The 141,340-nt window shown below is 44.7% G+C and overlaps 2 protein-coding genes and 1 long non-coding RNA gene across 3 annotated transcripts; 2 read left to right on the top strand and 1 right to left on the bottom strand.

The window, feature by feature from the left end:
- Window positions 1–3,924: 3,924 nt before the first annotated feature.
- Window positions 3,925–9,413, top strand: MCAT (malonyl-CoA-acyl carrier protein transacylase). Its single transcript, XM_040415636.1, has 4 exons — window positions 3,925–4,475; window positions 6,649–6,736; window positions 6,933–7,150; window positions 8,902–9,413. The coding sequence occupies exons 1-4, from the start codon at window positions 4,041–4,043 to the stop codon at window positions 9,310–9,312; spliced, it is 1,152 nt and encodes a 383-aa protein (XP_040271570.1). The 5' UTR covers window positions 3,925–4,040; the 3' UTR covers window positions 9,313–9,413.
- Window positions 9,414–67,735: 58,322 nt separating this feature from the next.
- On the top strand, window positions 67,736–125,243 carry TTLL1 (tubulin tyrosine ligase like 1). Its single transcript, XM_040439171.1, has 10 exons — window positions 67,736–67,812; window positions 68,576–68,692; window positions 85,661–85,869; window positions 87,162–87,342; window positions 88,570–88,704; window positions 101,030–101,138; window positions 103,702–103,845; window positions 108,977–109,063; window positions 118,011–118,174; window positions 124,738–125,243. The coding sequence occupies exons 2-10, from the start codon at window positions 68,580–68,582 to the stop codon at window positions 124,865–124,867; spliced, it is 1,272 nt and encodes a 423-aa protein (XP_040295105.1). The 5' UTR covers window positions 67,736–67,812; window positions 68,576–68,579; the 3' UTR covers window positions 124,868–125,243.
- LOC121006772 lies at window positions 87,349–110,300 on the bottom strand. The gene is made up of 3 exons (XR_005780386.1): window positions 110,246–110,300; window positions 89,054–89,086; window positions 87,349–87,582 (listed from the first exon to the last, which is right to left on the bottom strand). It is a non-coding gene; the product is annotated as an uncharacterized LOC121006772 (long non-coding RNA).
- Window positions 125,244–141,340: the final 16,097 nt, after the last annotated feature.

The raw sequence follows: 141,340 nt of genomic DNA, 5'->3' as shown, positions 1-141,340 counted from the left end.
TAGCCTTAGGGCTCATTCACACCAAACATTTGCTGCCCGTTGCCCGTATTGCGGTCCGCATTTGCAGATCTGCAATACTCAGGGCACCGTTCCGTGTGGCATTCCACATCACGGATGCGGGACCCCATTCACTTCCAACGAAAGATACGGAAACAGAACCAACTACGAGTGCTTCCTTCTTTTTTGCCGAGGGCACGGATCACAGACCAGGTTAAAGTGAATGGGTCCGCGATCCCCATGCGGCTGGGCCACGGTCGGTGCCCATGCATTGCAGACCGCAATTTGCGGTCCACAGCACGGGCTTCACACGGTCGTGTGAACAAGCCCCTTAGGCACATGACTGAAATGCTCTGCGAAGATGCTACCTCTCTTATGCAGAACCATAAGTACTCATGGGTAGAAACACTGGGGGAGATTTATCAAAAGTGAGTTACGGTAAATGAAAACTAGCTTAGTTGCCTATAGCAACCATTCAGATTCCACCTTTTTTTTTTTACAGATCCTTTGGAAAAAATGAAAGGTGGAATCTGATTGGTTGTATGGGAGACTAAGCCAGTTCTGATAACTGTCTACATCCTAGAGTCTTGTTCTGCCCCTCTACCTCTTTATAACATAACATTTACTCAGTAGGGAGGGGGATACATAGATCTGCAGAAGAGCTGTATACACAAGACGGTAGGATATTCTCAATCCGGACTAGTTGCACAGTTGCTTCATTATTTTAGATTTATTGGTGCTCTCAAGGGAAAACTGTTAAAACCACCATATAACAATATACTGCAGTTAAAATGTACATAAAAAAGGTAGAAGAACTTTACTTGTCTTTTATGAAATAAAACTAACATCTGGTTTACTTTTCTGTTCACACATGATGTGAAATAGCCAAACGTTCTATGGTTTATTTGTGACCGGACAATCTTTAGACCAAGGACTCCTATCATAGTAACTTGCCCAGATTTAGTAATGTGTCTGTGCCTAAAACCCCTCTAAAATGTGGTGCAAATGGGCGCAATTTGGCCCAACTAAAGTTTCTACACTTTTTTACAACTTGCTTGAAAAGGGACGGGGCTCATCATAAAGAGACGGGAAGCGGCGTGGCTTAAGATACTCCAATTTGCAACAAAATTCTGGCAAAGCCAACCATCAGTTGTTATGGAGTCAGAGAACAGTGTCTATCCCTGCACCGGATTTACCATCTAGCCTGTGATAAATCTGGTGCAGGAGTAGACAACCTGTCTAAGCTTACATCATCTATAGCAGGTGTTGTCAAACTACATCTCCCATCATGCACACTTGCTTGGCTGTTCTCTAAACTCCCACACAAGTGAAAGGAGCATGCTGGGAGTTGTAGTTTCACAACAGCTGGAGTGCCAAAGGTTGCGTATCCCTGATCTATAGGATTAGTAAACCTGGGGATCACTGTCTCTTAAAGTTAACTCGTTACCAGAATTTCAAGGGTGTGTATACTTTTGCAACCCATTTTTTCATCCAGATGGCAAGAATATTGTAGACATGACTGGGAAAACCTTAGCAGTGCCAGAACAAGCACTCATCTGCCCATTATCATACCCCCTTAAAGGGGTTGTCCCTCGGCAGCAATTTTTACTGGTCAATTAGGCAGGTCAAAAAAAGTGCCAGAGGGTTGCTTGCACTTTCTCATCCACTGTCTATATAAATGAACAGACGTGTCGGAAACATCTGGGCACTCACATTCATTTCTGTAGAGAATGGATCAGCAAGTAGGGTCAACCCTACCTCAGAAATAGGACGCTGGCACCTCTTCTGCTCCCGGTGGCCCTATTTTAGTATCTGCATTATGACTACCTGTGTTTCAACTGAACCTATGAAACCACAGAACCCTAGTTTCACTTGAAGGTCTGGATCGTGTGGCCATAATGCCGGCGTGAAAATTCAACCGCTATAGCACTGCTCAATAGTCTCCAATACAACCGTATAAACACCCCCTCATACTAGAATAAGCAAAACTGCTGATACCATGTTGGTTGGCTTAGGGTTGTCCTCCCACATCAGCTATACACATACATGAAGAAGTTCTTTTCATTTCCAAGATAATCCCCATGAATGCTCCACCACACCTTCATTGTATAAGACGTCTCACCACACACCCACCAGTATGGATTTATCTGGTACGAGCAGACATGTCAGGGTGTTTGCTGTCAAAAGCAGATAAGACTACAGTATCTACACACTGCGTCTACTCAACACTTACAGAAGACCGACACTGCAAAATATGTCAGAGAATTGCTGAAGTAGCAACTCCCTACAATATACTGATCAGAAACACTCCATAGAGCCAAATGACTGCAGTTTCTCTCTCCTTGATGACAATGGGAAGAATAGACAAGTGCAAATTACACTATGTACTGCATTGAAAGAAATATCTCCCTCCTTTCCCCGAAGATATTACCCCTTAATGCAAAATCACGTACATGTACGTAATCAACTAGCTCACTCCATACGTGCCAGCTGTAAAATACAGCAGGGACCCACCAGCAGTGACTGGGATGGCGCTGATCCCACAGTAGTGACTGCCTTCCAATCAGAACTCCTGATGTGAAATCACATGGCTATGATCGGATGCCATGACAGTCTGGGGCCTTTAAAAGCTTCCCAGGCCTATCTTGGCTAACTGCCTGCAAAGCTGTGTCTGAGACAAAGCTTCACAGTCAGGGTTTCAGAATCCCATAGACTGCAATAGTGTTCTATTGTAATCTATGGGACAAGCGATCAGAAGATTGCATGTTCAAGTCACCTAAGGGGACTATAAATTAAAGTGAAAAAAGTAAAAAAAAACAAAAAAAACCCAACACCAATATAATAAAAATTCTAATCAATCCCTTCCCATATTTTATGTATCAAAATAAACACTAAAAAATAAACATTACAGGTATCGTCACATCCAAAAATGTTCAAACTATTAAAATATTCTTTTTTGTGCGGTGTACGCCATATAAGCTATGGTAAATTAAATGTTGCCATTAAAAAAATACGCCCTCATATGGTTATGTGAAAGGAAAATTAAAAAAAGTTATGGCTCTTATAAAATGAGGAGGGGGAAAAAAAAGTACATACAAAAATGAAAATGGGCCGAGTCCTTAACAGGTCAGTCAGAAAGCATTATCACGATTCTTCTCCATAGTAACAGGTTATACAACTTACTAGGGTATGTTGTATAAGCCGAGGGAGTGGTGTATTCTTCAGTGCGAAATATGTGCAGGAAGAATAAAAAATAATAATAGTAAAAATAAAAAAAATAAAAAATATATAAATGCAATGAAAAATGTGCACAATAATAAAACAAATCAAATAAATAATTTTACCATGCGAGTAACTGTCTTTCACAATTTACCTACCCCACTCCCCACCTTCCAAGATATGCTACTCTAACCAGAGGGGGCACAGGGACCCCACTGTATTGCAGCAGGGTGGTGCTCTATAGCAGTGGTGGGACTACAACTCACATCATGCCCTGACAGTTGTAGACTTACCACAGCTAGAGAGTCACAGTCTGTCAAGGAATGCTGGTTATAGTTGGAGACTAAAGTAGTAGAACTACAAGTCCCAGCAACGCCTGCTGCACAGATAAGCAAGTTCCTATGTGCATTTGTGAAGACATTAGGGAGAAGCACTCACCTCTACTCCGGTCACCAGGGTAGTAGGAGTATGGACGCTGCCCTGTTAGCTTGGGTGTGCATTGATCACCTGACCAGGGGGCGGGGTCCAGGGGTAGGGAAATTCCATCGTCGGCCATCTTAACTCTGGGCAAAACCAAGACTTCACCCGATGTTCCTAATATCATTTTCAGTCACATAGACAGCTATTTTAATCGCGAGATCGTTACAGTTTCCCCACAAATTAGGAATAGCGCCGCGCAGAACGTTTGTGCTGAGATTCATGTTCCCGGGAGGAAGCGTATGGCGGTGCACAGCGCACCCGGAAGTGCCCTTGTGAGTCCAGGGTGACCCACGTGCTGGAGGGGAGCTTCTGTGATCACATCTGTCAGAGGCTCAACAGCAGGCATGGGGGGCTCCTCTCTTCTCAGGTCGTGTGTCTATAGGAGGTTGCTGTATAATGGGCATCAGGCCGCCCAGAGGTGGGCATCTAATACTGACAGAGGCAGTGGGAAAGAAGAGGATATAGCTAGTTTATTGGAGGGGGCGGAGGTGGACAGGGAAGACCCAGAAAAGCCCCAGCCCTCCAGATCTCCATCCGACAGCTCGGTGGTCCTGTTCCCAGGACAGGGCAGCCAGCAGGTGGGCATGAGCAGCGGACTCTTAAAGTACCCCAATGTCCGAGCCATGTTCCAGACTGCCCACAGAGTGCTGGGCTATGACCTGCTGGACCTCTGCCTCAAGGGCCCGCCGGAGATGCTGGAGAAGACCGTGCACTGCCAGCCGGCTGTGTTCCTCACCTCCCTGGCCGCAGCCGAGAAGCTCAGCCAAGAGGACCCTGAAGTAAGTCGGAAACTACAACTCCCAGCATGCAACTTTGTTACAGTTAGATTCATTTTACATAATTTCCAAAATCTCTGCTTGTCAAGCACCGTGTCTTCATTTTCTAGCGCAGGTAAACATTAAAGGGAGCCGCCTGTCACCTAATCGGAGCCTTTTAGACTGCTCAGAAACCACATTACAATGGTACCTTTATTTGTGCTGTCCCTCGCCACGGTAGCTGTGCCCACATTGTGTCCCTCGCCACGGTAGCTGTGCCCACATTGTGTCCCTCGCCACGGTAGCTGTGCCCACATTGTGCCCCTCGCCACGGTGGCTGTGCCCACATTGTGCCCCTCGCCACGGTAGCTGTGCCCACATTGTGCCCCTCGCCACGGTAGCTGTGCCCACATTGTGCCCCTCGCCACGGTAGCTGTGCCCACATTGTGCCCCTCGCCACGGTAGCTGTGCCCACATTGTGCCCCTCGCCACGGTAGCTGTGCCCACATTGTGCCCCTCGCCACGGTAGCTGTGCCCACATTGTGCCCCTCGCCACGGCAGCTGTGCCCTCTTCACAGCAGCTGTCTCCAGATAGGTGCCCCCTTGCAGTAGCCATGGCCAGATAGGTGCTTCCTTCAAAGCATGTGCAGCCATCTCAGTGAATTGGACGAAGAAATAAGAAAGAAACGAACAGCAGGTGGCGCTATACGGATACATTTTATTGAATAGCTCAGTGGCTATACAAAATTTTTAATTGCATGCAATTATAAAAGTATTCAGATCCAGGTGCTGGTTTCAGAACTAGAATATTTTTTGCAGGACATCCCCTTTAATGTTTCTTTTTTAACTAACAGCAGGCAGAGATCTTGAAAACGGCAATGTATTAATATACAAAATATACAGAGAAATTGTGAAGCTTTCTATTATGCAGTGATGAAAGGGGTTGTGCAGTTTAGAAAACTCTTTTTCGTATGTGCTATTAGGGAATTAATAGAAGAGGTGTCTTCTATTCAAGATCGTCATGGCCAGAGAGAAGAGCAGCTACAAAGAGCATCCATCGCTCTGGAGGACCTGTCCTGTATTACACCCATTGATTGGATTGGACCCTGTGTAATGCTTAATTTCCCCTGTGGTGGCGCTGCTGTTAAATTGAACACTTACTACCAGGTTTCCTTCCCAGATTACAGTTCATCACTGGAGGTCTCAATAGGAGGACACTTTGTGATCAGCTTATCTTCAAGGGACTCTTCTAACAACCAAGGGATTGTGGAGAACCTCTTTAAACTTTATTCACATAACACCGGGAAGCCTCTTTCATACGGGCTGAGCAGCACAATTCTGTTGTCTCCCTACAGAAGTCATGAAAGTGTTAATTCTCACCAATGTGTATCCATTTGGTTGCAGAAGACTTATGGGGATTCAGTTGGCAATCGTTTTTCGGGGAGGTGAGTCCACTGATAATAAGCTGGATGCCTCGCTGCTGGGTTCCTCAGATCTTAATAGGGTTTTCTTAGATTCACATGAGTGATGAATGGCATGTGATCGCTGCAGACCCAGTGGGGAGAAGTTGATGGTACTTTTTTAGTGGGTCTTATTATTGTTACACAGCCTCCAGCTCTTGGTCAAGTTTTTTTTTTTTTTTAAATCTCGAAAAAACTCTTGAATCTGTTGTGTACGCGGCCGCAAGTGTTCAATTCCCCTGTAGCGCTCCTACTGGGGAGATAAAGCATTACACAGTCCATTTCTGTTGAAATATATGGGCTGTCTGTAGAATGCATGAACATTTGGGGTCTTTCAGAGTAAGTAGTCCAGGACCCTTGCAGACGAGCGTTTGTCTCTCTGCGAGTCAGCAGCACAGCTCCCGGCCTGAACTCCCGGGGGTCACCTAGGATTACATTGATTTATGATGCTATGTTGTAATCCTTACAGTCACTGCCAGTGTTATCCAATACATTCCAGAACTGTAAGGGTTACATAGCATCATAAATCAATATAATGCTATGTGACGCCGTCAGTGCTGGGAGGTCAAGCCGGGTGCTGCGCTGCGGACTCGCTGCTGGAGGAACGCTTGTCTACAAGGGGCCTAAGAGACGCTGGTTGATGCCGGTCTCTGCTCCAGGTAGTAGAGTCCTCAGCGGTGACTTGATGGGTTTTGATAAATGCCCTGTAAGTTTCTCACTTTGCAGTCTTCCTCCAGGCCGTGGAGAAATGTGTGGTGACGGCTGGGTTCAGCGTGGGGGAGTTCGCTGCTCTGGTTTTCGCTGGTGCTTTGGATTTCACAGAAGGTAACAAAATGATCAGCTGTTTTTCACACACCCGTTCATTTCTATGGACAGCGGCTGCGCAGGCACTGCCTATTATCCAGCTGCAAATTGGATTATTCAGGCGCCATGTGAAATATTGAGAAAATATGTATTTTTATTTTGAATAGCTGTCTTCATAGAATCAGATACTCTTGACAACTAATGTTCTTCATTGCAGCTCTGTATGCAGTGAAAATCCGAGCAGAGGCGATGCAGGAGGCGTCCGACGCTGTACCTAGTGGGATGCTCTCTGTGGTTGGCACATCTAAGACTAAGTATCATTTGGTCTGTGCTGAAGCTGAAGAGCACTGCAAGACGTTGGGAATAGCGGAGCCGGTCTGCAAGGTAGCAAATTTCCTGTTCCCGAATGGCAGAGTCATTGCAGGACACATGGAGGTGAGATTCTATACAAGATTCTTCTACTTCTTTACCTACTTGGTCACGTGAGCCGGTGTTCCGTGAAATTTCCCTACCCTCGTCACATCCTGTTGTGACGCAGCCGCACCGGACATGCCGTTCCCAACTTTGGAAGGAGGTGTGCCGTGCCGCGCAGGCGCACAATGATGGGGTAGGGAAATTTCACACCAGTGTGTCTTACTTCTTAGCTGGCTCCAGATGATCAGACACCGCGCATGCGCGATGAGTGGTAGGGAGATTTTACAGAACAAATGGCCATCAGATCTCCCTACCCCCACAGTGCGCAGGCGCGATGACCAGATGGATGTTCGGTATAAGATCTCCCTGTCCGCTGGTGCGCACGCACAGTGTATCCCGATGGCAGTAGTTAGCCACGCTTGCGTACTGGCCCTGCATTTTTCCCTACCCTCTAACCGCTGCTGAGGCTCCCGGCGAATGCGCAGTGTCGGCCGGTGTCCAGCTGAGAGATAAGGCCCAGGCGCATTAGGTGGCCCCTTCTCCCCAACTCTGGTGTGAAATTTCCCTACCCAGTCGTTTGTGCGCCTACAAGGCGTGGCACACCTCCTTCCAAAGCTGGGAACGTCATGTCCGGTGCAGCCACGTCACAACAGGAAATGACGAGGGTAGGGAAATTTCACGGGTAGGGGAAATATCATGGAAGACCGGCACTGACCAGGGGAGCCATGGCGGTGGGGGGTGGGTTATAAGTGCAAAGTGAGTCACCTAGAAGTCTGAATTGGCTAAACATGTACATTTGTTGAGGAAGGTAACCAACAGTTGAGCTGCCCATAGCCACTTATTTACCATGGGCTACAAAACATTTGGGTAGGTTGAAGTGGAACATGCCCAATCCTTCTTTAGGCCCAATGGCAGACATCAGGATATTTTAGAGGGGCCCAAACACTAGTGTATGTTTAGACGGCTGCAGCAGTGACATGGCTGTATACCCAGTGTCACTGGCATCAGCAGCCTTGTGCAGCATGTGGCTGAGGCCAGTGATTGGCCGCTGTAATGATGCGGGGTATAAAGCTATGCCATTGCTATAGTCAAGTAAACAAACCCCATCGTGGAGGACTGGAACTCCGATGGTAACTGGTGAGTATGGGATCTTTTTTTATTTCATCACAATTAGTGTGTTTTTTTTTTTTTTTAAACAAGATGGACAATTTCTTTTAAAGGGATTTCATCACCTCAGACATTGGTCAGACAGGTGCGGGTCTCACCTCTGGGACCCACACCTATCTCCTGAACAGGCCCCTAAAAGTTAAGAAGAGCGCACAGGTATTTTCAGAAGTCCCATCGAAATTAATGGACTGCGCACCTTGTAATCGTAGCCACCGCTCCATTCACCTCTACAGGAAATGTGGTGGGACCCCCTCCTATCTAACATTGGTGGCATATCCTAGCGATAAGCCACCAATGCCTGAAGTGAGATATCCCCTTTGACTTGTCAGCACCCCCACCCTCCCTGACTTTGTGTTCATCTTCCCGTTTTAGAAACGTGTTCTCTTCTCACGAAGGGGAGTAGTCCTATAACAGACATTTATTTCATATCTATAGGTGGGCATCCTACCTGTTAGGCACTATTCTATCAGGTGAATCCAAGTCCCATGACAGTCGTTGTTTAGCTACTTACTCTGCTATTTTGGTACCGCCCATAGACTCTTTTCTTTTTAGCATACCCCTGTCCATTGGAATATATAAACTTTTTTTTAATATGCTTATTCCAGGCAATTCAGTTCCTGCAAAAGAATTCCAAAAAATTCTCCTTTTCTCGGACTAAGCTGTTGCCGGTGAGTGGTGCCTTTCACACCCCACTAATGGAACCTGCTGTAGAACCTTTACGTAACGCTCTGAAGACCCTCAGCTTCAAGCAGCCACTCATAAATGTGTACTGTAACGTAGACGGGAAAAGGTACAGACACGCTTCAGCTATGGAGGACCTCCTGGCCAAGCAGCTGGTCTCCCCTGTAAAATGGGAACAGACAATGCACGCCATCTATGAAAGAAAGCAAGGAACCAACTTTCCGTGGACCTTTGAAATGGGACCAGGAATTCAGCTGGGAACGATGCTCAGGATCTGCAACCTAAAGGCCTGGAAGTTTTACAAAAATATAGATGTTTTTGAAAGTGACTGTTAAAGGCCTATTGCACACAACCGTATGGCTTTTTCAGTATTTTGCGGTCCGCAAAAATACGGATGACATCCGTGTGAATTCTGTTTTTTGTGGAGCAGAACATATGGCCCCTAATAGAACAGTACTATCCTTGTCCGTTATGCGGACAATAATAGGACATGTTCTATCTTTGAACGGAAATACGGAAATAGAATGCATACAGTACATTCTGTGTTTTTTTTTTTTGCGGACCCATTGAAATGAATGGTTATGTATACGGAACGCAAAAAAAGGAACGTAAATGGGGGGAAAAAAACGTTCGTGTGCAAGAGGCCAAAGAGAAATGAGGTGTCTGTACCTTAAGTTATCATTGAATTACTGTGTAATTGCTTTAAAGGTGAATATTCACTAGTTACCACCGATTATCACCCAATCTTCCCAGACTATTGAATCTTTGTCCTCTTAGGACATCTTAGAGGGGTGACTCGCACTCAGAAATGAACAGCTAACGTCTCAGGAGTGGGACCCATGTTGATTGACGCAATGATGCTCATGTTAACGGAGTTGTCGGTGATGAGACAACTCCTTTAAGGATGTAGTCACATGTAAGGAAAATAAATCCTTACACTAAAGTATTCCAGCACTCCCTCTGTTCCCTTGGTGCTATTTTATCTAGATATAATACCGAGAAGTCTAAGAAATCTGTATCCCAGGAGATCAGACATGTCACCCCCCCCTTCTCCTCCATGTTATGTGTCTGGCTGTAAGAATACTGGCTGGAGCAGGTGCCTCCCTCCTCTCCCCTTCACTAGGACAAAAAGATCATTAAGTCCTGCTGAAGCTGGAAGAGATCAACGGTAGGGTTAACCCTGACAGGCTGACAAATAGTGAGGACAACAGTATTTCCTGTTCACTTACAGGAAAACCTGTTCATTAGGTTTAATGTCCCTTTAAGGGTACTTCTTTAGACAACCCCTGTCCACATGGCCTAAAAGGAAAAATGTCTGCACAGACTTGGGCCAGCCATGTATTACCTGGCTGTTGTGAGTACATTTTCCCAGCAGGTGGCGCAGCGGCCTAATAGCAAATGGCTGAGGGTTTTTGGAGCTGGACCCACAGATATAAACTAGAAATGGCCTACTGTTGCTTACCTTGCTGTGACTGCCCCATTAAGTAGACTTTGCAGTTTTTGTCATATCTGTTGTTTCCGATTTAAAACATCTCTGACTAAGTGTTCATACCGCCCGTCTCCACATCCATGTATGACCGGCTGTGGTCTTCGGGTACAGAATTATCTCTGATGTTAGATTAATCGTGGGACTTTCTATCAGTTTGCCTGCGGTAAACCCATAGATGTCTTGTCGATGGCACTGACTGTTTTTACTCTTCTGTGTAGAGCTATATCCTATATTAAAGAGCTGTTTTATATATACTGTGTCTGAGAAAGGAGTGATGTGGCCGGGTAAAAAGTGAGGATGCCATTGAAGACGTGCACAAATACACACACAACACAGGGTATAAGCTTTATATCAATACCTCTATGTCATGCCTTAATGGAGTCTTATGATCTGTCATAGATATGGGTGAGAACATAGCATTCGTGAAGTCTGTGACCTCAGACCAAAATACATTTATCTCTATAGAGGGCTCAGACACCTTTGGCATTGCTCAGAGATTTCTGTTACAGCATTCAAACCAAAGTTCTGTTCCGATCACTAGCAGTAGGCATTGAAAAGTGTGCAATTGTGACACCTGCAGGTGAAATTCAGTACTACAGTTTATTAAAGCGACAAAAATGGTGCCTTCCTTGTTATTTTTTTTTATTCAGATATCTGCCATTTCCTAGGCCACCCAAGATAACCGGGCAGCTTCACGCACATTTCTGCATCAGTAGTTTAAGGGCCCATTCACACAGTGTGTTTTGCAGCATCATTTTTATGCGGATAGCCTTTTCCGAAATTCTACCAAGAACCTGCTTGCGACAGCGTTCTTTCTGCCTCTTATACATCTCAGTAGGAGGCAGCACTGAGGATCGGGAGCCAGTGCGGCCGTTTTTTTATTTTTTATTTTAAGAATTCTCTTTTTATTAGTATAAAACAGAAAAAGTGTGGGGGCGCGATCCTCAGCGCTACAACCGGTTGAAATGAATGGGAAGCAGAAAAGACCTGGCTGCTGGTGGGTTTTCGGAGAAACTTTGGCATACCTGTCCACACCAAAATTACGCTGTAAAACCCGCCATGCTTCTCCAGTGCTGTACTACTAATACGGAGTGGAGCACATTTATTACACTTTTTAAGCCACTTGTGCAGTGTAAAAAAAAAAAAGAAAAAATCATGGCGCATTTCATAATTGTGCAATAATTAGCAAATTTTCTTAACGCTTTTTTTTTTTTTTTTTTAAGTGGGTGAGGCCTCCTATGGTCTTTCAGATTGACTATAATTTGCACCAGAGAGGCTTGTGCTTCTTAATAAATGGGGTGCGTTTTGCGCCGACAGACTTTATACTAATACCAGTCTTAGTATATCGGTGTGCATTGGGTTGTTCGAGAAACGGCACAGCCATCTTGGGTAGCAGAAGAGAAGCCCAGGAACTGGCAGATGCGCAGTTCAAAAAAATGAAAAAGAGAGCATCATGGAAGTTGTTTTTTTTTTGTATATAATCTTTTAGATTTTTTACTTTTTTCTTCTTTTAAACATGTCACAAGTGCAGAAAGACTTGACAGGTAATAATACATGATGCATAATATATCTGAAGCAGATTGAACATATATAGATATGTACAGAGTGGTAGTATAATGAGTACTACAAATACATTACATCATTGCATACCCGTTCGAGATAGTGACCAAAACTAGTTTTACAACCAAAAACAGTTTAAAGATAACCTCCCTCCCTCGTAACTTATATGTCTCTCAATATATCATTCTCTAATAGCCGCTAAACTTCAATCAGATAGTAGTCTCCCTAGGGTCCCTGCAGTTTTTCGTTTTAAGTCCCATTCCGAGGATAGGAAAGGTTTCATCAGTCCCCTCAACTCCAAGTCTGAGTAAACCACTTGCATATATTCTTCCCATCTTTTGAAAAATAGCTCGATGCGTTTACCTCTAAGGGTATCTGCCTCCACTCTCTCTAAGTCGAAGCACTTTTTAACGTGTTGGAATACTTCATTCACTGAAGGCACCTGTGGTCGGAGCCAATTATTGAGTAGGCACCGCTTGGCTGCCAGGATAGTAATGTACACAATTGGGTGTATGTGTGTGTGGTCTGGAGGAACATGGAGCAGAATAAACTCAGGAGTGTTAGGGATGTTTACCTTTAGATGCCTTTTAATTTGGTTTTTTATTAATTCCCCACATTTGGTCGATTCGGGGCATGACCAAATTCCATGCACCATGTCAGACCTCTCCAGATGACATTTTGGGCAACAGGTCAATCTGTTTTGGTTTTGGGCCTGAGAGGAAAAGCGAAAACCGTATATTGCTTTGTGCATCAGTCGGAACTGCGTCTCTCTGCAGCCCTCATTAAATACCACCCTTCTAATCCTTTCCCATCCCTGCGGTATTATTCGCTGTACCTCAATGGTCGGGAAATCCCTTTTCCAAGATGAAAAGAGTCTCCGCAAGAGGCTTTTGTTTGGCCTCTCGAATCTCTTGATAGAGCTCAGATAGTGACTTCTTAGTTTTTCCCCTGCCCTATCATATGGTCAAACTTATTCTGTTATATAGGAAACTCCTGATCTGAAGGAAAGCGAGTACATGTTGTGGGCGACTTAAAGGGAACCTTTCCTGTAGTTCAGTATGGGAATAATAGCGCTGTTCTTGCGTGTTCCATAGGTCTAAAGCCTTTGTAATGCCCGCCTCTTTCCATGTATCAAAGTGCTTAAGTTCTACACCCGCTGGGAATTCTGGATGACCCCACAAAGGCATGTGTTTAGAAAGTGTAAAGGGCAACCTGAATATTTTGCGGGACTCTATCTTCTTAACGGTGGTTGAGCTGAGTAACTGGTATGAATAAGGGCTTTCAAACTCCAAGGATGTACCAGCTGCGACTCCAGTACCCCATTGGTGTTGAATAGCCAATCAATACAATGTCTCATAAGACTTGCCAGGTTGTATAAGTTTGGGAATGACATACCCCCTTTTAGTTTAGGAAGTTGTAGTTTTGTCAGCGCTATTCTGGGTTTTCTCCCTGCCCATAAAAATGAACTGAAAGCTCCTTCTAACATCTGAATGTCTGAGAAGAAGTGGTATCGTCTGCATGGGGTATAGGAGTTTTGGAATGGCTATCATTTTTAGAAGTTGGCACCTGCCTCCTAGGGAAAGGGGGAGAGTCATCCACCTCTCCATGTCTGAGAGGATTTTTTTTAAAGAGTGGTGGGTAGTTTAGATGGTATAGTGATTCTGTCTGTCTACCAATGTGGATTCCTAAAGTATTTTATGGATATAGGGGCTACTTGAATAGGTATGTTAAGTTGGCGGGGATTTTTCCTATGGGGGTTATTTCTCAAGAATAAGATTTCTGATTTAGTAGCGTTCACTTCGTAACCCGACACTGAGCCAAAGTCCTCCAGAAGTTTAAAAACATTGGCTAAGTCCCTCTCAGGGTTTTCCAGAAAAACCAATAGATCATCGGCGAAAAGTGCGTGCTTAATAGGAATTTTGCCTATTTTAATACCTTCCACATAATGGAAGTTTTCTGTCCATTCCCCACTTCATGTAAATTTTTTGTGTTGAAGCGGAGAATAGCTTTCAGTAAAGGGGTTCTCTCACTTCAGCAAATAGCATTTATTATGTAGAGAGAGTTAATACAAGGCACTTACTAATGTATTGTTATTATCCATATTGCCTCCTTTGCTGACTGGATTCATTTTTCTATCACATTATACACCGCTTGTTTCCATGGTTACAGACCACCCTGCAATCCATCAGCGGTGGTCGTGATTACACACTATAGGAAAAGCGCCGGCCTCTCTGGTAGCCAGGACAGTGGGACTTCACGTAGGCTAGTGCTTTTTCCTATAGTGTGCAAGCGCGACCACCAATGCTGGATTCCAGGGTGGTCGTAACCATGGACACAAGCAGCGTATAATATGATGGAAGAATGAATCCAGTCAGCAAAGGAGGCAATATGTATAATAACAATACTTTAGTAAGCGCCTTGTATTAACGTTCTCTACATGATGATAAATGCTATTTGCTGAAATGAGACAACCCCTTTAAAGGGGTTTTCCCATCAAATACACTAATAACATAGGACTAAGAGGTCGGACCCCTAACAGTCCTAAAGCTGTGACATACCCTAGCAAAAGGAATACGTTTCTGTTTATAGTGTTTTTTTTCTTTAGTTTTAATGTGAGGATTCACACTATTTTGTATTGGGTACTCTGCTGTCACGCTCCTGTCACCATGTAGTCCGCCGTCTCGCCCCCGCAGTCCACAGCCTGTTCTTGTATCGGTGGTTATTTTGTATACAGTCTTGGGTTTCACTTCCTCATATTGGAGATTGAGGAAGCAGCAGGATTTCCAGCATTAGATGTATGTGTTTGGAGCAGATTTAGATCATTTATATTGTGATCTCTGCCCCCAGATTTGCACACTGAAGCATCCCCAGCATCACAGAGCTGTGTCCAGCAAAAGGGGTCTCAGTGTTCTATTTGCAGGGACTAGCGTTAAGACTTAAAGGGGATTTCCAGGGCTAAAACATGAATGGCCTATCCTAGGTCGGACTCCTGGGACCCCTGCGGATAATCAATGAATGGGGCTGAGCTGTTGTACCAAACATGAATGGATGAGCCACTGTACCTGGAGGCATTGAAGGGGCCACAGCAATGACTGGCATGCAGTGGCAGCTAAGCCCTAGTTTCTCCTGACTTATGGAGGTCAAATCCCCCTTGATGAAACATTGATGGCTTATTAATATAGAACATTAATGTTTTAGTCTTGGAAAACACCTTTTAGCTTGAAGCAGAATCTGTCCCTGGACTCACAACGATCATGTGCTAAATATGATATTGATGCCCTCTTATAATGAAGAGACGCTGGCGAAGCACCATCCGGGCTCAGTAACACGTGTGTTGTACCTGCCTTGTGATCATGAATTGGCAAGGGGCATTAACATTAGAAGGGAAGCCTCTCCTATCACCACCCTCTTTCCTGGTGTGCGCGGTGGTTTGCCGAAAAGCCGCACTCATCAAATTAGCATCATTAGGGGAGATCTACCAAGAAGCTGGTGGGCCCATCACATACTCCCCTAGTGTATACTGTCATGATAATACAAAGTTGTTGTTTTTTTACCCCCCGTTCTATATGGCTGAACCAATGTAGATATCGATGAGGAAGTTTGTAGTTCTGCCACGGTCTATGGTCTATCCACCAGAGCTCCAGTTGATATATTCTGTTAGTCCCTGTTATCAGTCATTCCAATCTGGGTACGGGATGATTATACTCTATATATGATAACTAGAAAAAGAGCATACATCAAAGAGACAGGAGCCATATATGAATGATGAATATACTGGATGAAATCATTTATTCAACATTTGATTCACAGATTGCAGGGAGAATTGGGATGAGAAGAGGATGGCCTGCATTCCTTCACTCACAGGTACAAAAATGTCTGTCCGTACAGACCTAACAAAAACAGTTAGGTGCTCACACGTAAAGCCCACAATTAATCATAAGGAAGTTAATGAGTAACCACCAAATCTTAAAATTTATAATAAAAAAATTTCAGTGACCCAGCACTATAGATAAAGTTAAAGATACAAAATATTCCAGTGTATAAATGGCACCACCAGGGTGGCATGCATTGACCAGAGTCCTGCCGTGGCCTCTTCCAGAATTTCAGTCATCCAGTCCCAGCTTGATGACTAGTCCAAAAACTGCAACCAGTGCAGCTAGGAGCAGCAGGTTAGGGTAAATGGTTGCTGGATCGCTTGTAGATACCTGTGTGGATATAAAAGATGGGAAAAATTATAGGACTATTCAAGGTGGAAGGGTGGGTCTCTGCCAAACATGTCTAATATTGCACTAGGGGTTGTATTTGACACAGCTACTCTGAATTCAATAACACTGTATGCCGTTAGTCTCTGAGCTCCCTCTAGTGGCGGCTGCAGGCAGCCAAGATATTATTTACCTCTATGTCTATGCAAGGGATTTGGAGCTTTGTCTAAAATAAAATAAAAATGGAGCAACAACCACTAAAGAAATTCACCAACACAGAATGTGGGAAACTGAAAATTAAATGGAGTTTGATATATGCAGGTTTGAAACCATATTGTAGCAGAGATGAATGACCGCAGCACTCAGCCTCCTCAAAAGTAAAAAGAATAGAGGTTTTATCCACCAACTGTGCGACATTTTGACTCCAACGAGCCTTTCTGTTGCTTGAGAAAGACTCTTTGGAGTCGAAATGTCGCACAGTTGGTGAATAAAACCTCTATACTTTTGAGGACGCTGAGTGCTGTGGTCATTCATTCCTTCTCTAAATTGCTTGGAGCCCACCAGGCTAGGGCTCAACACCGCGGACACCGCCACCATTGGAATCTACCATATTGGACTGAGCGAGTAGTGCTGTCTTACCTTTGGTTTAAGACCAAAAGCGCCAGCATGCTTGGGGGTTTAGTGGCCGCAATTTGCGGTCCCCTATGCACGGGCAACATCCGTGTGGTTTCTAAAGACTGATCCAGACCCATTCAACTTGAATGTGTCCGTGATCCTTCTGCACCGCAAAAAAGTACAACATTCTGCGGTGTAGAAGAACGGAGAGAAACCCCATGGAAGCACTCCATAGTGTGTCCGTGGGGTTCTGTGCCTCCGTTACGGACCACACCTTCCAAATTGCAGACCCATTGAAATGAATGGGTCCACATCCGTGATGCGGTGCTTAACCACCTCAGCCCCCAGTGCTTAAACACCCTGAAAGACCAGGCCACTTTTTACACTTCTGACCTACACTACTTTCACCGTTTATTGCTCGGTCATGCAACTTACCACCCAAATGAATTTTACCTCCTTTTCTTCTCACTAATAGAGCTTTCATTTGGTGGTATTTCATTGCTGCTGACATTTTTACTTTTTTTGTTATTAATCGAAATTTAACGATTTTTTTGCAAAAAAATGACATTTTTCACTTTCAGTTGTAAAATTTTGCAAAAAAAAACGACATCCATATATAAATTTTGCTCTAAATTTATTGTTCTACATGTCTTTGATAAAAAAAAAATGTTTGGGTAAAAAAAAAATGGTTTGGGTAAAAGTTATAGCGTTTACAAACTATGGTACAAAAATGTGAATTTCCGCTTTTTGAAGCAGCTCTGACTTTCTGAGCACCTGTCATGTTTCCTGAGGTTCTACAATGCCCAGACAGTACAAACACCCCACAAATGACCCCATTTCGGAAAGTACACACCCTAAGGTATTCGCTGATGGGCATAGTGAGTTCATAGAACTTTTTATTTTTTGTCACAAGTTAGTGGAAAATGATTTTTTTTATTTATTTTTTTCATACAAAGTCTCATATTCCACTAACTTGTGACAAAAAATTAAAACTTCCATGAACTCACTATGCCCATCAGCGAATACCTTGGGGTCTCTTCTTTCCAAAATGGGGTCACTTGTGGGGTAGTTATACTGCCCTGGCATTCTAGGGGCCCAAATGTGTGGTAAGGAGTTTGAAATCAAATTCTGTAAAAAATGACCAGTGAAATCCGAAAGGTGCTCTTTGGAATATGGGCCCCTTTGCCCACCTAGGCTGCAAAAAAGTGTCACACATCTGGTATCTCTGTATTCAGGAGAAGTTGAGGAATGTGTTTTGGGGTGTCTTTTTACATATACCCATGCTGGGTGAGAGAAATATCTTGGCAAAAGACAACTTTTCCCATTTTTTTTATACAAAGTTGGCATTTGACCAAGATATTTATCTCACCCAGCATGGGTATATGTAAAAAGACACCCCAAAACACATTCCTCAACTTCTCCTGAATACAGAGATACCAGATGTGTGACACTTTTTTGCAGCCTAGGTGGGCAAAGGGGCCCATATTCCAAAGAGCACCTTTCGGATTTCACTGGTCATTTTTTACAGAATTTGATTTCAAACTCCTTACCACACATTTGGGCCCCTAGAATGCCAGGGCAGTATAACTACCCCACAAGTGACCCGATTTTGGAAAGAAGAGACCCCAAGGTATTCGCTGATGGGCATAGTGAGTTCATGGAAGTTTTTATTTTTTGTCACAAGTTAGTGGAATATGAGACTTTGTATGAAAAAAAAAAAAAAAATCATCATTTTCCACTAACTTGTGACAAAAAATAAAAAATTCTAGGAACTTGCCATGCCCCTCACGGAATACCTTGGGGTGTCTTCTTTCCAAAATGGGGTCACTTGTGGGGTAGTTATACTGCCCTGGCATTTTCCAGGGGCCCTAATGTGTGGTAAGTAGGTAAATGACCTGTGAAATCCGAAAGGTGCTCTTTGGAATGTGGGCCCCTTTGCCCACCTAGGCTGCAAAAAAGTGTCACACATGTGGTATCGCCGTATTCAGGAGAAGTTGGGGAATGTGTTTTGTGGTGTCTTTTTACATATACCCATGCTGGGTGAGAGAAATATCTTGGCAAAAGACAACTTTTCCCATTTTTTTATACAAAGTTGGCATTTGACCAAGATATTTATCTCACCCAGCATGGGTATATGTAAAATGACACCCCAAAACACATTCCCCAACTTCTCCTGAATACGGAGATACCACATGTGTGCCACTTTTTTGCAGCCTAGGTGGGCAAAGGTGCCCAAATTCCTTTTAGGAGGGCATTTTTAGACATTTGGATACCAGACTTCTTCTCACGCTTTGGGGCCCCTAAAATGCCAGGGCAGTATAAATACCCCACATGTGACCCCATTTTGGAAAGAAGACACCCCAAGGTATTCAATGAGGGGCATGGCGAGTTCATAGAAAAAAAAAAATTTTGGCACAACTTAGCGGAAATTGATTTTTTTGATTTTGTTCTCACAAAGTCTCCCTTTCCGCTAACTTGGGACAAAAATTTCAATCTTTCATGGACTCAATATGCCCCTCAGCGAATACCTTGGGGTGTCTTCTTTCCAAAATGGTGTTATTTGTGGGGTGTTTGTACTGCCCTGGCATTTTAGGGTCTCCGCAGTCATTACATGTATGGCCAGCATTAGGAGTTTCTGCTATTCTCCTTATATTGAGCATACAGGTAATGAGATTTTTTTTTTTCCGTTCAGCCTCTGGGCTGAAAGAAAAAAATGAACGGCACAGATTTCTTCATTCGCATCGATCAATGTGGATGAAAAAATCTCTGCCAAAAAAAGAAAAAGGAGGGGAAAGGCGTCTGCCAGGACATAGGAGCTCCGCCCAACATCCATACCCACTTAGCTCGTATGCCCTGGCAAACCAGATTTCTCCATTCACATCAATCGATGTGGATGAATAAATCTTGCCGGGATTTTTTTTTTTATATATATACAAAGTGTTTGCCAAAGTATATGAACACCGCCACCTCCTCAGCTCATATGCCTCGGCAAACGTATCTTTTACTGCAGAGGAGAAATCTCGTCTTGCAGCGCCGCATACACCGACTTGCGTGTAATCTGACAGCAGCGCAATGCTTCTGTCAGAATGCACATCAGTGCTGCAGCTAGTCGATCGGTTGGTCCACCTGGAAGGTAAAAAAAAAAGAAAAAACCAGGCCGCAACACAATAATTTTATTAACTTTGGAACAGAACATCTAAACTTTAACTTTTTGAACTGAACATTAACCTTTTTGCTTACTGGTGTTTTTTTTTTTTGTTTTTTGTTTTTTTTTAACCTTTATAGAACAAACCTCTCCTTCCCCATGGGACAATGTGCAAAGCGCAAATCGCCCAAAGATGTGGCGAAGTACGTTATGCACTTTATCCCAGGTGAAAGGAGCAGCAGCTGTGAGTGAATGGGCCCTAATAGCCCTGTGTGCCTGTCCTGGTGAGATGTGATCCCTATGCTAGGTGTACCTGTGTGTGGTACTTCCGGAAACACTCTCCTAAGCATAGGGCAGGGTAGTCAGGACAGAAATAGCGGGTGTCACGCCTTATTCCACTCCTGCTACAGACACAACATTTTTTTCGGGGTGGCGGTTGGGTTGAGGTACCAGCAACGACACTGGGGAAATGTCGCTCGTGTAGACGGCTAACTACACTGGTGGATGGGGCCACGGAACCTCCTGGATAAAGGAGGTTCTCGATGATCTCTTCCTGGAATTTGAGGAAGGATCCTGTTCTCCCAGCCTTACTGTAGAGAACAAAACTATTATACAGCGCCAATTAAATTAAATATACAGACACCTTCTTATACCAGCGTCTGGTTCTGCGGGAAACTAAATAGGGAGCCAACATCTGGTCATTGAAGTCCACCCCTCCCATGAGCGCATTATAGTCGTGGACTGAGAGGGGCTTTTCAATGACACGGGTTGCCCTTTCAATTTGGATTGTCGTGTCTGCGTGAATGGAGGAGAGCATGTAAACGTCACGCTTGTCTCTCCATTTCACCGCGAGCAGTTCTTCGTTACACAAGGCAGCCCTCTCCCCCCTTGCAAGACGGGTGGTTACAAGCCGTTGGGGGAAGCCCACGCGACTAGTTCGCGCGGTGCCACAGGCGCAAATCCGTCTAGAAACAAATGCCTAAAGAGGGCCACACTTGTGTAAAAATTGTCCACGTAAAGATGGTACCCCTTGCCGAATAAGGGTGACACCAAGTCCCAGACTGTCTTCCCACTGCTCCCCAGGTAGTCAGGGCAACCGACCGGCTCCAGGGTCTGATCTTTTCCCTCATAAATCCGAAATTTGTGGGTATAGCCTGTGGCCCTTTCACAGAGCTTATACAATTTGACCCCATACCGGGCACGCTTGCTTGGGATGTATTGTTTGAAGCCAAGGCGCCCGGTAAAATGTATTAGGGACTCGTCTACGCAGATGTTTTGCTCAGGGGTATACAAATCTGCAAATTTCTGGTTGAAATGGTCTATGAGGGGCCGAATTTTGTGGAGCCGGTCAAAAGCTGGGTGGCCTCTGGGACGGGAGGTGGTGTTGTCGCTAAAGTGCAGGAAACGCAGGATGGTCTCAAAACGTGCCCTGGACATAGCAGCAGAGAACATGGGCATGTGATGAATCGGGTTCGTGGACCAATATGACCGCAATTCATGCTTTTTGGTTAGACCCATGTTGAGGAGAAGGCCCAGAAAAATTTTAAGTTCGGAAACTTGGACTGGTTTCCACCGGAAAGGCTGGGCATAATAGCTTCCCGGGTTTGCGGTTATAAATTGTGTGGCATACCGGTTTGTCTCTGCCACGACTAAGTCCAAGAGCTCCGCAGTCAAGAACAGCTCAAAAAATCCCAGGGCCGTACTGATCTGAGCCGTCTCAACCCGAACTCCAGACTGGGCGGTGAAAGGGGGAACTAATGGTGCGGCTGAAGTTGGTGACTGCCAATCAGGGTTTGCCAGCACCTCAGGGATTCTAGGGGCTCTACGGGCCTGTCTGTGCGGTGGCTGCGACGGGGTAACTACTGCACGTGCCACCGTACCAGCTTCAACTGCCCTTCTGGTGCTCGCTACTTCACCATGTTGTACGGCAGTGCTGGTACTAGGTCCAGGGAGGGCTGCGCTGCTGGTGTATGCCTCACCACGTGATCCGGCAGCGACAGCCCCACTCTGCTGCTCTTGAAGCGGATCCTGCGTAACCTGTGGTCTAGCGACACGGGGCCGGGTACACCTGGTGCTGCCAGGGACCTCAACCTCCTCGTCCGAACTTTGGGTCAGAGAGCCACTGCTTTCTACAGGTTCATATTCTGACCCGCTAGATTCGTCAGATGAGGGTTCCCACTCCTCATCCGACTGGGTCAGAATCCTGTAGGCCTCTTCAGAAGAATACCCCCTGTTTGACATTTTGGACTACTAAATTTAGGGGTATTCCCTGAGACTACCCAAGAAAAAAAGCAAGCCTGTCTTACAAAGGGGAGGCTAGCGAAGTACCGGAGGCCGCTGCAGTTGATAAAAAATATCAAAACTGATTTTTTTATCGCCGCAGAGCGGGTAAAGTGAATGTGCAGTGATCAAAAAAATATATAATTTTGGCGTGGGTGAACGCACGTGTGGGCGACCGATCAGGCCTGATCGGGCAAACACTGCGTTTTGGGTGGAGGGCGAGCTAAGGTGACACTAATACTATTATAGATCTGACCGTGATCAGTTTTGATCACTTACAGATACTATAAAAGTACAAATGCTGATTAGCGATACGCGAATCAGTGACTGCGGTGCGGTGGGCTGGGTGCTAACCGATCGCTAACTACCTAACCAAGGGGCCTAAACTAATCCTAAACCTAACAGCCAATACTAGTGAAAAAAAAAAGTGTCAGTTTACACTGATCACTTTTTGTCTTTCGCTAAGTGATTGACAGGGGGCGATCAAGAGGTTAATTTGGATGATGGGGGTGATGGAAGGTGATCAGGGGCTAAGGGTAGTGTGTGATGTGTACTCGCAGTGATGTCTGCTCCTCTGCTGGATCCAACCGACGAAAAGGACCAGCAGAGGAGCAGAGAAGCCATATAACAGATCATATTTACTAATATGATCTGTTATCTGGCTTCTGATTTGATTTTTTGAAAATCGCCAGCCTGCCAGCCAATGATCGTGGCTGGAAGGCTGGTGACGAAATACTTCTTTAACTTTTGCCGGCCCGCGATGCGCGGGCCGGCAATGCACGAAATCTCGCGTCTCGCGAGAGGACGCGACGGCGCGTCCAGGTCGAAAAAAACAACCACCTCCAGGACGCGTCTGTGCGTACAGCGGTCCGGAGGTGGTTAAACGGCCCGTGAACTTTTTTTTGTAAACTTTTTTACAAAAAAATACCAAATACTAATTCCTTACCAGTGTCCTTCTGCCAGGAGCTCGAGTCACACCTAGATCCACCCGGCTTGTTATATTTTTAACACTTCTTAAAAGGCTCAGGGCGAAATTTTGGCAATTACCCACAATACGTCTGTAAAGTAATAAAACATTGTGATTCACTCTTACTCTTAGCAATACTTTCTTAGAATGCTTTCCTATAAATTAAGTTATTAGGCTTAAAGAGACTACCACCATATGAGATGCAATCTGCAGGCAGCATGTTGTAGACCAGGAGGAGCTAACAAGATTGATATATAGTTTTGTGGGAAACGATTCAGTAAAACTTGTAATTTATACATATAAATCTCAGCTTTTTCTGACTTCAGTTGTATACAGGGGAAGTCTTGTTAGTGATTGATAGCATTCTCTGTGTAAATGTGTATACACAGATAGCTGTCAGTCACGGATAGATGTACACAGGAAAGGTGTTACCAGTGATTGATAGCATTCTATGTGTAAGTGTGTATACAGAGATAGCTGTCAGTCACTGATAGATGTACAGAGGGGAGGTGTTATCAATTATTTATCATTATCTGTGTAAGTGTGTATACAGAGATAGCTTTCAGTCACTAATAGTTGTACACGGGGAAGGTGTTATCAGTGATTGATGGCATTCTCTGTGTAAGTGTATATACATAGATAGCTGTCAGTCACTGATAGATGTACACAGGAGATGTGTTATCAATGATTGATATCATTCTCTGTGTAAGTGTTTATACAACGATAGCTATCAGTCACTGATAGTGGTACACGGGGGAGGTGTTATCAGTGATTGATAGCATCCTCTGTGTAAAGGCTCGTTCACGCGAACGTGTGATGCCCTTTGCCGTATTTGCGGATTCGCAATACACAGGCACCGTTCCGTGGCCATTCCGCATCATGGATGCGGACCCATTCATTTCAATGGGTCTGCAATTCCGGAGATACGGAATGAAACACTACGGAAGCACTACGGAGTGCTTTCTGGAGTTCCGTTCTGTGCTGACGCACTGCAAAAAGATAGAACTTGCTCTATGTTTTTGCGGAATGGAAGGATCGCGGACCCATTCAAGTGAATGGGTCTGCGATCCCCATGCACCTGCCCCACGGACGTTGCCAGTGCATTGCGGACCGCAATTTGCCATCCACAACACGGGCACGCGTTTCACACGTTCGTGTGAACGAGCCGTAAGTGTGTATACATAGATAGCTGTCAGTCACTGATAGTTGTACATGGGGGGAGGTGTTATCAATGATTGGTAGCATTCTCTGTATAAGGGCTCATGCACACGACCGTTGTTTTGTGGTCCGTTTTTCACGGATCCGTTCTGCATCTCTGCGTTTTTTTTCTCTGATTTAAGTCCTCTTCCGTTCTGTTATTGCAACAAAACATATCTGTATGGTTTCCGTATTTGATCAGTTTTTTGCGGATCGGAAACAGTAACTTATTAATCACCAAACACATGAGCAATATGGGCTGGGCATAGCATTTCTACAGTATGTATCCGCATTGACTTGAATGGGCCCTCGGACCGTGATTTGCGGACAATAATAGGACATGCACTACTTTTTTGCGGAACGGAAATACAGAAACGGAATGCACACAGAGTAACTTCCGTTGTTTTTGAGGACCCATTGAAGTGAATGGTTCCGCATACGGTCTGCAATAAGAACGGAAGCGGATATAAAATAAGTTTGTGGGCATGAGCCCTAAGTGTGTATACATAGATAGCTGTCAGTCACTGATAGTTGTACATAGGTGCGGACATAAAGGGCATCTGTCAGCAGATTTGTACCTATAAAAATGTCTGACCTGTTACATGTGCCCTTGGAAGCTGAAGGCATCTGTGTTGGTCCCATATGTGCCAGCATTGCTGAGAAAAATGAAGTTCTAATATATGCCAATGAGTCTCTAGGAGCAATAGGGGCATTTCCTCTACACCTAGATGCTCAGCTCTCTCTGCAACTCCTCTGCACTTTGATTGACAGGGCCAGGAAGTCTAAATGTGATCAAGCCTGACCCTGTCAATTAAACTGCAGAGGGTGCGGCAGTTGCAAAAAGAGCAGAACCTCTAGGTGTAACGGCAGCGCCCCCGTTGCTCCTTGAGGCTCATTTACATATAGTAAAATATCATCATATGAACATGGGACCAACACACATGCCTTCAGCTGCCAAGCACACAAGCACCCTCCGGGACTTTGCCAGCTCTGTTCTAAGTAGGGTCCATTCACACGTCCGCAATTCTGTTCCGCATTTTGCGGAACGGAATTGCGGACCCATTCATTTCTATGGGGCCGCACGATGTGCTGCCCGGATCCGAAAATGCGGACCCGCACTTCCTGGTCCGCAATTCCGATCCCGAAAAAAATAGAACATGTCCTATTCTTGTCCGCAATTGCCGGCGATGCAAAATGCGGAACGCACATTGCCGGTGTCCGTGTTTTGCGGATCCGCAAAACACACAGGGATGTGTGAATAGACCCATATAGGTGTGGGTCCCAGAAGTTGGGGCATATCCTAGCAATATACACCCAATGTCTGAGATGGTACAACACCTTTTAGTTCAGAAAATGCAGAGATATAAATGTATAAAATACAAGTTTTACTGAATCTTTTCCCATAAAATTATATATCAATCTGCTCAGCTCCTCCTGCTCTATGATATGCTGCCTGCAGATCGCACCGCAATTTGTGGTGACAGGTCCCATTTAAAGGCATTTTACATGGCTTTTGTTTTATGGAAACAGTGCCACATTGTTCATAGGTTGCGTCTGCTAGTGCAGTAATTTACTTGGATGTGGATGAGCTGCAATACAAAACACAGCCTATGTACAAGAGTGGCACTATTTTCTATAAGTCCTTTAAAGTGGCCCTGTCACCAGGATCAACCCTGTTAAACCAGAAACACTGGCTGATAGGGCTCATCATGCTGATTAACACAATACCTTTCTTTTGTCTGTATGCTAAATAGCTGCAGAGATATCTGTGTTTATATGCATATGCAAATGAGATGTTCGAGCACCAGGAGGTGGGGCTGAATGCTTTGAGCACTGCTTTATAGCACTCCCTGTGCTGTGCACACTCAGGGCTAGACATGCTGAAGGCAGAGCTGTGTTCTAGCATCTACATAGCATATACTCTATGTATTATAGCTTCACCGCACTGAGATCTGCTCAGAAAGCTTTGCGGTAAGTGAATGGTTTTGCATGTAAAGATCTCAGGTTTGAATCCTCAGAGAGACTTCAAGGTTTTTTTTCTTCAGATATCCTCATTATATTGAGAATAATGGGGGGAGATTTATCAAATCTGGTGCAAGGAGAAACTGGCTTAGTTGCCCATAGCAACCAATCAGATTCCACCTTTCATTTTTAAAAGGAGCTCTGAAAAATGAAATGTGGAATCTGATTGGTTGCTATGGGCAACTAAGCCAGTTTTCCTTTGCACTAGTTTTGCTAAATCTCCCCCAATGTTTTTAGGCTGGTTTCTTTATTATCATATATTGTGCCTGTGAATAAACCAGTAAAAAAAAAACAAAAAAAACCCACTATTCTCAATATAGTATTATAGCCTTTTATTATTAGATGATATAGCCTTTTATTATGGGTTAAATGAGAGAAATAAAAAAGTTTATGTAAGACTTGTTTCACATATGCGTTAGGCCTCATGCACACGACCGTTGTGTGCATCCGTGGCCGTTGTGCCGTTTTCCGTTTTTTTTTTTTCGCTGACCCATTGACTTTCAATGGGTCCGTGGAAAAATCGGATAATGCACCGTTTTGCAGCTGCATCCGTGATCCGTGTTTCCTGTCCGTCAAAAAAATAGGACCTGTCCTATTTTTTGACGGACAACGGTTCACGGACCCATTCAAGTCAATGGGTCCGTGAAAGAACACGGATGCACACAAGATTGGCATCCGCGTCCGTGATTCGTGGCCGTAGGTTACTTTCATACAGACGGATCCGAAGATCCGTCTGCATAAAAGCTTTTTCAGAGCTGAGTTTTCACTTTGTCAAAACTCATATCCGACAGTATATTCTAACACAGAGGCGTTCCCATAGTGATGGGGACGCTTCTAGTTAGAATATACTACGAACTGTGTACATGACTGCCCCCTGCTGCCTGGCAGCACCCGATCTCTTACAGGGGGCTGTGATCCGCACAATTAGCCCCTCAGGTGCTGCACCTGAGGGGTTAATTGTGCATATCATAGCCCCCTATAAGAGATCAGGGGCTGCCAGGCAGCAGGGGGCAGACCCCCCTTCCTCCCCAGTTTGAATATCATTGGTGGCCAGTGTGCGGGCCCCCCCCCCCCCTCCCTCCCTCTATTGTATTATCATTGGTGGCCAGTGTGCGGCCCCCCTCTATTGTATTAATATCATTGGTGGCCAGTGTGCGGCCTCCCCTCTCTCTCTCCCCCCCCCCATCATTGGTGGCAGTGGAGAGTTCCGATCGGAGTCCCAGTTTAATCGCTGGGGCTCCGATCGGTAACCATGGCAACCAGGACGCTACTGCAGGCCTGGTTGCCATGGTTACTTAGCAATATTACAATATTAGAAGCATCATACTTACCTGCTGCGCTGTCTGTGACCGGCCGGGAGCTCCTCCTACTGGTAAGTGACAGATCATTAAGCAATGCGCCGCACAGACCATGGTTACCGATCGGAGCCCCAGCGATTAAACTGGGACTCCGATCGGAACTCTCCGCTGCCACCAATGATCGGGCAGGTGGGGTGGGGGGGGGAGAGGGGAGGCCGCACACTGGCCACCAATGATATTACAATAGAGGGAGGGGGGAGGCCGCACACTGGCCACCAATTATATTACAATAGAGGGAGGGAGGGGAGTCTGCCTGAAGGGTTAATTGTGCTGATCACAGCCCCCTGTAAAAGATCGGGTGCTGCCAGGCAGCAGGGGGCAGTCATGTACACAGTTCGTAGTATATTCTAACTAGAAGCGTCCCCATCACTATGGGAACGCCTCTGTGTTAGAATATACTGTCGGATCTGAGTTTCACGATGTAACTCAAATCCGATGGTATATTCTAACATAAAGGCGTTCCCATGGTGATGGGGACGCTTCAAGTTAAAGTATACCATCGGATTGGAGAAAACTCAGATCCTATGGTATATTAACTCCTGACTTTACATTGAAAGTCAATGGGGGACGGATCCGTTTGCAATTGCACCATATTGTGTCAACGTCAAACGGATCCGTCCCCATTGACTTGCATTGTAAGTCAGGACAGATCCGTTTGGCTCCGCACGGTCAGGCGGACACCAAAACGACTTTTTTTTCATGTCCGTGGATCCTCCAAAAATCAAGGAAGACCCACGGACGAAAAAACGGTCACGGATCACGGAAAAACGGAACCTGTTTTTGCGCACCGCAAAAAAACAAACGGTCGTGTGCATGAGGCCTTAAACAGATCCAGCAGAACAGCCTGTCAGATCGGTCCCTGCGGGGCGCAACTGTGTGCTGCCGGAATTCCGTCCGGCAGAGGTCCAGCCGCAACCCAGCAAATATGTCGAGGAGCGGTCGCTGGGATCTCTACATACAAAACCATACACTTACTACAAAGCTATAACATTACCACATAGAGATGCGTTTTTTCTCTGCTTATAAGCTGACACATATTACTGGTGTTTTTAAAATCATATATTCTGCCAGTGAATAAAGCAGTAATATGTAGATTAGCCTTCTGAGCAGTGTGGTGAAGCTATAGTACACTGCTCAAAAAAATAAAGGGAACACAAAAATAACACATCCTAGATCTGAATTAATTAAATATTCTTCTGAAATACTTTGTTCTTTACATAGTTGAATGTGCTGACAACAAAATCACGCAAAAATAAAAAAATGGAAATCAAATTTTTCAACCCATGGAGGTCTGGATTTGGAGTCACACTCAAAATGAAAGTGGGAAAACACACTACAGACTGATCCAACTTTGATGTAATGTCCTTAAAACAAGTCAAAATGAGGCTCAGTAGTGTGTGTGGCCTCCACGTGCCTGTATGACCTCCCTACAACGCCTGTGCATGCTCCTGATGAGGTGGCGGACGGTCTCCTGAGGGATCTCCTCCCAGACCTGGACTAAAGCATCTGCCAACTCCTGGACAGTCTGTGGTGCAACGTGACGTTGGTGGATAGAGCGAGACATGATGTCCCAGATGTGCTCAATTGGATTCAGGTCTGGGGAACGGGCGGGCCAGTCCATAGCATCAATGCCTTCGTCTTGCAGGAACTGCTGACACACTCCAGCCACATGAGGTCTAGCATTGTCTTGCATTAGGAGGAACCCAGGGCCAACCGCACCAGCATATGGTCTCACAAGGGGTCTGAGGATCTCATCTCGGTACCTAATGGCAGTCAGGCTACCTCTGGCGAGCACATGGAGGGCTGTGCGGCCCTCCAAAGAAATGCTACCCCACACCATTACTGACCCAATGCCAAACCGGTCATGCTGGAGGATGTTGCAGCCAGCAGAACGTTCTCCACAACGTCTCCAGACTCTGTCATGTCTGTCACGTGCTCAGTGTGAACTTGCTTTCATCTGTGAAGAGCACAGGGCGCCAGTGGCGAATTTGCCAATCTTGGTGTTCTCTGGCAAATGCCAAACCTCCTGCACGGTGTTGGGCTGTAAGCACAACCCCCACCTGTGGACGTTGGGCCCTCCTATCACCCTCATGGAGTCTGTTTCTGACCGTTTGAGCAGACACATGCACATTTGTGGCCTGCTGGAGGTCATTTTGCAGGGCTCTGGCAGTGCTCCTCCTGTTCCTCCTTGCACAAAGGCGGAGGTAGCGGTCCTGCTGCTGGGTTGTTGCCTCATCCACATCTCCTGATGTACTGGCCTGTCTCCTGGTAGCGCCTCCATGCTCTGGACACTACGCTGACAGACACAGCAAACCTTCTTGCCACAGCTCGCATTGATGTGCCATCCTGGATAAGCTGCACTACCTGAGCCACTTGTGTGGGTTGTAGACTCCGTCTCATGCTACCACTAGAGTGAAAGCACCGCCAGCTTTCAAAAGTGACCAAAACATCAGCCAGGAAGCATAGGAACTGAGAAGTGGTCTGTGGTCACCACCTGCAGAACCATTCTTTTATTGGGGGTGTCTTGCTAATTGCCTATAATTTCCACCTGTTGTCTATCCCATTTGCACAACAGCATGTGAAATTGATTGTCACTCAGTGTTGCTTCCTAAGTGGACAGTTTGATTTCACAGAAGTGTGATTGACTTGGAGTTACATTGTGTTTAAGTGTTCCCTTTATTTGTTTGAGCAGTGTACATGGAGTAGATGATATGTAAATACTAGGACACAGCTTTGCCCTCAGCCTCATGTCTGGTCCTGTCAATCAAGGGGAGGGGGGAATGTGCAGAGCACAGGGGGTGTTACACAGCAGTGCTCAAAGCATTCAGCTCTGCCTCCTGGTGCTCGAACTTCTCATTTGCATATGAATAAAAACACAGATTTCTTTGCAGCTGTTTAGCATACAGACAAAAGAAAGGTATTGTGTTAATCAGTATGATGAGCCCTACCAGCCAGTATGTCTGGTTTAGGCCTCATGCACACGACCGTTGTGTGTTTTGCGGTCCGCAAATTGCGGACCCGCAAAACACGGATGGCGTCCGCGTGCGTTCCGCCATTTGCGGAACGGCACGGACAGCCATTGATATAACTGCCTATTCTTGTCCACAAAACGAACAAGAATAGGACAGGTTATATTTTTTTTGGAGGACCACGGAACGGAGCAACGGATGCGGACAGCACACGGAGTGCTGTCCGCATCTTTTGCGGCCCCATTGAAGTGAAGGGGTCCGCATCCAAGCCGCAAAAACTGCGGCTCGGATGCGGACCAAAACCACGGTCGTGTGCATGAGGCCTTAATAGGGTGGATCCTGGTGACAGAGCCGTCCATTGGGATGTGCATAAGGCCAGATTCACATAACGTATGACACATATTATTCACATGTCCAGACCCAAACGTAGATCCCTATGTTGCTGTGATTTTGGGTCAGTTAAACTCACGGATGGGTCGTGACAACTACAAATAATATGACTGTGTGACCTTAAAGCGGTATGCTCATATAGAACTTATGGCATATACACAGGATATACCACAAATGTCCGATAGGAGGGGGTCTCAGAGGGTGGGACCTCCAAAACAAGACCCCATTGTGCACTGCAGTGAATGGGAGCTTACTCAACTATGCCATAAATGTCCAAATAGGACAACCTCTTTAACCAAACATTTGAAATCATGGGCCTCTGCATCTAGTTGTAGACCATTATGTTGTGGCCCCGGTATGCAATAATTTGGCTATAGGGTGCAACAAATGGATGGAAAATTGCTAAGTTACGTCTTTGCCTAGCCTTATAGCATGAGACCTAAAAGCATTGGTATCTAACTTGAGGCTGAATAGCTGGTTTAGGCTCCATTCACACGTCCGCAAATGGGCCCGCATCCGTTCCGCAATTTTGCGGAACAGGTGCGGACCCATTCATTCTCTATGGGGACGGAATGGATGCGGACAGCACACCGTGCTCCGCAGCTCCGCAAAAGATAGAACATGTCCTATTCTTGTCCGCAGCTGCGGACAAGAATAGGCCTTTATATAGGGGTGCCGGGCGGGTGTGTTGCGTATGCGCAACACACCACGGACGTGTGAATGGAGCCTTAAAGGTACCCCCAGCATGCCCTGACAGCTGGAGTCTGCTTGCTGTTAGTGAATGGAACTCCATTATGTTCATCAAACTGCCACAGATGCAGGGCTTATTACAAAAGAAAGCCCCGATACTCTGTAACAAGCCTAGCACATTTTCTGAACAAGTTTCCATTCACTGACAACATACTGAAAATGGTGAGAATTGAAACTCGGTTTACTGTAGAAATCTTGATAAATCAGCCCCATCTGTCAGTGTGCAGTTAACATCACTGACGGTTTGGCTGAGTTGAAATGAGGGTTATGTAAAGCAAGAACAAATATTTGGCCATAGAAACTTTACCGACCACAAGAGTAAATACAGAAAATGAAGGCGCTGAATAAATAGAGTTATCAGCATCTCAGTCTGTTTTTATACTCTCAATACGTTTTTAAAGAGACAGTAACCTCTGTAGCCTTTCCTGGGGGAATAAATATGATGGTGGACATCACTTTACAACTGTTCTGTACAGCATAGGAGCTGATACTGATACTGTACCGCCAACCATATCTGAACAGAAAAGCTTAAAATGCGTTGTCCGACCCCCACAACAATTTTAGTTATTGCCTCAACAGTGCTCAGGCTAAAAAAGCAAAGCCATTTATCTAGTCGCCAGGCTTTGTTTCAGCACTGGTCCAGAAATGTGACCGCGTCCATTGTCTTGTGTTGCAGTCCTTTGCTGTCCTCAGTAGTCACGTGCTGTTTGGCAACACGTCGCCACTGAGGCCAGTGAATGGCTGCAGTAGTGCAAGTGACAGCTGACGGGACCCTTGGCGCTAGAACAGAGCACTGGTGACTAGGTAAGTTGGTTTGGTATTTTTTTCAGCTTAAGCTCAGTCGTGGTCATAACTAAAATTGCTGTGGAGGTGTGGGAGGAGGGTTTGTGTTTCAGTTCTTCACCATTTTCAAAATCTCTGATGACTGTTGGTGAATGGAAACATTCATATTGACACCCAGTGGCTGAAGATCTGACCAGTTGACACAGGTTCAGCTGACAAATGTCCATGTCATATGAGTTATGGACTTAATCAGATCATATTTGCAACCTCTGGTTGTAAAGAATATATTTCTGGGAAACTGACAACTAGTATGTCCACCGTTTTAGCTTCTGTGGTTGTCATGCATCTTTTTCCTGAACTGAGTTAATAGAGAGGAAACCATCTTTTAGGACCCTCATCTATTAATCAGTGCAGAGAGTGGTAGGAGTGAACATCATTCACTCTGTAGGACCCTATACCATGAAGACAGCCCATCCATTTCAATGGACAACATGTAATACCTTAGGTCCCCTGGGGTGGCACTACAGGAAAAGTGAGCACTTGCTGCCAGGTTTCCCCAAATATTACACCTAATCACTAGGGTTTCTAGCAGCAGGACAACTTCTAAGCAGCCTAGGTCCATTGTAATCTGTTTATCTGATTGAGAATTCTACCCCTCAATTTTTGGCTTCGGCTACTTTCACGTATGAGTTATTGCTGTTCGGTTTTGAGATCCGGCATGGGATCTCAAAACCACAGCAAAACGCATCTGTTTAGAACGGATCCGGTTGTTATATATCGAAAATGAACATGCCACTGTAAGTCAATGGGCGTCAGATCCGTTTTTTCCGTGTCCGAAAAAAAACTGATCCGGCACCATTGACTTACATGGTTTTTGGTGCTGGATCCGGCAAGTTCATTTTCCCATGCCGCACACAAAATCGCTGCTTGCAGCGGTTTTGTGTCCGACATGGGAACACAACAAACCCGAACTGAATGCATCCTGGTGCACTCCGTTCCAGTCTGTCCAGTTTTGTCCCCATTTGAAAATGTATAGGGACAAAATTGAAGCTTTTTCCCCCGGTTTTGAGATTCTCTGCCGGATCTCAAAACCGGAAAAGAAAACACAGATGTGAAAGTAGCCTTTTTTTTTTTCAAGATCTGCTGTATTTTTCTATCCTCAGGACAGTTCACGAATATCCGATCACCCTGCGTTTCATTGATCAGCTGTTCACTGCTGCCTCCCATGCTGGAGCCAGCAATTTGAATGGAACAGGAAGCACAGCTCCATTCAAAGTGTAGTGGCCGTGCCGAGTTACTGCATCTCAGCTTCCATTCACTTCCGTGGGAGCTGAGCTGCAGTGATGACCCATCAATATCTGGAGCCTGGAAAACCCCTTTAAATTCAATGGGAATTGTAATCAGGAAGATCTTATGGAGGGGTCTGCATTAGGAGAATGGATTATTCTAATTGAGCTGCCCCTTTAAATAAATATAAAATAGCAGCGTATAATGTAAGACTTTGGCAATAAACGGATCCATTATGAATCATTTGATACGCTGACTCCTGGGAGTTCTCGTAAAATATAAATCATATAATTACCAGGGCGCGTGATTCGGTGTAATCCATCAATTGACCTTTTACAATGGACTCTGAACTGAATCATTAAACAAAATCTTTTCCTAAAGCAAACAGTATATCATAAAGGCACATGGCAACATGAAGATAGAAGACAGATAGTCACGTACATGGACTGGCGGATAACATGGGCCATTTTGTTTTCAAATCCTTGCTCATAGCTTCTGTTCAGTTCGTCCCCAATAACGGCTAACCTCCGTCCAATCTGCACAGCAGAGCTGTAGGGTGTAAACGGTCCTTGGTTAGTCATATATAATACAGCATATGGCCCGTCTCAGATCAGCATAATACTGGTTGAATTACAACCGAGCGCCCTGGCCTGTCTGCAGGTCTACTGACCCAAACTCACAGCATCACAAATCCCTATGATGCTGTGAGCTCCGGCCGGTAGTCAGCAGTTGGGCTGAGACACTTATAATACAGACCTAAGACAACTTGTATACGCCTAGAATGCAGACATTTTAGGGTCCATATTACAGATACAGTACCTAGATAGTTATAGAACCTTATGGTAATCCACTTGGAAATATGATGGTCTCCGTGTTGATGTTGCATTAAGGACATTTTAAATGTGCCAAGCCATTTCTTCAAGGTGTGAGTTAAACAATGTTAAAAGTGCATTATATAATATGTTGTGTCAGTATTAACTTCCTTCTAGAATTATAGTCATCTGTTTTCTTTGGCCTTGAGATAGTCTGCAGTCAGATGCTCTGCAGACTAACTAGTCGTGATTTGGGGAAGTGCGCCAGTTCTGGGCATTCAACCAAAGGGTAAACAAGCAGATAACATAGATAAGCATGAGGAGAGTATAAGGGATCGCCCCCCTTCTGTACCAATCAATGTAAATGTCAAATGTTATGTTTATGAAGGTTGGCATCTATTTGCCACCTTTATCTGTAAGTATTCTATAATCCTACACACTGCTTCATTAAAGGGGAATGATCTTGTTGGACACATACGGTTTGTGTCTCAAATTATTCTCCGACCTCGGTAACTTTCTACTAATTTGGATTTCACATGATATCAGTGGGACCTGATTGAGGTTCGATAACAAAGGGAATCAATCATTGAGTCTCCATGGATCAGGTAGAATGTACACAGTCCCTTTCATTTACATCCTATGGAGCCATGGCTGTAATACAGCATCCGATTGAGCATGCCAAGATCCATGTAACTCCGACAGCAAAAATCTCTTTGTTGGGCTCCATTCACTTTTATGGATGATCAACTTCATCACATTAGTAACCATCACAACATCCAGTGACAACGAAGTCCATAGTCTCACTGCTCTTACAGTAAAGAATCCTCCTCTATAGTGATTGAAAACCTTCTTTCCTCTAGACATCATGGATGCCTATCGTCATGCTTTTTTGTCTAGGTATTAAAAGATTATTAGATTACTAGCCTCTTAACTTGCTCAGTTAAGTCAGTTCTATCTTTATATATATATATATATATATATATATATATATATATATATATATATAGGTCCCATACTGTGCAAAGTGTTCCATGTAGCAGTGATTTATATAACGGTAAAACTATGTTCTCTCATCATGTGGATCTATGCATCCCATAATCCTATTAGCCTTTGCAGCAACTTCCTGGTATCGGTTGCTATAAAGTTACATCCACTGTGTGGCAAGGTTTATTTTAGTGGTTCTCTGCCTTTCATTTCTTGTAATGTAGTTGACCTTTAGGAGGGACAACATCTCGGCATGTAACAAAGAGCTCCAGCTCCACCGATGACATCATCAGGGTAAGGCCTCATGCACACAACCGTTTTTTTTTGCGGTCCGCGAAACAGATTTCCGTTGTTCCGTGATCCGTGACCGTTTTTTCGTCCGTGGGTCTTCCTTGATTTTTGGAGGATCCACGGACATGAAAAAAAAGTTGTTTTGGGTGTCCGCCTGGCCGTGCGGAGCCAAACGGATCCGTCCTGACTTACAATGCAAGTCAATGGGGACGGATCCGTTTGACGTTGACACAATATGGTACAATTGCAAACGGATCCGTCCCCATTGACTTTCAATGTAAAGTCAGGAGTCCCTTTTCTCCAATCCGATGGTATATTTTAACTTGAAGCGTCCCCATCACCATGGGAACGCCTCTATGTTAGAATACCATCGGATTTGAGTTAGATCGTGAAAACTCAGATCCGACAGTATATTCTAACACAGAGGCGTTCCCATGGTGATGGGGACGCTTCAGGTTAGAATATACTAAAAGAACTGTGTACATGACTGCCCCCTGCTGCCTGGCCCCCCTCCCTCCCTTGTATTTAACACATTGGTGGCCAGTGCGGCCGGCCCCCCCTCCCTCCCTTGTATTTAACACATTGGTGGCCGGTGCAGTATTTTTTTGACGGACAGGAAACACGGATCACGGACGCGGCTGCAAAACGGTGCATTTTCCAATTTTTCCACGGACCCATTAAAAGTCTGCGGAAAAAAACGGAACAACAGCCGCGGATGCACACAACGGTCGTGTGCATGAGGCCTAAGATTTGTAGCATCATATGGGCGTGAGCCAGATGCCATGTTGGGAATTGGTCGATCGGGAGCTTGCTCATTTGTTCATGGCTTTGGTGACCGTTACATACTTTAAACTTTTTATGCACCTAGGCCGCATTAAGCCAGTTAATTGGATCTCAGAATTCACAGTAATATATCTACTAATACTCCCAAAGAAGGATTGGGTATGTATAATCTCCTTTGGCAGGCCAGTCCAACCCTGCAGCTAAAATTATTGGGCGGGACAGGTTTGATTTTTCCTTTTAATTATGTGTGTCTCCTGTCCAAATCAAGCATATCACTTAGGGCTCTTTCACACGAGCGGATGCCGTGCGTGGCATTTGCTCCGTGAAAGAGTGCCAAGACCCGATGCAGACTGCAGAGGCACGGAGCATTAACATGACTGATAATGCTCCGTGCCTCTCTGTGACCTCTTTACTACGAAATCACAGTTGTCACTGTGATTTCGTAGTAAAGAGATCACAGAGAGGCACGGAGCATTATCAGTCATGTTAATGCTCCGTGCCTCTGCAGTCTGCATCGGGTCTTGGCACTCTTTCACGGAGCAAATGCCATGCACGGCATCCGCTCGTGTGAAACAGCCCTTAGGGTACTTTCACACTAGCGTTTTTCTTTTCCGGTATTGAGTTCCGTCACAGGGTTTTATCCTAATGCATTCTGAATGGAGAGCATTCCGTTCAGTATGCATTAGTTCAGTCCCTCTTACATTTTTTGTGGCCAGAGAAAATACCGCAGCATGCTGTATTTTTCTCTCCGGCCAAAAATCCTGAACACTTGCCGGAATGCCGGATCCGGCATTAATTTCCATTGAAATGTATTAGTGTATTAGATCCAGCATTAAAATTGCCGCATTGACGGATCCGTTCTTCCGGTCCGCGCATGCGCAGACCTTTGAATCTGTGAAAAAATAATAATACCCGGATGATTTCCGGATGACACCGGAGAGACGGATCCGGTATTTCAATGCATTTGTCAGACGGATCCGCATCCGTTCGCGTCCGGAACTGCCTGCCAGAATTCTCTGCCGCAAGTGAGAAAGTACCCTTAGATATAAGGCATATAACGCTATAGATTACCTGAGGTTGGCATCAGATGGGTTTGAGGTATCAGGGCTAGAAGGATTCTGAAGGCCACTGTCTGGACTGTTATGGGAGCCAACATAGCAGCCAGATGAGTTGATCCTTGGGACGTGTTGTGGCATTTCTATGCAATATAAAAATTGTATTAATATATGAGTTCATTCATTAAGGCTCTTTTCAACATTCACACATCATTTTTTGAAGGCATTCACTATTTGTGCATAGCATTTTTGTCATATGTTGGGTCAGTGTTCCTAATTCAGATGCAGCAAAAAAATATACCTGGTTTCCCCAAAATAAGACCTAGCCCTATTTTGCAGGGTTTTGCAGGGAGTAGGGCTTAAATATAAGCCCTACTCCAAAAATAAGCCCTAGATAAATTTTATATTTATGGAAGTGTGGGTGATTCAGCAGCTCAGGAGCACTCACTAATGGCTCCTGATCTGCCAGGGCGGGCGGGCAGGATCTCGGAGCTGGAAATCTCCTCTCTCCCAGCTGATCGGAGGCAGGCAGGAGTTACAGCAGTGCAGGCTGCCAGCACTTAGCCTTCAGTGAAGCCGCTAGCCCACGTATACATCGTGGCCGGCAGCCGCGCTTCCATCTACCGTACGGGTACATCGCTGGGTGGGCTGGACAGCTTCTCTACCCTGTACTGCCGCCAGCCCGCACGTTCTAACAATGAGGCAGCAGGAGGATGTCCTTCTCCTCTCTGCCTGGAGCTGGAGGTGCCGATTGGTGGTGAGCGCGTACTTCTCCCTCCCCCACCTCTACCAATCAGCACCCTGTAATCTCTCGCGCCGGATCTCCCTGTTTTTTTTGTTCAAGCATAAATGTGTGATTGTTGTTCATGGAGCCAAAATAAGCCCTACCCCGATAATAAGCCCTAACCCTTTTTTCGGAGAAAAAAATAATATAAGACCCTGTCTTATTTTTGGAGAAACACGGTATATATACACTGCGTGCAGAATTATTAGGCAAATGAGTATTTTGACCACATCATCCTCTTTATGCATGTTGTCTTACTCCAAGCTGTATAGGCTCGAAAGCCTACTACCAATTAAGCATATTAGGTGATGTGCATCTCTGTAATGAGAAGGGGTGTGGTCTAATGACATCAACACCCTATATTAGGTGTGCATAATTATTAGGCAACTTCCTTTCCTTTGGCAAAATGGGTCAAAAGAAGGACTTGACAGGCTCAGAAAAGTCAAAAATAGTGAGATATCTTGCAGAGGGATGCAGCACTCTTAAAATTGCAAAGCTTCTGAAGCATGATCATCGAACAATCAAGCGTTTCATTCAAAATAGTCAACAGGGTCGCAAGAAGCGTGTGGAAAACCAAGGCGCAAAATAACTGCCCATGAACTGAGAAAAGTCAAGCGTGCAGCTGCCAAGATGCCACTTGCCACCAGTTTGGCCATATTTCAGAGCTGCAACATCACTGGAGTGCCCAAAAGCACAAGGTGTGCAATACTCAGAGACATGGCCAAGGTAAGAAAGGCTGAAAGACGACCACCACTGAACAAGACACACAAGCTGAAACGTCAAGACTGGGCCAAGAAATATCTCAAGACTGATTTTTCTAAGGTTTTATGGACTGATGAAATAAGAGTGAGTCTTGATGGGCCAGATGGATGGGCCCGTGGCTGGATTGGTAAAGGGCAGAGAGCTCCAGTCCGACTCAGACGCCAGCAAGGTGGAGGTGGAGTACTGGTTTGGGCTGGTATCATCAAAGATGAGCTTGTGGGGCCTTTTCGGGTTGAGGATGGAGTCAAGCTCAACTCCCAGTCCTACTGCCAGTTTCTGGAAGACACCTTCTTCAAGCAGTGGTACAGGAAGAAGTCTGCATCCTTCAAGAAAAACATGATTTTCATGCAGGACAATGCTCCATCACGCGCGTCCAAGTACTCCACAGCGTGGCTGGCAAGAAAGGGTATAAAAGAAGAAAATCTAATGACATGGCCTCCTTGTTCACCTTATCTGAACCCCATTGAGAACCTGTGGTCCATCATCAAATGTGAGATTTACAAGGAGGGAAAACAATACACCTCTCTGAACAGTGTCTGGGAGGCTGTGGTTGCTGCTGCAAGCAATGTTGATGGTGAACAGATCAAAACACTGACAGAATCCATGGATAGCAGGCTTTTGAGTGTCCTTGCAAAGAAAGGTGGCTATATTGGTCACTGATTTGTTTTTGTTTTGTTTTTGAATGTCAGAAATGTATATTTGTGAATGTTGAGATGTTATATTGGTTTCACTGGTAAAAATAAATAATTTAAATGGGTATATATTTGTTTTTTGTTAAGTTGCCTAATAATTATGCACAGTAATAGTCACCTGCACACACAGATATCCCCCTAAAATAGCTAAAACTAAAAACAAACTAAAAACTACTTCCAAAAATATTCAGCTTTGATATTAATGAGTTTTTTGGGTTCATTGAGAACATGGTTGTTGTTCAATAATAAAATTAATCCTCAAAAATACAACTTGCCTAATAATTCTGCACTCCTTGTGTGTATATATATATATATATATATATATATATATATATATACACACACATATATACTTATTTATTTTCTGCACTTATATAGCGCTGGTATATTCTGCAGCGCTTTACAGACATTAGCATCCAACTGTCCCCAGTGGGGCTCACAATATAAGGTCCCTATCAGTATGTCTTTGGAGTGTGGGAGGAAACCGGAGTACCTGTAGGAAACCCACGCAAACACGGGGAGAACATACAAACTCCAGGCAGATGTTGTCCTTGGTTGGATTCGAACCTAGGACTCCAGCGCTAACCACTGAGCCACCGTGCTGCCTGGTTATATATGATACACAATATGGTTAGGGAGAGTGTAATATATACAGCGGCAGAAGGGGGCCTAGGCCCTGCATACTATAGTTTGAGATTATATATATTGTAGGGATTTGCTCTGGTAGGCAGGGTAAGCGGACGCAGTACAGAGGCAGGACCACGGTTGAAAAACAAAAGTCAGTGTTTATTCACACAAAAAAGGCAGAAAAGAAAAAAACAATGCTTTACAGAGTCCTGGAGTTAGTTAACACAGCAAGAGTCTCCAGAACAACACAAATCACCTGGCAGTCCACAGCAGGCTTTAGGGTGCCTGACTCCCAGCAGGCGGCTCTCAGCCTTGCAGTATGGCGGATCTCCTCAGCTCCCAGAAACACAGAGCTCCACTATCACTTGGAGGAACATACCACACACAGCTGAGCTGCTGGCTGGGTTTTTAAACCCAGCCCAAAACCTGGCCTGGACGTGGGGAACAGCCACCCACCCTGCTCTTTGGCTGCTCCCAATAAGAACCGGCCCGGATCGGCTTTACAGCCACACTAAGTAAACAGTGTCAGCGAGCACTAGCTGCCGCTGACGCACAAAATTCCCGATTCTTATCTCACCGAGGCCAGGAACCTCGGGGACACATACCTTTCTTCAAAGACGGACCCTTACGCCTTCCAACTATATATATACAGTACAGACCAAAAGTTTGGACACACCTTCTCATTCAAAGAGTTTTCTTTATTTTCATGACTATGAAGGCATCAAAACTATGAATTAACACATGTGGAATTATATACATAACAAACAAGTGTGAAACAACTGAAAATATGTCATATTCTAGGTTCTTCAAAGTAGCCACCTTTTGCTTTGATTACTGCTTTGCACACTCTTGGCATTCTCTTGATGAGCTTCAAGAGGTAGTCCCCTGAAATGGTCTTCCAACAGTCTTGAAGGAGTTCCCAGAGATGCTTAGCACTTGTTGGCCCTTTTGCCTTCACTCTGCGGTCCAGCTCACCCCAAACCATCTCGATTGGGTTCAGGTCCGGTGACTGTGAAGGCCAGGTCATCTGGCGCAGCACCCCATCACTCTCCTTCATGGTCAAATAGCCCTTACCTTCAATGTTTTCCCAATTTTTCGGCTGACTGACTGACCTTCATTTCTTAAAGTAATGATGGCCACTCGTTTTTCTTTACTTAGCTGCTTTTTTCTTGCCATAATACAAATTCTAACAGTCTATTCAGTAGGACTATCAGCTGTGTATCCACCTGACTTCTCCTCAACGCAACTGATGGTACCAACCCCATTTATAAGGCAAGAAATCCCACTTATTAAACCTGACAGGGCACACCTGTGAAGTGAAAACCATTTCAGGGGACTACCTCTTGAAGCTCATCAAGAGAATGCTAAGAGTGTGCAAAGCAGTAATCAAAGCAAAAGGTGGCTACTTTGAAGAACCTAGAATATGACATATTTTCAGTTGTTTCACACTTGTTTGTTATGTATATAATTCCACATGTGTTAATTCATAGTTTTGATGCCTTCAGTGTGAATCTACAAATTTCATAGTCATGAAAATAAAGAAAACTCTTTGAATGAGAAGGTGTGTCCAAACTTTTGGTCTGTACTGTATATATATATATATATATATACACTGCTCAAAAAAATAAAGGGAACACTTAAACAACACAATGTAACTCCAAGTCAATCACACTTCAGTGAAATCAAACTGTCCACTTAGGAAGCAACACTGAGTGACAGTCAATTTCACATGCTGTTGTGCAAATGGGATAGACAACATGTGGAAATTATAGGCAGTTAGCAAGACGCCCCCAATAAAGGAGTGGTTCTGCAGGTGGTAACCACAGACCACTTCTCAGTTCCTATGCTTCCTGGCTGATGTTTTGGTCACTTTTGAATGCTGGCGGTGCTTTCACTCTAGTGGTAGCATGAGACGGAGTCTACAACCCACAAAAGTGGCTCAGGTAGTGCAGCTTATCCAGGATGGCACATCAATGCGAGCTGTGGCAAGAAGGTTTGCTGTGTCTGTCAGCGTAGTGTCCAGAGCATGGAGGCGCTACCAGGAGACAGGCCAGTACATCAGGAGACGTGGAGGAAGCTGTAGGAGGGCAACAACCCAGCAGCAGGACCGCTACCTCCGCCTTTGTGCAAGGAGGAACAGGAGGAGCACTGCCAGAGCCCTGCAAAATGACCTCCAGCAGGCCGCAAATGTGCATGTGTCTGCTCAAACGGTCAGAAACAGACTCCATGAGGGTGATATGAGGGCCCGACGTCCACAGGTGGGGGTTGTGCTTACAGTCCAACACCGTGCAGGACGTTTGGCATTTGCCAGAGAACACCAAGATTGGCAAATTCGCCACTGGCGCCCTGTGCTCTTCACAGATGAAAGCAGGTTCACACTGAGCACATGTGACAGACGTGACAGAGTCTGGAGACGCTGTGGAGAACGTTCTGCTGCCTGCAACATCCTCCAGCATGACCGGTTTGGCATTGGGTCAGTAATGGTGTGGGGTGGCATTTCTTTGGAGGGCCGCACAGCCCTCCATGTGCTCGCCAGAGGTAGCCTGACTGCCATTAGGTACCGAGATGAGATCCTCAGACCCCTTGTGAGACCATATGCTGGTGCGGTTGGCCCTGGGTTCCTCCTAATACAAGACAATGCTAGACCTCATGTGGCTGGAGTGTGTCAGCAGTTCCTGCAAGACGAAGGCATTGATGCTATGGACTGGCCCGCCCGTTCCCCAGACCTGAATCCAATAGAGCACATCTGGGACATCATGTCTCGCTCTATCCACCAACGTCAAGTTGCACCACAGACTGTCCAGGAGTTGGCAGATGCTTTAGTCCAGGTCTGGGAGGAGATCCCTCAGGAGACCATCCGCCACCTCACCAGGAGCATGCACAGGCGTTGTAGGGAGGTCATACAGGCACGTGGAGGCCACACACTCTACTGAGCCTCATTTTGACTTGTTTTAAGGACATTACATCAAAGTTGGATCAGCCTGTAGTGTGTTTTTCCACTTTAATTTTGAGTGTGACTCCAAATCCAGACCTCCGTGGGTTGAAAAATTTGATTTCCATTTTTAATTTTTGTGTGATTTTGTTGTCAGCACATTTAACTATGTAAAGAACAAAGTATTTCAGAAGAATATTTAATTAATTCAGATCTAGGATGTGTTATTTTTGTGTTCCCTTTATTTTTTTTAAAAGTGTATATTTATACACACACTTCAATGTAATATATATATACAGTCTTGTGAAAAAATTAGGACACCCTTTGAAAGCATGTGGTTTTTTGTAACATTTTTAATAAATGGTTATTTCATCTCCGTTTCAACAATACAGAGAGATTAAAGTAATCCGACTAAACAAAGAAAACTGAAGAAAAGTCTTTTCAAGATCTTCTGTAAATGTCATTCTACAAAAATGCCTATTCTAACTGAGGAAAAAGATAGGACACCCTTGCCCCTAATAGCGAGTGTTACCTCCTTTGGCTGAAATAACTGCAGTGAGACGGTTCTTGTAGCCATCTACCAGTCTTCGACATCGGTCTGAGGAAATTTTACCCCACTCCTCAATGCAGAACTTTTTCAGCTGTGAGATGTTTGAGGGGTTTCTTGCACGTACAGCCCTTTTCAAGTCACCCCACAGCATCTCAATGGGATTCAAATCTGGACTTTGACTTGGCCATTCCAGGACTCTCCATTTCTTCTTTTTCAGCCAATCTTTGGTTGATTTACTAGTATGTTTTGGGTCATTGTCATGTTGCATGGTCCAGTTCCGCTTCAGCTTTAATTTTCTAACTGATGGTCTCACATGTTCTTCAAGCACCTTCTGATACACAGTAGAATTCATCGTGGATTCTATGATGGTGAGCTGACCAGGTCCTGCTGCAGCAAAGCAGCCCCAAACCATGACACTTCCACCTCCATGCTTCACAGTTGGTATGAGGTTCTTTTCTTGGAATGCTGTGTTTGGTTTACGCCAAACATGTCCTCTGCTGTTGTGTCCAAATAATTCAATTTTGGACTCATCTGTCCAAAGAACATTATTCCAGAAGTCCTGGTCTTTGTCAACTTTATCGCTGGCAAATGTCAGTCTGGCCTCGATGTTTCTCTTGGAAAGCAAAGGTTTCCTCCTTGCACACCTCCCATGCAAGTTAAACTTGTACAGTCTCTTTCTGATTGTAGAGGCATGTACTTCTACATCAACAGTAGCCAGAGCCTGCTGTAGTTCTCGAGATGACACTTTAGGGTTTTTGGATACCTCTTTTAGCATCTTGCGGTCTGCTCTTGGGGTGAACTTGCTGGGGCGACCAGTCCTGGGCATGTTGGCAGTTGTTTTGAAAGCCCTCCACTTGTAGACTATCTTCCGGACAGTGGAATGGCTGATTTCAAAATCTTTTGAGATCTTTTTAAATCCCTTCCCAGACTCATAGGCTGCTACAATCTTTTTTCTGAAGTCCTCTGACAGCTCTTTTGCTCTCACCATGGTGCTCACTCTCACTTCAACAGTCAGGAGCACACCAAACTAAATGTCTGAGGTTTAAATAGGGCAAGCCTCATTCAACATGCAGAGTAACGATCTACTAATTATGTGCACCTGGTGTGATATACCTGTGTGAGATCTGAGCCAATTTAAGAGGGAATACATGTGAGGGTGTCCTATCTTTTTCCTCAGTTAGAATAGGCATTTTTGTAGAATGACATTTACAGAAGATCTTGAAAAGACTTTTCTTCAGTTTTCTTTGTTAAGGCCTCTTTCACACTTGCGTTGTCCGGATCCGGCGTGTACTCCACTTGCCGGAATTACACGCCGGATCCGGAAAAACGCAAGTGTACTGAAAGCATTTGAAGACGGAACCGTCTTCCAAATGCGTTCAGTGTTACTATGGCACCCAGGACGCTATTAAAGTCCTGGTTGCCATAGTAGGAGCGGGGAGCGGGGGAGCGGTATACTTACAGTCCGTGTGGCTCCCGGGGCGCTCCAGAATGACGTCAGAGCGCCCCATGCGCATGGATGACGTGATCCATGTGATCACATGATCCATGCGCTTGGGGCGCCCTGACGTCACTCTGGAGCGCCCGGGGAGCCGCACGGACGGTAAGTATACTGCTTCCCCGCTCCCCACTACACTTTACCATGGCTGCCAGGACTTTAGCGTCCCGGCAGCCATGGTAACCACTCTGAAAAAGCTAAATGTCGGCTCCGGCAATGCGCCGAAACGACGTTTAGCTTAAGGCCGGATCCGGATCAATGCCTTTCAATGGGCATTAATTCCGGATCCGGCCTTGCGGCAAGTGTTCCGGATTTTTGGCCGGAGCAAAAAGCGCAGCATGCTGCGGTATTTTCTCCGGCCAAAAAACGTTCCGTTCCGGAACTGAAGACATCCTGATGCATCCTGAACGGATTTCTCTCCATTCAGAATGCATTAGGATAATCCTGATCAGGATTCTTCCGGCATAGAGCCCCGACGACGGAACTCTATGCCGGAAGACAAGAACGCAAGTGTGAAAGAGCCCTTAGTTGGATTACTTTAATCTCTCTGTATTGTTGAAACGGAGATGAAATAACCATTTATTAAAAATGTTACAAAAAACCACATGCTTTCAAAGGGTGTCCTAATTTTTTCACATGACTGTGTATATATATATATATATATATATATATATATCTCTATCTCAAACTATAGTATGCAGGGCCCAGGCCCCCTTCTGCTGCTGGTGGCAGGCCCTGTATGTAAATCAGCCTTGATTCTTCCTGTCCTGCCTGGCTGCTGTCCCAGTCGACTGCTGTTATACCCCTGTATGTATATATATATATATATGAGAGAGTCTATCATGCACAAGTCCAGGAACAGATAAGGACAGTAGTTGAACCATGTGTGTTTTACAGAAGCTTTGCCATTGAACATATATGACTTAGGGCTACTCCTAAGTGGCGTTATCTAAGTGGCCCCCTGGTTTTCACCCTTTAACCTCTCTACAGGGATCTGGAGCTGCAGAGGAACCAGCAGGCTGCTACCTCCTTGGAGTATTATCTGTTCAGTAGACAGCTGACCAATAGGGTTCAAGAGACAGCAATGTGGAGCACTGAAGGAGCAGGCAAAACCATAGTCATGCAACAAGCCAAGGTCAGGGCAGGCAGTGTACGAGCAATCCAGTAAACAGTCCAAAGGTCAGGGCAGACAGCACAGGGTCAAATCAGGAAACTGGCAGAGATTGTTACATGGACAGGCAGACAAGACAATAGTGCAGTTTTGCAGGAAACTAGCCAACTTGAACCTATTGGTCCGGCACCCTTCCACAGGATGAAGCTGAGATTTGGCGTACTGTTTTTTGGTCCTGTAAACCCAAAAAAGTAATGAACAAATGCAGAGACTCATCTCTCAAGTTGGATAGAATCCATAAATACAGCAGAATGTGAACCAAATTACTGCATAGAGTACCAAGCTGAAGCCAGTCCCTTTGGATTTGTCCATTTTGGAAAACCCCAGGTCATAATGTGGTTCTTCTTAAGACAAACTGATATTGAAGGGTTCTTATTCTTGTTTTTTTTTTACAATGAGTCTATGACAGGGAGGCTCAATCTGTGGCCCTCCAGCTGTTGCAAAACTATAATTCCCAGCATGCCCTAAGGCTGGGTTCACACCTGAGCGTTTTACAGCGCGTTCCTACGCGCTGTAAAACGCTCAACAGGCAAAAAACAATGTTTCCCTATGGGCATGGTTCTCACCTGAGCGTTTTACAGCGCTTACGAACGCCCCAAGAAGTACAGGAGCTTCTTTGGGGCGTATTGTCGCGCGTATTGTGGCAGTTTTTCATTGGATTAATCACACAAACGCGCTTACTACGCGCGTTTCCAAAATACAAAAACGCCCCAAAATACGCCTCAAAAACGCCTGTAAAAAGCGCTTATCGAATACGCTCAGGTGTGAACCCAGCCTAATAGCTGTAGGCTGTCCAGGCATACTGGGAGTTCTAGTTTTGCAACAGCTGGAGGGCCGCAGGTTGAGCATCTCTGGTCTATGATATAGAAGTCCAGGAACAGATGACAACAGTAGTTAAACAATGTGGCACCCAGCTGGAACACATTAAATTAACCCAAACTTCACTCAAAGCCTTAAAAATGTATTTGCAACTAAAGTGAATGCTGAGAAACATGTCTATCTATCCCCATGAATGAAGGAATATGAAATATGGGGTTCTGTGAGTGAATGCAGTGACTCTCAGACAGGTCCTGCCTGTGCATATGAGCGTTATACTGGATGTGATGTTGGCATGTCCTGTCCTTATAAAGGTGGTCTCCAACTTGTGAATGTGGACATCCTATCCTGCTGCTCAGACCACACATGTTCAGCTGTAATCAGTGGAAGTCCATATGAATCACAAATGGGTGTAGATCAGCTCACCAACATTTAATGCTGTTCACGTTCTCACATATAACCTTGTGCAGGGAGGGAAGCCATCCGTATTCATAGCAGTAGAAATGCCATTTCAAGGAAAGAGACGTTCCACTCCAGCACTAAAAACTTGACTTAGGCCTCCTGCACACGACCGCATGGCTTTTTCAGTGTTTTGCGGTCAGTTTTTCACGGATCCGTTGTTCCATTTTTTGTTTCCGTTGTGTTTCAGTTTCTGTTCCGTTTTTCCGTTCCGTTTTTCCGTATGGCATATACAGTATACTGTAATTACATAGATAAAATTGGGCTGGGCATAACATTTTCAATAGATGGTTCCGCAAAAAACGGAACGGAAACGGAAGACATACGGATCCATTTCCGTATGTGTTCCGTTTTTTTGGGGACCCATTGACTTGAATGGAGCAACGGAATGTGATTTGCGGGCAATAATAGGACATGTTCTATCTTTAAACGAAACGGAAACTGAATGCATACGGAGTACATTCCGTTTTTTTTGCGGAACCATTGAAATGAATGGTTTCCGTATATGGACCGTATACGGAACGCAAAAAACGGCCAGTAAACGGGGGAAAAAAACGGTCGTGTGCAGGAGGCCTTAGGCTCCATTCACACGTCCGCAATTTCGTTCTGAATTTTGTGGAACGGAATTGCAGACCCATTCATTTCTATGGGGCAGCACGATGTGCTGCCCGGATACGGAATTGCGGACCCGCACTTCCGTTCCGCAATTCCGGACAGGAATAGGCATATTCTATTAGTGCCAGCAATGTGGAGTCCGCAAAAAGCGGAATACACATTGTCGCTGTCCGTGTTTTGCGGATCCTCAACACACGTTATGGACGTCTGAATGGAGCCTTAGGGTACTTAAACACTTGCGGAAAGAAGGGATCCATTTTCCCGGAACACTTGGGGCATCCGGCATTTCGGCAAGTGTTCAGGATTCTTGGCCGGAGAGAAAACTGCAGCATGCTGTGGCCAAAAAACGTAAGAGGGACTGAACTGATGCATCCTGAACGGATTGCTCTCCATTCAGAATGTGTTAGGATAAAATTGATCAGTTTTTTTCTGGTATTGAGCCTCTAGGATGAAACTCAATACCGGAAAACAAAAACGCTAGTGTGAAAGTACCCTTAAAACTTAAACCATTATTCCAATATAAGTAAAATTACCATCATGAGTACAACAAGGGAACAACATGTTTCAAACCAATAAATCACTATGACTAAGAGGCATTCAGTTTGATAAAAACGCGTAGGAGTTTTTGTGTTGTACTCCTCATAGTGATTTTTCCTATGTTGGGATGACAGTTCAAGTTTTAATTCTGCGACTGCTGGAGTAGAACATTTCTTTCCTTGGAAACCAGTGGATCTACCTAGATTGCAAGTGTTCAATATCCCTGCAGTGCCCCCGCAGGGGAAATAACATTTTACAGATTCCCATTAAAATCAATGTGCTGTCTGTGTATTGCACAGATGGGCCAGGTCCTCCAGCGTGAGATACTCTGTGCTCTGGTAATAAGATAGGGTTCCTGAATGGCGGAGCCCCTGGCTTATACACAACTGAGGTCTTGGATTCCCCACCCCTTGTATTTGTAGGTTCCTCTTCTGCTGACTTTAATCTGGGCTTTTGTACTATATAACCACCTATACACAATACAAGAAATCTATTATGCTTTTAGCCCTCTAATACTGTTTCCCTTAATCCCTTACCTCGGCTATACCTGAGGGCTATTTACTTATAAAGTTCATATTTGCTGTAACTCATAGCAACCAATCAACAATGAGTTTTGATGGATATATGTAAAGTGTTTCTTTGTTAGTAGCTGGCCCCCACTTTGCAGTGAGCAGACGGTAGAGCTGCCTGGTTATGACCTGTGTCGAGACAGCAGACATCACCACACAAAGACATTCACCCCGGTGAAACACTCACGTCACTAAACACCTGCTGTGCTAATCGCTTTCTCCCCAAAGGCTAAAACAGAAGCTGCCATTGTGTTGTCCGCACTGTCCCCAGAGTCACACACCCTGAATCAACTCAGCTGATGCCCTACAATAAAAGTTCCACAAAAGACATGAATCCCTTGGACCTTCTCGTAACATTTGAGCTGGGTGAGATCATTATTGAGGTTCTGCAAGCTGAAATAACAGCAGTTTCTAATTTCCAGTGGTGTGAGTAGAAGTTTTAGTCAGAACTTGGAAAATGGCCCATGAAGAGGACCTCTGTGCTCGAGAGAGAATATGATCCTGCATGTAAGGGGGGCTCCCGAGTACGACATAGGTTTTGCAGTTCGATAATTTTATTGGAAACGCGTGCCATGACTTTACAGCGCGGCATCTAACAAGGGTTGGGGATCTCAACCTCTGCAGGAGTTCTCACTAGGCTGGGTTGCAACAAAATTACTGTAGACTATGCAGGCTTCCCTGCTGTGCGGCTGTATGTGTCTGAGGGGCTATTTCCTGCCACAGCCTGCCATGATTTATATGCCACTTGTGGGGGTGCACCAGTCACTTTGAAGGGAACCACTCTGAGCCTCTGCAGAACCTCATGGTTTCTATGCCTTTACTTTTCATGACCATGACCATGGCTGCAAACATGCTACTTGCTTGTTGTATGATCTCTATGTTGTCTGTGTCTTTAATATTGATGGCCTATCCTTAAAGGGCTTTTCCCCGGTTTTGAGTAACCCTCCCCATTGTGGTTGACCTAATACAAGAATCATACTCACCTAGTCCTTGCCACTTCGGTCCTGCTCCCTGGGCCAGGGATCTTCTAGTCTCAGGCCTGTTGACTTCCAGCCGAGTTACAGACAGGGTCATGTATGCTTCTGTCCTCAGCGGTGCCATGCCCCAAGTAGTCTGACTGCAACCACCTCCACAATCAGCTGTGGAGGCAATGGTGCTAGGGTGAGCGCTGCAGTCTCTTCGTTGCCCAGCACAGTGCCATATATTTATATAATACTACACATACAACCACTACAAAAAGTATGGCTCTTTGTATGGACTGAGCGCCATCGCCCCTAGAGCTCTTGGGGTGGGGTGTTGCCAGGTGGCAGATTCAAAAAAAACATGTGATCCTAAGAGTAGGCCATCAATAATATGTTGTGGTGGTCTCCACAGGAGTTATGGTCAAACTCTGAAGGTCTCATCTCTGCTCCAAAAATCTGCTCAGGAGTCTTTGACTTGCTTGCTAATGTATCGTGGGGCTAGGTTGGGCCTGCTGCTATCACAGCACTCAGCGATCAGAACCACATGCAACCCCCAATCTGTTACCACCACCTTATATATCCTCCGCTGTGCTCAGAACAGCCATGCTGCCCATACCTAAGCATCAGGCTCTGTCTAGGCCTCTGCTGACGCGGCACTCCTCCCCATGACTGAGGAAAGTTCTGTAATTGTTTGGCATCAACCCCATTCCTAGCGGTCTACCAAACACAAGACCAGTTAAAGACAAAGGGGGCCAGGCTAATGCAAGAGGGGCAAATATGGTTAAATTTAATACATTCAATAAGAAAAATAATAGTTGTTCCCCCTGATGTGCAAATTACAATCTATCTCTGTACCAAACTAAGCATGGAGGCTGGGTTGGGATGATAAGAAGGCTTTGGAGTAGTTCATAGATTGACAGTGGGAGTGAGGAAGAGGGATCACCAGCAGCACAGAGTATTTCAGTGGATGATTGGGTTGATCGTGTTGGAGGTCTAGGTGATGCATGTTAGTGAGAGGCCAATGCCCGAATAAAAGAAAACAGTGACATAGGGAGATGTTACAAACCCATCACCCCTTGTGGCATACACTCTGTCAGTTGATGTTGCTTATGTCTAATAAGAGCAGGCTAGCATACATGAGAGGACTGAGACCGCCATGGCTTCCCCTGGTTGAGATTAGTATTGATGTCACTGCTGCTGGCACCATGATTTCACTTAAGACAAGAATTGCCCAAAGGCGCATCCAAAGCTGCCATCCGATCAGAAAGTTACCCACGGACAGCATCAGGCTCAATTTTCCCAGGGGACACATGTTGTCCTCACATGGATCAGTTCAAGCACAAACCATTTCACATTTTACCAGCTGCTTATGCAAAATACCATTGAAATAGCAAGCAAATAGTCAGCCGGATATTTGCATTGATGCATATTCACTATGCCCTGTATTCCCCTCAGACGTGACCTCATCCCAGAAATGAAGACATCAGAACAGTCACATGAGTTTAGACGCAGGATGAACACAAAGCACAAAACACACAATCTCACTTTTCACCCAGGGGTTAATCCCTAGAACTATGGAGCACACTCCATCATAATCATCGCATTATTGTACCACCCTATTGCCCGGTGTGAACTGGTTTTAACACAAGCAGACATACATTTTCCCTCTTATTTGTTGTTGCTGAAGTCCAAACCCTTTGACTACTTGTACACTGACGTAAGAACAGCCATGACAGCCCACATGCGTCTTGAAACATTTCAAACTCCAATGTAACTGGCTGACCTGTTACATGTGAACTTGGCAGCTGAAGGCATCTGTGTTGGTCCCATGTTCGTATGTGCCTGCATTGCTGAGAAAAAGGATGTTTTAATATATGTAAATGAGCCTCTAGGAGCAACGGGGGCGTTACTGTTACACTGAGAGGCTTTGCTCTCTCTGCAGCTACTGAGCCCTCTCCACTTTGATTGACAGGGCCAGATGTGATGATATGTTCACTGCCTGGTCCTGTCAAAATGCAGAGTATGCAGCAGTTACAGAGAGAGCGGAGCCTCTAGGTGTAAGGCCGCTTTCACACGAACGGGTACAATGTATTGAACTTGCAGCGTGAGTATGCAGCAGCTCCCGTCCTGACCTCCCCAGCACTGATGGGGTCGCATAGCATTATATTGATTTATAATGCTATGTAACCCATACCTCCCAACTTTTGAAAAAGTTTAACAATATATGCCCGCATGCATTGCGGCAATGTTTTTCATAGTAGGCCATGTCTCTAACTCATGATAACTCATGATGGCTCATAATTACTGACCCCCGTCACAACTGCAGCAGATGGGGATCGGTTAGGTGAGTGTATGTTCCTTTATTTTTTACAGCATGTGGAGCCCCGGGACGATTTTTTTTCTTGCGCTTCAGATTATAGATGTTTTAAGGTAGAAACTGCACAAAATAATAAGGTTATGGTCTAATACACAGATAGAAACCAGACAGACACTTTAGTCAAGAGCAATTTCGTAAATGTATTGACGCACATTTCTGCATTAATTCCCCAGGTCAAAAAGAGGAACATTTAAGGATCAAAGAGGGACAGAGGAACTTGGGTCAAAAAGAGGGACTGTCCCTCCAAAAGACGGACACTTGAGAGGCATGATGTAACCCTTAGAGTTCTGGGAAGTATTGCATAACACTGACAGCATTATGTCAGTGTTATACAATACATTCCAGACCTCTAAGGGTTACATAGCATCAGGGGTGTAGCTAAAGGTTCATGGGCCCTGGTGTTCAGCTTGGGCCCCCCTTCCATCATTGCTTTGTGGCCAGGGGCAGGGGAGCACATAGCCTTCCTGCTGCCTGAGGCAAAAATTGAAACTGCACTCCCGCCATGCCAAATTCTTGACCTAACACCTTCCCTCCAGCCAGAGGTGTAACATGACCAGCATGCACCTTCTATAAAACAGGTGTCTTCTCATGTGGTACAAGGGTCTTTGGGGCCCCTCAGGCTCCTGGGCCCGGTAGCGACTGCTACCTCTGCACCCCCTATAGCTACGCCCCGGCATAGCATCATAAATCAATATAATGCTATGCGACCCTGTCAGTGCTAGGGAGGTCAGTACGGGAGCTGCCGGAGACACACGCTGCGAGTTCAATGCATTGAATTCGCTCGTGTGAAAACAGCCTAACAGCAATGCCCCCATGGAACATATGAACATGTCTTCAGCTGCCGAGCGCACATGTAACAGGTCAGCCAGTTTCATAGGTAGGCTGGGTTCACATCATCGTTTCGTTTCCTGTTTTACTGATCCATGAGAAGAACAAAAAAACAAAAACAAACCAGATCCTTTATTTTTGTATCCGTTTTAGCCGTTTTCATCTGAGATCTGTTATTTTTGATAGAGGAAAAGTCCTTCATGAAGGACTTTTTCTCCCCTCTAAAATAATGGATCATAGATGGAAATGGCTAAAATGGATGCAAGATGAGCACCATGGATGCTCAAAAAAAAGAATCTATTTTTCTGTTCTTCTGACGGATCAGATGAACGAAAAATGAAACTGTGATGTGAATTTAGCCTTAGGCCTCTTTTTTTTCCCCGTCTAAATTCAATTTTTTTGCGTTCCGTATACAGAACCATTCATTTCAATGGATCCGGGGGGGAAAACCGTATGTCTTCCGTTTCCGTATTTCCGTTCAAAGATAGAACATGTCCTATTATTGTCTGCATAACGGACGAGCATATTTTTTGCGGATCCGTTTTTTGCAGACCGCAAAATACTGAAAAAGCCATACGGTCGTGTGCAAGAGGCCTTAGCGTAAGGCTACACTGAGACATGCGTCACAACCAGGTTGGTTGAGTTGCAGTGATCCCATAGAAGTGAATGGTTGACGGTGACGGTTGTCGTGCAACCAGTGTCGCCAGTAGCTGTACCCTTAGGCTCTGTCCAGAACATGTTTTGAACCTACAGGGGAGTTATATGTTGAGAGCAAGGCTATGACATAGGCTCCCATTGTAGACAAACATATATACCACACAGTTTTTTCCAATGCATGTCAGTCCATACGCAAATAAATTAGACCAGTTTAAGTGAAAAATACCCACCAGAGGTCAGACTAAGGGCTCATGTACACGACTGTATGTATTTTGCGGTCCTCAAAACACAGATCGGCAAAAAATCCGTATTGCATCAATTTTTTGGGCGGATCCTTTGTAACAATGCCTATGCTTGACAAGAATAGGACATGTTCTATTTTTTTTGCACAACGGCCATGCGGACATACGGAAACAAAATGCACACTGAGGCCTCTTCAATATTTCATTTCTGCGGACAGCACACGAGCGAGTTTTCTGCGCGGGTGCGATGCGTGAAGTGCACACATAGCACCCGCACTGAATCCTGACCATTTCATTTCAATGGGTCTGTGTACATGAGCGTTTTTTTATGCATCAGTTCTGCGCTGCGTGAAAAACTCAACATGTTCTATATTCTGTGTTTTTCACGCAGCCCTGGCCCCATAGAAGTGAATGGGACTTCAGTGAAAAACGCATTGCATCCACAAGCAAGTGCGGATGCAATGCGTTATTCACTGATGGTTGCTAAGAGATGTTTGTAAACCTTCACTTTTTTATCATGCATGTGAAAAACGCATCAAAACGCATTGCACCAGCGTGGAAAAAACTGAACAACTGAGCGCAATCGCAGACAAAACTGACTAAACCTGCTTGGAAAATGGTGCGTGTTTCACTGAACGCATCCGGACCTAATCCGTCACACTCATGTGAAAAAGGCCTAAATGTGTCTGTTCACATTTCAGTATTTTTTTACTAACCGCAATACTTTGATCCGTGATGTGGACCAAGCACGCCTATTGAAGTCTATAGGTCTGTGAAAATCACGCACACAACACGGATGACATCTGTGTTGCGTCCGTTTTTCACTGAAGACTGATAGGAGATTCTTTGGAAATAAACCACGGATCCTTCACGGACATCTTCATGGATGACACACGTACGCTTTTTTCACGGACATGACGCTGACATGGAAATGTGGACGAGGCCTGAGTCATTTGGGGGGGGAGGGGGGGATGAGGGGGTGGTTTGGACCCATTGAGGTGAATTTTAATTTCAATGGGTCCACAAAAAAAACGGTTACTCTGTGTTTTCCGTATGTCAGTATGCACGTTCCGCAAAAACATAGAACATGTCCTATTATTGTCCACATTAGGACTGTTCTATTAGGGGCCAGCTGTTCCGTTCTGCAAAATACGGAATGTGTCATCCGTATTTTATGCGGATCTGTTTTTTGTGGATAGAAAAATACATACGGTCGTGTGCATGAGCCCTCTGGATGTAAACAAGAAGGTTACAATTCAATGACAGCAAACAGAGATCTGAAGAGCAATTGAAACACAACAACTACAAAGTCTCTGTAAAGATCATGAAAATGCAACTTTATATCTACAGGCAGGCTCGGACTGGCCCACGGGAACAGGTGAATCCCCGGTGGGCCTCCATTCTTCCACTCCCTGCAAATACGAATAGGCATCTTACAGCATGTCAACTAGCCTATAATCGGTATAAAAAACTGGGTATATTATGTAAGAGACCACACAGTTTATTATTCTAGAGGCATCGGGTGGCAGAGAAGTCTTTTAGGCCCAGAGGCACACTAGCCATTTTCCCGTTTCTCCAGGGAACTGCTTCTCGAAGTCACTGACGGGACCTCAATCAACCATCTTGAGCGTCTTGCTGTTGCCTGTCGCTGTGTGAGCAGGTAGCATTTCCATGTAGCTGTACATTGGGCCCTCAGAATGAATCTTACTGGCGGACCCTAGGCACCCCAGTCTGACACTGCCTACAGGCTATCTATCTAAATGCTGTTATCAGCCATTACTGGCAAAGTCAGGAAGCACTAGAAATGTCACACATCCCTTCTAGGAACCCCCAGATATGAGTGAATGATGGTAGCAGCTCGTAAAGCCAATGATTTTAGGGCCAGTGGCCCTTTAAATACGGCTTATAATGGAATGGGAATCCAAAGAGAAAAACAGGAACTGAAAATGTAAGAAACAAAATTTCACAACCGTCCAACAGTTATAAGAACAGACCAGCGAAGCGTCATCATAGCTTTCATCAGATACGAGAGTGACATTGATAATTTTGAAAAATCAGTTTGTTGACAGCTGTGCTGCAGGACTGCGCAGGCACCAGGATATGTCTGGGTGTGGCAGTCTGTGCCGAGTCCTGCTCCGCCACATAAAAACAAGTAGTGAGTGTACACAGTCACTGGGGTTGGTAGGTATGGGCAGATCCATCTCACGTTGCAGGATCCCTGAGACCAGCCTGTAAGGGTATCTGCATGTGGCAGCGTAGTTTATGGCAATTTTCATTATGATTTTGCTGCGTTTTGCGCCAAATCCGTACCAAAAACAGGATTTGGTTACAGATTTTGATGTGTAATTGCTCCAGATTTCAACCTTTGCATTGCAAAGTGCGAAATCTGCACAAACAATTTATACTCTGCAGATTTCAAAATCTACACCACAATGTATTTTGAAAATCCCATCTACTTAGCCGGTACGCACCGTGTACATATGACCTAAGGGTGAGTAGCCTCCCATTGGCATGGAAGGTTGCATCATAAACTGTAAGCCATATTGAGTGGAACCTGATGCTTTGGGGACCTAGTGGTATAGCACACAGCCCTCTGGGCCCCAATAAAGACACTATATCAAAAACCAGGTTGTGTTAAACAACTGTTCAAGAATATTAACCCACCAAGTGTGAGATGCACCCACTAGGTGTATAGAACCCCTGAAAGTGATTGTAACCACCAAGCATATTGTATCCCTGAAAGTGACTGTAACCACTGTGGAGATTCGCTCTGGTAGGCAGGTTAGCGGACGCAGTATAGAGGCAACAACAAAGTCTTTGAATTAAACAGTTCGGTGTTTATTCACACATTAAGTAAATGATAAAACAAAAAGTCAGTTTCAAGGAAAACAGTCACCTTGTGATTCTGGTGTTTGTTCACTCGATGCAGCTAAGAGGAAGCCCTTGGACAAAGCAGAATCCACCTGCTTTCACACCAACAATCCAGGCCCAAACTCCCAGGTCCCAACACAGAGACTGACAGAGCACCACTGTCAGAGAGCAGTATTCCACAACACCTGACTGTGCTGCCTGTGTCTTATAGCCCAAAACCAAGACCCGGCCTGGAACGTAGGGAGTAGTCACCCACCCAGCACTTTGACTACTCCCAGTAAGAGCCATCCCGGATCAGCTATTACAGCCATACTAAACAGCAATGGGTCATACAGCAACTGCTGCTAACACATGAAACCGGCTCTTACTTCACCAAGGCCAGGAACCTCGGTGACACATATCTATCATCCACGATCATCCCTTGAACCCTCCTACACCACCAAGCATACTGTATCCCTGAAAGTGACTGTAACCACCAAGCAGATTGTATCCCTGAAAGTGACTGTAACCAAGCATATTGTATCCCTGAAAGTGACTGTAACCACCAAGCAGATTGTATCCCTGAAAGTGACTGTAACCACCAAGCAGATTGTATCCCTGAAAGTGACTGTATCCACCAAGCGGATTGTATCCCTGAAAGTGACTGTAACCACCAAGCGTATTGTATCCCTGAAAGTGACTGTAACCACCAAGCGTATTGTATCCCTGAAAGTGACTTAATATCCAAGCGTATTGTATCCATAAAAGTGACTGTAACCACCAAGCATATTGTTTGCCTGAAAATTTATCCATGAAGCAGATTGTATCACTGAAAGTGACTGTAACCACCAAGTGTATTGTATCCATGAAAGTGACTGTAACCACCAAGCGTATTGTATGCCTGAAAGTGACTGTAACCTCCAAGCGTATTGTATCCCTGAAAGTGACCGTAACAACCAAGCGTGCTGTACCTCGGAGTGGGAAAGGAATAAAGTCAATTGTTTAACCAAAAACGGGGAGATTTGTAAAAACTGATGTAAAGGAAAACAGGTTTAGTTGCCCATAATAACCAGTTAGAGTCCACCTTTCATTTTTCAGAGCTTCTTTGGAAAATTAAAGATGGAGTCTGATTGGTTGCAATGGGCAACTAAGCCAGTTTTCCTACACACCAGGTTTAATAAATCTCCCTCAAAGGGCTCATGCACACGACCGTATGTATTTTGCGGTCCAAAAAAATGGATCAGCAAAAAATACGGATGACATCCGTGTGCATTCCGTATTTTGCAGAATGGAACAGCTGGCCCCTAACAGAACAGTCCTATACTTGTCTGTAAAGCAGACAATAATAGGACATGTTCTATTTTTTTGCGGAATGGAAATACGGAAACGGAATGCACACGGAGTAACTTCTGTTTTGTTTTTTTGCGGACCTATTAAAATGAATGGTCCCGCCTATGGTCAGCAAAAAAAACAACAAAAAACGTAATGGGCACAGAAAAAAAATACGTTTGTGTGCATGAGTCCAAAGTGTGAGATTCCAGCAGGGTGCGCCCTCCTGATCATGGGAAGTCTCCAGCTAGTATCAGCTGTTATCAGCTGCAGTGCACATGTGGCGCTGTAGGAAAAACAAAGTAATGCTGGGCACCAACTGAAATTAATATGCATTTTCTGTGGACTTTTGACCCAATATCTACAACAGTCACAACATTTTTTGCTTCCAATCTGTGGTTCTCCAACTGTTGTGAAACAACAATTCTCGCCGTTCTGTGCAGGTACGTTCACAGCTGTGCTACGAAAGTGGACAACCTGCTGGATGTCACTGTATCCTTCATTTATGGAGTCTACAGTTCCGGCCGCTTTCTAGCATAAATGCTGAATTTTGGCCAGACAAATACCGCCGCATACAGACATCTATAAGTGCCTTTTTATGGGTCCTACTATGTTGGAGCTTGTCTGGAGCCCTAATATGACCTTGTGCATGAACCTTTAATCCCTGGAAAACTTTCTCAAATACTTTGTCCATCATCATTACATAAAAGTGATTGCTCAAATAATGGGGACCCCGACTACAGTACTCAGAGACGTCAAAGATGCTTCATACGGGTCATGGGGCTTCCCAGGTCAGGCCTTGAATTAAAGGGGTTGTCTCATTTCAGCAAGTGGCATTTATGATGTAGAGAAAGTTAATACAAGGCACTTACTAATGTATTGTCATTGTCCATCTTGCTTCCTTTGCTGCCTTGATTCATTTTCCCCTCACATTAAACACTGCTCGTTTCCATGGTTACGACCACCCTGCAATCCAGCAGTAGTGGTCGTGCTTGCACTCAATAGAAAAAAGCGCCGGCCTCTCTGGTGGCAGGGACCGTGGCACTGCACATAGTCTAGTGTTTTTTTCCCTTAGGCCCCTTGCAGACGAGCGTGTCCGGATTAGGTCCGGATGCGTCCCGGTGCATTGCGGCAAACCCACGCGAGTAGGTACACAATTGCAGTCAGTTTTGACTGCGATTGCGTTCCGTTATTCAGTTTTTATCGCGCGGGTGCAATGTGTTTTGCACGCGCGTGATAAAAAACTGACTGTGGTACCCAGACCCGAACTTCTTCACAGAAGTTCAGGTTTGGGTTAGTTGTAGTGTAGATTTTATTATTTCCCCTTATAATATGGTTATAAGGGAAAATAATAGCATTCTGAATACAGAATGCATAGTACAATAGGGCTGGAGGGGTTAAAAAATAAATAAATAATAATTTAACTCACCTTAATTCACTTGTTCGCGCAGCCAGCATCTCTTCTGTCTTGTTCTGTGAGGAATAGGACCTTTGATGATGTCACTACGCTCATCACATGGTCCGTCACATGATCCATCACTATGGTGATGGATCATGTGACGGACCATGTGATGAACGCAGTGACGTCATCAAAGGTCCTATTGCTCACAGATGAAGACAGAAGAGATGCCGGCTGCGCGAACAAGTGGATTAAGGTGAGTTAAATTATTTATTTATTTATTTTAACCCCTCCAGCCCTATTTTACTATGCATTCTGTATTCAGAATGCTATTATTTTCCCTTATAACCATGTTATAAGGGAAAATAATAATGATCGGGTCTCCATCCTGATTGTCACCTAGCAACCGTGCGTGAAAATCGCACCGCATCCGCACTTGCTTGCGGATGCTTGCGATTTTCACGCAACCCTATTCATTTCTATGGGGCCTGCGTTACGTGAAAAACGCACAAAGAGGAGCATGCTGCGATTTTCACGCAACGCACAAGTGATGCGTGAAAATCACCGCCCCATAGAAATGAATGGGTCTGGATTCAGTGCGGGTGCACTGCGATCACCTCACGCATTGCACCCGCGCGGAAAACTCGCCCGTGTGAAAGGGGCCTTAGTGTGCAAGCACGGCCGTCGCTGATGGATTGCAGGGTGGTCGTAACCATGGAAACGAGCAGTGTACAATGTGATGGAAAAATGAATCCAGTCAGCAAAGGTGGCAATATGGACAATCACAATACATTAGTAAGTGCCTTGTATTAACTTTCTCTACATGATAAATGCCATCAGCTGAAGTGAGAGAACCCCTTTAAAGAGTTATACCCATCTCAGACATTGGTGGCATATCACTAGGACCTGCTCTTGTCTCCAAAAGGAGCCCCCCAAAGTGAAGGAGAGCGCTCTGCAAATGTGCTGCGTGCTCTCCATTCTCCGCTATGGGAGTTCCAAAAATAAGCCAGCGAGCACGCTCACTTATTTTCGGAAGTCCGATAGCAGTGAATAGGGAGCACATGGTGCATCGATGGACACCTCTCCATTCACCACTAGAAATGGCCAAACCAGTGCTTGACTATTTCCGTAACTCCCATAGCTGTGAAAGGAGTGTGGCCACGCTTGCACAGGGGCCCATTCTGGAGGTAGGAGAAGTTCCTAGAGGTGGGACAGTGATATGCCACCAGTGTCTGAGATGAGACAACTCCTTTAAGCCTTGTTTGGTAGTATCTGCCCTCCCATATGGTATACAGCGTACAAATCATCGTACCACACAGTTTCTAATTATAAGCAAGATCCATTATGGTGCCCAAATAACTGTGCCACACATGGCCAAATAAAAATTTCATAGAGTTGCTTAAATAGCAACACTATACTATGTCGCCACAACCATACACTGCAAAAATAATATACTGCACACTGGGACACATTTACTATTAGCAATGCAACAGAGTGGACCCAGCATGCATGTGGAACCTGCACTCCCTTAACTTTATGGTGGCCGTTATACCGCATAACAGGTAGTATTTAGTGTTAGGTTCCCGTCTTACAGAGATCGCCTTGACGTATGGTAGACGGGCCCAAATAATTTTGTACAAAATGTATTTGCCAAGAATCTCAAATTTACTAAATAAGGGTAGCATTAGCACCAGAATATTTTCTATTACTATGGCATTATTGTTCTTTATTTGGTTTGCAGAGTGCTGTTGCATTGTGTGTTTTTCTTTGTGTTTCTAGCCATGGCAGCGTGCACCTGCGCATTGGGATGTGCTGACTGACCCCCTTTTCGTTATAAATTAGGTGCATCTGTGCCAGTCCATGTGCCTGGAGTAAAAACAGACTGGTGTAGTTTTCAGCTAACATTTGCGCCTGTTTCTAGGCGCAAATGTAAGTAAATTTGCCGGGCCTGAAGTTCCAGCCCCTGACACGCCTCACCCCTATCACACCCAACTGGTGTACATGGCGCAAAAACGGCTGGAAAGAAAAAGGGACTTGCAGCACTTTTTACGTCTAAGGCCTCTTGCACATGAACATATTTTCTTTCTGTGTCCGTTCTGTGTCCGTTCCGTTTCTGTATGTCCGTATTTCTGTTCCGCAAAAATAATAAAAATAGAACATGTCCTATTATTGTCCGCATTTTGGACAAGGGTAGTACTGTTCTATTAGGGGCCGGCTGTTCCGTTCCTCAAAATATGGAATGCGCACGAATGTCATCCGTATTTTTTGCGGATCCGTTTTTTGCGGACTGAAAAATACATACCGTCGTGAGCAAGAGGCCATTGTCTAAATAGCAATGCCTAAGTAAAAAGAAATGCCATACGGTGTTCAAATAATACCGCTGCATTAACAGTAATAAAACAGTTTTTTACAATTTGTGCTAGTCACAAGCCTCACGTGCCAGGCTACCTTAGGCACCACCTTCAGCACGGGCAGCTTTGTCACCTCCACACAAGGATGCAGTTGGATCTACGTTACCGATTTAGTTTTTTTTGAACGCTTGTCACTTCCTAGTCATTTAAACAACACTGAGACGTGGGACAAGGAACCTCCCGCACGTGTTGACTGTTTTGCAAAAGACAAAGGAAATCTGCGTCGTCAGGAGATGATTATCGCATAATGGCTGTTTTCCATTTTCTGTTTACACTCGACTGTTTGGGGTTTGAGGTCCCGCCATGTAAAAATGAACATAACACACCATAATAATAGTAATACATGCAATTAACTAGCAAGGTAGAATCTCTCCACCAAGCATAGGGGGAAGGGGGGGGGGGGGCGAAAAAAACAAAACAAAACACTGTTAACCTGTTCATTGCCAGATAACTCTAAAACAACCTTCCCAGAGAGCAGTATTATACCATCGACATACAACAGATGCAAACATAATAGCATAAAAAGCTACAAAGATACAACAATTTTGCAACATTTTGGAAATTGCATATATTTACCTTATTGTTTGGGTGGAAGCGACAGCTGCCCTGGAAGAGATAGAAGAGGAGGATTACAGTGTTATCCTGTGATCCAGGCAATATATATACCGATATATACGGTATATTGTATATATTGTACATGATATATAGGAGCATGTACAGCTGTAGAGGGTACTCACAGCAGCGTCACTTGCAGGCGGTGGTAATGAGCTGACTTTCACTTTACCGGATTTCAAGTCTTGGGGTGGAGATAGCCTGCACCTCCCCCTGTGGGTTGTTGTCATGTAGGGACAAAGCAGTGACAACCTTCCTGCCGCCTCTGAACATAGTCAGGCTGGAAGCTGGAAAGCTGCCATATATGAGATACTTGTCACAGTGTGTGCCATTTGTGACAGGTTCAGCAAGGTACAGTGTCCATGGGGACAACCGAAAAAAAGAAACAGGGAATAGACCTGTTAGAATTTGTCCAAATTCTGATAAATGGCGTCGAAAGTGTCTGGTAGCTGCTTATGTTGTTGGCTTTTCTGTGACACACTGCCAGGTTCTGATCTTACATCTTAGCCCAAATCAATGAAATACTCGCCCATAAACATGCACTCTTGGGTCTCCAGTGCATGCAAGTTTATTCCAGTCAATGGGGCTGAGCTGCAATACCAAACACAGCCACTCTACAATGTACGGCGCTGTGCTCCGGTGAGCTGCGAGGAGGCCACGGCTCTCTTTGGTAAATGCTGCAGCCTCCGTGCTGGGTGTTGTACCCCGCCGATCTGATATCGATGACTTCGATCTGAATTTCAGGAAACATTCAATTCGCCGCGCTTTGTGGCAACAGATCTATTTTTCCTGAAATGGCGCTAAAAAAAATACATACCTTATCCATTTGCGCTCAAAGAGGCTGTCACAGCCATCTTGTTTGCAGAAACCGCGTGAAATCTCGCAAGGGCGTCACCATGCCTGGCCAACGTGATGACGTCATACAAAGGACGCTACATACAAAGGAATGCGTTTTGTGACGAAGTAATTTGTCACAAATAGAATTTCTTTGTGAAATTCGGCGAAGCAGCCAAATTGAATTTTTCGGAACTTCACTCATCTCTATTGATGACTAGTGCTGAGTGAACTTATGGTTTCAAGTTTGGCGTACAAGGTTCAGGTTCGGGTTATCTAAGAATTCCGTTGTGGATTTCGCTACCACAGACCACCATAACCTTATAGTCCGTGGTAGCGGAATCTATAACGGAATTCTTAGATAACCCGAACCTTGTACGCCGAACTTGAAACCATAAGTTCGCTCAACACTATTGATGACCTATCCCAAGGATTGGTCATCGATAGAACTCCTGGAAAACCCCTTTAAAATACAACGTGCCCAATTCTTGTCCATGACAACAGATGTTGGGACAGGGTACAGAATTAGCAGTCGTACCCAAGGCCTAAGGCTAGTTTTAGACGTGCGTGTTCACATGATCCATGTGGGAGAGTTATTTCCCGGCCTGAAGGGTGCTCCTGAGCCAGGACCTCAGGGCACTATAATGATTTATAATGCTGTGTGTCCCTTCCTGACACCGTACTCACACAATGCTGTCAGTACAATTCACTACAGCCCATGTTGAAGCGCATTTCCCTGAGTGAACATGCTTGTCAGAAGCTAGTCATAGTGTGGAAGGCCAGCTCAGCAACCTCCAGCTCTCCAGCTGTTGTGAAACGTCACTTCTCAGCATGCATACTTGCTTGGCTGTTTATAGAAGTGAATAGAGCATGCTGGGAGTTGTAGTTTAACAGCTGGAATGACAGAGGTTGCTGACACCTGGTCTAAAGGGTTCAAAGGTTCCATTGTCACATACAAAGACATGAACTTGCATTAGAACCCAGGAGCTTCAATACACACATAGGAGATTTATCAAAACTGGTGTAAAGCAATACTGGCTCAGTTGCCCATAGCAACCAATCAGATTCCACCTAAGCCAGTTTCCCTTTACACTATTTTGATAAATCTCCCCCATAGTTGCCAACAGTCCCAAATTTGCTGAGGCTGTCCGTACTGTTCACAGACAGTCCTAGCAGTCCCAAGCCAAAAATGGGTGGGGATTTCTAAGCTCCACCCATAAATAGGCATCCTGGTCATCCTGGTCAGGTGTAGTGCATTCCTGGCGACGAGGCTTACATGTCCCGAATTTACCAACTACATGTAGCAAAAACATACAGCTCAGGATGTCATCAATATCGAAACGGCAGGGGTACGACTCCCGGGACCCTGCGATCAGCTGTTAGGGCCTAGGCCAGTGATGTCACTGTACATTGGTCACATGGCCTAGCTGCAGCTCAGTCCCATTCAAGTCAATAGAGCTCCAGTGATCGCCGCGGCTTCATAAAATAGCTGATCGGCTGCGTTGGCGGGACTCAAAACCCTGCCAATGTAATATTGATGACCTATCCTGAGGAAAGAACACCAATATCAAAATCCTGGATAGCCCCTTAAAATGGTTCCATTAGAATTACAACTTGCCCCACAAAAAACAAGCCCCATATAGCTATGTGAACGGAGAAATAAAAAAGTTATGGCTCAGAGAAAGCAAGGAGTGAATGGGTTAAACCTACACTTGATATCATGCAGTACAGGACTACTTGATGTATTGGATCTAGCTGTGGGATCTCAGGCTAGATTGCATTGCAGCACATCAGATGAGATTATCTGGGCCTTAGGGCCGACCTCCACGCTGATAGTAAAGGTCCCTTTAGAAGGGACGATACAGCAGCACTCCTTCCCGATAGGCCACTGCTTGTCAATGGAGGAGACCGATGTTATTACATGCATCAATCTCCTCCACAGTATGGGGAGGAGTGATCGGTAATGCCATCTCTCATCCCCATACTAAATCATTGTTCGCCAGCAGCTAGGTTAGCCACCTTTCCCTACAAAAAATACCAGCCAGCTTAAGCAACACCCCAAAAGGGGTGTGGTTGTGGGGGGGGGTGGCTTAACATGGGGTGTTAGGTCGCTATGTCATAATGTGGCTCCCAGTATTAATAATGCCCCCATTAGTGCCCCAGTAATAGTAATGCCTCCATTATTGCTCCCCAGAATTAATAATGCCCCCATTAGAGCCCCCCAGTAATATTAATGCCTCCATTAGTGCCCTCGGTAATAGTAATGCCCCCATTAGTGCCCCTCAGTAATATTAAAGGGGTTATCCAATACCATAAACAGCCCCCCCATGTGCTGGGCCCCTCACAGGTCGCCGCACCGCGCTGCTGATTCTCCCCGTGCGCGAATGAAAACCTCCGCTGTCGGGGGGAGCAGCCAATGGCAGGCGGGGACAGGCACCGTCACCGCCTGCCATTGGCCAGTTCCCCCTCCCCCGACACAGTATATTCCCAGTGAGGGGCCCGGCAAATGGGGGGGACAGTTAATAGTATTGGATAACCCCTTTAATGCTCCCATTAGTGCCCCCAGTTATAGTAATGCCCCCAATAGTGCCCCCCAAAATTACTAATGCCCCCTTCTTTGCTTGTGCAAAAAAAACAAAACTCACCTCATCCATTTGATCACGCCGCGGTGAACACTCAGAACAGGACCTGCGCTCCAGTTTGATAATGTGTGGCAGGTCCTGTCCTGAGTGTTCACCGCGACGTCATCAAATGGAGGCGATGAGTTCTTTTTATTTGGGGGAGGCTGGAGGTAAAGGCTGTACTAATGAGCGCCCCACAATGGAAGCGCTCATTAGTAACAGTCCATATAGGAAAATAGAAAAAAGTTACCGGCACCAGCAGGGGCACTAAATTACCGGCTTGGCCGCTGAGTCACCATCAAGTGATTTTTGTGTCCGCATACATGATCTATCAATCGAAGAATGAGCATTTTACTAGTTCACTACCAGATAATCGCCCTTTGGAAAATGAAAATGAAAGCAGCACAAAAGAGTATACTGGAACTCTTCATCATGCAAAGGTGACGCTTTATTTACAGACACCTGGAAACCCCCTTTGAGAACCAATAAGAAGTAAAGATTTCTTACTTCATTTTTTTCGCTATTACACCCAAACACCGCTAGGTGGCGAGAGCTGATTTACGCATACAGTACAGACATAAGAACTGAGAGCCTTTATGGCCATTGCTCATTGAACAGCTGGATGACGGCTGAGAGCTGCAGGGGGAGGAGCCGCACTTGAGATACACCGTACCGTGCGGGCTGCGTCGGTTACCATGGAGATGACCCGGAAGTGGATGTGTCCAGCTGTACCTGCTCCTCTCTCTGCAGGGCTGCGCCTCCGCTGTGAGTATATTATAGGGGGATATTAAAGGGGGCGCATACTGGGATCTAAAGAGTGCAGACGTTTATAAGGAATGATAGAAGTGTCATTCATTCAGGAACCCCCTTTATATATTCTCCTGAGGGAGTCGTCAAGAAAGATAACCATAGGTAGAGGTTTAACCCCTTATAGTGATCAGGACGTCTATCTATAAAATATATCTCCAATGTCTATGCCATGTCTATCTATCCCCTTGTAGTGTTCATATAACAGTGCCATACTACCCCAAAATAATGTGCCATCTGGGGGACTGTTCATGTGGGCACTTGTAAGCTCACTGGCAGACACTAGTAATGGCCTCTTGGCTGCATTAGTGCAGTGTGCACACATTGGCTGGCACTGGTAATGTGGCACATGATTTAACAAGATCCACTGACATCTACTTTCCATCATTGAAACAAGGATTAAGCCTTGTCCCATAAAAAATATTCTACACGAGATGCAGCAGAAAGGACACGCTCCCTGAGCTGTCAGCTTGATATAAATCTAGCAGAGCAATGACTGGGGAGATCTCTGGACCCATGTGAGGTACAGGGCTGGTTCTAGCTTCATTAGAAAGAGATTGCCATGCCCTATATGATGTCGGATTTACATGTTTTACATTAGTCATGGGAGAACCTCTTAAAGACAGTTAAGATAAGTAGAGATTCAGCAGCGCTCATCTCTTAGATGGGGGGAGAGATGCATGCGTTCATTGGAGTAATGTCACCTCCGTCTGCCATCCAGGGCCATGTCTGGAAAACTGAAGTGGGTGACGGACATCGAGAAGTCTGTGCTGATTAATAACTTTGAGAAGCGGGGATGGATCCAGGTGTCAGAGAGCGATGACTGGAATTTCTACTGGTAAGAAAATGGCTGTGGGTGGATATGGACTTGGGGATGTTCTATACGTAGTGCATAGAGACTTAAAGGAGGACTCCTGCTTATGCAGTTTATTACAGGGCGCCTTTGACAGCTTCACTTCTAGAGGAGAGTGGTCCGCTGTTGAGAGCAAAATGCCCCTCCTCCTTAAGGGGGTTTCCCAATTATTATCATTTATCCCCTATCCACAGAATAGACTGCTGGGGCTCCGAGCATTGGAATCCCCCACCAGTCACTACGTCCATGTAAATCCCATACAAGTCAATGGAGGCTTTTCACACATCTGTTTTTGTAAGGCGTCAGGTTCCCGATCTGAGAAGCTGACTGCTGGAGCTCTGACCATTGGAACCCCCCCACCAACCACAAGAAAGGGGGTCTCTGAATCCCATGGATGAATAGAACAGCAGCGCACATGTGCGACCACCGCTTAATTCACTTCTATGGGACTGAGGGAGTCTTCTCCAGGTGTTAAATATAGACAGCACACAGACCCATAGAAGTCAGTGGGGGCATAATCCCTCATATGTTTTTTAATGGATCTGTGTGCCCAATCCAAGAAATTCAGTGCATGTGCTGTTCAGACTTAGACATTCAATGTATGGGAGTGAGAAAAAACAGATAACCAATGGAAGCCTTCCGTATTGTAATCCGTTATTCATGGATCCTTTTTTTTTTTTTTTGCGGCCGGAAAAACAGACATAGTAATGTGTAAAGTTTTATCGGTGAATAGGATCTGGGGCCCCTTTCTTCATGGGTCCATAGCAGCTGCCTTGTTTGCCTCTATGGCATGTATGGTGTTGCTCCTGTCATCTAAACATCATCTAATTTCATCCCAGTCAGACATTTTTGTACATCTGTCCCGTCTGAGACAAATTTGGTTCATTTTTCTATGTTCACAATTCTGAACTGCAGTTCTGATTGATTCCACAAGGTGGCGCCTTAGAACTTCTGCTGTGGCTATACAAGCCAATGCAAGTGTTTGATAAACTGCAGGTACTTTTCCTCTGGGGCCCAGCAAGCTATTATGTCTGTTCGATGTGACTGAAAAGTTGAGGTATCACCAGTAAGACCCTGTTGTAGCTCAGTTGCTACTCTGTCTTCATTAATCGATCAGATTGAGCCTTTCATTTTCCAAAAGAGCTCTGAAAAATGAAAAGTGGTATCCGATTGGTTGCTATGGTCAGTTTTCCTTTGCACCAGTTTTGATAAATCTCCCCCAGTGTGTGCCACATTGATGAATTAGAAAATAACGGTGAGTATGGGTGCACCACATGGCAGTATATAGGCCCCAGTTATGTGTCTCCTTTCTCTACTAATACTGATTGTTACATGCTGATATTTTACACTGAAATAACACTTTTTTATCTTCAAGAGATAGCTGTGTGACTTGTGCTCATCTTAAACTATTAAATGGCAGCCAGGATCCACTTCTGGACCTTAGCTTACAAGCAGGAGGAGGAGATTTTGGACCAGATTTACTAATCAGGCATGCTCAACCTGCGGCCCTCCAGCTGTTGCAAAACTACAACTCCTAGCATTCCCGGGCAGCCTACAGCAGGGCATGGTGGGAGTTGTAGTGTTACAACAGCTGGAGGGCTGTAGGTTGGACATCCCTGCAATGGCGTACCTACCATATAGGCAGACCACGCAGCTGCTATCCACAGATCTCCATAACAGTGCCAACCACAGATCCCCATAACAGTGCCAACCACAGATCCCCATAACAGTGCCAACCACAGATCCCCATAACAGTGCCATCCACAGATCCTTTATAACAGTGCCATCCACAGATCCTTTATAACAGTGCCATCCACAGATCCTTTATAACAGTGCCAACCACAGATCCCCATAACAGTGCCAACCACAGATCCCCATAACAGTGCCAACCACAGATCCCCATAACAGTGCCAACCACAGATCCCCATAACAGTGCCAACCACAGATCCCCCATAACAGTGCCATCCACAGATCCCCCATAACAGTGCCATCCACAGATCCCCCATAACAGTGCTATCCACAGATCCCCCATAACAGTGCCATCCACAGATCCCCCATAACAGTGCCATCCACAGATCCCCCATAACAGTGCCATCCACAGATCCCCCATAACAGTGCCATCCACAGATCCCCCATAACAGTGCCATCCACAGATCCCCCATAACAGTGCCATCCACAGATCCCCCATAACAGTGCCATCCACAGATCCCCCATAACAGTGCCATCCACAGATCCCCCATAACAGTGCCATCCACAGATCCCCCATAACAGTGCCATCCACAGATCCCCCATAACAGTGCCATCCACAGATCCCCCATAACAGTGCCATCCACAGATCCCCCATAACAGTGCCATCCACAGATCCCCCATAACAGTGCCATCCACAGATCCCCTTCATAACAGTGTCATCCACAGATCCCCTTCATAACAGTGTCATCCACAGATCCCCTCCATAACAGTGCCATCCACAGATCCCCCATAACACTGCAAATAGACCTCTAGCACAATTCCCTTAAAATATTGCATTGCATATCGTTATCGCATCCTGTTTGGGAAAAGCTGGTCTACTGTGATAATATAAACAATGGGGGTTCTACAAAAGAGCTATTGTGGGGCAAAATTCATATTCGTGTTTACACACGTGTTTTAAAATGAATGCTTTCTCCTATTATAAACAAGTAAATAATGACGCAACGCTGTGGGGCTGGTGTGCAACTTTCTCCAGGGCTGATTTTTATCCCCAGTCTGGCCCTGGCTATGGGGCCCGTGAGGAAGGGGGGCCCGCAGTGGAGGAGAGTCCCCGCCCCCTAATTGCTCCCGTCTATCTTCCTAACTGCCTCCTGTCTGCTAGACCCGCCTCCCATCTCCTGTCTGCTAGCCCCGCCTACAATCTCCTAGCTCCGCCTACCGTCTGCTAGCTCCACCTCCCATCTCCATAGGCGCAAAAAACATGCTGAATCTGACCACTGACCATGTGTCCCCAGAAGATTCTTGTCTTCTGAGCTCCAAGGCCTGATTCCTGATTCCTCTGGCTTGCAGCAACTCCGCCAGTAATGAAGTAAGTGACAGCTTGTAGGTGAGGACAGTGCAGAGGGGTGTGTGTGTAGGGAGGGGGGGGGGGGTTACTCAGCTTTCCCAGACTCTTCCTCTGCACATACAGTACAGACCAAAAGTTTGGACACACCTTCTCATTCAAAGAGTTTTCTTTATTTTCATGACTATGAAGGCATCAAAACTATGAATTAACACATGTACATATACATAACAATCAAGTGTGAAACAACTGAAAATATGTCATATTCTAGGTTCTTCAAAGTAGCCACCTTTTGATTTGATTACTGCTTTGCACACTCTTGGCATTCTCTTGATGAGCTTCAAGAGGTAGTCCCCTGAAATGGTCTTCCAACAGTCTTGAAGGAGTTCCCAGAGATACTTAGCACTTGTTGGTCCTTTTGCCTTCACTCTGTGGTCCAGTTCACCCCAAACCATCTCGATTGGGTTCAGGTCCGGTGACTGTGGAGGCCAGGTCATCTGGCGCAGCACCTCATCACTCTCCTTCATGGTCAAATAGCCCTTACTTTCAAAGTTTTGTTAAAGTAATGATGGCCACTCGTTTTTCTTTACTTAGCTGTTTTTTTCTTGCCATAATACAAATTCTAACAGTCTATTCAGTAGGACTATCAGCTGTGTATCCACCTGACTTCTCCTCAACGCCACTGATGGTCCCAACCCCATTTATAAGGCAAGAAATCCCACTTATTAAACCTGACAGGGCACACCTGTGAAGTGAAAACCATTTCAGGGGTCTACCTCTTGAAGCTCATCAAGAGAATGCCAAGAGTGTGCAAAGCAGTAATCCAAGCAAAAGGTGGCTACTTTGAAGAACCTAGAATATGACACATTTTCAGTTGTTTCACACTTGTTTGTTATGTATATAATTCCACATGTGTTAATTCATAGTTTTGATGCCTTCAGTGTGAATCTACAATTTTCATAGTCATGAAAATAAAGAAAACTCTTTGAATGAGAAGGTGTGTCCAAACTTTTGGTCTGTACTGTATGTCATTCAGCCGGTTGTCACTACATTATGTAATGTGACTCCGCTTTCCTGATGTCCTGCATGGCACAAGTGCGGAGGCATGAGAAGATATGAGGGTAGGTGGGAGTTGTGTTACTCAGCTTTCTCAGACTATTCTCATGTCTCTCCACATGTGCCATGCAGGACAGCAGAAAAGCTGGGTGCTGTTACATCATGTAATGTCACTCAGATTTCCTGCAAGGCATCAATGCAGATAATAAGAACATGGAAAGGCAGGGGGAGGGGGTCACTCAGCTTTCCCAGAGACTCCTGTCTCTGCACATGTAATAGGATAGCAAGTAATGTCAGTGTCTCCCAGCAGTCCTGCATGACACGGGGGAAGGGGGGGGCACTCACTTCCTCAAACTTTTCTCATGTCTCTGCGCATGTGCCATGCTGGACAGCAGGAAAGTTGGGTGGTATTACATCATGTAATGCCCCAGATTCTTGTCAATATATGCTGAACACCTCCAGAACCTACCAGATCCCATTCACTATAATGGGTCTGTTGGGTTGGGGCGTGCGTACTGCTGCATGAGGTGGGGCAGGGGAGAAGTTAGGGAGGGTAGTGAGAGGAGCCAGGGCGCATAGTGGGAGGGACTAGGAAAGGGCATGGGGGCCCAATTTCAATTCTTGCTATGAGGCCCAATGATTTCTATGTACGCCCCTGATCCCTGCTATAGATGATGCAAGCTTAGACAGTCAGTCTAGACCTGCACCAGATTTCGGTCCAGACTGGACGATAAATGTGGTGAAGGGACAGACACTTTTCTCTGACTCTGTACCAACCATTGGTTGGTTTACTAAGAGACAGAATTTTAGGCCAGAATTGTGGCTCAATTATGGCACAAAATGGCGTATTTTAGGCAATGCCCCTTTCTTGATAAACCCTACCCCTGCTCCAATTCACGCCACTTTCTAGACAGACTTTAGGCTCAGACACAACTAAGTTCTGCAACTTTCTTAGGCTACCTCTTTCTTTCACATATGTGTGAGTTCACCATATCTGGCTGTTCACCGTCGGAGCCCATTGACTATAACGGAATCCGTCCGGACAAAAACTAGCATGAGCACAGGTTTAGTCAGGCCGGATCCCATTATACTTAGGGACAGAGCACCGTCATAGCCCATTATCTGGCTATGCCAGATACGATGAACTCAGACAGGTTGTTTCTCCACCAGAACAGCCTGCTCTTTAGCATTAAAGGGAATCTGTCACCTTGAACTTGTTATCTGAGCTGCAGGCAGCATATCATAGAGCAGGAGGAGCTGAGCAGATTGCTATTTTATGGGAAAAGATTCAGTATAACTTGTATTTTATACATTTATATCCCTGCTCATTCTGGGCCTTGAAGTCAAGGAGGCGGTGCTATCAGTGATTGACAGCCTTCCCTCTATGACTGTGTATACACAGATAGCTGTCAATCACTGATGGGACCGCCTCCTGGACTACAAAGCCCAGAATGAGCAGGGATATAAATGAGTAAATTATTCTGAATATTTTGCCACAAAACTGTATATCAATCTGCTCAGCTCCTCCTGCTCTATAACCTGCTGCCTGCAGCTCAGACACCATGTTCTATGTGACAGGTTCCCTTTAATGCATATGTGAAACTTGCCACCATCCACTCTAGTTAGAGACTGGTTTGGGTTTGGTTTGCCAGGCTAGCTGATTTAGGCTAGATTTATCAACTGCAACTTTTTAGTTGCAAAAAAAGACACAATCAATCATATTCCAGTAGGAGGGTGGAGTAGAAAAACTGAAGTAACATCTCTACACAAAAATGTCATGTTTAAAGATTTAAAATGTATCAAGCAACGTGGGTCGTGTATGAAAGACTACTCAAACAAAACAATAGCTGATCTTAGGGAGACCAACTACAAAAAACACTGTGGAGCCTCGTTTAGGAGTCTCAACACAGCAATCCAAACTGCAAAGCTCCCTGGGAAACAGTAATATGCAAAATAACTGAAAGCCAGATATCCCTCAAAGAAAGGAAAACGAAGCAAAGGGGTGTCCCCATTGTAGAGATCACCAGATCCACCATATTAAGTGGCCCCTATTTCAAGATCCAGCTCTTTTACAAGCCTTAAGGATGTGACAGGGGAAGATCTAAGCCAGTTATCCATCCACAGACAGCTGTTTCGGGGTGTTGCCCCTCATCAGTGTGGAGCAGGATTCTAGCTAACCGGGAGCAATGCCTTGGAGACTACTCAAACAAAACAATAGCTGATCTTAGGGAGACCAACTACAAAAAACACTGTGAAGCCTCATGTATCAAATACTGGCATTTCAACACTGGTTTCCCTTACTCCTCCACAACGGCACCATATGAAGATCTCCCCGCCTCTCGAGGGACAGGAAACGACGTAGAAGTCCAAAATAAAAATCCTCCTCCTCTTACCTACAGTAGTTCAGTTTTCGTTTCCTGTTCCTTAAAGAGGACCTTTCACCAGAAGAAAGTATGTAAACTGACCATACAGACGTGTAGAGCGGCGCCCAGGGATCCCCCTGCACTTACTGTTATCCCCGGGCGCCGCTCCGTTCTACGGTTATAGCCTCCGGTATGTTCGTAATTAGGCTCCACCCAGTTGAGCCTGCCGCGGTCTCCTTCTCCTATGCTGTAGCGCTGGCCAATCGCAGCGCTCAGCTCATAGCCTGGAATGATCCTTCTCGCAAATTTGCAGATCCTGCCAAGGCCCTCAGCCCAGTAAACCTCCTCCAGAGGAGAGAGAAATGTATTATTTATACCAGGGATGCTAAACTTGCGACCCTCCAGCTGTTGCAAAACTACAACTCCCGAGGGGCGTGGCTTGTGAGTGCATGGAGTAAGACGCACGTTTCACTGCTCCTGCTAAAATCCTGCTCATTTACAGTGAAAGCGCACTCAAACTGCCTGAAACTACTTTACCTAAGGAGAGGAAGGTGTCCGGTGATTGCGGTGACAAAATCGGAGCCTGAAATCGTCCAAACTGGCGAAACAAGACCGCATGGAGAAAATCCAAGATGGCGCCGGAAGTGGAGAGGGGTCGGCGCGGCAGGAGACGGTGAGCCAGAGCGCGGCTGCTAAACTCAGTAAATATGCCAGATTGGACGGTGGAGTGGGCGAGTCGGCCAGTGATAAAGGGACTGATATACCTACCTCCTCTGACCAGGAGGACGGATCCATGGACGGTGATGACCCGGTTTTTTCCGGTCAGCCGGTGCCCAATTCTGCGGTCCCTGAAATAGTTCCAGCAGACCTGCGGGCTGATTCTATAAGGGAGCCCACACTGAAAGATATAATGGTGGCAGTGGCAAGCTGCAACAGTACCCTCAAAGTGCTTGCAGTACAAGTTGGCAGCCTGAGATCAGATGTGTCCATAATCAGGCACGACCTGCACAAGATTTCTGAGCGTACTTCAGATTTGGAAAAGAGGGTGTCCTCACTGGAAGATGTTATTTAGCCCTTGCAAATGGCGTCAAAAATGAATGGGAAACATATAGCTGCCTTATACGCCAAAGCGGATGATTTAGAGAACAGATCGCGGAGGAATAATTTGCGAATTGTTGGAATGCCAGAAAAAACAGAAGGGACCAATGCTACAGAGTTTGTGGAGAAATGGCTGCACCAGTTATTCCATGAGAAGGGCCTATCTTCCCTGTACGCGGTTGAGCGGGCGCACAGAGTCCCGTCGCGGCCGCTCCCGCCAGGCAGGCCTCCTCGCCCCATACTGGCGAAGATTTTACACTTTAAAGATCGGGACACTATCCTACGCCAGTCAAGGGACAATGATGAGATGGTCATGAATGGGGTCAGAGTGTCCATTTATCCGGATTATTCCAATCAGGTACAGCGGAGGAGGAGCAGATTTATAGATATAAAGAAAAGGCTCAGAGTACTACAAGTTCCGTACGCCATGTTGTTCCCGGCTAGATTGCGAGTGGTGGCATTGGGATCCACCAGATTTTTTGAGGACCCTGCGGAAGCGACACAGTGGCTGGACGTCCACGAGAGGCAATTGAGAAGTGGGGCCCTGGACACTTGAAGGAAACAGTTTGCAGTTTGTGCTCACTTTATATATGCATAGGATTGCACCCTAATGTCACTTTAGTGTTATACCAGTTATAAAGTGTATTGAGTGTTGCTACCACACGGTAGATCCTGATGCAGGAGTAGGAAGTTGGGATAAGAAATGTATTTCCCAGTTGTGGAGAGGATTCTCTACCTGAGGGAGAGTGTTGGAATCAGAAGTGATTTTTGTTCAGCATTGGGCATGGTGCTTACAGATTGCCCTGCGTTAGAGTTGGATGTTTGGGAGGGGGGGGTTGGGGTTACTGTTCAAAGTAGTCTGATCACTGGGGAGGGGGAGGGTCGGGGGGGGAGGGGGACGGGTCAGAGATGGGCGAGGGGCGTGAACTATGCGAGAGTGACTTTAGTATGGAGTGTGAGATTCAAACATGATGTAATCTTTCATCATGACACAGGTGATTAAAGTGTTGAGCTGGAATGTGAGGGGAATGGCTGATGCACGAAAACGACAATGTATATTTCAATATTTGGGTCGATTTCAGCCAGCTATCTGCTGCTTACAGGAAACGCATTTGTCAAATGATAATGTGCAGTGGCTGAACAAGAACTGGGTAGGACATGTGGTACATGCAATCCATTCCTCTCACTCCAGGGGCGTAAGTATGATTGTGCATAAAAGTATAAGGTATGAACATCTGAAGCAATGTGTGGATGCTGAGGGCAGGTATGTGTGTGTAGTGTGCAAGATTGATGGGATCCAGGTGGTGTTGGTGTCAGTGTATGTGCCTCCACCTTTTGCTTCCCCTTTAATAAGGGATATTATGACTTTTGTGGCGGACTTCCCTGGATTGCCGTGGCTGCTAGTGGGGGACTACAATTGTACATTGAATGACTCCATAGATAGGTGTCGGGTAGAAGGTGCCAGTGGATCACCGGGGAGTGTGGCTCTAAAGAATATTATGAGGGAAACTGGCTTGCTTGATGTTTGGAGGCTGCGCAACCCGGATAAGCGGGTGTTTTCATGTAGATCTGCTACGCATCATTCATTATCACGCATAGATCTGGCTTTGGTTAATGATGTTATGCTACCATTGATAAGAGATGTTATTTATCATCCTCGGTCGCTGTCTGACCATTCCCTGGTGCAGGTTGATTTGTGCCTGGGCGTGCTTAGGCAGGGACCGAGGCTGTGGAAATGTAACCCGCATTGGCTGAATGTACTTGGTGATCTGTCTGAGATTACTCGGGAGGTCAGGGAGTACTTTTCTATTAATGGAGGGACGGCTTCAATTCACGGAGTATGGGATGCCATGAAAGCGTTTCTGAGAGGGGTACTGATCAAAGAAATAAGTAAGCATAAATCTAAATCCAGAGAGGCGGATGTTAAAGCTCATGTACAAGTGACTGAGGCTGAAAGGGAGTTTGGTAGAATCCCCACCATGGCTAATAGTGAGGCGCTGGAGGTAGCTCAGGAACAACTGAGGTGTCATCTACTACAGGCTGCAGATAGGAAGCGTAGTTTCTATCGCCAAAGATCCTTTGAGGAGGGAGAGAAAGTTGGGCATTTGCTCTCAGTGGTTTCTCAGGCACAGAGGGGTTCTTCTTGTATACAAGAGCTAATGGATGGTAATGTGAATAGTAGCCAGGATACAAAAGGGTTAGATATTCTAAAAGGGTTTTATGTCTCTCTCTATGCTTCCAAGGAGTCTAGCTCGGAGGAGGCCTTGTCCGCATTTCTGGCTGAGGCTCAGCTATCAGTGTTATCTGAGGAGGATAGGGAGAGACTGGAAGAGCCGATCACGCTGGAGGAGTTGGAGGTAGCTCTTGGGGGGATGGCGAATGGTAAGGCGCCGGGGGCAGACGGTATACCAGTGGAGGTATATAAAAAATTGCAAGGGATACTTCTTCCTGAATTACTTAAGGTTCTTGAATTTTCTCTGGAGACGGGTTCGCTACCACATTCTATGCAGGAGGCTATCATAGTAGTTATTCCTAAGCCTGGGAAAGATCCCAAAGTTCCTGATTCTTATAGACCAATTTCGCTACTAACAGCAGATGTGAAGCTCCTGGCAAAGGTGTTGGCGAACAGGCTGTCCAGGGTAATACTTACTATAGTGCACCCGGATCAAACTGGCTTTATGCCTGGGAAATCGACTGCTATAAATATCCGTAGAGTATATGCTAGTCTGAATATTCCAGCAGATAATGGAGGAGATAGGGCCTTACTTGCGTTAGACGCCGCCAAGGCGTTCGACAGTGTTGAATGGAACTACCTATGGGAAACATTGAGAGTCATGGGCTTTGGTACTCGATTTATTCAGTGGGTGAAAGTGTTGTATTCAAGCCCAAAAGCACGGATCAGAGCTAATGGGGGGCTGTCAGATAGCTTCTCTTTGGCCAGAGGCACCAGACAGGGGTGCCCATTGTCACCCTTGTTGTTTGCGTTAGCAATTGAACCACTTGCAGCCCTTATCCGCCTGTCACCTCATATTGTGGGGTTTAGATATGGTGAGACGCAAAATAAAGTGGCAATGTATGCTGATGACACTATGTTATTTCTGGGTGACACTGGGGGCTCTTTGGATGCGGCCATGGCTTTGATAGATAAATTTGGTGGCTTCTCTGGGCTTCGGATAAATTGGCAGAAGTCTGCCTTGATGCCGGTAGATGGACAGGCACTCTCTGGTGTGCAGTCAGATAGTTTGATTCCCTGGGTGGGCAAGTTTAAATATCTGGGGCTATATATAACACCTAGACTGCTAGATTTTGAAGAGCTTAATTTAACTCCTTTGCTAAATACCTTCAGGCTTAAGGCAAGGACATGGGGTAGACTCTTTTTGTCAGTAGTGGGCAGAGTGAATCTCCTAAAAATGGTAATGATGCCTCAGTTACTATACATATTGAATAATGCACCTGTATGGATCCCAGTGGAGAGATTTAGGAAAATACATTCGATATTTAGAGATCTTATCTGGAAATATGGTCAAGCTAGGATTAAGCTGGAGACGCTGCAATATCCCAAGGCTGAAGGTGGCTTAGCTGTCCCTAACGCCTGGATTTATTTCTTAGCCTCTCAGTGTCAACATTTCAAGGGTTGGATGGAATTTCAGCTACCAGATGTGACGGGGAAGATACTGCAACACTGGTTGGGTAGTAGGGATCTTATGGGTATTCTGGAAGGTGCAGGGATGCATGGGGGGAGAGAGAAAGTGACGCTTATAGAGCTTATGAAAAAAGTGTGGGCAAAGGTGAAATTGATTAGGGGAGTTGGTGGGGTAGGAGAGCTTTCCCCAATATGGAACAATAACTTGATGCCAGAATTCATTTCTCTATCAGGAGTCCGAAATTGGGAATCCCATGGAGTAATGAGGATAGGTCAATTGATTGAGACTAGTGTATTTAAATCATTTCAAGGTCTACAGCAGGAATTCAACATTCCCAAAGTGTGGTTCTATCAATATCTGCAACTGAGACACACCTATGAGGTCACGATAAGGAAGGGATGCATTATTGCAAAAATGGATGTGGTCCATAAACTGGTTCTCCCAGCTGGAGGAAAGAGAGGTTTGATATCACAGGTGTATACTCTGCTTTTAGACAAATTTCTGATAGAATTCCCCCTTACTAGGATGAGAAAATGGGAAAAGGATCTGGGGGACATCCCTAAGGAACAGTGGGAAGATATATTGGAGGCAATTCCGAGAGTGTCTGTAAGTGAACAGGGCAAGTTGTCACAACTGTTTATCATCCACAGAGTTTACAAAACTCCAGTGTTTTTACGGAAAATTGGGATTAGAACTGATGACAATTGTCCAAAATGTATGGCGGAAGGTGCAGATCTATTTCATATGCTTTGGTCTTGTCCAGTGCTAAGTAGATAAGATATTGGGACGAGGTGTTGACTTTGATTAATCGTAACCTGGAGTTGAGGGTGCAGAAGGACCCCAAGATATGTGTGCTGGGATATGTGAAGGAGATTGGTGGGGGAGAGGCGGTCAAGGTGGCAGTTGGGAGACTACTGTATGTAGCCAGGAAATTGATTGCCTTAAGGTGGATCCAGGGGAGTCCGCCAACTGTGGATGAATTTGTGAGAAAGGTGCATGATATGTTAACATTAGAGAAGGGAGTGTTTGTTAGGAGGGGATGTCCTTTGAAGTTTGAAAAGTTGTGGAATGAATGGTTGTCTCACACTCATGTTGTAATATAAAAGGTCTTGGAAATTCATGCTCTGATCTGGGGGGGGGTGGGGGTTGGCAGTTGGGGGAGGGGGGGTGGGTGTTGTTGGGGTTATAACAGTCAAATGACTCTGTAAATGATTTTTCTTTATCTTGGTATATTCATTATGTACAATGACTGTAGAAGATGTAACAAATATATGGACATATGATAATGTTTTTATAATTGTGTGTATTTGAGATGTGGAGGGGAGAAAACATCAGGAAAATTGTGATGCAAATTGTATTGTGATATACCAACTTTATTTGAATAATAAAAAACGATTTGATTGAACAAAAAAAAAACTACAACTCCCAGCATGCCCTAATAGCTGTAGGCTATCTAAGCATGCTGGAAGTTGTAGTTTTGCAACAGCTGGAGGGCCGCAGGTTGGGCATGCCTGATTTATACTATCGTGAATTTAAGCACTTAGGGTGTATATACTTTTCACCGGTGGTGTCCCTCTTCCCCTCCTTTTTTTCCTGGAAATTCAAAGAGGTTATTCCCTCTATTTTGTTGTATTTTTTAGACCCGAGAACCCTCCGTTCTAGGCGAGTGGACAGTAAGACATCTGGGAAGAAATGTGGCATCTGTAGAAAAACCCTATTTTCTACCTGTAAGAAGCCCCCTTGTTCTAAGTTCACAGAGAAGGTGGTAACTGAGGAATCCCTATCCTTTCTGGACAGCATTTGCACGGGATGAAGTGAACTTTGCTATCGACCTTAGATTAAATCCCGTTTTGCCATGTCCATGTTCCTCAAAGAGCCAAGAACCTGTGGAAGCTCAAGATGAATTGGATGAGAGAAATTTATTCATAGGAGGACAAAGAATGGACAAAGAATCTTCAGAGGATGGCTCGGGCGTCCATTATGCTTCCCTGAAGATACTGATCTTCTTCTTAAGACTAGACTGTCAAGTATGCAGCTGGATGATGTGAAGGAGACTCATTCAGTGCAGGACGCAATGTTTAAAGGATTAGGGGATAAAAAGAAAAGTGTTCCCTATTCATGATAACGTAAAAAAAAAATAATTGAGTGGAAGGAACCAGAGAAAAAGTCAAATATCTCCACAGCCTTTAAACGGAAGTACCCCTTCACTGAGGAAGATTCTGCTTGTTGGGATAAGACTGAAAATCACTTCTGTTTGAAGACATGGATCTTCTTAAAGACCCGATGTGATAGGTTGTTGAAAAAATCCTGGGAGACCAACACAGCCATGTTGAGGCCAGGTATAGTGGCTACCTACATAGCCAGGTCTCTATCCATGTGGCTTGAACAACTAGAAAATCATGTCTCTGCAGGTACTTCAAGAGTTGAAATTATATAATCTCTGTCAGTTGTTAAACAGGCTTCAAACTTTCTAGCAGATGCTTCTGCAGATATGGTTAGTCTGTTGGCTAGATCTGCCGCATTGTCTAATGCAACATGTTGAGCTAAATGGTACAGATAATGGACCGGTGACTTGGGGTCCAAGAGCAGACTCTATTCTATCACATGTGAAGGAGATAGATTATTTGGTTCTGCCCTGGATGATATTCTAGAGAAGGCATCCGAAAAGAAAAAATGATTTCCCTCTGAGTCTAGGTTCTACCAACAGAGGAGCTCCTATCGTACTCAAGGAAGAAGTAGACAAGACCAGAAAAAGAGAATCCTCTCAGAGGTGGCAGTCTGGGAGGGGTAGAGAAAGAGGACTTCTATTCAACCCCGACAGCACAAATAAGAACTCTCAGTGATGCCCGGATTTCAGTCAGCAGCAGGCTAAGAAAATTTCATCAGGAGTGGAAGAACATCACCTCCTCCACTTGGGTCCTAAACACAATTCAGTTTGGTTACAAGATGGAGTTTGTGACACTGCCGCCGTATAAATTTCTATTAAACAGACCTTTGACAAACCCACAAAAACAGGGAATATTGGAAAAAGAAATATACTTCCTAGCACAGAAACAGAAACGAATTCCAGTTACATCATCTCAAGTAGGTCGGGGGTTTTACTCCCCAATTCTCTTAGTCAAGAAATCCAGTGGAACCTTCCGGTTGATAATCAATCTCCTCAGCAAGCAAGCAGACGATCGTCTGCATGATCGGGGTGTCCAATAAACCCTTAATGACGGAGGTATCCAGCCATTTTCATCAGAAAAGCAAGATGATAGTCCCCTATCTGGACGACTTCTTACTAGTTGCTCCATCAAAAGAGATGTTACTAAACCAATTACAGATAATGACAACAACCTTTTCCTACCTGGGATGGATAGTAAACCAAGAAGTCGGACCTGATTCGGGCACAAGAGAAGATGTTTCTGGAAGTACTCTTAGACTCAAGGACACTATCCTCCTTTCTTTCCCCGAAGAAGCAGGGCCTGATAATCAGGACAATACAGGCCTTTCGGATGACAAGATCTTCATCCACAAGGTTCTGGGGCTGCTTACATAGACAATTCCCTTAATCAGATGGGCTCAGGCTCACTCAAGGTCTCTTCAGTCTTTTCTGGGACAAAAAGAAGACCTCTTTAGACAGAAGACTAAGGACTCTCGATGCTGGTGGTTGATAAGAAAAACCCTCAGGAGAGGAGTTTACTGGCGTCTGGAAAATCCTATGGTGGTCACCACTGATGCAAGTAGTCAAGGTTAGGATGCCCATTCAAATCAGATGGTCATTCAGGGCACTTGGAAAAAGGACTTGTCTCAATCATCTACAAACCTACGAGAACTGTCAGCGATCCTCTTGGCTCTAAAGAGATTGGAACCCATCTTAATATCAAGAAAGAGGGCTGCCAACCCCAGAGGGTCTTAGTTTGCATTCCACAAGAGCCGTATCTACATCATGTTCTGAAGATGCTTCAGCCTTCCTATAGCAAATTTGCCGAACAGCAACTTGGGACATTCCATCTGCCTTTTCGGACATTACAAGCTGGGCATTCAGAAAAATGCGCAATTGGCATTTGGGCAGAAAGTTGTTTCTGTTTCTGTCCCTCCCTAAAATTAGGTTTCTCTGCAAATCCTTATATGGTGCCGTTGTGGAGGTGTTAGATAAAGATGAAAATTACTCTTACTGGTAATCCGGTTAACCTCCACAACGGCACCAGGTATTCCCCCCCTTATGTATTTTTGAGATGTTATGATTAAGTTTGTGATGAAACATTTGTTTTTGATTTTGTGTGTATGCATGTCTCTTATTTCTCTGTCACCAAACTGAAGTAGGTAAGAGGAGGAGGCTTTTTATTTTGGACTTCTATGTCGTTTCCTGTCCCTTGAGAGGCAGGGAGATCCTCATATGGTGCTGTTGTGGAGGTTAATGGGAAATCCTATTCCCGGGAAGAGTAATTTTCATCTTTTTGATTTCTCTGTGTTGCTCATCATAAATTCATCTTCCAGCAGTCTTCTACATTAAACTCTCGTCCAGCTGGAGTAGATTTCAGTTATAAATTATGGTAAATATGTCGATGCTGATGGCCATAAAGAGGCAAAAGCTTAGAAATGCCACTTGCACCTAAATTTTGAGTTGTTTCTGGTGTAGAGGACACAGCAAACATATAACATTTGATAAATTCGGTGAAAATTATGCCAACAGAAACTCAAGAAAAGCTGACTTCAAATAGTTCCTTCATGATAAATTCCTCATCATTTTCAGGATCTCTGCTTGGTGCCAGTGAAAACTATTCTATTCTATATGCTGAAAACCAGTACAAACCTACTGAAATATTACTGTAATTGTATCCAGTTTAGCCAGTTCTATACAGACGGTGCTCCTGGCTGATATATTTTACCTGCATTGATATTTGTGTTCATAGGATTATATCGACTGGATGCAATTGTAACAGATCCTCCATTGTGATAAGCATTTGGTCTATATTGGCTTTCAGTCAATCCCTGGTTGTCTACAAGATGTTTCTGTACACTGACAGACAGCAAAGATCTTGAAAATTAAACACAAAGGGGGAGATTTATCAAACTTGGTGTAAAGGAAAACGGGCTTAGTTGCCCATAGCAACCAGTCAGATTCCACCTTTCATTTTTCTTCCTTTTTGTTTTCCTTTACACCAGTTTTGATAAATATCCCCCTTTTATATTAGAAAGTTGCAGAACATTTTATTATACAGTTATTAAATGGTTTAGAAAAAAAATAATAATCACTCCCCTCCTCATTCCCTGATGGTCTTTGCTTACAAGTAGTGTTGAGCGAACTTGTGTTCGGCGTCTAAAGTTCGAGTTCAGGTTATCGAAGTATCCCGTTATGGATTCTAAATTCCGTTATGGTCCGTGGTAGCGGAATCCATAACGGGATACTTCGATAACCCGAACCCGAACTTTAGATGCCGAACTTAAAACACAAGTTCGCTCAACACTACTTACAAGCTGTCAGCACTTTACACTTTGCTGCCAATCGGTGGCCTCAGCAGTCATGTGACTTACTACAGGCATCATTGCTCTGCCATTAGTCATGATGCAAGTCGGTATGGCACGTGTCCGCTGAGGCTAGTGATTGGTTGCAACAGTCAAGTGCGGTTTGTCATCGCTGACAAGATCGTAAACAATGACCAACTGGCACCACTAAAAAATTTTTATTATTTTATATTATATCGTATGACCCCTTTATATACAGAGCTGGGTGCTTGCTCTGCCCTCTCATTCCATGTTCGTTGACTTTCAGGATGAGCGTGCAGACCATCAGAAACTGCTTCAGCGTAGAGACCGGGTTCCGCTTGTCCGATGACCAACTTGTCAATCACTTTCCTAATCACTATGAGCTCACCAGGAAGGATCTGATGGTGAAGAACATCAAGAGATACAGGAAAGAACTGGAAAAAGAAGGTAGCCCGCTCGCAGAGAAGGACGAAAATGGCAAATATCTATACTTAGGTGAGTGAAAAATTCGGAGTTTGCATCATATGAGCTGAAAAGCTGTTCCCATCTGACGTGACTATTTCTGCTGATTCTTGGTGGAAAGCTGGCATCTATGGGCGATGTTGGGCAGTTATTCTTGTTTCTTATAATTTCACCATTCCACAACATTAAATTAGTAAAGAGATTATTCATGTAAGAGTATTTGTAGAAAAATCTTATTACTAGTGCAGGCTGAGATAGGTAATGGCATGATCGGACTACTAACTATCAGCAGGCCACTGAGAACAGTGATTGGCTGCACTAAACAGTAGTAGACCGCTGAGGACAGTGATTGGCTGCAGAACTCAGGTGCCGTATCAAGGCACGTCACCGCTGCTGTTTTAGTAGTGACAGGAGTACCAGGCCTTCTCTGCAGAGGATGGTGCTAGCGAAAGAGTATAAAGTTTTTTTGTTTTTTTAAAACCATTTTACGGCTTGTCTGAGATTTTTTTATTATTTTAGACAACCCTTTTAGCTGGCTATACACATTAGATAAAGCCCAGTTGAATCTGCAAATTTATGTCAGAATCACAATAGTGTTGTGTAGGAGGGTAGCTATGCATTCTCCATACACCTGATGGCATGATCTTTTGTTCTGCCAGGAGTTAAAGGGGTCGGCCCATCTCATATATTGGGGGCATATCGATGGATATGACTCCAATGTCTGATAGGTGCGGGTCCCACCTCTGGGGCCTGCACCTATCCCCAGAAAAGAGCCCACAAAGTGAAAGAGAGCGGACCGCGCACTTTGCGGGCTCCATTTAAGAGATAGGTGCGGGTCTCACCTCTGGGACACTCACCTATCAGACATTGGGGGCATATCCTGCCCATATGCAGTCCGCTCTGCTTCACTTTGCGGGACCCGCACCTATCAGACATTGGGGGCATATCCTAGCGATATGCATCCAATGTGTGAGATGGTCCAGCCCCTTTATCTTTGGCAGTGACTTATCTCCCTCTTCCTGGGCCAAGCATGCACATGTACTGGGGAATCGGTAGAGTTAGCTGCCTGCCAAAAGAGCATTCAGCCGATGGCTACCTCATGTGTATGGTCCTTTTTATTACATCTTGCTCATATTTTCATACCCTTGTGAAAAATCACAGTACAATGCCCACATAACAGCCCACATTTACTCTAGCAGCTAGCAGTATAGAATTCCATTCATTTCAATGAAGGGTGCAGTCAGGCAGAAAACAGCTGTAATAATATGGTAAGACTTGTCGTTTCTCTAATGCTTTAATCTCTTTGTGTCCTTATGCTCTTGTAGATTTTGTGCCGGTCACCTTCATGCTTCCAGCTGATTATAACTTATTTGTAGAAGAATTTCGGAAAAATCCGTCCAGCACCTGGATCATGAAACCCTGTGGAAAAGCCCAGGGAAAAGGGATATTTCTCATCAATAAGCTCTCACAGATTAAGAAGTGGTCTAGAGACAGCAAGACTTCCTCGTAAGTAGTAGAAGACTCCTCCATCACTTTACACATGGTCTGCTGCTGCTCTGCTACATTAGGGTACATCCACACAGAGAGTAAGCGAGGCTTAAACTACCAGCAATGAGCGTGATAGGGTGGCTTTCAAATCCGCAACCTGTCAATTTCTGCTGCCGATTTCCACTGCGCATTCAATGCTTTGCAATGCAGAGGGTGAAATCGGTGGCAAATCTACATCCAAATCCCCCAGCTCTGTATCTGCGGAAAAAAAGTTGTTAGCATGCTTTCCACTGTATTTTATGTCCTATGTGGACATACCCTTAAATATATTATAATATAATAAAAATAAAAATAATATAATTGATTTGAGCTCATAGTATTATTCTATTGACAATGAGTTGTAATTTTCTGTGGCATGATCTTGGAACATCGGCGTTAACTCTAATGCTGGCCCTCAACATCGCTTCCCCAGCAAACGTAATCTCGGGGGCCTAACATGACTGTATGTCTATCAGACTGTGCCACAAACACCACTTAATAGACAGCCCGTCACTAGTACTGTGATAGGCCATAATGCAGTGGTATGCAAGATATACCAGTGCATTTTAAAAGCCTGATGTACAGTTCCGTCGTAGTGCTGAAACTGAATCATGATAGTAAGTTGTGGAGTGAGAAAGGGTTAATGTCATTTACAACTGCACCATTACCCCAGCAGGGAATCTCAGAAAGTAATGTTGTTTCAAGAAACTAAATAGGATCATCCGTATGCAATATGCTACTCGGCTCCCCCTAGTGGTGGCAACCAGTATTTTATGTGGGGGATTGAGTCAGCACAACCTGTATGTAGGTGCACATCACTATGGCGAAATACATATACAAACGGAAAATACAAATGTGATAGCACTCTGCATCCAGCATTCTGCCCTGCCTCCATGCTGGATGAGCCTGTCATGGCCCATAAACAGGTAGGAACTAGTGTTAGGGACCACTCCATAGAGACGACCTTGACGTGGTGAGTGGCTTATTACGCTTTGGCCAAAATGTACACCAATGCCTCATCCAGCATGGAGGCAGGGCAGAATGCTGGATGCAGAGTGCTATCACATTTGTATTTTCCGTTTGTAACCAGTATTTTATCATTTAAAATAACCCTCTTTGCCTGAAAAGCTGAGCTGCATGTTGCTGTATATGTATAATTAGCCTTTCCTAGTGTAGCAGGTAAATGACTGAACATTGTTCTTTCAGGTTTGTCTCACAGTCTTCTAAGGAAGCTTATGTTATTTCCTTATATATCGATAATCCCTTGCTGATCGGTGGGAAGAAATTTGATTTACGTCTGTACGTGCTTGTGACTACATACCGGCCGCTCAAGTGTTACATGTAAGTATCAGTCATTAATAGACATGTTATATATACACACATCTTCTAAAACTGGGAAATGCACAATAACTGTCCTCCAGATGGAAGGAAACAGTTTCTCTAGTACCACCTTTAGGGGGCTACCTGGTAAGTCAATATTTGCCCTTTTAATACCTTTCCGCCCGGTGGCATAATTGTACAGTATGTTGTAATGACTAGGTCGTTCCCATGGGCCAATGTAGTTGCACAGGTGAGCACGCTTTATTCTCCACCTGGATGCGGCGGCCACCTCACCAGGTTGGTCAAGGGACCCCCTTTCTCCACATAGGTGCAGGTCCCAGAGGTGAATCATGCTGTGGATATGCCATACCTTTTAAAGTTGTGAACGCCCTTTTAACACCACCTAAAAAAATTATAAAAGTTAATCAGTGAGTTATATGTGCTCCAAAATGATACAAAAGAAGGCCTCAAAGCTAAAAGCAATGGCTCACAGTAGGCCATGTATTCAAAGACAACCTGTCACTAGGTTGACCTCCCTTACACCACCACGTTATTCTGCGCTTTACTAGATTTATCATCATGCTTTTTTATACTGTTTCTTATTGCATTTTGCGCATCTGGGCGGTGTCATTCCTTTGAATAGTCACACATTCTGGGCTGCAGTTACTCTCACTGTGCCTAAAAGGGGTATTCCGGTTATAACATGTTAATCCCTATTAGATCATGGGGGTCTGACTGCTGGGACCCTCGCCAATCACTAAAATGGGGGCCCTGTGCCACGAAATGGATGGAGCATCTGGTTGATCATGCACTGAACCACTGTATTAATTTTCCAAGGAACTGTGGGAAATACCAAAGTGCAGTGCTTGGTTATTCCCAGCAGTTCCATAAAGAATGAATGGAATGGGACTGACATACTTAACCAACTGCTATATTCATTTCAGGGTAGGTGGCTCATGTTCTCTTGATGGGTGGGGTCCCAGCAGTCAGACCCCCTATCCACAGGATAGGATAACTTGTTTTAATCAGAATACCGCTTTAGTTAACTGGGGTCTTTGATAGGATAGTTATGGCCCTTATCTCTAAACAAGATGAAAATATAGGAAATAGCTCACCCTCTCACAGCCACAGAGAGGTGCTCTAGTCTAAAATGATTCACCCTTCACAAATGCAATAAAATGTATATAACTAGAAGACTGGCACTCTCAACATATGGGACCATATGGTTAGATGCAAATCACAATATTTATTAATACGTACATAAAAGAATAAAAAGATAAAATATACACTAGCACTGATTGATTGTTGAAGGTTTCACACAATGTTAATCAAACAATGATATCAAAAATCATATGTATGAGCGCCCAATATTCGATGTTGGTCCTTATATTGTTTTGGTGACCGCTATAGAAAAAAAGAGACCATGAGTGTTCACATATAAGTTCCTGGAATAAAAAGGAAAAAGGAAAAGGAAATCCTCCTTAAAGGGTTTCTATCACTTCGTATGCCATAATTAGCTCTCAGACACTAGCGATCCGCTAGTGTCTGCTCTGGCCAACCATCCTAATATAAGAGCTTTTTGGGCAGCCGTTTTGCTAAAAAAATAACTTTTATAAATATGCTAATGAGCCTCTAGGTGCTATGTGGGCGTCATTAGCACCTAGAGGCTCCGTCTACCTTCATACACAGCCACCGCCCAGCGCGTCCCTCCAGCCCGCCCATCTTCTGATGAATGCGATCCTCCGTGTGACGCAACGGACGAATTCTCGCGCATGCGCCGTGCGCGGCTGTATTCGGCGCATGCGCAGAGAATGTCTGACCGCTTCCCTGCTCAGACATCTCCACTGCGCCTGCGCCGATGACGTCATAGTGCTCCAAGGAACAGGCGCAGTGGAGATGTCTGAGCAGGGAAGCGGTCAGACATTCTCTGCGCATGCGCCGAATACAGCCGCGCACGGCGCATGCGCGAGAATTCGTCCGTTGCGTCACACGGAGGATCGCATTCATCAGGAGATGGGCGGGCTGGAGGGACGCGCTGGGCGGTGGCTGTGTATGAAGGTAGACGGAGCCTCTAGGTGCTAATGACGCCCACATAGCACCTAGAGGCTCATTAGCATATTTATAAAAGTTATTTTTTTAGCAAAACGGCTGCCCAAAAAGCTCTTATATTAGGATGGTTGGCCAGAGCAGACACTAGCGGATCGCTAGTGTCTGAGAGCTAATTATTGTATACGAAGTGATAGAAACCCTTTAATTCTGTCCTGAATGAAGGCAGACAATGCGAGATGGTATTCGCTAGGATAAAGTCAATATTGCTATTATAAATGACTATCTCTTGCCCATGTGGGTATCATTTGGCATTGGCAGTGTAAAATGCGCCTGGTAATCACCCACTATGTGGGCTTACCTTTCCTTAGTGCCGGTCGGTCAATCAAGTTCCTCGGGGCTCGCTGGATGCCGGCCTTATCTCTAAATCATTGATCTCCTTTACTTATGGTGATCTCTTGCTAAAGTGTGTTGGGGACCCGTTACATGGACTGAAAGATAAATAGGAAACTGATGTTGGGCCCCTAACAGATATCCAGTGGGAAAGTGTTGTGGCCTACACTCCGTCACTCTCTTTGTTGGTGGCACAACGTAGGTCACAATTATTTTTACTACACGGGGTGTATAGAACGCCTTCATTATTATGCAAAATGGGAATTCGGTCGGATGCTGGTTGTCCGAGATGTACCCATCTTGAGGCGGATACGGCCCATATGTTGTGGTCCTGTCCGGCTCTCGCAGGTCTATGGTCTGCAGTTCACACCCTTTTGGAAGATGTCTATGGTGTTACAATACCAAAGGTCCCCAGAGTTGGGCTCCTGGGTTGTGTGATGGATATTCCTACTACAAATATAATACAGTTAGCGCCTGAAAGGATTTGGACCTTTCTGGACCTCTTCGACAACCTTGGTTTGAGACCCTGACTTCAGGAGAGATGTTTCTCAGTTGGCAATAACAGACACACACAGGTATCACTGAGAAACACTCTAACTTTATTATGCTATCGCTTGGCCTTATATAGGCAGTAGAAAAGTTTGCATAACAACAGCGTTAAACCAATCCTAAAAGATAAACATTGGTGCTCATACACATACTACCGGAACATGCAGTAAGCAGAAATAATAGGTTTTAATCACTCACTATAAGAATGTATGCAGATGGGCCGAATGACCCTGAATAAGACAAGAACGTTTGTTCTAGTTCTAGGATATTCCCAGAATCTGTCCTGGGACAGATAAGTGAACCTAACTCACAGCGGGGGAAGGTGAAACAGTGCGTGGGTGAGATGTTATCACAATTCTTTACATATTTAGAGAAGACAAGATGGAGTCACATTTCTCTTCAATCCCCTCTTAGAACCAAATTTCTTAGATAATATGGTTCTTACCCTTGCCCTTTTCCCTGTATACCGCCAGATATTTTCTATATCCTTCATGTGAGTTGTCTTCAGGATTTGGCAGCAGAGTCTCATAAAATGACATATTTGATACTCCTTTCATTATCAGTTTCCGTACACATGGTATGATACATGTTGCAACTAATGCTATTACTATAATAATTATCAGGATAATGATTCCCAACTGTACAAGTGCCTGTTTCCAGGTAGTGAACCAGCCAAAATACTGATCCCAAGGGTTATCGATACCTGAGTTTCTTTTGAGCTCGATTGATAAATCCTCGAGTTTCTTTATTGCCAGTGTGACCTTACCATTAGGGCCGGTGTTGTTGGGTATGAACGTGCAGCAAGATGAGGGGTCCGTCAATACCTTACAGACACCACCTCTTTCTGCAAGTATCATATCGAGTACCATGCGGTTTTGAAATGTCATAATGGAATCTGCCTGTAACTCTTCTGCTACACCCTGTAACGCATCCCTGGTGTAGTTTACAAACCTTTGTTGATTATAGTAAATATAGTTGATCCAGTCTACATTTTTGTTGATTGTTATGTGGGGAATTATGGATTCAAATCCTGCTGCCACCTGACCTCTGGCCTTGAATTCATCAGGGACCCCTCTTGGGACGCCTATTGCATCTATATACACATGAGGATCAAAACTACCCATGGGGAGTGATGTTTTGGTCCTTGTCACTCTTCCTTCACTAGGGGTCTCCTGTTCACTAAATATGTGTCAAATTCATTATGGCTTTAGCAAGAGCACATTCACCTTTCCAGGAACCCTCTAGTCTAGATCTTATCTTTCCATCCCCACAGATCCAATATACATCTCCAATCGAGTATACTTGATTCTGTGTGAGGGAGGTATCTGTTTCACTGTAAGTTGCACAGTATCCTTCAGTGAGATTACCCAGGGATCTTCCTTGATCTCCCCCTCTGTGGCAGGTATAGTTACCAGGATAGATATGTATAACCTGCACCAGGGCGGGGAGTAGTTTTTATGAGGAGTGGGTATTTTGCTTCCATTCTTCACTATGCAGACTGGTTACTAGATGAATTTGAGAATAATTTAAAAAAACATTCCTCTAGAGGGCAATATTAAGGGCACAGTACCTAGGTGAGGCTTAACGGTCCCACATATATAACAATTACTGTTATTTACTGAAGCTGCGCTGTACTTCATCCATTCTAACCATAGGTTGGCATCAGAAAACCCAGTTTCTGCTGCAAGAGCCTCCTCATATGTTGGGTCAGATATTTCTCTCATATTGTTAAAAGTTAAGATACGGGGTTTGAGGGGGTTTGTTTGCTTCTGAGGGTATGTCCATTCTTATAGTGGTTGCCGCATCTCGTGGAAGGATTGCACTTCATTATGCTGCATAAACAGAAGGAGTAAGTTGCAACGTGAGTACTGGAGGAATTGTACCAGAAGGTAGTGATTCCACCTTTCTGAGTTATAGCAACTTCAGCTTTGTTATCCTCCGGCAGAGTCATTAGGATCGTCAGTAATCCCACAGTCAAAGTGAACCGTCTGTGCCATCTTCCAGAATTGAGGGAGTGCATCATGGTGGAGGTCAGAGGTGTCTGCTCCCGTTAGTACCTCACTTTGTCCTTTTTCGAGGTCAGGACTGTCTGTCCCTGTTATTACCTCCTTTTGGGGTGCCTCCTTTACCAGTTTCACTCTGGCGGCGTGGATCCAAGTAGGTGCTTCTTCCGTGAGTACTGCTGTGCGGGTCGCGGCTACCACTGTAGTCGGTGGTCCGTAGGTGAAGCCTCCTGCGAACTTTCCTTTCTTTAATTTCTTTATCAGCACGATATCTCCCACTTGGAATGGGTCAGTTGGTTCCTGTGGAAGACAAGGAGAATTACAAGCAACTTTTTTCTCAATTTCACTTAGGGCTTTAATCAATCTGGTTACATTGGTGTTTGGGTTGTTCCTCAAACATGTGATACACCTTCCCACATAATCTGACACTAACTGTTTAAAGGGAACCTGTCACCGGGATGTTGGGTATAGAGCTGAGGACATGGGTTGATAGATGGCCACTAGCCAGTCCCCATAGCTCTGTGTGCTTTTATTGTGTAAAAAACACGATTTGATACATATGCAAATTAACCTGAGATGAGTCAGAGCTTGAAACTATGACTCTTCTCTGGTCACACAAGTAAGATATGACTCTTTTATGTTAATTTGCATATGTATCAAATCGTTTTTTTTACACAATAAAAGCACACAGGGCTATGGGAACTGGGTTTTGCGGATGTGCTAGCGGCCATCTAGCAACCCATGTCCTCAGCTCTATACACAAAATCCCGGTGACAGGTTCCCTTTAATGCCTGTAATATAGAATTTCTGTGCTAGCAGCATGTGTGTTGTTTGAATGCTGTTGTGTCCTACTCCATGAAAATGTGCAATGAACAGAGGGGAGCTGTGCTGTGGTATGCATGGTTTCCCCTCTTTGCAGACTAATCCTGTCCTAGGATTCTTCTGCAAGATTGGACAACACCAATTGGCCATTTCATCGTCAGTAGCTGAGGACTGGAGATCCACAAGCATCTGAGTTAACTCAAGTAAAGGAGGTACTAAATTCACCATTTGCAATGTGGCCGGGGCCATCAGTGGAGCCTTCTTGGCCTCCGCGTCTGCCAGGGTATTGCCTTGGGATGCATGATCTTTACCACCAGTATGCGCCCTGCAGTGGACAATTGCAATCTGTGAGGGCAATTTTATGGCTTCTAAAAGTCGTATGACAAGTTGTGAATGTGAGATGTGCTTACCATCAGCTGCAATGAATCCTCTCCTTTGCCAAATGACCCCGTGGTCCCAGACCACTTCATGTGCGTACCTGCTGTCAGTGTAAATGGTGACTGGCTTGCCTTCATGTAGTATGCATGCTCTCGTGAGTGCAATTAATTATGCTGCTTGTGCAGATTGGTATGTGATGGGTCTGGCTTCCAGGACAACACGTGTGTCATGTTGTGTGGCGTGTACAATCATGTGCCTCTGTCAAGTGATCCTCAGGTCCTTTAAGTCCTAATAGGGCATTAAAGATAGGTGCTGGACCTGAGGGTTAGTGTTGCGTATTTGATTGGAGGGAGGGATTGCTGAGGAGTAGAATCTCATATCCAGATAGTCTTTGTGCAGACAGTGTGCTGTGTGTGTATGCCTTTGAGAAGGCCTAAACTATCATGCATGTGTTGTGTATCAGATAGTCTCATGTCCCATTGTGAGTGGCGTTGCAAGCTCAACCATCATAGCACAGGCTGCAAGAGATCTCAGACAGGGCCGGCATTCCTTGGACGGATGCCAGGAACCACCTTTCAGAAAAAGGCACAAGGACGTAACTTGCCTCCGTGATATTGTGCCAGCACACCCGCCATGGTTTTACAATTTTGTCGAGCATATACGTGGAATGTGAGTTTGTAGTCAAGGAGGCCCAAACCCGGACTTGTCATTAAAGAACATTTCAAATAATCAAATGCATTAAACATTTCCTCAGACCATGTGATGAGATCTGGCATATCTGCCAGAGTGGCTTGTCTCATTACATTGTCATAGTAGGAGCAATTAGGAATCCATTGTCTGCAGTAGTTTATCATACCAAGGAAAGATAACATTTCTTTCTTGGTGTGCGGGGTGACCAGGCCCGCAATAGACTAGACTCTTTCTGTGCTGATTCTCCTTTCTCCCTTTGTGAGAACAAAGCCCAAGTATTCAACTTGCTTTTTACACCATTGCATTTTCTTGTGTGACACCTTGTGTCCACATTCAGACAACCATTTAAACCATCTGTTACATTGGCCTCCTCTGACACACGCACAAATAAACAAATCATTCACGTATTGCAAGAGTACAGAACCCTGGGGGGAAGGGGGGCATGGTTTCAAACTGGCTTGGAAACAATGCTGTACACTATAGGTGAATCAGCATATCCCTGGGGCATCCTGCACCAGGTGAGTTGACGACCCTCAAAGAAAAAAAAAAGAGTCTGGTCTACTTGTCAACCGGGATAGAAAAGAAAGCATTTTTCAAGTCTATCACGTTGAAACAGACAGCATCTGCAGCGATGACTGAGAGCAACTGAGAAATGTCTCGGCTGTCTCTGTTTACTCACGTGTTGGCTCCTGAACTTTTGTAACTATGTGTAGGGGTCTGTATCTTCCTGATCTCAAAGCATCCCGCTGCCTCCTTCTCATATAAATGTTTCTCAAAGTCTTGTATTTTGTCTGAGGTCCATGAGAAAACGCTCTGCTTTACAATCTCTTTATTACACCTAGTGCAGCAACGTTTCAACCTAATGGTCTTTATCAAGCTCCCAATACACTGATAACAAAGTGAACTTTAAATACAATCCCATAGCCCCACATTGGCTATTGCTAAGCCCTGCCCATTAACCCCTCATTACTACCTAAAAACATTCTCAGATTGCTACCCCATGGTCAATCCCTGATGACATACTTTTCTCACGACATGCTGTAGGAGACTCCGTCAAGCCCTCATCGCTTCAGGTACATAGCGATGTTCCACCCCGCTGTTCCATGAGGATTTGCGTCCCTAGATCCAATCTGCGCAGGCGCGACATCACTTCCGCCCTTTCAGACGCACTTCCGCCAGGCTATGCCCTATTTTACGACCACATGACTCTGTCGCTCCAGTGACGCGATGTCACATGATCGTGCATCGCTATCTTCATGTCACTACGGCGCTGGGCTCAATTATACTGAATATTAGGCAAACCTATAGCAGAGGCTCTCGATTGGATGATGTGGGCTGCCTGGTGCACACCATAAGAAAAACTACTATTTTTAACATTAATCAAATCATTATAATACATAAGTTACTTAAGTGAAGAAGCTGCAGCATAGGGTCCATCATTGCATCCTTATTTAGGGGGTGCATTTATCACAACTCAAGAAACTACAGAGTGAATAACATGGCGTTTTATTCTAATGCCTGTACAAGCAGGTTTTCAATCATTCATCCAATGGCTGGTATATAGAGCAAGTGTTCCAGGGGTGATAAGCCCTCAGTCCCACTAGCCCATCCATTCCCATACTGACATCATTCTACAGGGAGGTAGAAATAGAGATATAAGGAGTAACCCACCAATAAGGGGTCCTCCATCTACCTCTCACAACCTCACAATTTTTTATGATTAATACCTGCTATATCATTATTCAGCTCCAACACCATTTCACTCTATTGTCCTTACAGATAGATTCTCAAGTTATACAAACCAAGCAACTAGGCCCTTCCGGCTGCAGTTTCTATACACTATACAAAAATAAAAAATAATATTATATCTGATGCAGACCTCAACAGCCTCACATCTCCATCAGGAAATCCACATGGCAGGTTCCCTTACTCCCTCATCAGCTATAGAACTTTCTCATAGAGGTATCGGAAGGCCAAAAAGGACGGTTTTCTCCCACAGCATGCGTATGTTCTCCATCTAGGGAAAGAAAAATAAATAAAACAATATCATAAAAATGGAGATGCAAATAAGATAAGGGTTACATATTATACATATATGTAAACATATAAAACACGGCTACTAAGCCTAATTTTAAATCATATCTCCGCACATCCTGATCGAGAGTTCAGAAAAGGGAACCAACCTTAAATTCCATTGTCTCCAACTCATGGATCCATCTTAGTTCTTTCTGTTTTAACAGCTTCTCCCTATCTCCACCCCTCCTCAAGACTGGAACACTATCAATGATCCTATATCTCAATTGAGAGACATTATGTCTATATTTCCAAAAGTGTTCAGGTACTGGTAACTCAGCTTCATCTTCACATTCCTGATTTTGCTGATTCCCTTTTTCTTTTTAGCTAACAGCTTTACGTATAGTGTAACGATGCTGATTTATCCTGTTTTTACAGGGCTGTGTCGTCTCTCCAATTAGAGAAGGCCACACGGGCACTGCCAGCTGTAAATGACAAAATCTGTGTTACACGTATAGTGTCCTCTAATGTCATATTTCTTCCCTGTTCTAGGGTGGCAGAAGGAGTCACCCTTGATTAGCTGCCGCAATTGCAGCAGCCCAAGCAAGGGTAACACCCCCTTCTACCAACCTCTTTTTTCTTAACTTTTACATCAGCTGATGTCAAGCTATCCTTAAGATTTCTAGGCCTCTTATATGACATCAGCTGGGGGGATTGGAATTCAATTACCTTTGGGAAAGAATTTGTTAGTATATGCCAGTTATGTCTCAATATGCCCGAGATACGATTACTCATTTAGTATAAGGTTGACACATAATGGGATCCTCTTAATTTTTTGTTCTTCCCTCTTCGTTGTTGCAGTTAATAGTTGGTGTCGATCACTATTCCTGGCTTTTTTCTAAATGCCTATCTATCAGGTTTTTGGGGGTATTTCCTATCCCTGAATCTTTGTCCCATTTTTTTTCCATCTGTCGTCAACCAAATTCTCCTCTGACACTATTCTTCTTGCTCGTAAAAACTGACTAAAAGGCAAGGATTCCACTGACCTCCTAGGCTGTGCACTATCAAAGCATAACATACTGTTCCTGTCAGTTGGCTTAATGAAGAGGTCTGTTTCTAATTTACCTTCCCTTACATAAACCAACGTATCTAGGAATTGTAAAGATTCCGCTGAGTACACTTTTGTGAATTTCAGTTGATCATGCAACTGATTAATATATTCATGAAATTCATGCAGTTTTTCTTCCGTACCATTCCATATTAGGAAAATGTCGTCTATATACCGCATCCACCCCCTCACATGACTGTAGAAGGTGGATGGGTATATAGACGTCTCCTCCATGTTTGACATGTATATGTTTGCATATGTCGGGGGCCACGTTGGACCCCAATCGCGGTGCCCCGACATTGCTCATAAAACACATCTTTGGAGTGCCGTGGCTTATTCTACACATTCTTTGGCTACTACGGGAAATCCTAGGACCAGGATTCAACGCTACAGGCACCACCACGTATCAGAGTTATTGCAACAACAGTGAGTAGTGCTGGCCTGTTTTTTATTTCTGCTTTACAATCAACATGAGATTGGGAAGGAGAAATGGGCTGTCACTATATGCAGCCTGCAGTCCCTGGTTGGGAGGGGGAAACTCACAACTTAATATTTTCTCCACCCACAGTAAGAAAATTTACCAAATGACAGAGTGATAATATTACAGTGAGATATGTTCATTACACTTACCACCAGAACAATAGCTCTCACACAAACAGATGAATCTTAACACTCTATGTATCTTATACTCTAAATATAGGTATGCGTCAAACCAAGGTAGGTCAGTCTCCCTGAGACTGTTCTCTTACATGTACCCCTGGTACTAAAAAATCTCTGTCGACAGATAAAGTAAATAGATCTCCCTGAGATCCTATGGTGTGTCCTGACACAAAACAACTTACGGATAGATCTCCCTGAGACTCTATGGCCGTGCGTGGCACTCCAAGTGCCGGCTTTATTCATGAAAGTACTCCAAGTACTTATTATAAACTCCCGGAGTCTATTTTTAAGGCTTAACAATGTATCCCGGATACATAATAAAAACTCACAGGTAGAGATGTGGCCAGTGCCCTCGGACCGGGCAGTGGACAAAAGGGATGTCTCTCTTACCGGACACGAGGATGGCCTTCTCTATCCCGGAAGAGCCCCCAAACTGAAAGGATTTGGACCTTTCTGGACCTCTACGACAACCTTGGTTTGAGACACTGACGTCAGGAGAGATGTTTCTCAGTTGGCAATAACAGACACACACAGGCATCACTGAGAAACACTCTAACTTTATTATGCTATTGCTTGGCCTTATATAGGCAGTAGAAAAGTTTGCATAACAACAGCGTTAAACCAATCATAAAAGATAAACATTGGTGCTCATACAGATACTATCGGAACATCCTTTTATGGTATGTGAACGTGCAGTAAGCAGAAATAATAGGTTTTAATCACTCACTATAAGAATGTACGCAGTTGTGCCGAATGACCCTGAATAAGACAAGAACGTTTGTTCTAGTTCTAGGATATTCCCAGAATCTGTCTTGAGACAGATAAGTGAACCTAACTCACAGCGGGGGAAGGTGAAACGGTGCGTGGGTGAGATGTTATAACAATTCTTTACATATTTAGAGAAGACAAGATGGAGTCACATTTCTCTTCAGCGCCTGCCAAGATTTTATATCTAACTAGGAAACTCATAGCTAAGTATTGGTTACAATCATCTGCTCCAGGGATAATGGAATTAATAAACGTGGCAAATAATATGATTTACATGGAACGGAAAATATTTGTGAAAAGAGGCAATATTAGGAAATTTGAGAAACAATGGACTGCTTGGATTGCACATCCGGGGCTTGCTACTGCGGCTCTGTTGCGCACACAAGTGCTGGCACTTAGAGGTTTCTAATTGACCAGGGACTAACTGAGAGGTAGGGGACTGCACGGAATGGGTATGGGGGGTGATAGGGGTCTTTGTTGGGAGGTGGTTATGTAAGTTTTGTGTACTTTTTGTATTAAGTACACCTTTGTATGTTAAAAACTTTAAATAAACAGATCTGATGTAAACAAAAGAATACCCCTTTAGTTGACATTCCATAGAATGTCCTACATCATTAGAAGCCATGCTAAAATCTGTAAAGTTTGGGTTCCCGGGTAAGCGCAGTGAAACGCTGTGTACCTGCCTCGCCCTCAACACACTGCACATGCACCAAATCTCGCTTATTCAGCCTTTGGACCCTGTGTGGAACACTCCAGGCAAAACTGATATACTGCATTATGCCTAGGGCAGGGCCTAAGGAGGCGGAGCATGACACAGATTCAGTAAACACCAAAGAGAGCATGTATGTGTCATGCTCCACTCACCAGGCCCTGCACTAGATGCTAACCCCTTCTTACCATATTCTTTCCACACTAGGTACAAGCTTGGATTCTGCCGATTCTGCACTGTAAAGTACACCCCGAGCACAAGCGAGCTGGACAATATGTTTGTGCATCTGACAAATGTTGCCATTCAGAAACATGGGGTAAGGAGATGGAATTACATACCAGAGCTGTGATTGCTGTATGCTCGCCTTCTTTGGAAGGGTTTAGAAGTGTCTACAATAAGTGGTGGTTGTGAGGAATCTGAGGACTGCACAACCTGCATGTACTGTGCCAGATGTTGAATACGGATAGGCAGAGGCGGACTGGGAACTAAAAGTGGCTCTGTAAAGAAACGTAAAAGTGGCCCTATGTTGTAGGTAGGTCCAAACTGTCAGCGGCCTTGGCAACATAATGAGACAGGGCTAGAGCAGTATGAGGCAGAGCAGTATTCCGCCCCAGCTGAACCAAATACTGCAGTGCAGCACAAAATACTGCCACTGTATACAACTGTATTACTGTCCCGACGACATACAGTGCTGCCCATAATTATTCATACCCCTGGCAATTTTTGACTTAAAGTTACTTTTATTCAACCAGCAAGTAATTTTTTGATGGGAAATGACATAGGTGTCTCCCAAAAGATAATAAGACGATGTACAAGAGGCATTATTGTGGGAAAAAACTTTTCTCAGGTTTATTTACATTTGAGCAAAAAGTGTCCAGTCCAAAATTATTCATACCCTTCTCAATAATCAATAGAAAAGCCTTTATTGGCTATCACAGCAATCAAACGCTTCCTATAATTTGTAGACCAGCTTTTTGCATGTCTCCACAGGTATTTTTGCCCATTCATCTTTAGCAATGAGCTCCAAATCTTTCAGGTTGGAGGGTCTTCTTGCCATCACCCTGATCTTTAGCTCCCTCCACAGATTCTCAATTGGATTCAAGTATGGACTCTGGCTGGGCCACTCCAAAACGTTAATGTTGTTGTCTGATAACCATTTCTTCACCACTTTTGCTGTGTGTTTTGGGTCATTGTCATGCTGAAATGTCCACTTGTGCCCAAGGCCAAGTTTCTCTGCAGACTGGATGATGTTGTCATTGAGAATCCTCATGTCTTGCTCTTTTTTCATGGTGCCGTTTACTGTGATTAGGTTCCCTGGTCCATTGGCTGAAAAAGAAAACAAAGCATTAGGTTCCCACCACCATGTTTGACAGTGGGGATGGTGTTCTTTGGGTTGAAGGCTTCTCCTTTTTACGCCAAATAAAGAAAACATCATTGTGACCAAACAATTCAATTTTTGTTTCATCTGACCATAACACAGAAGACCAGAAGTATTCTTCTTTGTCCAGATGAGCTTTTGCAAAGGCCAAGCGAGCTTTTGTGTGCCTTATCTGGAGAAGTGGCGTCCTCCTTGGTCTGCATCCGTGGAACCCAGCAGTGTGCAGTGTCCGTTAGATTGTCTGCCTTGAGACATTGCCACCAGCAGAGCCCAGATGCACCAGGATGGCCTTGGTGGTGATCCTTGGATTCTTTTTTACCTCTCTAACTGTCTTCCTGGCCAGCACAGGTGTCACTTTTGGCTTCCGACCACATCCTCTGAGATTTTCCACAGTGTAGAATATCTTGTATTTTTTTAATAATACTTTGCACTGTAGCCACTGGAACTTGAAAACATTTAGAAATGGCCTTGTAGCCCTTTCCTGACTTGTGAGCAGCCACAATGCGCAGCCGCGGGTCCTCACTGAGCCTCTTTTGTCTTAGCCATGACTGCCCACAAACCAACTGCAGAGAGCTGCTGTTTTTCACATGTTGAGTTGATTAAAACAGCTGTTCCCAATTATTACGGGTAATTAGGATGCTTTAGAACAGCTTGGACTATTTGGAATGGTATAGAAATTTGGATTTTCCCACAGACTGTAACAGTTTGTGAAGGGTATGAATAATTTTGGACTGGACACTTTTTGCTCAAATGTAAATAAAAGCTGAGAAATGGTTTTTTTTTTCCACAATAATGCCTCTTGTACATAGTCTTATTATCTTTTGGGAGACACCTATGTAATTTCCCGTCAAAAAATTACTTGCTGGTTGAATAAAAGTAACTTTAAGTCAAAATTTGCCAGGGGTATGAATAATTATCGGCAGCACTGTAGATACAGTTGAATTCAGGAGGACACCTGCGGCTGCTGGCCAGGTGTGTAGGAGAGAATCAGACCATTATGTAACCGGCTAGCGGCTGTGAGGAGTGCTTGGGTGGCCCTCCTAGGCATCGGTACACCAGGAAATTTCCCTGTAGAGTCTATGGCCAATCCGCCCCTGAGGAAAGGACTGCTGAATCCGTGTTTTGCGCATTCACAATTTGCGGACCGCAAAACATCCATCGGTCTTGTGCATGAGCCATTAGGATGGCAAAACAGTTGAATTCAGGAGTCAGAAGGGGAGCGTGAGATCATTACCCAACATGGTTGGTGGTTGTGAGGAGGGCTCAGGTGGCTCCCCGGGCATCAGGCCACTGGGAATTTTCCATGTATGGTCTATGGCCACCCTTGTGTATACGCCATCACATAGAATAGACCTGTACATGGAATAAAGGTTCGGTGCTTTAGAAAGCATAGAAAATATATAATATATATATATAAGAGACCCCAGCCGTCTTCTTCTAGTACATTACCACCATGCCGGCAGCTTTTTGCTAGGTTATGAGATGCCTTTCTTTCTTCCAGGATGACTACAATCACGTCCACGGCGGGAAATGGACAGTCAGTAATTTACGTCTGTACCTGGAGAGCACGAGAGGACGAGAAGTCACTCATAAACTGTTTGATGAAATTCACTGGATAATTGTGCAGTCCTTGAAGGCAGTAGCGGTGAGTCAGTCAGTTATGCTGGTCTGGGAATCCAGGCACCTCTCAGGGCACTCTGATACCAGCTGAAGGTTACTAGCATCATTATACGTAATTAGTCCGACTGCTGAGATTCTCAATTATGCTAATTGCTAATTGAAATATAGATCAGCAAATGGACCATCCTGATCAGAGCAGGAGCAATGTGATATCATCGTAATCATAGTCATGGACATTGATATCTAGACATTTATCTCATCTATCTATATGATCATGTAAGTAATGAAATCTATCTATTAATTCACGTCAGTTATGCAGAGCACACTACCCGTGAGCTGCCAGCAGGTGGCGGCAGTATGACAGCTTGTAATGCCGTTTGTCACGCTGGGGAACACTGGGAGAATATGGGTCTGACGCCAGAATATTATTACAGATGGTTTATGCGGTTGATGGTGAACTCTATCTAGAATATAATTATAAGCTGCTGAGCAAGTTTAGCTGCCCACATATTTTTGTGGTTACCTGTAACCCATGTACATGTGTTTTCTAGAAGTGGAGACGGTTAACTACAGGGTCTGCAGTCAATTACAGCAGGGGTTTTGGATCCCGTCAAAGAAACAAGCCTCAAATCACTGGGTTGGGGCCGAAATGGGGCCAGTTGTGGAAGAAGCTGCAACTGAAAACCAAACGTATACTGCATCCTAAATATATATTACATATTTCTGCTAGTTGGTGTGTAATGAAAAACATTTTTATGTGTTGACTGTCATCTTGCCCACTCCTAAATATTAGACTTGTTGTTTATAAGCCATTGCTGGGTATGTTTAGTCTTGGAAGAGCACAAGATAATGGTCCAAGATCTACTCAAGTCTCAGGTTTTTTTCAGTAGTGATCCTTGGCCCACAGTCTCAGCTGCAGAAGCTTGTGACTCCTTTGAAGCTGAAGTCCTCTAGGTCTGATGGCCTCCTTCTCTAAGGCACTCCTTACATTCAGGACGGTCTGCCTTAGGAAGATTTACAGGGGTACCAATTCAGAGCTGCTGAATTGGGCCAGAACAATTCATCTGAATTACTACTGTCTGGTTGAAGCTTTCCCTGGCAAAATCATAGGTTTTCTGACGGTGCTGGGAGCAGGACCCAGAGGAACATCTAATCAACCATTTTAAAAGGGGATATCTGTGATGATATATTTTTATTAAATTAGTTGCAAAGGTAGAAACAGACAATTCTTGGACTTGCTGTCAATCATTTAATTGGAAAATGCTACAATCTCGACAGCCTGAAAGGGCTGATAACAATTTCCTAGAAATATGCCTAGGATTACACTTATGTGACATCTCTATGGACTTTAGAAGTAGCCCCTTTTATTTTTACAGCACATTATTCTCATAGCTCAGTTTAAAACAGCAGGTCCCAAGTTGTGGATGAAAATTGTCTCCCAAATCCCAGGAAGACAGCGCTGGTTAGAAGTCACTGTACTTGGCGATTTAGTCTAGTGTGTTAACCACAATCTCTTGTCTGGTGGAGTTATGCTGAAGAAATCTGGCAGCTGGAACATAGGCTCACAGCTATCCATGGTAATCTGCCCACTTGTGGTCTAGATCCTTGGCCCTTGAGCACGTTTCCTGGCCAGTGAAGAGTTAATAACATGCTACTGACACCTAGATATAGGCTTTTATCATTTTTAGCCATGTGCGGGCTGAGTTACCGCTGCATGTGATGTACTATGATCTGGAAGGAGGATTTAATATCAGGGATCACATTGCAGTCATTACATGAGAAACCTCCTGATGCCTCAGCCCTTTGAAGGTTTGCTATGGCTAGAATCGTGGACATCCTCTTCACCATCATCATTTTTATATTTATTGTCTATTACCTATTGTATTAATGTGCTGGTTTGGCAGGAGAATGGGGCAATCCTAGTACATTCTATAATGAAACAAGTATGGGAAATATCTCACGTTGCTGCTTGGACTCTTGGGTGTACCTGCGCCCTTCTGTCACCCACCTGTACGTGGTCTAGTGATAGCTCTATGCCTTAATAGCTTAAGTATTTGGTGCATGCCACACTGGTCTGGGGTCTGCAGTTCCATTTTGGGTCTGGTATGGGGTCTCACTTTATTTAGGGGCGTGGTCTAAGGTCTGCATTAATTAAAAAGGTTTTCTGAGATTTTTTAACTGATGACCAATACTCTGGATAGGTTATCAGTATCTGATCGGTTGGGGTCCGCCAATTAGCTGTTTGAGAAGGCTTTGGCTCTCACAGTAGCACTGCGGCCCTCTTTCTGCCTTTGCTAGGCTGGTGACGTCACGTTCATCAGTCCCATGGCCTAGGAGCAGCTCGGCCCCATAGAAGTAAATGGGGCTGAGCTGTGATACCAAGCACAGCCGCTATACAGTGTACAGCGCAGTGCTTGGTGAGCTTGCTCAGAGGATAGGTCATCAGTTAAAAAGATCTTGGAAAACCCATTTAATGGGTCTGGGGTCTGAAATAATTTTCTGGTCTTGTCTGGATTAAAGGTGTTTTCTAGGCTTTATAAAAACCGTGGGGGAGATTTATCAAAGCTGGTTTAAGTAGAACTGGCTTAGTTGTTCCATAGCAACCAGGTTCCACCTTTCATTTTCACAGCTCCTTTGACAATGAAAGATGGTATCTGTTTGGTTGCTATGGGCAACTAAGTAAGCTTCCTTTGCAAATGCAACTTTAACAGCAAATGCCCTGTGGATCTCAGTGATTGAGGCAATCACCTCCTCCTATACAGGTGCAGCTAAATAAATTAGAATATCATCAAAAAGTTTTATTTATTTCAGTAATTCAAGTGAAAAAGTCAAACTCATATATTCATTACATAAAGAGGATTTATTCGAAGTGTTTATTTCTTTTAATGTTGATGATTATGACATCTAATGAAAACCAAAAAGTAAGTACGGTATCTCAGAAAATTACAATAGTATATAAGACCAATTAAAACCAAACTATTTTTAATACAGAAATGGTTGGCCTACTGAAAAGTATGTACAGTAAATGCAGGTCAGTACTTGGTTGGGGCCTCCTTTTCCATGAATTACTGCATCAAATGCGGTGTGGCGTGGAGGCGATCAGCCTGTGGCACTGCTGATGTGGTTTGGAAGGCCCAGATTCGCGCCTTTCGCTCATCTGCAATTGTTGGGTTTGGTATTTCTCATCTTCCTCTTGACAGTACCCCATAAGAGGTGAGTTTGCTGGACAATCAAGCACATTGATACCGTGGTTATTAAACTAGGTATTGGTACTTTTGGCAGTGTGGGCAGGTGTCAGTCTTGCTGGAAAATTAAATCAGCATCTCCATAAAGCTTGTCCTTCCAGTCAACTTACCATTAGTATAGCTTGCATACAGCACTCTGTGAACAGCCAGCTTCTTTAGCAGTAGCCTTCTGTGGTTTACCCTCCTTGTGGAGAGTGCCAATGACTGTCTTCTGGACAACTGTTAGGTCTCAGCAGTCTTCCCCATCATTGTGTAGCCTACAGAACCAGAGGGACCATTTAGGCTAGGGCCTACACGGCGACATGTGTGACGCGACAAAAAAGGTACAACTACACTACAACGTGTTGCACCCATGTCGCGCTACATTTTTTACAACTGTGACACAATTGTCGTGTCCCAGTTGCAGGGATGTTGCAGTTCAACACCATTGACTATCATTATAAAGACTGTAGCGAGACATGAATGTCACGTGACACTTGTCGCTGTGTAACCCAAGCCTAAAGGTCAAGGAAACCTTTGGAGGTGTTTTGTGTTGATTAGCTGATGTATAGTTTGACACCATGAGTCTACAATATTGAACTTTTTCACAATATTCTAATTTTCTGAGATACTGACTTTTGGGATTTTATTAGCTGTAAGCCAAAATATTTATAATGCTCCTCCTGAAGTTCCCTTGTAGCTCTAATGCCTCTTGCAGTTTTAACTCTCTCCGTAGTGCCTATATATATAATATATATATATATATATATATATATATATAAAATCCATTGCTCCCCTTCCATAGTTCCAGTATATAATGCTCCTCTGTCCCCCATAGCGCCAGTGTGTAGTGTGTGTGTGGTGTGTATATATGTATATATATACACACACACATAATGTCCCCCTGTAGTAGCAGTATATAATGCTCCTCCATCCTCCCTGTAGTGCAAGTATATAATGCTTCCCCCCCTTAGTGGCTAGTATATATATTGCTCCCCCCCCCACTGCCAGTATATATTGCTTCCCTCCTTAGTACCTGTTGTTAATGCTCCCCCATACGGCCAGTATATAATTATATAATTCTGCCCCCCCTTAGTGCCAGTAAATAATGCTTCCCCTTAGTGCCAGTATACAATGCCCCTGAGGTGCCAGTATATAATGCCCCCCCCCCTTAGTAACAGTGTATAATGCCCCCCATGCAGCCAGTATATAATTATATAATGCCCCCCCCCCACAGTGCCGATATATAATGCTCCCCCCAGTGCCAGTATATAATGCCCTCGTAGTGTCTGTATATAATGCTCCCTCCTTAGTGCCAGTACCCGAGGTGGCAGTATATAATGCCCCCCCCCCCCCCCCCCTTAGTGGCAGTATATCATGCTCCCTCGTGCCTCCAGTATACCACTGCTTAGTTTTTGTTTTGTTTTTAAAACCCACCTCACTCCCGTTCCCTGCCACAATCTGTGCTGCAGGCCATAGACCTCTTCCGATCTGTAGCCTGTGTTGCTCCTGTGTCAATCACGTGATCATGCGAGACCTGGTGCAGGAGGTTGCGGTGACGTCATCGTGACCTTTTGGACTGCTCTACTCCCTCATAGGTTCCAGGCCACTATGGCGCTGAATGGTTACAAATACAGCCTTGATTGCGCCCATGGGTAGCTCAGTTGCTTCATGATGTGGTTTGACAGGGTTCTCCAATCTGTGGCTCTTCAGGTGTGGTAAGACTACAACTCTGACACTTGTCAGGTTCATGATAGGAGTTGTAGTTTCACCACCGCTGGAGAACCGAAGGTTGCATGCTCTAAATAATATATAGTGGCCCCAAAAAAACGTATATCTTTAATTGTTTAATCATTTTCAGTACTTTTTGTCCTAAATAAATGAATGTAGTAATCTTGTTTTTTATTTCTGTGTTTCCTTTCTTGTCTCTAGCCGGTGATGAATAATGACAAGCATTGCTTTGAATGTTATGGTTATGATATCATCATAGATGACAAGCTAAAGCCGTGGCTGATTGAGGTGAGTGGTCTGCATATAGTCTGTGTTGTACTGTTAAAGGGAACCTGTCACCAGATTTATGCTGTCCTGTCTGAGCAGTGGCAGACACCCTGGTTTCAGTAGTGTGACTTTTATATGTGGAGGTGCAGCCGTTTCGGAAAAGTCTGAATTGTTGCAGTGCTATGCTAGATAGTGTGTATGATCCTGCCACTGATTGACAGCTTTCTCCCTGTGCACAGTAATGTATATTAAGAATACTTTGGGCTCCTGCATCATAGTGCTGCCATGACTCAATCATAAGTTCTCCAAACAACAGCACTACCAAAATCAAGATGTCTTAGACAGGACAGCATAAACCTGAGGATAGGTTCCTTTTAACAGAGAAAAAAGGAATGAAGACTTTTGTTTCCTTTTAAAAATAAGTGAAAAGAAGTAATAAAAATTCTTTATATGGATATCACTACTCAAAGAAGTTGTCAAGTTTACAAAACCCATTTTCCATGGGTTCTGAGTTAATATTCAGGGGGGTGGGGTGTATGTCTTTTGGTCGCAGTGGAGAGGATCTCTTGATCTGTGGGACCTGTACAGTCCTGCAATACACAGTCAACCTATTGATGTGAATGGGCCCTGTGCAATGTTTCATGTCTCCTGTGGTGGCGCTGCAGATAAATTGAACACTTACTGCTAGGTGAAGAGACCCTCCTAACAAGTGGAGGTTGTTAGGAGAAAACCCTTTTAAGGAGAGATGATCAGTGCCTTTGGTATTGGTTGACCTCTAAATGGGTCTTTGGTTGGAAATGGGACAAATGTCTGCAGGCAGGGTGCACTCCATCATTAGTCACCCAATGGCACGTGGTCTACATCACGCTAAGGGAATTGAGTCTGATGATTTAACAATTATGACTTGTTGTATCTCTTTGTACACATCCTTCCTGGTCTTCAAACAGATGACGAACATTAAGATGTTTCTATACCTACAAAAGCTCCTTGTATATGTTTGTATTCTTATTGCTAAAAAACGCACTTCAAAGTCCTGCAAACCCGTTACTAGCAGCTGCGGACCCACTTCCTCTTTTTATTTCAGGCTTTCTTTTCCAAGGTCTAAAATAATGTTTCACAATTTCTACATGTGCAACGTGCCAGACCACAGGGGCAATATGTGTGTGTAATGGTGTGCCGAATGGGTGTAGTAGTTGTACTCACTTTTGCCGTAGCTCCCTGGGCCGGCCTTGCAGTGGAGGGGAAGACAGCACTAAATCCTCCAGGGGACTCTCTGTTGCAGGGAACACCAGCCAGATGGAAGTTGAGGTGCCCTTAATGGTAGTGGGTATGCTTTGGTGGCTGGGTCCCTGTATTGTTTGTGATGCCAGCACCGTGAGGTGCAATTAGGAGATAGAGTTGAATGATGAGAGAGGCAGTAGTTGAACCAATCAGGAACTTTACTTGTCTTGCAATAAGTATAGCAGCACTTTGTCATAAATACAGATGGTAAAGCTGTAAATCCCAATAGCAGGCTCAGTGAGGTGGTGTATGTAGGTTCCAGCTCAACTGTATAGAAATGATGATCTTACTTGTACTTGGTTCCTGATCTTGCTCTAGTTACTCAGCCTTTCAATAATAGTTTGGATCCTCTGTAAGTTCTATTCTGCAATTCAGCAATATTCAGTGCTTCAGTGATTCAGCAACTCAAGGGCGGTCTCCCTCATGGCAGGCAAACTCTCTGCTCCATTCTTTGAAAAGGTTGCACAAGATACAGCAATTATTCTCTTAAACCCCGGAAGGGTCCCTGGAAGGAGTATTACAGTAAATGATCAATAATTCCTAGTCTTGGACTGCAAAGGTTGAAATAGCTTCAATCCCTAGGCTAGGCCCAGGAGGACAGAGACAAGTCTGTCTCCTCTCCTAACTCCTCACTCCTAATCTCTCTAACTTCCTGTGGCTGACGTATATAAATGGTGTTAAGGTGACACCTAGAGGTGGATATGTGTAGTGCATTCAACCAGCCTGAGATAGGAATTTAGCAGCATTGACAAAGGAAAATACAATAAATAGTGCAAAATGGCATAGGGTGGCACAAACAATTTTGGAGTGTTCCCATCCACCTGTAGTGGGACACTACATATGTCCCACATTAGCAGCAGATTATTATGTGTCACTTGCTGCAGTATAAAGCATGGAAGAGTTTCAGTGCAGCAACTTGAGCTTTTAGTGGATTTCAGAAAACCTCAGCCTCCAATAAGCAAAGTAGCTAATCTGGAATCTCTAATCATAGCTGGGCCCTAATTTCGAAGAGATAAAAAACAGTCAAGACTGAAGAGAGGGGTTAAAGAGATTTTCCAGGATTTTACAAGTGATGTTTTATCCTCGGGATAGGTCATCAATACCTGATGGGCAGGGGTCCAACCCCCCACACGGCCACCACTCAGCTGTTCTGTACTAACTCCAGCACCGGAAGTTTGTACCAAAACCACACAGTTCTATCCATGGTATGGTGGATAGAGCTGGTAACTGCTGCTCCCATTGAAGTGAATGGGGGAGTGATCCTGAGGATAAACTGTCACTTGTAAAATGCAGGAAAACCTCATTAAAGTAACTCTACACCTTTTATCAAAAGTTAGGTCAGGTGCTTTGTGCTCATTAGTTTTTTATTGTATTATAATACTGGTTGGTGCTTTTTTTTATTTTTATAAAAGAGCTCCAAATTCCCTGCAAAGACTAAAGACAACATTCTGGTTACCAGCAGCCACCACTAGAGGGAGCTTAGCAGATTACTGTATACTTTATTTTTTTTAAGTCAATATATAAACAGTCTGCAGTAGGCTCCTTCTAGTGGTGGCTGAAAGCAGCCAGAATTTAAAACTTATTTTTTTTCTTTGAAGGTTATCGGGGGATCAGAAAAATGAAAATATGACTGTTATGGAGATATATTAAAAAATAAATCAACACTGAATGTGGGAACCTGTTTGGATTAAAATCCGAATAGCATAACTTTCGAAGCTGCCGCCCCCCCATTGCCAGACCTGTGGAAGGAAGCATATTTACCTGCTCCTCCTGTTGCAGGGTTCCGTCTCTTTTGGTCCCTGATACCACTGCTGTGCTCAGGTCCTGCTTGTCAACATCCAGTTTTGACAGTGGTTCATGTGTGCTGCTGCAGCCAGTGACTGTCTGCAGTGGTGGCATGTCCCCCGTGGGTCATGTGACCCAATCACATGAGTTGTGGGTACACTTCTCCACTGTGGCCAGTCATTGGCTGCAGTGGCACACGTGATCCCCGTCAAACCGGATGTTGATTAGCGGGACCAGAGCACAGCAGTGGCAACGTGGGACCGAAGGAGTTGGAACCCAGTAGCCGGGAGGAGGTAAGTATGTTCCCCTCCACAGGTCAGGTGATGTAAGGAAAGGGTTGCTGAAAGGCCTCCAAAACTGACAACCGCCTTTAAGTGGATACAGATATCAGATTTGGCTGATCAGTTGCAGTTCCCTTTTAATGTACAGTCGTGGCCAAAAGTTTTGAGAATGACACAAATATTAGTTTTCACAAAGTTTGCTGCTAACCTGCTTTTAGATCTTTGTTTTAGTTGTTTCTGTGATGTAGTGAAATATAATTACACGCACTTCATACGTTTCAAAGGCTTTTATCGACAATTACATGACATTTATGCAAAGAGTCAGTATTTGCAGTGTTGGCCCTTCTTTTTCAGGACCTCTGCAATCCGACTGGGCATGCTCTCAATCAACTTCTGGGCCAATTCCTGACTGATAGCAACCCATTCTTTCATAATCACTTCTTGGAGTTTTTCAGAATAGTGGGTTTTTGTTTGTCCACCCGCCTCTTGAGGATTGACCACAAGTTCTCAATGTGATTAAGATCTGGGGAGTTTCCAGGCCATGGACCCAAAATGTCAACGTTTTGGTCCCCGAGCCACTTAGTTATCACTTTTGCCTTATGGCACGGTGCCCCATCGTGCTGGAAAATACATTGTTCTTCACCAAACTGTTGTTGGATTGTTGGAAGAAGTTGCTGTTGGAGGGTGTTTTGGTACCATTCTTTATTCATGGCTGTGTTTTTGGGCAAAATTGTGAGTGAGCCCACTCCTTGGATGAGAAGCAACCCACACATGAATGGTCTCAGGATGCTTTACGGTTGGCATGACACAGGACTGATGGTAGCGCTCACCTTTTCTTCTCCGGACAAGCCTTTTTCCAGATGTCCCAAACAATCGGAAAGAGGCTTCATCGGAGAATATGACTTTGCCCCAGTCCTTAGCAGTCCATTCACCATACTTTCTGCCGAAGATCAATCTGTCCCTGATGTTTTTTTTGGAGAGAAGTGGCTTCTTTGCTGCCCTTCTTGACACCAGGCCATCTTCCAAAAGTCTTCGCCTCACTGTGCGTGCAGATGCGCTCACACCTGCCTGCTGCCATTCCTGAGCAAGCTCTGCACTGGTGGCACTCTCATCCCGCAGCTGAATCCTCTTTAGGAGACGATCCTGGCGCTTGCTGGACTTTCTTGGACAAGAATTGAACCTCTTTCCTTGAAGTTCTTGATGATCCTATAAATTTGTTGATTGAGGTGCAATCTTAGTAGCCACAATATCCTTGCCTGTGAAGCCATTTTTATGCAACGCAATGATGGCTGCACGCGTTTCTTTGCAGGTCACCATGGTTAACAATGGAAGAACAATGATTTCAAGCATTACCCTCCTTTTAACATGTGAAGTCTGCCATTTTAACCCAATCAGCCTGACATAATGATCTCCAGCCTTGTGCTCGTCAACATTCTCACCTGAGTTAACAAGACGATTACTGAAATGATTCTCAGCAGGTCCTTTAATTGACAGCAATGAAATGCAGTGGAAAGTTTTTTTTAGGATTAAGTTAATTTTCATGCAAAGAAGGACTATGCAATTCATCTGATCACTCTTCATAACATTCTGGAGTATATGCAAATTGCTATTATAAAAACTTAAGCAGCAACTTTTCCAATATTTATGTAATTCTCAAAACTTTTGGCCACGACGGTATGTTCTTTACTCTATGAAGAAATTCTTTTGTTTCCTAACTTATTTCATAAGATGTGAAATATTCCCTCTGTATATATAATTATTACTTGCAACTATATGTGCAGCTTGAATAGTAATTGCACAAAACATATTTTTTCTGCCCTAATCTAAATAATCAATATTAATTTTGGGTCCCTCCCCTTACAAGTTAATTTGGGGTTTGCAACAATGAGGTAGTCCAAAACCTACCTTTTATTTATGATTTATACTGCTAATCTCTCCATCCCCAGCCTTTATACTACAGCACAGTTTGTTAAGATTGGTTGCATAAGCCCAAAACAACCTCACCAGGAGGTCGCTGAATACAGGGCTTATTATCATTATGGAGAGAACAGAATAATAAGTAGGGTGGCTGGTCCTCTGGATTTTCTGCATTGGAAAATCTGCACTGTAATTGGCCGAAATTCAAAGTGGCAAAATCCACACCAAATTGTACGGATTTTGCTGTGGATTCCGTTTGAGTAAGTTTGCTGTAGATTTCACCCTTTGCAAAGGGTGACAGTTGTGGCAGAAATCTGCAGAATACATTGATTTTATGCCATGTTTCAAGCTCATATCTGATTTCCCATTCATGTACACTGGAGGAGATATTTATCAAGACTGGTGCTCCCATATACCATTCTTGATCCCCCGAGTGCTGGAGTGAGATGCGCCTAATTTACTAAGAGGCAGATTAGGTGGGCGCATCTCTGCCCCTCCATGTGCCAAAAACTCAAATGTATGCCATCTAAAAAATATCTGATTTTTAAAAAAAATGTATGCCAGCTATGGGCTGGTGCTATAACCTATGCCCGTTTCTGGAGTAAGTTATTTTAAATTCAGTGGCCCACTAGAAGCCTTCCCCTTTCTGCTTAGCCCCACCACTTTTCTCACCACTTCAGAGAAGTAGCAAGAAGCTCAAAAAGTCGCAAATTTTGATGCAAAATCCACACCAAAATCTGTGTCAGATCTGACATGTGTGAACATGCCCTTACATTCTACAATGCTGTGTGCCTCCATTACCCTGCTTTTCTCACACTGACATTTTCTGTTGGAAATGCAACTTATAGGTGTCTTCTCCCAGACAGATAACATGATGTGTGTGAGTAAGGGCTCATTCAGACGACCGTAGTGTTTTGGGGTCCGCAATTTGGCCGGCACTATGATAGAAATGCCTATTCTTGTCCACGGACAAGAATAGGATATGCTCTATCTTTTTTGTGAGGCCGCAGAATGGAACAACGGATGCGGGCAGCACACGGTGTGCCGTCGGCTTCTTTTGCGGCCCCATTGAAATTAATGGGTCCACACTCTGAATGAGCCCTAAGGCTTATATTACATGAGTAGATCATGCAGGCGATTGTTGGGAGGGAAGCGTTCCTTCCTGGGAATCACCTGCTCGCTATCGGAGGAGACCACTGCTATTACATGCAGTGATCTTCTCCTACGTAGAAGGCTAATGCCTTTGCTCGTCCCCATACTAAATCATTGTTTGCTGGCAGCTGATCGTTATTACATAGCAGGATCTGCTGCCGGCAAACAAGGATTTTTAAAACTGCTGAAAGATTCCAATTACTAAGGTGCAAAGCATAGTAGGGGATATCTAACAATGCAATTATGCCATCTAAATAATTGGCTTGTATGCAGAAGTGCTAAACCAAATTCTTAAAGCCCAATGCAAAAAAAGGCATAGTCTGCAGTTTAAGTTGCTCCTGATGAACCGTTAAGTAAGGTTCTCTACATGATAACACCTGAATCTCTTAGGGCTCTTTCACACGAGCGGATGCCTTGCGTGGAATCCGCTGCGTGAAAGAGTGCCAAGCCCCGTTCCGGACAGCAGAGATCTCGCAGTGATTTTGTAGTAAAAAGATCACAGGAGAGGCATGGAGCATTATCAATAATGTAATGCTCCATGTCTCTGCAGTCCGGAGCGGGGTTTGGCATTCTTTCACGCAGCGGATTCCACGCACGGCATCTGCTCGTGTAAAAATAGCCCTTACACCCTCTTAGCCGAGGAGATTGGCACTAATAAAAGAACTTTCCAGGAAAAGTACCTTAATGAAATTTCTGAGAGAGGTTCAAAGGGAGGTTCCATAATGCTTTTAAGAAGCACCGAAACATGCCAGGATGGGACAGGATATTTTACTGGTGGATTGAGTTTAAACAAGGCCTATAACTAGTGGTTGAATAGATAAAGCACCACACATGAGGGCAATAATTGTGGCAAAATGAACCCTCAGGGTATTGGGCTTTAGCCCTAGCTGAAAACCCTCTTGCAGGAACTGTAGCACTTCAGGTAGGGACCTGTCTATTATCTTACCAGTCTCTAAAAATCTTACAAAACCCTACCATATGTTTTAGTAATGTCTGGCTTGCAAGCTACCAGTAGGATACCGATGACTAAATCAGTTAGGCCCTCTCCCTTTTAGTCTCCTCCTATCAGTCTCCAGGCTGTATGCTGCAACATCTGTGGACTGGGGTCAAGCAAGCCTGCTTGCGTCAAAAAATCTGGCTGAATCTGTAATTTCCAGAAGATTCCACTGGAGGGCTGTAAGAGGAGAGGAAACTATGCCCTCCTTGGCCAGAATGGAATTATGGCGATGGCTGAGATTCTCTCGTCTCTGATCTTCCTGTGTACACGTCACAAGGTCAAAAGGAGGAAACACGTAAATGAAAATGTATCTCCAGCTGAAAGATAGTTTAGAGACCCCTTGATGTGAATTGCTGATATCTCTTTGTTGTGTCCAAGACATGATTTGTCTCTACTGGTTCCTCAGAATAGAGCAAGCTCTCCCCTGCTTGTTGATGTAGCACATTGCTGATAAGTTGTCTGTATGAAAGTGTCCAGGAAATGCCAAAGAGCTAGGTATGTTGCTCTGAACTCTCTCTGACTGGTGGAGAGCTGTCTATCTTGAGGAGACCAGCTCCTCTGGACCCAGAAATTGTGCACATGGGCTCCCCAACTGGTAACTGAGTCATCTGTAGTTAAGGTTACTGAAGGAGCTGGAAGCAATGATCTGCCTTTTGCAATATTCCCTGAATGAAACCAGCAGTGGCCCCTCATTGTCTCTGGTTTGATGACAATCAGGTGATCTAGAGCAATCCGATGATGATTCCATTCTGAGAGAAAGTTGGTTTGAAGCATCCGAATGTGCGCCGACGCCCAAGTAACTGCTTCTGTGGTTAAAGTTAGACTCCCAGGACCTTCATGGATGCTCTGACAGACACCTAACAATGAGATTTCAAGAATCTTACATCCCTCTTGATCTTCTGGATTCGATTCTACGAGAGCTTCAGTGTCATGGCCTTGGAGACTAATTAGAGTTCTAAAAAAAGAGAGATTGAGAAGGAGGCAGTATTGATTTTTGCTAGTTAATAAAAAAAACTGATCGTGCAGGATTTGGATGGTACGATCAACATGCGCTACAAGGAGGGTCTTTTGATTATACTCTAATATTGTCCCTCTTTGTGCTTCAAAAGTTGGAAGGTATGTAAAAACCCTATGTAGGGGCAGTCCCTACAAAAAAACTGGGAAACATATTGAAGACAGCCAGACCGCTATCTAGACAACACTCTGAGCATAGGAAAAACACATGGGAAGCACTCTCTGGAAACAACGGGACACCAGTCAAAGCGCTAAACCAGGAACACTCCTGGTTAATGCTGCAGACCCGACCTCATGGCAATAATTCACATCAGCCAGTAGCCATATATATGTGCGAGATCAAATAAATGTCGTCTTCTATCTTTTTATAGGGGGTTAGCAGTGTAAATTATTATTCTTCTGTCCTAGACTGGAGGAGGAAGACATTAACTGTGTGCTGCCTGAAGGATGATAAGGAAGCACTGGATCACCACCAAAACTAGTTGACACCCTTTCTCTGAATGACCACGTTGGATAATGTTGGACTCTTTGTTTTTGACAGGTTAACGCATCACCATCTCTCACGTCCAGCACGGCCAACGACCGTATTCTGAAATACAACCTCATCAATGACATTTTGAATATCGTTGTTCCAAATGGGGAGATCCCGGACTGCAAGTGGAATAAAGTCCCACCCAAAGAAGCTCTGGGAAGCTATGAAATCTTGTAAGACGTGACCACCATCTAATTGGCTTCTGTATGTTTCTTTCTGCTCTGTCCACTGCAGTGTGCACCCTGACGATTGGTCATTACTAAGTGTATGGCGGCAATAAGTCCTCGTTAGGGCTGTTTCACAAGGACGTGATCAGTATGTGTGTCTGCGCATCTGCCTCGCCAGCCGCACTCCGTTGAACTGACCTGACTGTAGTTAGCGCATATCTGATCATGAATTTCTTGTACAAGAGAGTCGCGATCAGATATAAACTGATTGCATGATAAAACACTATGATACAGTCAGTTCAGGGACACTGTCGGCTGGGATACACATGGTCCCTTTTCCCTGGACTGATCACAGTCATGTGAAACAGTCATTTAGATGGGTTCACATGTAGGTTTTGCTGGTCTTTTCCTGTACTTTAGGGTACTTTCACACTAGCGTTTTTGTTTTCCGGTATTGATGTTGTAACAGGAGCTCAATACCGGAAAAAAACTGATCAGTTTTATCCTAATGCATCTGAATGGAGAGCAATCCGTTCAGGATGCATCAGTTCAGTCCCTCTTACGTTTTTTGGGCAGAGAAAATACCACAGCATGCTGCAGTTTTCTCTCCGGCTAAAAATACTGAACACTTGCCGGAATGCCGGATCCGGCATTAATTTCCATTGAAATGCATTAATGCCGGATCCGGCCCCAAGTGTTACGGCAAAACGGATCCAGTTTCCCAGTCTGCGCATGCTCAGACCTTTAAAAATAATAATAAATAAAAAAACGGATCCGTTTTTCCACCTAGGACCGCCTCCTGGACTTCAAAGCCCAGAATGAGCAGGGATATTAATGAAGAAATTGCAAGTTTTACTGAATCTTTTCCCATAAAAGTATCTATCAATCTGCTCAGCTCCTCCTGCTCTTAAAATGCTGCCTGCAGCTCAGACACCATTGTTCAAGGTGACAGGTTCCCTTTAAAGGGTAAGGCTACTTTCACACTAGCGTTCGGAGCGGATCCGTCTGATGTTTCATCAGACGGATCCGCTCCGATAATGCCAGACGTTCGCATCCGTTCAGAACGGATGCGTCTGCATTAAAAACTTAGAAAATTTTCTAAGTGTGAAAGTTGTCTGAGCGGATCCGTTCAGACTTTACATTGTAAGTCAATGGGGAACGGATCCGCTTGAAGATTGAGCCATATGGTGTCATCTTCAAGCGGATCCGTCCCCCTTGACTTACATTGTAAGTCTGGACGGATCCGCTCGCCTCCGCACGGCCAGGCGGACACCCGAACGCTGCAAGCAGCGTTCAGGGTGTCCGCTCACTGAGCGGAAGCGGAGGCTGAGCGCTGGCAGGCGGATGCATTCTCAGTGGATCCGCCTCCATTGAGAATGCATCAGGGCCAGACGGATGCGTTCGGGGCCGCTCGTGAGCCCCTTCAAACGGAGCTCACGAGCGGAGCCCCGAACGCTAGTGTGAAAGTAGCCTAAGTATGTTTTATTTCTTTATTTTATGCAGCTCTCTGGTCTCTGCCACATTTTTTCAGATCATGGACAGCCCCTTTAAGCTGGCAATACACAAATCTAGCTGTCAGCTGAAACTGGTTTAGCTGAAGGTTATTTCTCTCAACCCGCTCCAAACACATGCATGCCCTGCCAAGTCTGAACGTGTTCTCAGTGGGGAAAGGACAGCAGGCCACTGCCAGACACTTCTAGAGGCACCTTACCTCTTTTGATAACAAAGGATTGGGCATGTTGAAATCCAGCATGCCTGATTCTTATTTCTTCCATTGCATCTGGACAACACCATACACATTAGATAGCTGGCTGGTCCTGCTGAAATTGCCGATTTCAGCAGACACTCATGTAATATGGGCACCTTTTACATAAAGTACCAGAGCTTTGCTCACGTGATTGTAGAATTCCCTACCGTGTAAAATCATCCTGTCCTACTCCGCTGGTACATCTGGGGGGTATCCTAAATACAGGGAAGCCTCTCGGACTGCCAGAGGAGTAGGCCTTTTCCTACATTACTCCGGGTTCTCTGGTGATTCAGTGATGGCATCAAGAAAAGGTGTTTGCCCCTTGCTTCCTGCACATTAGCATCCCTGCTGCTATCACTGGACCACCAATGATGCCCTGCCCAACCCAAGTAAAAGATGGGCACTGTGGTTGAAAGTGTTATAGGGGGATCATAGAGCCCAGATACTCCCGAGCATCTCCGTTTTTGTTCTAGTCTTTTCTTTATTTGTCTCTAATTCACTGAGAAAAAAAGGGGGAATGCAGCAGCACCCTGCAAACGAGATAAAGTACAATAATGCCATAGTCACAAAAAATATTATACGCTTATTTATAAAGTGAGATGCTTGGCAAGGGATGCAGGTACCAACATGTGAGAGCAGGCCAGAGCTTTATACTGAGACTAATTAAAATCAGCCTGTGGGGCAGACAGGCTAATCAGGAGTGCACGATTCGCTGGAGTGCCACATCTCCAGCATTGTAAATCTGCAAAAAAAAGGGGGTTAGTCAGCACATCCCAATGCGCTGGTGCAAAGCTGTGGCCTGCTCTCACTACATTCATTGGAAGCTGTCTGGCACAAGGAAAGATATGGAATGGGCTCAGCATGCATGTTGGTACCCTGCATCCCTTGTAAGTAATGGAAGCTATTATGGCACCAAAAATTGTAAAAGGCAGAGTGGACCAGCATGCATGTGGATCCAACACTTCCTGAACTTTTATGGCGGCCATTATGGTGCATAACAGGTAGTATTTAGTGTTAGGACCCGTCCGGCAAACGGGCTCAAATGGTATTGTACAAAATGCATTTGCCAAGCATCTCACTTTATAAATTAGCGTAGTATTAGCACTATAATATTTTTTGTGACTATGGCATTATTGCACTTTATCTGGTATGCAGGGTGCTGCTGCATTCCCCCTTTTTTTCCTCTAGGTTTATGCCATGGCAGCGTGCACCTGTGCATTGGGAAGTGCTGACTAACCCCCTTTTCTTTGCAGTTCTCTAATTCACTTCCACGAAGTAGCACTGTACATTAGGAAGGAGAAGATATCGTGGCATCTACCCCGAGAGCCCACTAGGGACCATATCAGTCTATAATATCAAGGCTCTCTTGGGGATAGCTGCTATTGTATCCTACGGAGGCGGTCGGCTAATACTGATAGTTTAGTTGGGTTTTTGTCAGCCTCTGCATGTTCATGGACACTACAATTGATAAATAATTTTGCACTTGTAAGAATGAATACTAATGGTAGCAGTGCGACCGCCTTTGTTTGTATGTTTAGTCTTCAAATATTTGAAAACTTAATAAAAACAGTTAAAAAAAAAAAAAAAAGTGTTATAGGGGGCGCTGTAGCTGGAACTGTTATAGGGTATACTGTAACTGAAACTGTTATGGTACACTAACTGGAATTGTCCTGTGAGAAGTAGGTAGTACAGTCCTGATCAAAAGTTTAAGACCACTTGAAAAATGGGCCAAAAATCATATTTTACAATGTGGATCTTAACAAGGTTCCAAGTAGAGCTTCAACATGCAACAAGAAGAAATGAGAGTGAGACAAAACATTTTTTGAGCATTCAATTAATTGAAAATAACGAATAAACTGAAACAGGCTGTTTTTCAGCTGATCCCAAATTTTAGGACCACATGCCTTTTAAAAGGCCAAATCTGTGCAAAGATGTGGATTCATTGTCATTTTCTGTCAGGTAGTCACACGTTGTGATGGCAAAGGCAAAAAAACTCTCCCTTTTTGAATGTGGTTGGGTTGTTGAACTGCATAAGCAGGGTCTCTCACAGCGCGCCATCGCTGCTGAGGTGGGACACAGTAAGACAGTCATTTGGAATTCCTTAAATGATCCTGAGGGTTATGGAACAAAAAAGTCAAGTGGAAGACCCCAAAAGATTTCATCAGCACTGAGCCGGAGGATCCAATTGGCTGTCCGTCAAGACACTAGATGATCCTCGACCCAAATTAAGGCCCTTACTGGTGCTGACTGCAGCCCCATAACCATCAGACGGCATCTGAGACTGAAGGGCTTCAAAAACAAAAAACGTCTTCAAAGACCTCGTCTCCTTGAACGCCACAGAACTGCTCGTTTGGACTTTGCAAGAGTGCACCAAACATGGGACATTCAAAGGTGGAAGAAAGTTTTATTCTCTGATGAGAAAAAATTTAACCTTGATGGTCCTGATGGTTTCCAACGTTACTGGCATGACAAGCAGATCCCACCTGAGATGTTTTCTACGCGCCACAGTGGAGTGGGCGCCATAATGGTCTGGGGTGCTTTTTCCTTCAGTGGAACAATGGAGCTTCAGGAAGTGCAGGGGCGTCAAACGGCCGCTGGCTATGTCCAGATGTTGCAGAGAGCATTTCCTCATGACTGAGGGCCCTCGTCTGTGTGGTAACGACTGGGTTTTTCAACAGGACAACGCTACAGTACACAATGCCCGCAGGACAAGGGACTTCTTCCAGGAGAATAACATCACTCTTTTGGCCCATCCTGTGGTTCCCCTGATCTAAATCCAATTGAGAACCTTTGGGATGGATGGCAAGGGAAGTTTATAAAATGAACAACAGTTCCAGACAGTAGATGGCCTTCGTGCGGCCGTCTTCACCATTTGGAGAAATGTTCCCACTCACCTCATGGAAACGCTTGCATCAAGCATGCCGAAACAAATTTTGGAAGTGATAAACAAGACCGGCGGAGCTACTCTTTACTGAGTTCATGTTTGGAAGTTGGATTTCTGTTTTGGGGGGGTTTAGTTTTTTTTTGGAGGTGTGGTCCTAAACTTTTGATCAGCTGAAAAACAGCCTGTTTCAGTTTATTCGTTGTTTTCATTAAATTGAATGCTCAAAAAATGTTTTGTCTCACTGCCATTTCTTCTTGTTGCATGTTGAAGCTCTACTTGGAACCTTGTTAAGATACAGCCATGCTAAATATGATTTTTTGCCATTTTTCAAGTGGTCTTAAACTTTTGATCAGGACTGTATCATAAAAACAATGTTCCTCAAAACTCAAGATATTTCTTCTTGGGCCAAATTATTGGGGAGAAGTCACACTCTCCTATTTATACATCTGCTTAGATGCTTTGATAAGATGGTCCTTTTGATGACATCCACCTTCTAGCAACTGATAATCTCACAAGAAAAAATGAAAACCTATTAGGCTACTTACACATCTGCGTCTTTGCTGGATCCATCATGGATCAGAAAAAACGCTTCCGTTATGATAATACAACCGTCTGCATCTGTTCTGAATGGATCCGGTTGTATTAGCTCTAAAATAACCATGACGTATCCGGCACTAAACCTATGGTAAGTCAATCGGGGACTGATCAGTTTTCTTTTGTGTCAGTGAAAACTGATCCATCAACATTGACTTACATTGTGAGTCATGACGGACCCGTCTTGCTCCACATCCCAGGACGCACTCAAAATCGCTGCTTGGGAACGCAATGAAACGGAACAGTCTGCATTCTGGTGACAATGAATGGGGACAAAACTGAAGCATTTTCCTCCGGTATTGAGATCCTATAACGCAGGGGTGCACAACCTTTTCTGGTTGGGGGCCACGTTGTGAGCCTGAACCAATTCCAAGGGCCGAAAATAAAACTTAAAGGGGTATTACCAACTGAAATACAATTTTTATGGCATATTGAATACAGTATATATCATAAATGTCTAGTCATACTTCTAGTACTCCCATCTAATGGGAAAATACATGAAAGATACATGTGAGCAGCCACAAGACATAGACATACATGTATGTTACCAGATGATTGGTGGCCGCACAGAATGGTATCGAGGGCCGCATGTGGCCCCCGGGCCGCAGGTTGTGCACCCCTGCTATAACGGATCTCAATAGCAGAAAGGGAAAGCGCAGATGTGAAAGTAGCCTAAGGGCTCATGCACACGACCGTATGTATTTTGCGGTCTGCAAAAAAAAGGATCCGCAAAAAATACGGATGACATCCGTGTGCATTCCGTGTTTTGCGGAACGGAACAGCTGGCCCTTCATAGAACTGTACTGTTCTTGTCCGTAATGCAGACAATAATAGGACATGTTAAATTTTTGGGCGGAACGGACATACGGAAACGGAATGCACACGGAGTAACTTCAGTTTTTTTGCGGACCCATTGAAGTGAATGGTTCCGCATACGGTCCGCAAAAAAACTGAACGGACACGGAAAGAAAATACATTTGTGTGCATGAACCCTAACCCTGACCATCACAGTATTATGAAGAGAGGTTGCTAAATAAGCAGCAAAGGGCATCTAGTTCCAACTCCTGTCCCATTTTAACCTTCCAAATTGATAACTGCCTACTAATTAGGCACAACCAATACATATGGAAAATTGGCTCCCAAATCATAGTCCGTGAAATGCTGAAGCTGAGAAGCCAAAAAATAAATTGGGGTCTGCAAACTCGCCTTTATTAAAAGAGGCCAGAAGATTAGCCAATCTCATGCATGGCTTTCCCCCCTCCGAACTAAATCACCCTGTAAAGCATGAAAAGACCTAAAGATCCAATCATCTATGTAACATTATTTGGTTGTGTCCCTTTGTAGATTTGATGAAGAAGCTGCACAGGCCGATGGGTCAGAACGGGACCTGAGGAACCGACCAGGACAGACATTTGGCTTCAAAGGCAGCCGAACCAAAGAGTCTGGGAGATCTGCACCCACGACTTGGAAATAGTTGGTTTATAGGGAAATGGGAATGAAGTTCTACAGTCTCCTGAGTGGAAGGGGTATTTGTTTGCCGGAGGTGGAGATACATCCACAAAAAAAAAAGACATGGAGACATACAAGATGAAATGCTGTGTGAAAGCGATGATATCGACTGTGGAAGAAGAATTTATAGGGAAATTGCCGAGACGGGAAGTGGCGGTGCACAAGGCTATGTATATTCCATCTGCACGCGGACATTATGCAGAAGGTGCATGCTGATAGCTGCAATAGTCTGCACAGGAAGGACATGGTGTGGAGGAAAATGTCTTCCTCTATAATCCTTCCATCTTCAGTGCTGATAAACTCTGGAAATGTTATTTATTCAGAAGAGGCTTACCATTATAATAAAGTCCTTGCACTGATCAGTTAAATAGGAAAAACATTTTTCTTACTTAGTTCTAGGCCTAAAACTTAGGCTGCACTACTGAGAGGGTCTAATGACACCATCCTCAGTTGTCTCAGAATTGGAATCACCATGGAGAATAAGGATTATTTGGATCTACACACAGTTTCTTAGCAGTGCAGTCTCAGGCTTTGGGCCTGTAGACTTTGTGCAAAATGACAGGTCAACTTGCAGAACTCTGCTACATCAATACCAGTACATAGTACTATATGGCTTGACAGATGACAGTAGAAATAAGCATTTGAAGTACCAGTGCTACATCCTAAGGACTTTACATGTTAGATTATATAACTTTGTACCCCGCCTTCTCCAGCTGTCCCCTCCACTTTCTTCATCAGTGGTTGAAGATTCCTGACCATTTATAACCAACTCTAATCAGTCCTATGCTGACATCCACAGGAGGTGGATGACGGAATCCATTGTTTTGGCTGGAATATCCCTCTGATGTTCAGGATGTAAATTAACAGGAAAGTCTGATTCATGCATGGAAATTGCATCCACAAGATTGCAATAAACAAAATGTACACAATGGGACAGTTTGTGTTCTTTTCTATAGTTGTAAAATATCTATTTCTTCTCACTTGATAAATGATAAAATTCTGTCTGCATGCAGCGACCACTAGGGGGGGCTAACTGCCTGTGGATTTATACAGGTAGTATTGAATGTAATGGAAGCTGAAGGGTAGTGAGCTCCCCCTAGTGGCTGCTGCAGGTGGGCGCTATGGCAGTGTCAAAGCACTTCTAGAGGTTGTTCCACCATAAGAACTTATCACCTATCAACAGAATGAGGCTGTGTTCACATTGTCGGCAGGAGCCTCCATCACAAATACCAGACTCCCTAACGGAAATGTAACGTACCCCATTGTAGTCGAGGTCCCCATCTAATGCTATTAGTGTTAGTTATGTCCCGTTTGGAGCACTTCAGTTATTTTTTTTATTCGTCTTCGTCAGTGGTTAGCACTGATGTGAACTGTAGAAGTATCTGAATTGGTGAGGTTCTGACTTCTGCAATGCTGAGGGTGAAATCCGCAGGGCAATGTCTACCCGTGTGGCCATACTCTTTGGGTAAATTCGCAGGTCCCAATAAAATCAAGGTTTAATTGAACTCTAGGAGAAGGCCAAGAATGAAGAAATAAAAATCCTCTGAGGACCTTAGCGTTTACACGCATGTTGTGGTCATATTGTAGTTTTTTGCTGCAGTTATTTCCTGAATTGCAGCAAAATGTCTCGGACTTGCTGCGATTTCAGAAAAAATAAGGCAAGAACAATGGTAGCATGACTAAACCCTTATATACGAGCAACATTAATGCTGTGCTCACACATTGCGTTAGTGTGTCACACAGACAAAAAAAAATCCACTGAAAAACTATGTTTTACTAAGAAATGCAATGTTTTTTGCTATTATTGTCCACGTGCAGCTTCTGCAGTATTCAACTGAGGCGCCAACCTTCGGCACTCCAGCTGCTGTGAAACTACAACTCTCAGGATGCACGCTTACTTGGCTGTAACTCCCATAAGAGTGAAAGGAGAATTCTGGGAGTTGAATTTAGTGATTTGTTCAGTGATTTCGAGCCAAAACCTGGTTTTGTCTAACAATCACTGACCAAACACTGACTGTGTGAGAGCAGCCTAAAGGCCCTATTACACTGGCAGATTATTGTTAAAGGGTTCCTACCACCAGATTTTGAGATTTTTCGCTGACTGACACTAGCGATCTGCTAGTGTCTGCACTACCTAACAGTGCTCTTGTGCCGTGCGCTTCTGTATTCGGCGCAGGCGCAGTGACTGTCGGACCGCTCCCTGCGCCGGCATCTTCACTGCGGTCCGACAGTCACTGCGCCTGCGCCGAATAAAGAAGCTCACGGCGCAGGTGCTGGAATTAGAGATGGAGCGAGGTTGGTTGTCAATGAAGAGGAGCGGGGCGGGCTGGAGGGACGCGGTGGGCGGCAGAAATAGTGAGTAGACGGAGCCTCTAGGTGCTGAAAAGACGCCCCCATAGCACCTAGAGGCTCATTTGCATATCAATAAAAGTATGTTTTTAAGCTTAACGGCAGCAGACAAAGGTAATACAAGAGCACTGTTAGGTAGTGCAGACACTAGCAGATCGCTAGGGTCAGTCAGCGAAAAATCTCAAAATCTGGTGGTAGAAACCCTTTAAGATGATCGCTAACGAGCCTTCGTATGAACACTCGTTAGCGATCATCGGGTAATCAAGATTTTTTAACATGTTATAAAATCTTGGCAGATGGCGCCGTGTAAGAGGCGCTCTGCTGCCAGCAAACAATGAGACAGTATAGGGACAAGTGGTGCAGTAGCAATAGTTCGTCCCTATACTGACGAGGAGATCGCTGCATGTGATCGCAGTGGTCACCTCCTCTAGTGAGCAGGTGATTGACAATCATATGATCTATCTGCCCGTGTAATAGGGCCTTAAATCATTATTAAATGCAGGCTAAAGGCCCCTTTACACTGCCCAATGTTCGGCCGGTGTAAAGGTGCCACCGATTACCCAATGAACTGACTAAACGCTCATTCATCAGGTAATAGGTCATTGGTGCAGATACCTAAATCATCATTTGCCGGCAACAGATCGCAGTCTAAACAGTACCGGAAAACATTGATTCTGTATGGAGACGAGCAATGGCATAAGCCATACTGTGGAGGAGACTGCTGCATGTAAATGCGGAGGTCTCTTTCACTGACGAGCAGGCGATTGCCAGGAAGGAACAGTTTCTTGCTGCCAATCATCTGCTCCAACGAGCAGTGTAAAGGGGCCTTAACGCAAAACCATTAACAAAGAACAGTGAAAAAAACAGTTTGTAATGAGCTAGTTGAATACTGCTGAGGCTGATCGGTTCAGACTGCGCCGAGGCCGCTTATCAGCTGCTGCGCTGTGTGCCTGTACCCTTAGAGAAGATGGTGAATTGTAATTAGGTTAATTAGTTGAGATTCAGATGGTTGCATAGGTTTTTATTACTGAGAAAGGAATAACTGTGATGTGCTGATGGAGCAGAGTCTACTAAACACCGACAATGGCTGACACCTACACAATAGCTACAACTCACCAAAGTAATAAACTGCATTCATGATTCATAATTAAAAGTGATTAGGTAGGACATTCACAAGTCGTCCTGGCCATATGAAACCACACACTTCATGAAGACATCCAAATATTAACCAACTCAGCCCCTATAGCTTAAACACCCTTAATGACCAGGCCACTTTTTACACTTCTGACCTACAGTACTTTAACCGTTTATTGCTCGGTCATGCAACTTACCACCCAAATGAATTTTACCTCCTTTTCTTCTCACTAATAGAGCTTTCATTTGGTGGTATTTCATTGTTGCTGACATTTTTACTTTTTTTGTTATTAATCGAAATTTAACAATTTTTTTTGCAAAAAAAAGACATTTTTCACTTTCAGTTGTAAAATTTTGCAAAAAAAAACGACATCCATATATAAATTTTGCTCTAAATTTATTGTTCTACATGTCTTTGATAAAAAATGGTTTGGGTAAAAGTTATAGCGTTTACAAACTATGGTACAAAAATGTGAATTTCCGCTTTTTGAAGCAGCTCTGACTTTCTGAGCACCTGTCATGTTTCCTGAGGTTCTACAATGCTCAGACAGTACAAACACCCCACAAATTACCCCATTTCGGAAAGTAGACACCCTAAGGTATTCGCTGATGGGCATAGTGAGTTCATAGAACTTTTTATTTTTTGTCACAAGTTAGCGGAAAATGATGATTTTTTTTTTATTTTATTTTTTTCTTACAAAGTCTCATATTCCACTAACTTGTGACAAAAAATAAAAACTTCTATGAACTCACTATGCCCATCAGCGAATACCTTGGGGTGTCTTCTTTCCAAAATGGGGTCACTTGTGGGGTAGTTATACTGCCCTGGCATTCTAGGGGCCCAAATGTGTGGTAAGTAGTTTGAAATCAAAATCTGTAAAAAATGGCCGGTGAAATCTGAAAGGTGCTCTTTGGAATGTGGGCCCCTTTGCCCACCTAGGCTGCAAAAAAGTGTCACACATGTGGTATCTCCGTACTCAGGAGAAGTTGGGCAATGTGTTTTGGGGTGTCATTTTACATATACCCATGCTGGGTGAGAGAAATATCTTGGCAAAAGACAACTTTTCCAATTTTTTTATACAAAGTTGGCATTTGACCAAGATATTTATCTCACCCAGCATGGGTATATGTAAAATGACACCCCAAAACACATTGCCCAACTTCTCCTGAGTACGGAGATACCACATGTGTGACACTTTTTTGCAGCCTAGGTGGGCAAAGGGGCCCACATTCCAAAGAGCACCTTTCGGATTTCACCGGCCATTTTTTACAGATTTTGATTTCAAACTACTTACCACACATTTGGGCCCCTAGAATGCCAGGGCAGTATAACTACCCCACAAGTGACCCCATTTTGGAAAGAAGACACCCCAAGGTATTCCGTGAGGGGCATGGCGAGTTCCTAGAATTTTTTATTTTTTGTCACAAGTTAGCGGAAAATGATGATTTTTTTTTTCCTTACAAAGTCTCATATTCCACTAACTTGTGACAAAAAATAAAAACTTCCATGAACTCACTATGCCCATCAGCGAATACCTTGGGGTGTCTTCTTTCCAAAATGGGGTCACTTGTGGGGTAGTTATACTGCCCTGGGATTCTAGGGGCCCTAATGTGTGGTAAGTAGTTTGAAATCAAAATCTGTAAAAAATGGCCGGTGAAATCCGAAAGGTGCTCTTTGGAATGTGGGCCCCTTTGCCCACCTAGGCTGCAAAAAAGTGTCACACATCTGGTATCCCCGTACTCAGGAGAAGTTGGGCAATGTGTTTTGGGGTGTCAAATGCCAACTTTGTATAAAAAAATGGGAAAAGTTGTCTTTTGCCAAGATATTTCTCTCACCCAGCATGGGTATATGTAAAAAGACACCCCAAAACACATTGCCCAACTTATCCTGAGTACGGGGATACCAGATGTGTGACACTTTTTTGCAGCCTAGGTGGGCAAAGGGGCCCACATTCCAAAGAGCACCTTTCAGATTTCACCGGCCATTTTTTACAGATTTTGATTTCAAACCACTTCTCACGCATTCGGCCCCTAAAATGCCAGGGCAGTATAACTACCCCACAAGTGACCCCATTTTGGAAAGAAGACACCCCAAGGTATTTCGTGATGGGCATAGTGAGTTCATGGAAGTTTTTATTTTTTGTCACAAGTTAGTGGAATATGAGACTTTGTAAGGAAAAAAAAAAACTTGTGACAAAAAATAAAAAATTCTAGGAACTCGCCATGCCCCTCACGGAATACCTTGGGGTGTCTTCTTTCCAAAATGGGGTCACTTGTGGGGTAGTTATACTGCCCTGGCATTCTAGGGGCCCTAATGTGTGGTAAGTAGGTAAATGACCTGTGAAATCCGAAAGGTGCTCTTTGGAATGTGGGCCCCTTTGCCCACCTAGGCTGCAAAAAAGTGTCACACATGTGGTATAGCCGACTCAGGAGAAGTTGGGCAATGTGTTTTGGGGTGTCTTTTTACATATACTCATGCTGGGTGAGAGAAATATCTCGGCAAAAGACAACTTTTCCCATTTTTTATACAAAGTTGGCAAAGTTGATATTTATCTCACCCAGCATGGGTATATGTAAAATGACACCCCAAAACACATTGCCCAACTTCTCCCGAGTACGGCGATACCAGATGTGTGACACTTTTTTGCAGCCTAGGTGGGCAAAGGGGCCCACATTCCTTTTATGAGGGCATTTTTAGACATTTGGATCCCAGACTTCTTCTCACGCTTTAGGGCCCCTAGAATGCTAGGGCAGTATAAATACCCCACATGTGACCCCATTTTGGAAAGAAGACACCCCAAGGTATTCAATGAGGGGCATGGTGAGTTCATAGAATTTTTTTTTGGCACAAGTTAGCGGAAATTGATTTATTTATTTTTTTTCTCACAAAGTCTCCCTTTCCGCTAACTTGGGACAAAAATTTCAATCTTTCATGGACTCAATATGCCCCTCACGGAATACCTTGGGGTGTCTTCTTTCCGAAATGGGGTCACATGTGGGGTATTTATACTGCCCTGGCATTCTAGGGGCCCTAAAGCGTGAGAAGAAGTCTGGAATATAAATGTCTAAAAAATTTTACGCATTTGGATTCCGTGAGGGGTATGGTGAGTTCATGTGAGATTTTATTTTTTGACACAAGTTAGTGGACTATGAGACTTTGTAAGAAAAAAAATAATAATTTCCGCTAACTTGGGCCAAAAAAATGTCTGAATGGAGCCTTACAGGGGGGTGATCAATGACAGGAGGGTGATCAGGGAGTCTATATGGGGTGATCACCCCCCTGTCATTGATCACCCCCTTATAAGGCTCCATTCAGATGTCCGTATGTGTTTTGCGATTCCGGTCCATGTATCAGTGGATCCGTAAAAATCATACGGACATCTGAATGCAGCCTTACAGGGGGGTGATCAATGACAGGGGGGTGATCAGGGAGTCTATATGGGGTGATCACCCCCCTGTCATTGATCACCCCCCTATAAGGCTCCATTCAGATGTCCGTATGTGTTTTGCGGATCCGATCCATGTATCAGTGGATCCGTAAAAATCATACGGACATCTGAATGAAGCCTTACAGGGGGGTGATCAATGACAGGGGGGTGAGCAATGACAGGGGGGTGATCAGGGAGTCTATATGGGGTGATCACCCCCTGTCATTGATCACCCCCCTATAAGGCTCCATTCAGATGTCCGTATGTGTTTTGCGGATCCGATCCATGTATCAGTGGATCCGTAAAAATCATACGGACATCTGAATGCAGCCTTACAGGGGGGTGATCAATGACAGGGGGGTGATCAATGACAGGTGGGTGATCAGGGAGTCTATATGGGGTGATCAGGGGTTCATAAGGGGTTAATAAGTGACAGGGGGGGGGGGTGTAGTATAGTGTAGTGGTGTTTGGTGCTACTTTACTGAGCTACCTGTGTCCTCTGGTGGTCGATCCAAACAAAAGGGACCACCAGAGGACCAGGTAGCAGGTATATTAGACGCTGTTATCAAAACAGCGTCTAATATACCTGTTAGGGGTTAAAAAAATCGCATCTCCAGCCTGCCAGCGAACGATCGCCGCTGGCAAGCTGGAGATCCACTCGCTTACCTTCCGATCCTGTGAACGCGCGCGCCTGTGTGCGCGCGTTCACAGGAAATCTCGCGTCTCGCGAGATGACGCACGGATGCGTCCAGGAGGAATGAATCAACCACCTTCCGGACGCATCCGTGCGTTAGGCGGTCCGGAGGTGGTTAAAAGGGTTTTTTATATTGATGACCTGTCCTCAGCATAGGCCATCAATATCAGATTAGTGGGGGTCTAATATCCAGCTCCACTGCTGATCGAGGAAGCCACGACGTTCTGCTGAGGGCAACGGCCTCCTTGCAGCTTACCAAGCACAGCGCCGTACATTGTATAGTGGCCGCGCTTTGTATCTCTGCTCAGCCCCATTCGCTTGAATAGGACTGAATGGCACCTAGGCCCTGTGACTGGTGAACATGACATCACTGACCTAGGAGGAGGCTGCGGTCTCTTCAAACAGCTGATCAGCAGAGTTGCTGAGAGTAGGACCCCCACTTATCAAATATTGAACTTTCTTGGGGATAGGCCATCAAAATAAACAGCTTAGACAACCCCTTTAAAAGAACAATTGCAGGACTGCAATCCCCTCTCCCAACCTCTGAGAAGTTGGAATCTGACAATAGCCCCCCTCGTAGGCAGGTTTTCTGGGAAACTAAAAGTTTTTGGCTGGCCTACCATCTCTTCTGCATAGGAAGTGTCTGGCAGCAGCTTATTCCGCTCTCCCTACTGAGGACACATGCATGCTTGGCCTAGTTGAAAGTTCATGTGTATGGAGAGAGAACAGGAAGAATAGTTATCAGCCGAATGCTCAGCTATCGAAGGTGTATGGCCACCAATAAAGATCACTAGATGTTCACGCTCACCATTCTTTACACTTCCTGCAGCCAACTAGTGCCTTCAGCTATGCTGGATGTGATTCCTTGCTTTAGCTAATAGAAATGGATGTCATGGGGCAGTGCAAGATATGTATCTAGTTTTATTCCAAGACTACTCATTATTGGGTGATGAAGGCACTAGTTTGGCACCAAAACCAGATACAAACCTCTGGTTGTAAGTAACCTCTGGTTAATGTAAATGGTATTTCCCTTGTCCCTGGTGGTCTAGGGCAGTGAAAGATGACACGCTACACACTACACTCCTGGAAATCCAGTACCTTAGGGTTCTTAGGAAATAGAGGCCCTGGGCAGTTGCTCAGATTAGCAACCCCTAAATCTGCCGCCGTCCACTGCTGGTTCCTATGTGTTTGGTGTGGGCACGAGGAACAGGCACCTCAGTCTTTTTTTGGGGCTATTTTATATTCTTGAGGTACTGATTTCTGTATACTGTAGGTGATATGCTACATATTTACAACAGCTTCCGCTGTGTGTAGATGATGGTACATTTCTGACAGAAAGGGGTATTTTTAACTCAATAGTCATAGAAAACAAGAATTTTTTGCAGTTTTTTTTTGCTTTTTCATTTCGGCAGTACACTACAATTGAAAATTAAATACAAAATATTGTCTAGCACAGAGATAAAACTCCTATGTAGATAGATAAGTTATTGTTAAGGCCGTATTACACCAGCGGATAATTGTGCAGATCATCGCTAACATGCATTCGTAGGAACGCTCATTAGCGTATAATAGTGCCGCCGATTACCCGATGAGTGCACAAATACTTGTTAATCGGGCAATCACAATCTTTAAGCTGGCTTAAAAATCATTTGCCAAAGGCAGATCATGCTGTCTAATCATGACCTGCTGCCGGCAAACAATGATTTTGTATGGGGGCGAACAATGGCATTGGCGTGTAATAGCGGCGGTTTCCTCCACTGACGAGTAGGCAATTGCCAGGAAGGAACTCTTCCTTCATGACAATCGTCAACAGCATCTGCTGGTCTAATACAGGCCTCATTGAAGTGCGGATCAGATGCGGACCAAAACATAAGTTTGTTTGCATGAGCCGTAATGCACTGTTCCCTTATGTCCTAACCAGTGGCACAGATGGGGTATTCTGACCCTGTGGACTGGTTAGGACAGGTGGAAGTTTTAATAAAATTAACAAACACACACCCTCCCTCCCCCAATAAAGAGGGGGCGTGACTCCCAAGCCCTTGTGTTTTTTTCTGTCCTTTGGACAGCTAGGACGTGTGGTCCCCCTCCTCCGTTTCGGCGGAGGAGGTTGTTGTATCTTGGCCGGGTCGGATCGTTTGATTCGAACCCTGTCTGTGTTGGGGCCGGAGGTCGGGCACTCACCATTTTGCTGTGCTCCGGCGTCGGCTCTTCCCCATGTGGCTGTAGCGGCGTCCCGCATGTTCTGCTGGGCGCTGCCATCTTGGGGAAGTGATGTCAGGTGACGTCACTTCCCTCCTCCGCCCTGCCGATAGCAGGCCGTGCTTAACTGTCTCTACAGTGGATTTATGCGGGGCATTTTTTCATTTTTTTACTTTAGGGGCAAGTTGCCCTACAATTTTCTCCTATAGGGTCCTGTATAGGGCAAATTTATTAGGTTTCATTATGAGGTTAACCCCGCCCCTTCCGGGGCAGAGCTTGGTTTGTTTGGCGCCAAACAGGGCTATTTAAAGCTAGTGTTGCGCCAAGCTCAGTCTCTTGGAGCGCAGATTGTATCTGTTTAACCTTGAGACTTTGTGTGATTGCTTGCAAGTTCTGCTTTCTTGCAAGTTCTTGTGTGTTGCGATTTGCAATTCAGACCTTAGGATCTTCTGGGTAAAGACCCTGAAGCTTGCTGTTAATTGTCCTTTTTTCCTCTGAATTTTACGGTTTATTCCCTTCTCTTGTATTGCAGCCATGTCTTCTACCGGGGACGGTGACCGGGAGCCCAGCAGAAAGAATTCTGGCAAAAGGCATCACCTGCAGTGCCATGATTGCCAGGTTGTGCTGGAAGACAACTATGCTTTTTCCAGATGCCCACCCTGTAGGGCCAAAGCACTCCCCCAGCAGGAACCGACGGTCCATGACGTCATTGACTGGGTGAAGGGCTACATCGAAATCAACATTAGTCAGAGGAACGCTTCCATAGAGGAATTGAAGCATGCCTTTGTCTCCAAACGCCAACGTCCTTCCTCTCCTCATCGGGCGATGGAAGTATCGGGGGCTCAGGATGTAAGAGAGGGATCGGTCTCTTCCTCCTCTGAGGACGAGGATGGTTTTGCTTATTTTTTCCCTCCTGATAAAGCCCAGCGGCTGCTAAGATCCATCCGGTCGGGGGACCAGGACGTTGATCCGGGGGAAGCCTCATCTTCTGCCTCTAAGGGGCCCAGGGCCTTTAAAGCGGATAGTTCCCTACTTTCAGTAATGAAGACAGAATGGAAAAAAACGGAGAAGGGTCCCAAGAGATTCAAGGCGATTTTTCCTTTTGAAGGAGGATCAGGTATCATCCTGGGGGCCTGTCCCAAAGGTGGACATTGCTATTTCCAAACTTTCAAGGAGGACTTTAATCCCATCAGACGACGGATCAAGCCTCCAAGATCCGATGGATCGGAAGGCGGATTGCGCCCTTAGGCGGGTTTATTCTTCGGCGTCTGCCTCCGCCTCAGTCGCTAGTGCGTCATCAGAAGTGGCAAATTTTCTTAGATCGAGGTTCGCCCAGATACAGTCTGACCTGGACCAGGGGGTTTCCAGGGATGACATCTTGGCCTCCTGTAAGACTGCCAGTTTAGCCATCGACTTCTTGTGTGACGCTGCTCCACAACAATTGAAGTTGACGTCCAAATCCATGGCGCTTTCAACCGCGGGCAGGCGTCCGCTCTGGTTGAAGCCTTGGAAGGCTGATACTACCTCTAAGCATAACCTTTGCGCTATGGCTTATGAACCCGGCAATCTTTATGGAGCAGAGCTAGACCAGATAATGGAGGGGCTGTCGGACAAGAAGGGCAAGTCCCTTCCCCAGCAGTCCTTTCGTGGTCGGGGCAAGAGGTATGGTTCCAGGCCGGAACCTCAACCTAGAACCCAGAGAGATTGGGGTCCCCGTAGAGGAGGAAAATCCTCTAGGTAATCTAGACCCCCCCAAGAAGTCCTCGACGCTCTGATTGCGGGCCTCCTCGAGGCTCTTGGTATTTAGCCGGTCTGACTGGATGTCCAATGCTCCCTGCTCCCCACATTCCCGTAGGCGGGCGCCTACAACATTTTCTAGGTTTTTGCCAGGATCATATCCAGGACCAATGGGTCCTTCGCATCATTTCTCAAGGTTACCTTGTGGACTTGAGCAGTCCGCCTGCGGACAAGTTAGTCCAGACAAGGTTACTTCCCTGCAGCAAGCAAAGAGTTCTAGAGAGCTATGTTCTAGAATATCTTCAGAAGGGGGCTCTAGAGGAGGTCCCCCCCCAAGAGAGGGGAGCAGGTATCTATTTCCCAGTGTTTCTGGTACCCAAGAATACCGGAGGATGGAGGATGATTATAGATCTGAGGTACTTCAATCGTTTTATCAAACAAAAGAAATTCCGTATGGAAACTATCCAGTCAGTGACCAATCTTCTCGTGCCGGGAGATTTCTTGGCAACCTTGGACTTCAAGGATGCTTATCTCCATATTCCCATCCACCCTGGGTCCAGAAGATTCTTAAGGATCGCGGTACAGATGGGGGGGGGGGTCTTAAAACATTTCCAGTTTGTGGCCCTCCCGTTTGGGATTTTTTCAGCCTCACACACTTTTACCAAGGTGGTGGTGTCCGTGGTGGCCGCTCTAAGGCTTCAGGGTCTGAGCATAGTTCCTTACCTGGACGATTGGCTCCTCAGAGCCCCTTCCCAAGCGATCCTGTCCCAACACATTCAACAGGCTGTCGCCTTCCTTCATCAGCTAGGATGGCTAATCAACTGGGACAAGTCCCAACTTCTGCCAGCCACCTCGGTAAGGTTCCTGGGGTTCGTGGTGGATTCAGTTAAGATGACTATTCATCTCACTCCCGAGAGAAGGCGATCCGTTCAACTAACAGCCTGTTCTCTCTCAGTACCACGAGAGGTAACAATTTGAACATTGATGAAGATGTTGGGACTAATGTCATCAACCGCAGAGGCGGTACCTTGGGCATTATGGCATCTCTGTCCGCTTCAGTCGGAGGTACTAGCCAAGTGGAATCACAGTCCGGTGGGACTCAATTCCGTGCACTCCCTGTCTTAACATGCCCGATCCTCTCTAAGATGGTGGTCTCACCTCGAGGACGGCAAGTCCTTGATCCAGCCCTCTTTGATCATACTTACTTCAGATGCATCCCTAGTAGGCTGGGGAGCTCATTTTCTGGACAAGACAGTCCAAGGAACTTGGACACCACAGGAGAAATCATTGTCATCGAATCTCTTGGAGATCAGAGCGATCAGACTAGCTCTTTTTCATTTTGCTTCCTTCATTCGAGGGAAAGCAGTGAAGGTACAGTCAGACAGCATGACCGCTGTGCTGTATATCAACAAGCAGGGAGGCACGAGGTCACAAAGTCTCCTGAGAGAGATAGGGGTGATATTGGATTGGGCAGAACTGAACCTCACCCATTTATCAGCCGTTCACATTCGCGGAGTTCACAATGTGATCGCGGATCGCCTGAGCCGAGGTCTTTCAACCGGAGAATGGTCACTTCATCCAGAGGTCTTCAAGGAGATAACGCTCAGGTGGGGCATGCCAGAGATCGATCTCATGGCAACGAGGTTCAACACCAAGGTGGAGAGATATTGCTCCCTTTACAGGGAGGACAACCCGGTGGCAATAGATGCACTGTCAATCCCGTGGAGGTTCAGGCTGGCCTACATCTTCCCTCCAATTTCCTTGATACCGAGGGTCTTGATGAAAATCAGGCAGGACCAAGCGTCAGTCATCGCCATCATTCCATACTGGCCAAAGAGAGCTTGGTTTACCCAACTCTTCCAGATGAGTCGGGGTCAATTTTGGAGGCTTCCCCCAGAGAGAGTACTGGTGTCGGGGGACACTCAGATCTCCTCAAATCTTCAAATGTTCAACCTGATGGCCTGGAGGTTGATCAGTCCCTTCCAAGGATAGAAGGACTTTCGGGGTCTGTCTTGAGAACCTTAGAGCACTCCAGATCGGAAGCTACTAATAGGTCCTACTCAAGAATTTGGAAGATTTTTTCATCATGGTGTTCTATGCGTCAGCAGTCATCCACTGAAGCTTCCATTCCGGCAATTCTTCAGTTTTTGCAAGACGGTCTGGACAAGGGGCTGTCCCCTTCTACCCTCAAAGTGCAGGTTTCAGCAATTTCAGCCTGTCTCAACAGGCCTATTTCTCAAGAGCCCCTTATTAAGAGGTTCCTGAAGGGAGCTTCAAGATTAAAGCCTACAGTGATTAGACCTGTCCCTGTTTGGGATTTAACGGTCGTGCTCAGGGGGTTATCATCTCCCCCCTTTGAGCCCCTAGAGGAGGTGGAATTCAAGTTCCTTACCTGGAAGATCACCTTTTTGTTGGCCATTACCTCTGCAAAGCGAGTTGGGGAACTCCAAGCTTTATCCGCGTTTGAACCTTATACTAGGTTCCTTCAAGACCGGGTACTACTTAGATTTCTACCTACCTTTATTCCAAAGGTGCCTTATTTTGACAACATTAACCAGGTGATTTCCCTGCCGACTTTGGCTCCACCCCCCTCCTCTGAGGAAAGAGGGCTTCATACCCTCGACATTTCGAGATGTCTTAGGATTTACCTGGAACGCTCCAAGGTATTTAGGAGAGATGAAAAGCTCCTTATCCTCTTTTCCGGTACCCACAAGGGGAGGAAAGCCTCTAAGCCCTCTATCAGTCGATGGATTAAAGAGGCAATTCGGGAGTCCTATATGTCTCAGGGCTCAGAGCTTCCTGAGTTTGTAAGGGCCCACTCTACTCGGGCAGTGGCCACTTTGTTTGCAGAGAGAAGCTCGATTCCATTGGATGTGATCTGTTCTCACTCCACCTTTATCTCACACTATAGAGTGGATTCTAGAATTCATAGCTATTCCTCATTTGGCCGGACAGTATTAGCTTCTGCCAGGCATGAGGACCCTCCCATGAGGGTTTCTTCTTGCTAGATCCCCATCTGTGCCACTGGTTAGGACGTAAGGGAATCGTTAATTTCTAACGATTATTTGTTTTCCCTTAGTCCTAACAGTGGCACGCAAATATCTCCCCCTTAGTTATTCTTTAGAGTTGTTATTTTTTCTCTACTTGTAACTACACAAGGGCCTGGGGGTCACGCCCCCTCTTTATTGGGAGAGGGAGGGTGTGTGTGTGTTTGTTAATTTTATTAAAACTTCCACCTGTCCTAACCAGTCCACAGGGGCAGAATACCCCATCTGTGCCACTGTTAGGACTAAGGGAAAACAAATTATTGTTAGAAATTAACGATTAGTTCCATTGTTCTCTTGATAGGCCTAAAAAAAGATATCCACAGAAGAGCATTTCACTTATCAGTGTAAGGCCTCGTTCACATCTCTGTTAGGAGATCTGGCAGACTGTTCCTGCACAGAGCAGCCTGCTGGATCTTGCAGTACCCGGCGTTGCTGGATCCTCTACTTCTGGTCCGCATTGACTGGGTTTCGGCTGTGCTAAGGTTTGAAGTTATCCCCAAGCCACAGAATGGTGCTCCAACCGCTGGGACGGCACCGATCCTGAGAACGGGTGTCCAGTTCCCCCGCTCTGATAGAGCGGGCATGTGCCCTACTACTCCATTCATTCTCTATGGGATGTAAATAGCTGAGCACTGTACTCTACTATCTCAAACAGTCCTGTAGAAAATGAATGGAGCAGCAGGGCGCATGCCCGACCTGCCGATCCATCAGATTGGGGAAATGGGACCCCTAGCGATAAGTAAGTTGTCCCCTATTCTGTGGATAGGGCATAACTTCAAAACCTAGTACAACCCCTTTAATGTGATAACAAAAATTTGATGGTAGTGCCCCTTTACATTTATATTAAACCCTTAACCCATAATAAACCCAAACGTCATGAGAGTATCGAATGTCACTCAGGTGCCATACGTCATGAGAGTATCGAATGTCACTCAGGTGCCACTGTCAATATCGATCACGACATCTGTGAGGCTAGACAGAGGGAAGGGACTCTCTCTGCCATCCAATAAGAGCCCCTGCAGCAAAATCGTGGGGCTCCAAGCGGATGATATGACAGCCTTGGGCCTTGTGAAGGCTCCTTGCACTGTCATAGCAGGCTGCCTCCACAGCCATGCCTGAGGCACAGCTTCACAGGCACCCAGTAAAAATCCCAAAAACTTAAGTACAAGTATCTGAATTAAAATATAACAATCTTTATTGTTTGCAGTTAATGTCGTATTGGAAAAAAATAGCCCCCCCAAATTTTTGTTTTATAAAAAGTGATCAAAAAGTCTTATGCACTCCAAAATGGTGTCAGTAAAAACTACAGCTCCCTCCCCCTCCAGCTCTGTAGATGAATAAATAAGAACAAATTATCAAATTATGACAATGGCAATGCAAAGGAACATTTTTAAAGGTTTTTATTATTATTTTTAAAGGGTTTTTAAAATTATTTTTTAAAGGGGTATAAATTTCCCCTTTCCCTGTGCTTCACCTTCCCGGCCCTTCAACTTACTAGTGCACTTGCACTGCTTTTACTGTCTCACTCTGAGATCAAGAGAGTCGCCACATGACTGCTACGTGGAACACCTACGTCACCGGATCTGCTGAAAAAGCCCTTGCCTTGAGTGATCCAGTTTGTCCCGCAAAAAAATAAGTGCTCATGTGGCTATGTGAAAGGAAAATTTTAAAAAATTTCCTGTATGGCTCTTGAAAGCTGGGGAGTTAAAAAAAATAAATTGGCCCGGTTCTTAAAGAGGACCTGTCACCTCTCTTGACATGTCTTTTTTTTTTTGTTTTTTTAATATCTTTTTATTAATTTTCCACAACATAATAATTACACAACAGTATGGACTTCTAGACATATCTTC

The sequence above is a fragment of the Bufo bufo genome, chromosome 1 (genome assembly GCF_905171765.1).
Source record: "Bufo bufo chromosome 1, aBufBuf1.1, whole genome shotgun sequence".
Lineage (NCBI taxonomy): Eukaryota > Metazoa > Chordata > Amphibia > Anura > Bufonidae > Bufo > Bufo bufo.
The sequence above is the reverse complement of the archived record's forward strand: the minus strand, read 5'-3'. Positions and strand labels throughout refer to the sequence as shown.

Excerpts from the sequence above, each read along its gene's own strand:
- MCAT (XM_040415636.1), top strand. The coding sequence starts at position 4,041 with ATGGGGGGCTCCTCTCTTCTCAGGTCGTGTGTCTATAGGAGGTTGCTG. Across the intron at positions 4,476-6,648 it reads TCAGCCAAGAGGACCCTGAA|GCCGTGGAGAAATGTGTGGT; the intron begins GTAAGTCGGAAA and ends GTCTTCCTCCAG. Across the intron at positions 7,151-8,901 it reads TCATTGCAGGACACATGGAG|GCAATTCAGTTCCTGCAAAA; the intron begins GTGAGATTCTAT and ends TGCTTATTCCAG.
- TTLL1 (XM_040439171.1), top strand. The coding sequence starts at position 68,580 with ATGTCTGGAAAACTGAAGTGGGTGACGGACATCGAGAAGTCTGTGCTG. Across the intron at positions 85,870-87,161 it reads TGGCAAATATCTATACTTAG|ATTTTGTGCCGGTCACCTTC; the intron begins GTGAGTGAAAAA and ends ATGCTCTTGTAG. Across the intron at positions 118,175-124,737 it reads CTGGGAAGCTATGAAATCTT|ATTTGATGAAGAAGCTGCAC; the intron begins GTAAGACGTGAC and ends GTCCCTTTGTAG.